Source organism: Ochotona princeps, chromosome 15, assembly GCF_030435755.1.
Source record: "Ochotona princeps isolate mOchPri1 chromosome 15, mOchPri1.hap1, whole genome shotgun sequence".
NCBI lineage: Eukaryota > Metazoa > Chordata > Mammalia > Lagomorpha > Ochotonidae > Ochotona > Ochotona princeps.
Genome location: NC_080846.1, coordinates 12850113 through 12970390, shown reverse-complemented (window position 1 = coordinate 12970390; position 120278 = coordinate 12850113). Strand labels below are relative to the sequence as shown.

Sequence of the window (120278 nt, the reverse complement as noted above, 5' to 3'; positions counted from 1 at the left end):
AGGTGGATCAACTGGGATGTGAACCAATGCCCTTATGAGATGTTGGCACCGCAGGCAGCAACTTTATTTACCATATCACAGTGCAGGCCCCTGACCATCTCCTTTTATGAGTTAATATTTAACTACCTCTCGGGTAATATGTTATGCAAAAGGGAAAAACAACAACAACAAAAAAGCACTGCAAAGCTTGTAATTAGAGAGACAAGGCTAGGGCTCAAGAGAGAACCAAGGGTGAGTGAAAGGCACTGTGTAAGAGGCGATAAAAAACAGAAGATACTGATTCAGCGTTGCACAACACTTTAAAATTGCTCGTTTACTCTGCAGGCAGACACAGAGCGCTCCGATCTGCTGGTTCATTCCTAAAATGTCCGCAATGGCTGGGGCTGGCCAGAGTCAAAGCCAGGAGCCAAGAATTTCATCCAGGGCTCCTGCGTGGCTGGCAGAGACCCATCACTTGAGCCCTCGCCGCTGCCTCCCAGGTCTGTTTGGCTGCAGATGGAGTCAGGATGTAGAGGTGAGTATTGAACCCAGGTACTGTGGGAAGGCAAGCAGGTATGCCCACCACCAGGCACAAAGCCCACCGCAGGCTTTATATTTTAAAAAACTTTAGCCACAGAAATTTTTTTTGTATTTTTTTTTCACATTTTATGGCATTTACAGGTTTGGCCTGATGTTTTGGGAGAACTGTGAGGTGGAATCCCTTCCTTCCACATTCGCCAAGCTGATTCTAGCTGCCCTTTTCATGGCCCTCCTCTCTGATCACTGTCCGCAACAACAAGGGTGAAAGTCACTGCCACGTTCATCCCAAGATTGCTGTGAGGACCTTAGCACCGACAACAAGGCAGGCGCTCAGGGAATAGTGGTGTTAACATAGATGGGGTAGTCATTGCGTGTGATCGTATCACACATCCAGAACGCCTTTCTGTCAATCTTCAGGTGAAACCACTCTTCTTGGGGACTAACTGCTTTCCTTCTCTGTCCAATCAAATGGCCTTTATGGGTGTGACCAGTCATATGATGTGGGTGTTTGACGCAAGCAAGAGCAATCACGGTCCCTCAAACACTCCAACTCCCCAGCCACGTGATCAGTTTGAGCAATCAGACAGGAACCTTCCATGAGCTTTTGAAATCTTGACCTACAGTGATAAATGGCTCAGTGGGTTAACATGCCGCTCAGAATGCCTCCACATGTGTTGTAGTGGGATGTGGGTTGGAGTCCCACCTCCACTTCTATTCAGCTTCCTGCTACTGTTCCTGGGAGGGATCAGCTGATGGCCCTTGTACCTGGGTGCCTGCTACCCATAAGGGAGACCCTGATGGAGTACTGGCTCCAAGTTTTGGTCTGGCCCAGGCCTGGCTGTATCTGGGGAGTGAACCATCTCTCTCCCTAGGAAAGATAGCCGTCTTTCTCTTTAAATCTCTCTCTCCCTCCCTCCCTCCTATCATCGCCCTTCCCTTTTGTCATTCTTCCTTTACCCTCTGTATTTCTGTTAAGATGTATAACTATCAAGACCATGTACTTTTTTTTTTTAAGATTTACTTATTTTTATTGGAAAGGCAGATTTACAGAGAGAAAAAGAAACAGAAAAATCTTCCATCTGCTGATTCACTCCCCAAGTGGCCACAACAGCTGTAGCTGAACTGATCTGAAGCCAAGAACCAGGAGCTTCTTCCAGGTCTCCCACACGGATGCTGGGTCCCAAGGCTTTGGACCATCTTCTACTGCTTCCCCAGGCCATAAGCAGGAAGCTGGATGGGAAGTGGCGCAGTTGGGATATGAACCAGTGCCCATATGGAATGCTAGCACTTGAAGGTGGAGGATTAACCATTGAACCAATGAGTCAGCCCCAAGACCATTTGCTTTTTAAAGATCTGGACCTGAGGATAGAAGTTTAGCCTGGAGGATAGGACATAGGTTATGATACCCGTGTTGGAGTACTTGGGTTCATCATTCACTGTTGTGGCTCATTACTCGGCTTCCTGCTGCATCAGACCCTGGGAGGCAGCATGATGGCTCAAATGCTTGGGCTCCTACCACCACATGGGGGACCTGGAAGGAGTCCCTTGCTCCAGGATTTGGCTTCTCCTAAATGCGCTGGTAGTTGCAGGCATTTAGGGAGTGAACCAGAGGGTGAAAAATCTCTCTCAAAGTAATTAAATGAAAAGAATCTATTCAATGAATATTGCTAGTATAATTGGAAGGACAGCATTTTAATGCAAGTTAACTATGTTATTTTAAAAGGTCTTTGACCAAATGGATTTTTTTCTTAATTTTTGAGTCTATAGCAGATGACATTGTTTTTCTCATTTCAATTGTTCCCTACTAGTATATAGAAGTTTTTATAGAGGACCCACCACGATAGCTCAATGGCTAAATCCTCACTTTGAAAATGCCAAGATTTCATATGGTCACCAATTCGTGTTCCTACTATTCCCTTTCTAGTCCAGCTCCCTACTTGTAGCATGAGGAAGTAGTGGAGGACGGCCCAAGCCTTGGGCCCCTGCATCCATGTGGGAGATCTGGAGGAAGTTTCTGGCTCCTGATTTTGGATTGGCTCAGCTCTGGTTGTTGTGGCCACTTGGGGAGTGATCTGCCTTTCCAATAAAAATTTTAAAAATAAAAATAAAAAATAAAGTTTTTATAAAGATATCATGTATCCTACAACCTCATTTATTTTAGTAGTTTTCTTTGTACAGTCCATTGGATTTCCCACACAAATGGTCATATTGTCTGTGAATAAGCAAAATTTCATTTCATCCTTTTTATATACACCTTCTGTTTCTTTTACTGAACTAAAACTTCCACTTTCATGCATGATGAGAGCAGACACCTCATTTTATTATTGAGCATAAGGGGAAAAAATTCAGTCATTTGCCTTTACCTATGACATCAACTGTAGGAGCAAACTGGAAGTTCCCTTCTGTTCCCAGCTTACTGAGGATTTGTATCAGGAATGAATATTGAAATCAGTCTGGTTCTTTCTCTGTCTTTTCTGTTCATTAGTTTAGTGAATTGCATAATGTTTTGAATGCTAAATCAAGATTACATACCTGGATTGTAGTGTAGTAACTTTTTACTAAAAAAAAAAAAAAGATTTTTTTGATTGGAAAGTCAGTTTACAGAGAGGAGGAGAGACTGAGAGAAAGCTCTTCCATTTTCTTGTTCATTCCCCATGTGGCTGCCAAAGACTAGAGCTGAGCTGATCTGAAGCCAGGAGCCAGGAGCTGCTTCTTCTGAGTTTCTCACACGGGTGCAGGGTCCCAAGACTTGAACCCATTATCCACTGCTTTCTCAGGCCATAAGATAGGAACTGGAAGGGAAGTGGAACAGCTGGGATATGAACCAGCATCCATATGGGATCCCGATGTGTGCAAAGTGAGAACTTTAATCACTAGGTCACCACACCAGGCCTTGTAGTGCCCTTTTTAATTGTTGCTAGATTTGATTTGCTGAAATTTTATTTAAAATTTTTGCACTTGCCATGAAAGTGTTGGCCTACAGTTTTCTTATACTCTCTCAACTAGGTAAAGCTGGTATCCTGGAGTAGGTTAGAAAGCGGGCTCCTTTTCAGTTTTCTGGTATAGTGGTATGATTTCTTCATGAAATGTCTGATGGGATTTTAAGAGAAGTCCCCTGGGCACAGAGGGTTTTTGTTGTAGTTTCTGTGGGGAAAGAGTTTAGGGAAAGATGGAGTTTTATACCTGAGGGTTTTTGGGTTGTTGATGTCGTCTGTTCTTTAAAGCTTATTTATTTATTGTCATTGGTTTGAGAGGAGCAATGTCAGGGATAAGGTGGTTCTTTTTTTTTTTTTTTTTTTTTTTAATTAGCCTTGGTAGTTTGTGCTTTGAAGAAGTTGTGCGTTTCATCTATGTTGTTGAATCTGTTGGCCTAAAGCTGTATTTTCCATCCTTATCCTTTCCTAGCATAGAATCTGTCAGGGTCGTAGCTCCATTATTCTGAAAATGGATAATTTACCTTATTTGTTTTCTTCTTGGTAGACTCTTCCAGGTCTCCCATGCGGGTGCAGGGTCCCAAGGCATTGGGCCGTCCTCGACTGCTTTCCCAGGCCACAAGCAGGGAGTTGGATGGGAAGGAGAGCTGCTGGGATTAGAACCAGCGCCCACATGGGATCCCGGGGCGTTCAAGGCGAGGACTTTAGCCACTAGGCCATGGTGCCGGGCCCCAGATTTTACTTTTTTAAAAAAGATTTATTTGCATTGATTGGAAAGGCACATTTACAGAGAGAAGAAAAGACAGAAAGGTCTTCCATCTGCTGGTTCCATTCCGAGATGGCCATAATGGCGAGAGCTGAGCCAATCTGAACCCAGGAGCCAGGAGCTTCTTCCAGGTCTCCCTCCTGGTTACAGGGTTTCAAGGATTTATGCCATCCTCTGTTGCTTTCCCAGGCCATGAGCAGGGAGCTGGATGGGAAGTGGAGTGACCTGGACAGTGAACAGGCACCCAGATGTGCGGTCAGCACTTAAAGGCAGAGTATTAGCCAGTTAAACCATCAGGTTCATTGAAATAAACTGGTTTCTCATTTCTCTTTTAATTGATCCTCTGATACAAATATTTTAAAATTACACTTAAAACATGTCAGTCTCCTTCCAAAAAGTGGAAGACACAAAGCCTATTTCTGGTACATGGTAACAAAAATCCCAGATGCAAAAGGACCATTAGTTGCCTGCCTATAAAATTGAACTTTGGCCAAAATATGTGAGTGTTTTATCGAACAACACAGCCAATAAGGAAATATGTGAGTTTGCTCAAATTCCCCGTGTCATGGCCTTGACTCTTCTCTGTGTTAAAATGGGTGAATCATAATCCCTTCCCAAGTGACTCAGAGTTTTAAATACATGCTCTGATGATTAACATTTCTTTTTCTCCAGCCTCAGTCTTACTATGCAAATGACCCTCCTAAAATATTTTAATCAGATATTGAATTTGTTGGTTGCCTGTATGAGGGAGAATACATGAATATGATACCAACTTGTTCCAATGAGACCAAAAAATCCACTAAAAAGAACAGAAAAAGGCCTGTTGGCACTGATTCATACGATCAAAGCATTTGTAAGAGTGGTTTTTTTAAAAAAAATTTTTTTACAGTATTGATAATTTTTTTAAGATTTATTTATTTATTTTTTTATTGGAAAGGCAGATACATAGAGAGAAGGAGATACAGAAAGAAAGATCTTCTGTCCACTAGTTCACTCCCCAAGCAGCCACAGCAACTGGAGCTGAGCTGATCTGAAGCCAGGAGCCAGGAGCTTCCTCTAGATCTCCCACACAGGCGTAGGGTCCCAAGGTTTTGGGCCATCCTCCACTGCTTTCCCAGGCCACCAGCAGGTAGCTGGATGGGAAGTGGAACGGTCAGGACTTGAACCAGCACCCTTGTGAGATGCTGGAACTGCAGGCAATGGGCTTTACCTGCAACACAACAGCACCAGCTCAAGACATATTTTATGACCTAGAATATGATCTATTGAGACCATCATGTTCCAGGGCACCTGAAAAAAACTGCACTCTGCTCTTGTTGGATGGAATGTTCCATAAAAACAATTAGGTTGCATTGGTTATTAGATACACACTACCTGGCAAATTAAAGGAACCCCTTAAGAAGGGTACTAAATTTGGAGAATTCCAAAATATCCTGATGAAGGGTGTGACTTGTGCATTTTGGAATTATTTTTTCATCTTAAACCAGCCTGGTTTCCCCGTCGTGTCTGTCCTGCCCCCAGGCCTTGCTTCTCCCCCATCTGCCTGATCTAGCTCTCCCAGCCCTGGTTCGGAGTCTAGCTTCCTGCTAATATGTAGCTTTTTTAGACAGCAGTGATGGTTGAAGTAGGCAGGTGCCTGCCACACACATGGAAGACTGGATTGAACTCTGGGCTCCAGGCTTCAGCTTGGCCCAGCCTGGGCCATTGCAGGTGCCACAGAGTAAACCAGTGGATGCAGGATTTCTCTGTCTTCTTACTCCCCCTCTCTTTCTCTGTCTCTCTTTCAAATAAAAAAAAAAAACCTAAAAGCAAATTTTTTTGTATGCAATCAGATGTTTATAAGATTACTGCAAGTGCAGAAGAAAAGCGGAAAAGTAGCTTAATTACTAGGGGGACAGAGGGTGCGGGGGGCTTGGGAAAATGTGACAGAGGTCAGAATTGAAGAGCAACCCAGGACCTTAGGTAGGAACGGGTCCTTTGCTGCTTCCTTATGTCCAGTGGGATCTTTAGCCTGCCCAGCTGTTGAGATCATCTGGGAAATGAGCTGGCAGATGAAGAGATCCCTTCCTATCTCTCTGTTACTCCCTCTCTCTTTGTAAATAAAAATAAATACTTTTTTAAAAAGAAGAAGCCATGGGTCACTGGGCTGACAGCAGAAAAGGACAGCTCCTGTCCCTAGCTTGAAGGCGGAGGTAACCACTGTTTTGTACCTTAGTCCCCAGGGCACAGGTCCCCTCCTCACCCCACCACCAACCACAAGGCTGCCTCATGGTTGTCAGCCTTGCTCCCTGTTTACTCCTCTATCCCCACACTACCTCTATGGCCCAGCACACTCCTGGACTGTGTCATACCACAAGGACTGGAGAAAACTTTCTTTTTGCAAACCACCCCACTTTTAATTAGCAACATGAAGATCTGCAAGCTAAAATACAGTATGGCTTCCAGGTTCATCGTTTTGGTTTTAGTTTTTAATGTTTTCCTTCTTGGGGATAGCAGGTTACATTTCAGGTTCTGAGTCCTACTTGCCTTGGGCCATTCACAGATTTCCTCAACTAGATAGGCTAAAAGCGATCCACAGCTGAATCCCAGACACCCCCACCCCTGCCAGTTATAGGTTACAGGGGCAGTGTGGGACAAGTAGCCTTTTGTGAATGTAGCAGTAAAGATTGGAACTAGCATGTTGTCACCTTGGAGCCAGCCTTTTGCTCATCTATCAGGCTGTGAAACCAGAAGCCTTTGGGTTTATTATCAACACATATTTTGGAGGCAAATCGATTGGGAGGTTGAAAGTTCTTCTGCACTCCTGACCTATGAGTCTGTCTGTTTGTTTCTTGACCCGTTGGAGAATTCTCATTAAATCTTGCCTACAAGGTATGTGTGTCCTCAATTCAGTTATATTTAAGGAGAGTTCATGGCTGGTAGCCCTCAGGGTTCATCAGGGCCTGGGGCGACTTCATAGGATGGTAAATTAATGGCACTTAATCAGCTGGCTGAGGAGTGTGAAGAAACAGTGGGTGCTGTGGGCTGCCCACCCTCAGTGTTGCAGGAATTCACAGGCTGAATATGTACAGATGTTTCAATCTCCTTTTTCTACTGATCACTTGCTAAGCTACTACTACAACCAGCTGGTTACTACACAGCAGCTGGAGCCAAAAATCTCATTGGATGCACTCTTTCAACATCCCCAGGACACAGACTAACAGAGAGGGTGGCAATTGGAGAAAAATCTGAGATGAGACCTGCCTTATCCATCTGCTGGAATTCCCTAAACCAGATCTTGTCAAATTCTAATCCAAGGGTGGCCATCCCATGAGCTGAGAGCAGGTGGGAGTGGATGGGGAGGGGTATGGAAAACCAGGACACATGGCCTAGGGGCAGACAGGTATCGGCCAACCCAAAGTCAAAAGTCAAAAGGGAATCTTGACAGGTTGTGAAAGTACTGAAGGAGACATAAAGACACAATCCAGAGGGATGCATGTGTTCAGAACTCTATGGAGAAACAGAACCTATGGGCTATGTCCCAAGGCATGTAAGGAGATTTAGGCCCAGAAGTCCCACTACACGCTGTCCATGGTTATTGTACACCAACCACAGCAACTACAAAGCCCCAAGAACCAGGAGCTCCAGTGTCAGAGGGCAGAAGACAGATGTCCTAGTTCAAGAAGACAGAGCAAGAATTCGCTGTTCCTCTGCGTTTTTGTTGTCTTCAAGCCCTCAACAGAATGCACTAGGAGCCCCCATTTTAGTACCTCTTTAACCTGCTCGTCTCACCCCAAAATGCACTCTCAGACACAGCTCAAAATAAGTTTTATTGGTGATCAGGTCACCCCTCCGCCTACTCAAGTTGACATAAAACGAACCATCACTGACCAGGGAAACTGCCATTCTCAGGAAATCTGCAGGCCAAGTCGTGAACTCCAGGTTCATTCATTTAGTAAAAGATGACCGAGCCGGAGAGATCAGGCGTAACTGTCACCTGAGAGGTCTCAGACAGGAGAAGGCCAGAGCATGGGGCTGGTGAGCCAGTGGGGCACTGTGAAAGTGTTTGGGAACTTGAAAAAAAAACATTAAAATGCAAGCAGCAGAATTTTACATGTAAGTTAATATTAAGTAAATATGCATAAAAGATCAATTAGATCAACTTACGTATTGTTCAATAGAGCATTCATAAAAACATCCTTTCATTGAGAAATAAGTAGCGGCTTGATTTCATGATGAAGAGCATGGACCATGAGTGCCTGTGTCCTGGTCTTGGCTCCACTGCCAAACTGTGTGACTTCAGCAAGTTACACAACTTTCTGAGCTTCACTTTCCTCATCCTTTGTAATTCCGTGTACTTTGCACTTATTTGTATGCTTCTTAATGAGGTGTCCTTCTACTGTCCTTTATTTCTGCCAAAAGGCACTTTTTAACACAAATATTGATTTCTTATACTCACTTGTCTATATTGTCACTCCAAAGTGTACTTACTTAATTTTGATATGGCCAAATACCACTTTAGTGTTTGCTATAATTTGTAGGCAGGTCTACAAAAGCTCCAGGAAAAGCTAAGCGAGGAGTGGGCATTCAGCCTAGCAGTTATGATTTCAGATTAATGTGACAGTTAGATGAGCTAATGGTAGTCAGGGTCACCTCTCCGTTGGAATGAAAAAAGGGTAGTCTCTTTAAAACTGTACAAGGTACTTGCTTTTGCCCAAAAGAAGCTTTTAGCAGGACAAGATTGCTACCTCACTCTTGAAAGTTTCATCATGAGAATGGAAGGAAGAAGGTTTTTGTTGTATCTTGAGCAAGCTGGACAGGATTAGAGTTCTGGCCTGCTAATAGGTTTTGTCCCTGCCCTCTTGCTGAGTGTTAGCTGTTGTTCTGCTCACTCTAACTGTGCCTAAGACATCGTTTCCATCCTTTGCTTTTCTTGGAGTCCCTCTCTTGATGCTGCAGCAGGAGGTTTCCATACTCACTGAAATTATTCACCTGAAAATTCTTTCTTGTGAGACAAGAATAGTGGGGGCTTCCGCTTCTCGGCCTTTTGGCTAAGTGTAAGAATAGTGGGGGCTTCCACTTCAAATTCCCAGTAACATTAAGACCCTGGTTCCCCTATCAGAGTGCCCAGTTCCCCATGGGACTTCTGAGTCCTGCTAATGTGCACCCTGGGAGGCAGCAGATGGTGATGTTATACTCAGATTTTGAGATCCCCCAGAAAATCATCAAGAGTCTGAAGTCGATGCAAATGCACAAGGGTGATTTATTTAGGCTCGCCTGGGCTCTCAGCCATCACCCCGACCCAGCATGACTGGGGGAGCATCCGCAGCTGAAGTAGTATCAGCAGCCAAAAAGGGCTGAGGTTGGACAACACAGGGGTTTTATGCATTTTAGGCCAATTCCACACAATTCCACAGTCATGATTGGTCAGTTTAATTGTTAACTTTTAAAAAGAGTAAGTTGGGGGCCCGGCGGCGTGGTCTAGCGGCTAAAGTCCTCGCCTTGAAAGCCCCGGGATCCCATATGGGCGCCGGTTCTAATCCCGGCAGCTCCACTTCCCATCCAGCTCCCTGCTTGTGGCCTGGGAAAGCAGTTGAGGACGGCCCAATGCATTGGGACACTGCACCCGCGTGGGAGACCCGGAAGAGGTTCCAGGTTCCCGGCTTCGGACTGGCGCGCATCGGCCCGTTGCAGCTCACTTGGGGAGTGAATCATCGGACGGAAGATCTTCCTCTCTGTCTCTCCTCCTCTGTGTATATCTGGCTGTAATAAAATGAATAAATCTTTAAAAAAAAAAAAAGAGTAAGTTGGCAGGCTTCTATTGGTGGGTTTGAAGCAAGCAACTTCCAAAAGGTACAAACTGATGGGCTATGGGGCAGTGAATCTTATCTAACACCAAGGACCTCCTTCCTGAGGAGTGCTCTGACTAGGTAACCTGCCGGGTGTCACATAGACTGTCAGGCCTGGAGTTCACACAGCCCCCCAGTCAGGCAAGTAAAGCAGAAATCACAAAAGCAGAAAACACTGAGGTTCCTTAGTGAATCAAACAGTGGGTCCCTGCCACCCCGTGGAGGACCTGGGTTGGGTTCCTCACTCCTGGCTTCAGCCCTGCCCCGACCCACTGGCTGCAGGCTTTAGGAGCAAGAGCCAGGGCCTGGGGGCTCTGTCCATGCCTTGCCAGACTGGCTGCATTGCTCTTCCCACCCAGACAGAAATCTCTCTCTAACTGGGGCACGGGTGAGATGGCTAAAGCAGATGCAGTCAGTAGGCGGAACCCAGGGATCAGCTGCCAGGTCGTTGTAGGAGCTGAAGGACACCATTTCCGCTCTCCTTCCCCACCCCCGTCACCAGGCACCAGGGAAACAAACTGCCTGGGTTGTTGGTGGCGCACATCTGTGTGCAACTCACTAGAACCCCATGCCCAGTTGGGAGGAAGAGTAGCTGCTGGTCCAGGAGACCCACCGGTGCTGCCTGGCTGAGGGCTGGGCCCCAGAGGCAGGGGCGGGGCCAATCCTGGCGGTGACAGGAACTGCAGGAAGGTTCCTCTGGGACCAGGGGATGAATGATGGAACAGGACCCACCCCAACACCGACTCCACTCCTACAGACAAACTTCTTCCAGCTAACCTGACTGGCTCCCAGCCTCCCTCAGGACGTCCACAATCTCACCCCACTAGAAGGCAGAGAAGAAGGCATGGAAGAGGGCTGATCGAGAGGAGGGTGGAATAGTCTGGAACCTTCCCTCCTTTTACATACAGCCTTCATGTCAGACTGTCCCCTTTGCGGAGTTTCCTCTGAAACCCTCAGTGCGAAAACTTACGGCATTTGCCCAATCTCTTCCTGCGGGTTGCCCATTTTGGGTTTTATTCTATTTTGGAGATTTTTTTTTTTTAATTGAAAGTCAGATTTATAGAAAGAAGGAGAGGCAGAGAGAAAGATCTTCTGTCCATTGGTTCACTCCCCAAGTAGTCCCAACAGCCAGAGCTGAGCCGATTTGAAAGTAGGAATCAGGAGCTTGCTCTGGGTCTCCCATGCAGGTGCAGGGTCCCAAGGCTTTGGGTTGTCCTTGACTGCTTTTCCAGACCACAGTCAGGAAGCTTGAAGGTAAGTGAAGAAGCCAGGATACCAACCAGCGCCCATATGGGATGCTAGCTTTTGTTAAGGTGAGGACTTTAGCCACTAGGTTACTGCGCCGGGTCAACTGGCAGAGACCTTGCAACTTCTGGTTTACTCCCCTAATCCAGGAGCCGGAACTCCATCCCCATCTCCCACATGGTTGCAGGAGTCTAAATACTTAGGCCATCTTTGGCTGTTTTTCTAAGTGCCTTAGAACGCGGGTGTATAAAAAATGGAGCAACTGGGACTTGTAAGGTCACCCATATGGGATGCCAGTATCTCAACTGTCAGCTTAACCTGTTGCACCAGAGTCTGGTGATGATGTAATATGGCTATTTTGAAATTTTCAGTTTAGTTATATTTAAGTAATTATATAATCTTGGGTTTTGGCCATTTTATTATGATTCAGTGCCTCATATCACCTCAAAAACTGAAATCTGATGCCTGCTTAAAAAAATCTGGAGCAGCCAGGACATGAACCAGCAGTCAGCCACATGGATGCCAGCACTTGAAGGCGAATTTGAGCTGCAACTGGTTCGTTCTCTAAATGGCCACAATGGCCAGAGCTGAGCCAATTTGAAGCCAGGAGCTTCTTCCAGGTCTCCCATGTGGGTGCAGGGTCCCAAGACTTTGGGCCATCCTCCACTGCTTTCCCAGACCACAAGCAGCGAGCTGGAAGGGAAGAGGAGTGACTGGGACACAGACCATATTGGTTGTCGGCACTTGCAAGGGGGACAGTTTGCAAATTGAGCCATCATCCTGGGTCAGCCAGCCCCAATTTTTACATTTTGAGTGTATTTGCTTTGTGCCTAGCTCCCCCAGACTACAGAAAGCCCCCTCCCCCCAGTGAAAGGAACTATGTCTGTTCCACTCCCTGATTTGTACTCAGCATCTAGCGACAGGGCCAGACACCAAAATGGGAGCCTCCAAATATGTGTTGATTGCCAAAGGCAACAAAGAGCCTCGCTGCTGCAAGACCTCCTGCTGCTGTGTCCAGTAGCAGCGCCCTCTCTTCTGAGTCCTGTGAGCTTCCCTGACTTACACTGGGTGATGCAGTCATTCTCTCATTCTCCAAGGGCGGGCACTGACTCCTCACATCCAGTCCTGCTCCACTGCTCCCTCCCCCATTCGTTCTTCCCGGAACTCTTTGCAGGGGTCAGTCCTACTGGGTTTACGAGAGTCTGTCCCCAGAAATCCATCCCTTCCCTGCTGTTGCCTTAGGGTTTTTTGATGTCTCTGGCCAGAATGCCCTCTTGGCCTCCTAATGGCATCTTTGCCAGCTGTATTGATCAATTCCACCTTACTTTCCCCTTAGCTGCCAGAGATACTATTATAAAAAACATTGGGAACGTTAGTTGTAAAGTTTCAGGATTCCTGTTCATCCCCCCAAACTGAGAAATCAGATCAAGTCCCAGCAGCGGAGCATGAAGTTCAAGGTGCCTCACACTGTGTCCCCAGGTCCTCTCTCTCATCAACCGCCCCTCCCCCTTTCAGCTTTCCTTCTTCTAGCCACAAGGAATGTTCCAGTGTTGAACGTGTGTGTCCAGCCTGTCATGGCACTTGCATCTGGAGCCACCTATCTCCCCCTTTCTCATCTGTTCCTGAGCTGCTGTTCTCAGGAAGCGGGCCCTGCCGCTGTGGTCACACCCCAGGCAAACCTTCCTCACATTGCACTGGAGGCTGGGAGATTTGTTGGAGTGATGAGGAAGCAAGGACTTGGTGTCCTGTCCCTCTGTCCACACCATGTTTCCCTGCTCCCCAAGTCCCCTGGGAACAGCCTCTAAGGTGCTTTTCTATCTCACTGTGCCTCTCTTTTTCTCCCCTCTGGACATCGAGAGGTTAAGACAATAGCTGTAACTGTCAGCATCCCCTATCACAGCTCGGCCCTTCCCAGCTCATGTGCGCCCGGAAGCAGCAGGTAAGGCTGAATACTTGGATTCCTGCCACCCACCTGGATTCCAGGCGCTTCGAACAGAAACAATTCATTATTATCTCAGTTTTACTGAGAGAAGGTATAGATTAGTAAACCCATTGCTTGTCTTCAAGGGCATGGGCAAAACTCCTCCATGCATCTCTCGCTGGCTGTCTCGCTTTCTGTCTCTTTTCATAGTGATTTCAGTGAGCTGTTACATTTTTCCCTTATGCTAAGAAAAACCTAAAAGGGACACTCACTCCTAAACCTTGTGTCTAAGATGACCTCTGGATCACACGATGTTTCACTGCTGTTGATAGAAGCAATCTGGGATTTGAGAAAGGCCACATTTTCAGGAGCCAGTGGTAATTAAGAAGATAGATTCGATCTAAAGCAGTTAAAATGCCACTTAGGAAATCCCCACCCGGTATCAGAGTGCCTGGGTTCCACTCCCAGATCCAGTTTTTTGTTCTAGCTTCTTGCTACCGCGCCTCCCAGGACACGACAGGTGGCAGGCAGCCAGAGTGGCTGAGTCTCTGCATCCTTGTGGAAGACCCAGACTGAATTTCTTGCTTTCTGCCTCAGACTTGCCCAGGCAACTTGTTAAGGAATTTGCACAGTGAGTGGAAGATCTTTCTTTCTGTATCTCCTCCCCTCTGTAAATCTGCCTTTCAAATATAAACAAGTAAATCTTTTTTGTTTTTCATTCCTTCTGTTTTCCTTTTCTTTCTTTCTTCCTTCCCTTCTTTCTCTTCTCAGAATCTAGTTCCTTGCAGTTTTCATCTCAGGGTCCATTCTTCCCTGGCTGTGCCAGTCTCAGCTCCCCAGGGTCATCCACACGTGGTGCCCACAGGCTGTTCACAGCATGGACATTTGTGCTCTTCCAGGCACACACTCTCCTCTCAGTCACCCAAATCGTCACCCGGTCTCCAACTCAACTGTCTTGAAGTCTCAACCACATCAGCGGACTCTACTCACAACATCACCAACCAGGGCCCAAGCATCTTGGGAGGGCCATCTTGTAATTCTTCCTACCACAGGCTGATTTCGGGTGGTTAGGTCCAGGGACTCAGATGCATGTGCGTGTGATATTCCAGTGGTTTCACCTTGCATGTATGCTTTTGGTTGCAGCTTAGGCACTAGAAAGGAGTCCTTCTCACTGGCTGTTAAAGGATTGGCTGGGCCTGTGCCAGCCTCCTGCTCATCTCTGAATCAACTGTTGTGATGAGGGAAACACAAAGGCACTCGCTGGCTGGGTCCGCATAGTGCACCCTTTCTGGAACTCAAAGAGTTTGCTGGTTTGGCATCCACGGTAGAGGCTAGTAGTTCTCAGTGGGGAGAGGGGGTGACTTTGATCCCCAAAGGACATTTGCCACAATCTACGTGTGGCCAGTAGAGCTGGAGAAGAGAGATGCTATAGGCACATCTTAAGTAGAGAACAAGGATATTGTGTCACATCCTACAAAGCACAGGAAAGTTTCCACCTTGAAGCACCCAGCCCCAGATCTGAAGAGCATGGAGGCTGGGCAGGTCTGGCACGGTGTGAGCAAAGGGGAACTCGGGCAGCACCAGAGGGGAATCAGCCAAAACCCCCACCGCAAGCACGGTCCCTGGCGTGGACTCAACTCTCTGTAGTTTGAATTCTTCCTCTTTTTCAATCTATCTTTTATTTATTCAAGAGACAGAGAGAGGTTTTCCATCCTGGGTTCATTCCTCAGATGCTCACCACAGCCAGGGCTGGACTGGGCTCAAGCCAGGAACCTGGAACATAACCGATGTGTGTGACAGGGACCCAAAGACTGGCGCCAGCATCGGCTGCCTCTTGGGCTGTGTGTGACAGGAAGCCAGATGGGAAATGTGGTCGCCAAGTTCAACCTAGTATTTGGATGTGGGAGGAGAGGGTCCCAAAGATGGGTTAACAAGCCAGTCTCGGGCCCAGCAGCGTGGCCTAGCGGGTTAAAGTCCTCGCCCTGAACGCGCCGGGATCCCATATGGGCGCCGGTTCTAATCCCGGTGGCTCCACTTCCCATCCAGCTCCCTGCTTGTGGCCTGGGAAAGCAGTTGAGGACGGCCCAAAGCCTTGGGTTCCTGCACCCTTGTGGGAGACCTGGAGGAGATTCCAGGTTCCTGGCTTCGGATCGGCTCAGTATCGGCTGTTGCACTCACTTGGGGAGTGAATCATCAGATGGAAGATCTTCCTCTCTGTCTCTCCTCCTCTCTGTATATCCGCCTTTCCAATAAAAATAATAAATCTTTAAAAAAAAGCAAGCCAGTCTCTTCCCTCAAGCAGCTTATTTACAATTTGTTTATACATTTCTGACACAAAATTATACATATTTGTAGATTACCACATGATATTTTGATACATATATACATTTTGTAATGCTCAATCAAACCAAATGTATCTATCTTCTGAAATATTTAAGCTTTCTTTATGGTGAAAAACAAATCAAAAAAGCCTATCATTTTTTTAAAAAATAGAGACATTTAGATAGTTAACATTATCTGTGTGATGGAAGTCAGAACTTCCAATTCCAACTTAGCTGTGATTTCTTTTTTTTTAAATTTATTATTTAAATTTTTATTTGAAAGGTGGAGCCACAGTGATAAGGAGAGAGAGAAGGAGAAAGATCTTCCATCTGCTGGTTTGTTCCCCAAGTGGTTGTGATGGCCAGGGCCAGGCCGGGTGAAAGCCAGAAGCCTGGAACTTCTTCCGAGTTTCCATGTGGGTGCAGGGGCCCAAGTAGCTGAGCCACCGTTCACTGCTTTTTCAGGCACATTAACAGGGAGCTAATCTGGAAGTGGAGCATCTGGGACTTGAACCAGCGCCCATATGGCCTTTATCATTATTACTCCGTATTTGGTCCCTGCCCCCAGACACTGACCTGTGGTCACACTGGCATCACTTCCTCATTCATACAACGTGGGAAGGGAAGGAATTCTGCCATTTTACAGGAGTTCCTGCTTGTGATTGGGAAAATTCTCTCCAGGAGGGTCTAAAGGACAGCTGCTGCTCCCTGGGCAGGGATTGGGGACATTGGGCAAGTGGGAGAGAAGTTTATTTTGTACCGTAGATGGATTCTCTTTGTACTTTTGGGGAAGAGTTTTTTTTTTTTTTTAATGCTGTGCATGTATTTCTTTAAAAATAACTGCCACTATTCTTGAAGCAAGAATAAATGTTAAGCATGTGTCTAACCAACCCTGAGTCACAGAGGGGGTGGAGGAGGAGATGAGAAGAGATGAAAATGGCAGAAGTGGTCCTTGTGTTAGAAGACAAAGGCAACCCTAGAAAAATTGTAAACCAGATGAGGTTGCTTGCATGGCTGTGGTGTGTAATACCTGCTGATAACCTGGGAGCCAGATCAGGAAATTATAGTTCTGCCACTTTTGCAAATCCTGATTTTACCTAGTTTTTTCTAAAGACAAGTGCTTGAAATCAGTAATTGCAAAAACATGGAAGCAGCCAAAATGCCCATCAGCAGAGGATTGGATAAGAAAGCTATGGTTCATCTACTCCATGGAATACTACTCAGCTATTAAAAAAAACAAAATGCAGTTCTCTGTGGCCAAATGGGCCAAACTGGAAACCATAATGCTAAGGGAAATGAGCCAATCCCAAAAGGTTAAATACCACATGTTTGCCTTAATTTAAGATGATATGATATGTATACTGTGTTATGTTATGGATGTTATATGTTGTGTATAAACTAACAGAAGGTGGTTAAGAACTCGCATTTATTTTTAACATATTGGTTACTCATTACTATGTCAATTAATTCCATAATGATGTAAATTTTTGCTGATGGTATGTTGGAGCTTTCAATTGATTGGGATGATACTCTGCTGGCTCTGTCATCAGACCAGAGAGGGTATACGTAAGAAGCCGTTGAACTTGACTGGACAATAAGATGCTGGACTCTGTGTTTGGTATATGCTTGCAACAGGGGAATCTCAACTGAACTTGAACGGTGGTTATGCAACAAGGTGGAGGAATCCACCATGGTGGGAGGGTTTGGGGAGGGGTGGGGAGAATCCAAGTACCTATGAAACTGTGTCACATAATGCAATGTAATTAATGAATTAAAAAAATTTTTAAAAAGTTCATGGAAATGAATATTATGGAAAAAATTATGTGTGGATTCAAAAATTTATTTTGCTCCCAAATAAACTCATCCTTAATTCCACAAAAAAGACAAGTGCTTGGTGTCTGAAATGCCAGGCTCAGACGTCGTGTTCACCAAGTAATCGCAGAACCCTGTTCAGCAGTGAAAAAGTGTGCGAGTTCTGCTCTTGAAGTCTCAGTTGTCTCAGTTTTCTCGTTTGCAAAATGGGGATAATACTGACCGTCTGTTATTACCCATGCTGTGAGAGTCCTCAGGGACTTTTGAAGGTCACACCCACCAGGAAACAGGCATTTGAGTGTGCACTGTGTGCCATTTGCCATGCTAATGTCTGTTCTCAGTTCATTTAATCTCTGCAGCTCCCGTTCCAGGGGTCAGCACAGAAGGTGAAGGAGCAGAGAAGCTTGGTAAACTTGCTCAAAATCACACAGCAGGGTTGGGTGCTTGGCTAACCGGTGAGGACGCCTGCGTTCCTGAGTTGGTGTGTATGGCTCTCATCTTGGCTCCTGATTCTCATATCCTGCCATGCACATCCTCGGTCCAGCAGGCGATGGCTCAAGTAACTGGGTTCTTGTTGTCGACGTGGGAGACCTGGACTGAATTCCCGGCTACCGGCTTCGGCAGGGCTCCACGCCTGGCTGTTACAGTGGGCATCAGCAGCTGGGATCTTTCCGTCAGGCTCTTCATCTCGCACATAAATAAATAATTAAGTTAACAAATGTTTATACAGCAAATGCAGGCTCAAAACAGGACTTGAATCAGACCTGTCTGGGAACAAAACTTGTTCTTTGTCCTGCTCCCCCCACCCCGGGGGCAATGGCGGGGACTGTGGGAGGCAGGGACTGTGGGAGGCAGGGACCGATGCCCACCGGAGCCCGGCAGGGGCCCCCACCCCTAACCCTGTGAGGTGACCCAGGGAGTGTGCTCTTCCTACCACAGCCATAACACTCAGGGAGGCCAGCACTGCCTTCCTCTTCATCTGGGTGAGTACACCTGGCTAGCTGTCCCGGGTGAAGATGCTACAGGAATTCGGAGTCGGTTGTTTGTCTCCTGGCAAAGAACTACAAGGTGACGATAAAGGCCGCTGAACAAAGCAGGCAGAAGTATATTTTATCTACAGAGATGGCTGGTTACCAGGAGGGGTCCCTGAAGGCAAGGTCTGTCTAGATCTGGGGATTGGGAGCTTTGAAAGGAAGGGCATATCCACTGATCAGTTGCTCTCCAGGGTTGCAATATGCCAGGGTTGGCTTTGTTCTGTCACTTGCATAGATGTCACTTGCATAGCGGTCAGTTAACAAACGTCAGCAGGTCAACCAACCACTTGGGAGATGTGACAGTTGAGAAACATTGCTGATCAAGCCAGTGAGGGCAGGTTATGCCCACATGACCCTGGAGACATGCTGCTTTGAGGTGTACGTGTGTATCGCGATAGGATGTGAGAGCATGGTTCATAAAGTTACCTACAGGTATGGGACCCATCGTGTTTCCTGTCAATATTTTTGTTTCCTTGGGACGATGTCCTCTGTCTCATTAGATGAAGTCAGGCTACACCTGGGTTCTCACTCCCTCAGGGCCCTCTCAGAACTTCTAGCTCCTTGCAGAGACCACTGGTGTTCCTAAAATAAGTGAGACCACATCGTAACCACTTTGAACATGCAACAGTGGAATGTGACTTAGGCAAAGAATTGTAAGATGAGGAAAATTTGGTTTAGATAAATAATTAAAAAAAAAAAGAAAAAAAGAAAGAAAAGAAAAAGACCCAGCACTGAATCTCAGAGCAAAATTCAATCAAGCAGAAGGTTCAAGGGACTGGCCTGGTTTCCAAGGCATCAGTAATGATTAGCATTCTGCTGCAGGCTGTTCCCGTTATGTGTCTTTGGTACCAAGCCAGGTGGTGCAGCTCCAAGGTGAATTCAATGCACGTCTGCCCTTGCCAAGTTCACAGTCCCACAGGGAACACGGTGGATGTGGTGTCGAAGGACACCTGGGCGAGCCAGCTTCCCAGCACCTCTCTTCCTTGATATGAACAGTTAGAGCCATCAAGATCACAAACCCAACTTCCAGTTCTTTTCTGCCACTTGGGCTCCTCAGTCAGAACCATTCTGGAGCTACTCCAGTGAGAGAAGGAGGAGGGAACATTCTGGAAGCACTTGGTCCAGCAAGCCTAGTGTGAAAGGAAAAATTGGGGTAAGCCAGCCCAGGAAGGACAGTCTGCAGGTGCTGTGGCTTCTCCCTTTGGGGACAAAAGCAAAAAAGGGCAGATCAGTGAGGGGCTGGCCCGTCTTCCCTGGGAAGGCTTTTATGCATGTTGGTTAGTTTCCTTGCTCCTAGCTACACTGAGCTGACCAGAGGCCTGTTTTGTGTTTGTCTCCTGTGGAGTCCTAGCTCCTATCATAGTGGTTGTTTGGCCTACAGCCAGCGTCGCACGTGTGTGCTGAATGAATGCAGGTTTGGAAAGCTGCACAGCAGCCACACAGACAAGGATGAGAGGGCGTGAGAATAAGACTAGGCAGCGCCTCCCCTCTGTCCTGTAATCAGGCTGGGGTGTGGCACTGTGAGGATTAAGCTCCAACCGCCCTAACGGTAGTGCTCGGCCCAGCAGGGGAGTTAGAGAGGTATTAAAGCAGCAGAGGCAGAGCCTGCGTAGGGATGACCTCTGGCCATGGGTGCTGCTGCCAGAGCAAGGAGTGGGAGGGCAACAGAGAGAACCTGAACAGGGTATTCACCAACTCTTGCACATAAAGAGAAGTGTCCTGGAGTTGGTCTGCCATCTTTAAAGTAACTGTGAAACCTGTTTGTTGGGATTTTGTGGCCTTTGTTCTAAGCTCCAAGGGTGGAAGTTTAGTTCTAGGATTGACTTCTTTAATGATGACTTGAATGACAGAGAACTTCCATCCTCTGGTGCATCTCCCCCATGCCCGCAACAACCAGGCTGGGCCAAGGTAAAACAGGGAGCAGGGGTCTCAATCCAGGTCCTTCCTGTGGGCGGCCAGGTCTGTTTCCTCCAGGAGCGCCCGTGAGCAGGAAGCTGGAACCAAGCCTGGAGGTTCGACGCAGTGTTACGTGCTCAGGTGCCGGCTGGCTGTGTGAGCCTGGAGTTCATGGGAGTGCTGGGGACAGGAAACAGAAATTTAGTAGTTAGCAGGGACGAGGCGTGTAAAGCTTTGTGAGTGGATGTGACCATTGACAGAGCAGGTGCAGATTTCTGAAAAGCCAGAAATGAGGGCCAGTGCTGTGGTGCCACAGGTTAAGCTGTTGTCTGCGGTGCCAGTTCCAGCTCGAGCTGCTCTGCTGCCCATCAGGCGTCCAGTTTCTGTGCCTGACAAAGCAGCGAAAAGACAGCGCACATGCTTGGACCCCTGCCCGCCCACCTGCAAGACCCAGACGGAGTTCCTGGCTCCTTCCAGTACCTGCTCATGCAGCTGCTTGGGGGAGTGAACCAGTGGAGGGTAGGTGGCTCTCTGTCTCTTCCTCTCTAGATGTCACTATGCCTTTCAGAGAAATACATTAATCTTACAAAGAGCGCTTGTTCAAGAACTAAGCCTCAGGATAGGACAATATGACATGCCAGGGACACTGGGGGCGGGGGCACACCCAGGAGGGCATGGTGCCCCAGAAGCCGGGTCTCCCTGGCAGGATAGAGGGCACTCTGAACAGGCTGAGTGAGGCTGGGGACGAGCTGTTGCATGGAGATCTTCTAAACAAATCACGCATAATCAAATCTCACATTTTCCCAGGGCAGCATTCTCACAGATGGGGATTAAGGACCGCAGTGTTGCAATGTTAGGGAGGTACCTGGTTAAGGGCTGAGACCTGGGAGTGAGGAGACCTGACGTCTGAGCTAGCTCTGTGCTCCAGGTAGTAAACCCAGCTGGCATCCAGAGTCACCGTGAACTTGGAGCCACAGTGGCCCTGCGAGGACTCCACAGGAGAAGGCAGGCACTTAGGGAGGTGTTGGGCTCATCTTAAGTGTCCAACAATGTGCTGTTGTGGGCCCAGGGCGATAGCCTGTGGCTAAATTCTCACCTTGCCCATGTTGGCATCCCATATGCGTACTAATTCACGTGCAGGCTGCTCCACTTCCCATCGGCTCCCTGCTTGAGGCCTGGGAAAGCAGTAGAGAATGGCCCAAAACCTTAGGGCCCTGCACCTGTGTGGGAGACCCAGAGGGGGCTCCTGGCTTCAGATCGGCTCAGCTCCAGCAGCCACTTGGAGAATGAACTAGCAAATGGAAGATTTTTCTCTCTGTGAATCTGATCTGACTTTCCAATAACAAAAAAATTCTAAAAAAACACCACCAGTGTGCTGTTACTCTATGGGTGACACAGATAAGCACATGGCTACTTCTGCCCATGTTAAAAAAAAAAAAATAGTAGGAGAGCCATCACTTTGGTTGGATGTGAGCTTTGCATAGAGGGAAGAAGAGCCACAATTGGAATGTTGCTGATAAAATGGTCCTTGTGGCATGAATTGAACAGCCGTGTCAAAACACATTTCTGAAACAATCATTCCAACAGACTGAAAGAAAGGCAGAGCTGACTCACCTCTCAGAGAGAGGGAACTTTGCTCTGTAAAATGTCCTGACTTAGTTACATTAGTGGAAATTTATATTTACCTACACACACATTTATTTGAAAAGCAGAGCAACAGAGAGAAAGGGAAAGAAAGATCTCGCATCCCAAGGTTCACTCCCTAAATGCTTGCAGCAGCCAGAGCTGGGCCAGACTGAAGCCAGGAATCCAAGACGCCATGTGGGTCTCTCATGTGGGTGGCAAGGGTGTGAGAGCTTGACCCATCATCTGGTACCCCTCAGGATGCACTGGCAGGAGGCGGAGTAGCCGGGACTCGAGCTGGCAGTCCCAGGCCTGGCCCGCTGTCCCCCGGCCCCTGCACCTCAATGAGGTTTAGAAAGGCTGCTTTGGCTTTGGCTTTGTGGACTGTCTGTTTTGAAAGGGCTTTGGTTCTGCTTTCACTTGCTTTCTGTATTTAAGCAAATAAATATACCGTGTTTTCCAAGAGCATTTGATCCTAGGTTGCTCCCAGGAAAACAGGATCTAAGCTTGTCCAGAAACCCAATTAAAACAAAAAGCCCAGACCATTGCCACACATCTGGTGACCAGATTAACTCAGTAAGTCTCAGCTGCACTTTGAAATTCCTTAAAAGCAGGGAACTCAGATTAGACACATTGTAAATCCTGGAACAAAGCCGGGCGTAGGCAGGGTGCTTAGCATATGTTGGTTCATGGAGGGAAGGCAGAGCAAAGCAGAGCTCTGCACGACCCAGAACAGCCATTCTGTGCTTGACGTGGCAGAAAGTGATGTTCAAGTCAAAAACCACATTGGGGGTGTACGCATGGGGACCACCATTCTGGAAAAGCCATGCGGCAGAGTCCCATGAAGTTTTGGAGCTCTCAGCACAGATGTTTAATACAGTTGTCTTCATAGTATTTTAAAACAATAAGCTAAGTATCTAATAATAGAACAGGTAAGCTTGGTAATTAACTCTGTCAGATGGACAATTATATTGATAGTTTTTGAAAGGAATGGGGAAACATCTGGGGCAGTGGCTGACGGTGCTTTCGACATCATGTCACATCCCATATTTGAGTGCTGGCTGGAGTCCCAGCGACACTTCCAGTTCTAATACCCTGGGAACCAGCAGGGGACGGCTCCAGCATGTGGGTCTGTGACACTCCCATGGGAAGCTTGGGTTGAGTTTCTGGTCCCCAGCTTTGGCCTGGCTCTGTCCCAGCGGTGGTGGGGAAGGGGCCATGTCTCTGTCTCTCTGTTTTTCAAAGGAGCAAACATTAATTCTTTTTTTTTTTTAAGATTTATTCATTTTATTACAGTCAGATATACAGAGAGGAGGAGAGACAGAGAGGAAGATCTTCCGTCCGATGATTCACTCCCCAAGAATCCACAGTGGCCAAGGCTGAGCCAAAGCCAGGAGCCAGGAGCCTCCTCTGGATCTCCCACATGGGTGCAGGGTCCCAAGACTTTGGGCTGTCCTTGAATGCCCTCCCAGGCCACAAGCAAGGAGCTGGATGGGAAGCGGGACCGCCCAGGTTAGAACCAGCTCCCATATCAGATCCCAGTGCACGCAAGGCGTGGACTTTAGCTGCTAGGCTACCGCTCCGGGCCCTATATATTTTTAAAAATAGCATGGGCAATGAATGGTACGTCCCCCTGGTAAAGAAGGCTATGACAGTGAAAGTGGAAGTCAGCAGTCGTCTGGGTGGCTTAGAAGACGGTGTGACAGTATGCAAAATGCTAGTATTCAGTTAAGAGCTCAGTGCAAATCTTTGCATAGGGAAGAGAAAAAAAATGATTAAAAAATGGTAAACACAGCCACAGTCATTTGTATGACATGATTCTGGATAATGTTTTGTTTCCATTTCTTCGTTTATTTCTAATTACCGAACATTTTCTTAATAGTCAAATAAATTTAAGAATTGGAAAGGAGGACGAGGTGTTAACCTGCGAGTTCCGCCCCCGCGAGCACGCCGCTGCCCTCGCACGGCCGCCAGGGGGCGTGCGGCTTCCGCGTCGCGTCCCTCGGGCCGCGCGTTCCCGCGGAGCCCGGCGCGCCATGGGGGGCGCGAAGAGTAAGGAGGCGGGCGCGTCCGGTAGGCCCGAGCGGCAGGGCCAGGCCATGGGCAGCCTGCGCGGCGAGGCGCCAGGTACGACCGAGGGCGAGGGCCGGCTTCAGGCGGGCGGGTGAAGCCCCTGGAGCCCTCGACCCCCTAACGCCCAGCGTGGCTGAAACCAACCTGCCTGGGTGTCCCTCAAGGCAGGGAGGCTGGAGGCCTACCCCACTGTGTCTCCGTTTCACAGCTGCCTAGTTCCCGCGTACGGGCCTGGGTTGGGCGCTGCCCGGGTCCACCCCTGTTTCGTCCTTGCCGTGATACCCGGGTCGATTGATCATAACCCCCATTTCACAGACAAAGAAACTGAGGTGAAATTTGTCAAAATGGCGCAACCTAGGGAGCGGTGGGGCTTGGGATACAGGCGGAGGCAGTTGGAGTTCACAGTCTGGGTGTTGTCCAGCCTCCTCTGCAGACTTTGAGAGTTAGTAAGTCCCGCGGGTTTCCGCCAGGGTTGGTGGGGGAAAGGGGCGCACACCTTGCCTGGGGTTCCAGGAGGAGAGTCTGGGCACAGAGGGGCGAGCAGGTGCCCCTCACAGTCAGTGTGTGAGGGAATTTGTGGCTGTTCCTCTTTTTAAGATGGACTGATGGATTTACACAGAGGGAGACAAAGAGGGAGTCCTTTTCTGGTCCAGACCCCCAGGGGGTGCCCCCCCCCCCCGTCTCCCACCCAAGTACTTGAATCCTCTTCCACTGTGTGTTAGTAGGAAGCTGGGTTGGAAGTGGAGCAGCTGCGACTCCATGCCCGCCAAGCTAGCTGTGGCTTGACCTGGTGTACTGCAGCTTTGATCGGGGTCTCGTAGGCAGCAGAAGGGGGTTTGAGTAAGTGCATCCTCAATTTGCCTTTTTTGTCCCACCTTGAGGATTTTCCTGACAGCCATGTAATACCATGTGGCCCTAGTTTTAATTACGTGCAGTTTTAAAAAATTGTAATGGATACCTGACAGATTTTAACACCCTAGCCATTTGAAGTGTCTAGTGCAATGGTGTTGAGTATATCCATACGGTTGTGGGATGCATTTCCACAGCTTTCTTAGCGTTTAAATCTGAAATTCCACAATATTTAGACAACCCTCCCCACTCTGTTTCCACCTTACCCCAGCCCTGGGGCAGCATTCTGGCCATCTAATGCTGTGTCATGGGATACAATTTCCTTCCTTTTCTAAGGTTAAGTATTCCATTGTGTCTTAATGTCACATTTTGTTTATCCTAGATATTTTGCTTTTTAAAAAAATAAAATTTTTAAAAGATGTATTCATTTTTATTGGAAAGTCAGATTCACAGAGAGAAGGAGGGACAGATCTTCCATCTGTGGGTTCACTCCAGAGCTGAGCTGACCTGAAGCCAGGAGCTTCCTCTGGGTCTCCCACATGGGTACAGGGTCCCAAGGCCTTGGACCGTCCTTTGTTGCTTTCCCAGGCCATAAGCAGGAAGCTGGATGGGAAATGGAGCGGCCAAGATACGAGCTGGTATCCATATGGGATCCTGGTGGGACTTGATACGGGATATATGGGACTTTATATGGGATCCATATGGGACCTTAGCCATTAGGCTACTGTGCCAGGCTCATATTTTGCTTTTAAAAGTGACTTTTTCTTCTAGGTAAACAAAAAATATATTTATCATAATATAATTTGGTAAATGTTTTGCAGACTGAGCCTACTCATGCAGCTAGCACCAGCTCAAAAACCAGAAGTTTTGGGTCAGTATTGTGGCACAGCAAGTTGGGTCACTGCCTGAGATGCTAGCATGTCATATGCACACGGCTTGAAGTCCTACTGGCTCTGCTTCTGATCGAGCTTTCTGCTGAAGTGCCTGGGCCCCAGCTTACCACGTGGATGACCCAGATGGGGTCCTGGCCCTTGCCTTCTCTCTGGCTCGGTCCCAGCCTTTGCTGCTGCTTAGTGAAGCAGCAGGTGGAAGATCTCTGCCTCCCATCCCTTTGTGACTCTGCCTTTCAAATAAGTCAATCTCAAAGGGAAAATAGAACATTCCCAGGACTCCAAGGTTCCCCCTTAATTTCTCTTAACTTTTAATCCCAGGGTAGCTGTCGCTGTGACTTCTAACAGTGTAAAAGAGTCTCACTGGTTTTACTCTTTGAGACTTAAATTTGGATTTCTAATCAACATTAATCTGTGAGGTCACAACTTTGTTCTAGATATTTTTCTACACATATGCACATTCATATACGTGACTTTTGACCTGAAAGATGCTCTTTTGAGCATCATATTGGAACGTTCCAGAAAGCCTTCTACCTGGAGTAGACCCTGTAACCTCCGGTAGCAGGACGGGTGAAGAGCAGGGTCGCAGGCCTACAGTTCCTTCCCCATTTAAAATGACGTGGCTTCCAGGAATTTGGATCCAGGACCTGACATGAGGTTTTGCAGTCTGTTCCAAGTGGAGAGTGATGAAGAAAAGTCTTTATTGAGTGATTCTTCACTCGAGTGTCTGTTATTTATCAAGCCCTGGGGTCAAGAGCGAATGAGACGCGCTGTTAGCCCTTGGGCGCCCATCCTGTGGAGAAGCGGGCAGGAAGTGCTGTGTCATGATGTGTAATCAGAAAGCTGCCGGTGACCACGGCGTGGGGAGGTGGCATCTTGGTACTTCACATTCAGCGTGTGTTCCTGGTATGACGCACATTCCGTTCGATTTTTATTGGCTTGTGAACATTTCTTTTTCCTTCTGGAGTTTTGAGAACCAGTATATCCCCAGGGCAAAGGACAGCTTTGTTCAAAGTGAGGAATCTTCCAGAAATTGGTGCTGCTCACACAGCCCAGCCTAGCTGGGGAGGAGAGGAGATAACGTTGCCCAGAGCAGACTCCTGAGACAGGTGCCAGAGAAGCCCTGACACGCGTGGGCTGGGCGTGAGGGGCTCACGTGCAGACTCCTTCACCCCACGCAGTAAGTCACGCAGCAGGTTGAGCTGGGAAGCAGCTCCTCCGATGCCTCAGGTGACTCTGTTTGAACCAAGATCTGAGACTTGCACACTGAGGCGTCTGAACTGGCGCCCAACCTTTCTCTGGACAGAGGGCTTGAGGCTGGGGCAGAGGCAGCCCCTGCAGACAGCTGAGATGGGGGATCACATAAAGGAAGAAGAAGAAATGCAACGGAAGAGCGTCCTGACCGAGTGTGAGGCATCTGGAGTCAGAAGTTACAGTTGCAGGAATCACTCAGTAATCACGGGGAAAGCTTTCTTTACGCCCTCTTAAAATTGTTATTATTTATTTTCATTTTACTTGAAAGGTAGCAAGATATAGATCTTCTGTTTGCTGATTTATTCTCCAGATGCCTGCAACAGCCACGGCTGGTTCAGGTCAAACCCAGGACCCCGGAACTCAATCTGAGCCTCCCACATTTGTATTTGGGCAGGGACCCAAAGGCTTGAGCTGTGATCTGCTGCCTCTCAGGGCGCCCATTAGCCAGAGAGCTGGATTGAAAGCAGAGTAGCCGGGACTTGAACTGGGCACGCCAGTATGAGATGTCTCAAGTTGGGACTTACCTGGTATTCAGAAATCATACATTTGGCCCTTGTTAAACAGGCAACATGAATAAGACACTGTTATTATTTGGATCTTTGCCATTGAACATTACTTCTTTGTATTGCTGTATCATAAGTGTTTAAAGATTTGTAGTCTTTGTAAAGCATATTTTAGATTTATAACCTTTTAAAAAGAATGAACCTCTATGCCTTTTTAAATTTTGTATTTATTTTACTTGAAAGGCAGCAAGGGAGAGGGACAGACAGGCAGACAAAGGGAAATCTTTGAGCTGTTGGTTCATTCCCCAAAGGTACCCAGTTGCCAGGGCTAGGGGCCAGGAACTCAGGCTGGGCCTTTCCTGTACAAGACAGGGAGCCAAGTACTTGAGCCATCACTGCTGCTGTTCCAGGTGCACGCTGGCAGGAAGCTGCTGCCCTCAGGACCAGAGCTGGCCTCGAACCCGGACCCTCTGATGTAGCCTGCAGGTGCCCCAAGCCGCACTGTGACTGACTGCTGCGTCTGACACCTGACCCTGTCTGCCTTTTCTTTACTGTCATAGATCATCGGAGGACACTAGATGAATGCTCCTTATGTCCTGGTTTCTAGCTCTGAACTTTACGTGGCTGGCAGAAACGTGTCCATGTGTCCACCTGCGAAGCACTAACACAAATCAGTGCACGTTCTGGTGTAAGTGGTAGTGCAGTGGGTTTCAGCTGCGAACTTCCTGATGTGCCTCGTAGGTGTGCTGTGACTTTGATCAGTACATGAAAGACATTTTTTTTTTTGCCACAAGTGTGTGTGTGTGTGTGTGTGTGTGTAAGAAATGCATATACATGCAGGTATATACACTCCAGATGTCAGCATCCACCACATGGAGAACAGCTGAGTGGGCCGTGGGATGTCATATAAACTGAAAACAACTGTTCTGAGAAGAATCAAGAAGCCTCAGGTGAGGGGTCACAACCCGAGTGACTGCAGGGATAGCAGGACGGTGAGGCAGACAATAGACATGTGGGGCAACCTGGGCTGAGCCGGGCAGCCGTTGTTCTAGAAGGAGAAAGGGCAGCCTAACCCAGCTTCCCCTCCATAGGTGGGGTGAGGGGCTGGGGTTGCCAGAGCTTCGAGATTTCAAGAGAAACTGGAAATTCACATCTAGCGTTTCTGCGACTTCTTCCAGGTCATAAATGTCAGGAGTAAAACTCTATGACATGCAGCACTGACAGTCAAACAAGATGTGACCGCCAGTGGTTTGTGGTTGTGTGGTATATTGTCAAGCTGGCACACGTGGAAGGGACAAGTGGCTGCCTTGATAAATGTGTAGGAGGAGAGACCAGGGCAGATATCAGTTTTTCTTGGATAACATCTAGAGTACAGAGAAAGGACTGCGTGAGCAGGGTACTTCCAGCTCACTCAAACATTCCAAAAGTATGTTTGCTTCTGGTGTAGAAATAGCTATACGTGAACAGTGTTCACTAAACTCAATACGTGAAGGAACCAATAAGATGGTAGGGTTGAGTTAAAGGAGAATTCAAGCAGTAGAAACTTATGTAATGAGAGAAAGGCTGAATTTTCTGGTAGTCACAAGGCTGGTTAATATCTCACAGGACAATAAAACTGCAGCTTGTGAGATTACCGGAAACGCACAATGTAACTGCAGTACCTAGACTAATAAAATAGCCGGTGGCGAGCTGAAGTGCAGGTGCGCCATCGTAGGGAATCAGATGGGCTTGTTGCCCGAGTCCCTGCGGGCCACGGAAAGCACTTTCCGTGAGCTTCTTCCTCTCTGGGTTTTGGATTCTTCTCCAGAGTCTGTGGCTAGTGCACCGTCGCTGTGATAGCCTTGGAATCACTGCTTGTTTAGTAAGCTGTTTAATCCCCTCAGATGTGCTGCCCTAACTCTGTTTAAAGTCCCTCCGCCTAGCCCTGGTGAGCCCTTGGTCATCTCTTTTGTGTAGGCTTAAGGAAGTAGTCTCTGCTGCCGGGACGGGGGTCAGATTTCACTCTTTTATGTCTGGTGTGAGATCAAGAAGAAGGAATCAGAGCTCAGCAGCTCCCCCACCACCTACCCCTCATGGGCGGCACGGGTGGAGAGAGCAGGAAGGGCAGTTCTATAGGGTTTTTCCTAGATGTGGCTCAATGGGCTAAACCAGTAACGCCGTCCCTGGGATGGGCCAGACTGATCTGGGGGAGACAGGGTGTGTGACCAGGCGAGGGCCAAGGAAATGAAAGAGCCAGAACTTGCCTCTCCGCTGCAGCACAAGGAGTAGTGGGTGGCAGCAACTCTGGAGTCACGGAGAGAGGAGGGCCCGTGGCAGTGTGTGTGGGAAGCCAGGGTGCGTGGTGGTGGTGGTGGGTTGTGTGCATGGGAGGAGGGCCTGAGCCAATGCGGGGGTGGGCATGCGGAGGGCCAGCTGATGTGCGTGACTGAGTAGGGTGCAGTAGCAGGAGCAGGCTTGCTACACAGCTTTCACAGGTTTTGTCCAAACCGAGACAAGGGCCGGGCTTTTTACAGATTGACTTAAGTATTTAAAAGGAAGAGTTTCAGAGATACACAGAGATATCTCCCATCAACTGGCTCACTCCCCAGGGCTGGGCCAGGCCAAAGGCAGGAGCCAGGGAGTCTGTCTAGGTCTACACGTGGGTGCAGGGTGCCAAGCGCTTGGACCATCTTTCACTGCTTTCCCAGGCACGTGAGCAGGGAGTTGGATCAGATATGGAGCAGCTGGAACACAAACTAGCTACCATGCGGGATGCTGCCGGACAGGTGGCAGCTTTACTCACTATGCCACAATACTGACCCTAATAAAAAAATCTTAACAACAACAACAAAAACCCTCAAAAACACAATGACAGTAAACGTAAATAAATCAGTCCCGGCCTGGCACCGTGGCCTAGTAGCTAAAGTCCTCGCCTTGAATCCCATATGGGCGCCGGTTCTAATCCAGCTGCCTGCTTGTTGCCTGGGAAAGCAGTAGAGGACAGCCCAAAGCCTTGGGACCCTGCACCCGCGTGGAAGACCTAGAAGAAGCTCCTGGCTCCTGGCTTCAGATCGGTGCAGTGCCGGCCATTGCGGTCACTTGGGGAGTGAATCATTGGACAGAGGATTTTCCTCTCTGTCTCTCCTCCTCTCTGTATATCTGACTTTGCAATAAAAATAAAAGAAATCTTTTTAAAATAAATCTTAACAAAAATAAAAGATACATCAGTTCCTCTACTCTGGGTGTGGGAAAGGGAGTAGATTCTCCCCACTGCCACTTTATTTATTTATGAAATATTTATGTATTTGAAAGGCAAAACAGCATGGAGAAATAGAGAATCTTCCATCTCAAAACAGCCACAGCAGTCAGGTGGGGGCAGGTTGAAGCCAGGAGCTGGGGTGTGCCTGGTCTCCCGGTGGCTAGCAGGGGCCCTAGTGCTGGACGCGTTAGAGAGTTGGTGTAAAAGGAAATTGTCTGTAGATTGCTTCTTTTTGTGTAATCATGGACTAACGATTATGCAGACCGGATCAGGTACACACCGGAGTCTCCGGGTGACCAGTCTAAGAACAAAGGGACTATTCTTTTGTTAAGTCATCTTTTCCTGCCTGTGACACATTCCTGTCCCTGCATCGCTTCCCTGAGGTTCCCTCACCTGTTCTTATACACCTGCTCTATTCTACTCAGAGTCCCCTTCCTTCTTGGCTGAACAAACTCTCCTCACCCATTAAGACCCAGTCTAAAACATCACTCAGTGCGTCACACCTGTGGTCCATCCTGTTCCTCTTGGAGACCATGTGGTGTGGTGGGTAGGGTATTGTACTGCACCAAGCTCCCAGGGGAAGGGTGGGATTTCCCAAAGGGTGGGAATGCAGTCAATCGGGTTGGTCCCTCCTGTCTTTGTCCCCTATTGTGGGTGAACTGAGTCTCCCTTGGAAACTTCTCTTGCCTCTGCTTCTAACTCCATGGGATCTCAAGAGGATGGGATTCCTCTTTTTATGAGACTGGGAGAGCAGGGACTTTTACGGGATATTTTCAACATTTCATATGGGATGTTGTATTTCTCAGGAATACAGGTTTTTGCAAGAGGAGATAGCTCCTAAGGTCTCCTTGTGAACTAGGTTACGTTGACTCAGTTCAGCACCTCCTGACCCTCTTCCCACGGGAGGCACTGTTTTAGGTGCTGAAGGGGCATCAGTGATACATCGGCCCTGACGGTGCTGCTTTCTAGAACAGCGTGTCACTTCCGAGCCGTTCTGTGAAAAGTAGTCCTGTTTACTGAATGCTCATTGTGAGCCAGCCTCTGTCTTGAGGCTTTTTTTTTTTTTTTTTGGTAGGATTGGTTTATTTATTTGAGAGGTAGAGGTTAATGAGCAAGAGAAAGAAGAGAGATCTGGGTCATTCCCCAAATGGCCCCAGTGAGCTGAGTTGAGCCAGACGGAAGCCAGGAGGAGCCTGGAACTCCATCTCATCTCCCACATGAGCAGCAGGGACCCAGGTAATCGGCCATCTTCTTCTTCCTCAGGGGACTGGATCATAAGCAGAGCAGCTGGGACTTGAACTGGCACTCATAGGGGATGCTGCATTGCAGGCAGTGGCTTCATTGGCTGGGCCACAACACCAGGCCTAATTGCTTTTCTTGTATGAACTCACTGGATCATTGCAACAGCCTGTGAGGGACAGGAGATGCTGGAGTTGGGATTCTGGCCCAGGAATCTGGTGTTCTGAAGGACTGAGCTGTGCCACCTCACTTCACAGAGGAATCCTGCGTGTCTGATGTGACATGAACCTGGGTTCCTCCCAGGACAGCATGGTTTTCTCAAGAAAACAAGCAGCTGAGGCAGGATTGTGGCACATCAGACTAAACTGCTGCTTGGAATGCCACCAGCCCACATCAGAGTGCCCGATCTGAGTCCTGGCTACTTCACTTCCTGTCTAGCTTCCTATTGTGTATCCTGGGAAGCCACAGGTGCTGGCTGAAGTGCTGGGGTCTCTGGCACCCACTTGGGAGTCCCAGATGGTGTTTCTGGCTTCTGATTTCGGCCTGGCCTAGCCCTGGCTCTTCAGGGCATTTGGGGAATGATCTGATGGATGGAAGATCTCTCGCTGTCACCCTTTTCCTCTGTTGTTATGCATTCCACATAAATAACCATTAAACAGAAACACAGTTGAATTAAAATGATACTTTTTGCAGGACTGCCAGGACCTAGACAACAGAGAAAGTAATATATTCTTTTCAGTTTCACCTTATGTTTAAAGGTGCTTAAGGAGAGACAGAATAAAATTAGTCATGGAAATGCTAAATACTGCCAAGGTGTCCAGCTCAGGTCCCGGATGCTGGAGGCTGTGGGCCTCAGTGGCCCTTGCCTCCTAAGTGGAGTAGGATTCCCGTATCACTTCATGCTCACAAATGTATCACCTTGAACCAGGACATAATTGTGAACTGGAAGGGCCTGTTGTGTAACCACTTGGAGTCTAGGCCTTTCCCCAGCATGATCCTGCCTTTACAGAGCACTGCTATTGTGTTGAGGGCTACTTATTTACTCAGAGTATGGCTCCTGAGTCACTCGAAGGGAAATGGAAAGATAATTAAAAGACCAGAGGTCCCGTGCCAAGGCACTTCTGGGCCTTCGTATCCTCATCTGCAGCAGTAAAGTGAATGAGTGAATCCTCAGTCCTTCCAAGCTCTGAATTTCTGTAGTTCTGCCTTCCAGAAAATGAAACATGAAGATAGTGAAGAAGAGCTTGCTTTTAAGTAATTTGGTGAGATCGCCCAAATGCTACCAACTGTTTTTGAAGAGATAGATAGAATACTGCGTGTAAATTCAAGTACCTTTCTAGAACCAATGCTCTGTTTGAAATAATTCTGTATTAATTTGTAAGGCAGAGTGATATAAAGAGAGGGAGGAGATAGAAAAAGAGGGAGAATGGAGAGATCTCTCGTTTGCTGGTTCATTCATCCCGTGAATGTGACAGCCGGGTCTGGTCTAGGCCAAAGCCAGGAGCCAGGAACTCCATTCAGATCTCCCACACAATGCCGAGAACCCAGCACTTGGGTCCTTGCTTGGACCACCACTGCTTATCCGGGTGTGTTAGCTGGGAGCTGGGAAGGAGAGCGGCTGGTACTCAGACAAGCAGCCTGCTTCCATGTAGGTAAGCTACTTACTCCACTGCTCCACAGTGCTGGTCCCTTCATTCAGATCATCTGCCCTCTACCCCTCCAGGCACGTTAGCAGGAAGCTGGACAGGAAGCGGAGTAGCCTGCACCCGACAACTCCATTGTGAGACACAGGTGTCCCCATTGGTGGCTTAATGTGTTACACCACAAAACCTGCCCCTGGAAGCAGTTATCTGAAAAGAGGGCTCCTTAAATTCATATTTCTCTCCTATGTATAAGGGCTCTCTTGAATTCTTATTTTTATTATGTAGCAACTGTTCAGTAAATGAATGCCCCTATCAGACAATCATGTTAGTTGTTATTAATATTAATTTGCAAGTACAATTGAAATTTTAGTGCCAGCTTTATGAATTTCTTCATTCATATACATAATCAGGATACAGAATTCCAACACTCTTTTTGTTTTTAGATTTATTTATTTATTGGAAAGGCAGATATAAGAGGAAGAGAGACAAAACTAACATACAAAAAAATAAATAAATCTTGGGCCTGGTGTGGTAGCCTAGTGACTAAAGTCTCTATCTTGCACACACTGGGATACCCACGTAGGCGCCAGTTCGTGTCCTGGCAACCCGGCTTCCCATCTAGCTCTCTATTTATGGCCTGGGAAAGCAGTCAAGGGTGGCTCAAAGCCTTGGGACACTGCACCTGCTTGGGAGACCTGGAAGAAGCTTCTGGCTCCTGCCTTCAGACCAGCTGATGTATGTATGTTAGTTTTGTGTTCTACAGTCTGCCTGAACCTTATTCATTCTAACAGGGTTATGGGGTGGGAGTTGGGGGGGGTGTATGCATATGCACTTGTGTGTATGTGTGATCCTTAAGATTTTCTATATACAAGATCACGTTAGCTGCAAATATCGAGGGCTTTACTTCTTCCTCTTCATTCTGGATGCCTTTTGTTTTGCTTTTGTATGTAACTATGCTGGCAAACCTCCATGATATCAGCTAGAAGCTTCTAGAACAGACATCATTGTCTTGTTCCTAATCTTAGGGGTAAAGCATTTAGTCTGTTACCATTCAGAATGGTGGTAGCTGTCTTTCTTTAGAAGACCTCTGTCAGGCCCAGTGCAATAGCCTAGTGGCTAAAGTCCTCCCTGGGATCCTATATGAGTGCCAGTTTGTATCCCAGCTGCCCCACTTCTATTTCAGCTGCCTGTTTGTGGCTTGGGAAAGCAGTAGAGGATGGCCCGAGACCTTGGTATCCTGTACCCTGTGGGAGATCTGGAAGAAACTCCTGGCTTTGGATCAGTTCAGCCCCAACCGTTGGGGCCACTTGGGGAGTGAACCAGAGGATGGAAGATCTTCCTCTCTGTATGTCCTTCTTTCTGTATATCTGCCTTTCCAATAAATACATAAATAAATAAAATAAATATTAAAAAAATACCTCTTTCAGATTTAACAAGTTTCCTTCTATTCCTACTTTGTTGAGTTCTTTTTATTGTGAAAGGGGCTTCAATTTTATCCATTATTGTCTCTGCATCTATTGAGATAACCATGTGGTTTTTGTCCTTCATTCTCTTAGTAGGCTATGTTGCATTGATTGATATTCATAGATTAAATCTACATATTCAAGAGTTATCCTTGGATAATTCTACTCAGTCATAATGTGTAATATCTTTTGACAGGTTGTTAGGTTTGGTTTGTTGATATTTTGTGGAGAATGTTTGTGTGTTTACAGAGTGGTATTGGTTATGGTTTTCTCTTCATGTAATGTCCTCTGGTTTTGATATCAGGGTAAAGCTGGTCACTTGGGATAAAGTGGGAAATATTTATTCTGATTTTGGAAAGAATTTGTGGAAAATTCAGTGGAATTTGGTAGAACTTAGCAGTGGAGCCCTCAAGTCTAGTCTTATGGGAAGATTTTTAATCACCAATCTGGACTCTTGTCAGAGCTGTTCAGATTTCCATCTTTTTTTTTAAGTTTGATTAGTTATGCCTTTCTAAAAGTTTGTGTATTTTAGGTAGGACATCCAATTTATTGGCATGCAGTTGACAGCATGGTTTTTCTTTGTTAGACTATTAACATGGTAGGTGATATTGATGGATTTGTAAATATTGAACCAGTCTTATATTCTTATGTGGATCCTATTAGTTCGTGGGCTAATATTCTTTTTATTTAGTACTGGGTCCAGTTTGCCATTTTTTTCTTTCTATCTGTTTTTTAAAGATGTATTTTATCTTATTGGAAAGGCAGAGCAGATTTACAGAGAGAGACAGAGAGAAAGGCCTTCCAGCCGCTGGTTCACTCCCCAAGTGGTTACAATGGCCAGGGCTGAGCTGGTCTGAAGGCAGGAGCCAGAAGCTTCTTCCAGGTCTTCCAAGCAGGTGCAGTGTCCCAAGGCTTTGACCACAACGGCCAGAGCTGCACTGATCTGAAGTCAGGAACCAGGAGCTTCTTCTGGGTCTCACGTGGGTGCAGGGTCCCCAGGCTTTGGGCCGTCCTTGACTGCTTTCCCAGGCCACAAGCAGGGAGCTGGATGGGAAGTGGAGCTGCCGGGATTAGAAGTTGTACTCATATGGGACCCTGGTGCATTCAAAGCAAGGACTTTAGCCACTAGGCCACCACATCGGGCCCATTTCTCAACCTTTTTATGAGAGAACTAGACCATAAATCCTTTTGTTGGTCACAATAACTGAACATTTTAATGTACTGTGATTGCTTCCACTTTTTGGCTTTTTGTAACACTTAATGAGTATCAATAGAAACAATAAGGAATGTTTTCCATATATATGTATAAAGCATGCTTAGTGAAGTAAGGAGAGTTACTGGTTTACATTTAGCTAGTTTTAGTCTACTTGGTTGTGAGGGAGTAGTTTGATAGTTTTGCGCATATAACTTTTATATTTTAATGATCGTAATTCATATGTTACAGTCAGCTATATTATCTGCATTTTCTTGTGTTTGCTTTATGTCTAAAAAAGGCATATTTACAGAAATATCGCATATACCTAGAGCATCTTATACCACAGAGGAAAAGGTGAAGTTGAAAGAATATTATTATCATTAAAGAGTTGTTTATTGAAAGGCAGAGTTACAGAGTCGGGGGAGGGGAAACAGAGGGAGATCTTTTCCATCTGTTAACTCACTCCTGGAACAGCCAGAGCTGGGCTGAGCCTAAGCCAGCTGTATCTTCCAGGTCTCCCATGTGGATCTACCAGTCACATTAGCAGGGAACTGAATTGGAAATGGAGCAGTCAGGACTTGATCTGGCACCCACACAGGATGCTGGTAACACAGGCAGGCGGCGTCACCTGATATACCTCTATGTGGGCCCTGAGGCCATTATTAAGGCAAGGATATATCTCCCACAGATGAAAAAGGTGCTTATATACTTCGGCCACCATCTGCTGCCTTCCCAGGGATGTCAGCAGGAAGCTGGATTGGAAGTGGAGCAGCCAGAACTCAAACTGGCGCTGCAGTTGGGGATGTCAGCACCTTAAGCTGTGGCTTTTGTGCTGCCCCACAGTGTTGTTTCCAGGAAGTTGGATTTTTGTCATTTTTCATTTGATCTTTTGAAGATCCCTGTGGTAGATAGATAATTTTTGGGCTCAGTGATTAGGTAAAACAGGTAAACCCTCACCAGCAAACACATATAATTTGTTTCCAGTGACAACACACTGGAGTTTCTGGCAGTTTCCCTGTTATCTCAAACCATTCTATAAGCCAGCTTTTTGGGGTCAAGATCATTCATTTCAAATGTGTGTTTCAGGCCATACAGCCAACTGAGTCCTAGACTTGCTAGAATACAATTGTGGAGTGGGGCACATAGGAAAGTCTTTTTGAGCCAACACCCCCAACATATCCCAGATTTAATTTCAACTGTCTCATAGCATTCCTTTAAGGAAGTGTCAACACAGGAGCTATAACCAGGATGCCATAGCAGCTTTTTATAGCAGCTTGCTTCGAACATAATTAGTAGTTTATGTGAGAAGTTCTTTGTAAGAACCAAAGATGTTTTTGAGGCAAAAAAAAAAAAACAAAAAACATTCCACAAGATCTCCCCCAAGCTCCGATTTGGCAAACAGTACTAAAAACTAAGACATAATTTGCATGATCAGAAAGTCACCATCACATCCTCCTGAGTTTTTCGTCTGTTTTCCTGTGATTTTACAGATACTTCTGCTTTATTTTCCCAGTGTGTCTCATCCCCTGCAGACTCTAAAAGAAACCACACACATATAATTACCTTGTAGTCTTCACTTTACAGGTCGTGTCATGTTCACCACCCAAAGCTTCCCCACTCCTAAGTCTTATGTAATAACTTCTTGCTGGAGTCTTGTTAGACACATGTGTAATATTATTCTATATGTCTTGTGGGTTGAATAGAATAGAAAATGAAACATTATTGAATTGTTAAAAGGCATCTTCAGAGAGAGGTGGCGTGTCAGCAAAGCTTTTTGCACTTGAACTGGGGAAGAAGCTGTATTAAGAAGTGTGGGATTCGAGGAGGAAACCTTCGTTTCTTCCGACTTCTTACAGTCCAGATGCTTTTAGCCGTGAGCAACAGAATGAGGGCATGCTCGGGACAGACCAGAAAGTGATGACAGAGCAGGCGGAGTGGAGAGCCATGAAAGTTTTATCATCACGCTTGAAGAGGTCGTGTTACTTATTAATGACAGAAACTCAAGTTGCGGCGCATGACAGCTGCAGTCCGTGCCGGCTCCTCTCTGCTTTCCTCTTTGTTTCCCTGCTCTGAAGTGCGCCAGCCTGTTCTCTCATCTTTGGAGGGGCATAGCCTCTTGACCTTGGCCTCATCTTGCAGAAAGCCTCATCAGTTACCTCTAAGAACTAGCATCTCTTGTTTGTTTCCATGATCATGAGCAGAAACATACGCCATCATAGCTTCACACAGTGAGTGAAGAGAGTGTGATGAATCAGTTATTGCAGGTGGAGTGGCATCATCTTTTCCCCCATGTCTTGACCTGAGTGGTCTGGAAATGGAAGTCCCGACAGTAAGACCAATGTAGGACAATGACGTTGACCCCTCCCCTTTAGAGAGAAGCCTGGAACTCATGACCTGTTGTGATTAGTTTTTCGAGCTTTTGAGAGGCAAGTCAACTTGTGTTCATTTTGCATCATTTCCAAAAAGGACTTTTTTTTTTTTTGCAATCCTAGATAGAAGGACTTTTAGCTCCTGTTGAAACCCATATTTTTACATATTCTTCCTAATTTTTCATAATATCAAATATAATCATTTTCAACTTTTTGGCTTAAGAGCTCCTTTACCTTTTATATATATAACCTGGAGGAGGTTCCTGGCTCCTGGCTTCAGATCAACGCAGCATTGGCCGTTGTGGTCACCTGGGGAGTGAATCATTGGATGGAGGATCTTCCTCTCTGTCTCTCCTCTCTGTATATCTGACTTTCCAATAAAAATAAATAAATCTTTTTTTTAAAAGAAAATCCACGCTTTTAAGTAACTATGAAACTGCAGCTGTGATAAAACTGCTGTGTGCAACAACTTCATCCCCTGTGGTCAATGGGTTTAGTCTTGGCTGCTACTTTTGTTTTTTGTTTTTTTGAAATTTAGATATATACAGAGGAGGAGAGACAGAGAGGAAGATCACTCCCCAAGTGACCATAACAGCTTGAGCTGAGCCAATCCGAAGCCAGGAGCTTCTTCCGGGTCTCCCACACGGGTGCAAGGTCCCTAGACACTGGTTTGTCCTCAACTGCTTTCCCAGGCCACAAGCTGAATGGGAAGCGGGGCTGCTGGGATTAGAACTGGTGCCCATATGGGGTCCTGGTGCATTCAAGGCGAGGATTTTAGCCATTAGGCTACCATGCTAGGCCCAAGATTTATTTATTTTTTATTGGAAAGGCTAGGCTACCATGCCAGGTCCTATATTTTTATTTTTATAAATATAAGTGTGGAGTATATTATTACCTTTTAGTTGGGTTTTTACAACTAAGCAATTGACATTTTATGAATCAAATATTAGGGACTGATCTTGGGCAAAAAAAAATTGGGCCAAATAGAAGAAAATCATAATCATTACTTTTACAATTTTTTTGTCTATTTTCACTTTACTTGAAAGGCAAAAAGACAAGAGGGACACAGGTGATCTTCCGCCTGCTGGCTTACTCCCAGTCCGAGCCTCCCTCGTGATTGGCAGGGACCCGAGTACTTGGGCCATCAGCTGCTGCTTCCTGGATGGGTGTTGGCAGGAAGCTGGAATCAGAGGTGGCGTTGGAAGTTGAACCCAGGCACTCTGATATGGAATGCGGGCGTCTCAGCCAGCTTCTCAATCACTGTCCCATCCACCTGTCCCGCATAATTACAATTTTATCTCACATTTTTATGATCAACTTGTTCTGTGATGTTCTTGTGATATTTACTTGTTATATTTCATTGAATGCTATGTCAAATTTTATTTCAAAATTGAGAAGAAATTTAAAAACAAATGAAAGGGCTTGGCAGAGTGACTCAACAGGCTAATTCTCAGCCTGCTGGTGCTGGCATCCATATGGGTGCCAGTTTGAGTCCCCGCTGATCTGTTTCTGATCCAGCTGCATGTTAGGACCAGGGAGAGCCCAGAATTACTCAAGTCTTTTGAAGACCCAAAGCTTCAGATTAGCTCACCTCTGGCTGTAGGAGCCACTTGGGGAGTAAACCTATGGATAGAAGATCTCTTTCTCTCCTGTCAATCTGCCTTTCAAATCAAACTAAGTAATCTTAAAAACAGAACAAAATAAATGTATAAATTCAAAATTTTACTTGCTTTTTTGTTAGAGCAGAATTTAAGCACATTAATGATTCTGATTAGTTGGTCAGTCTCTTCTTTATCTACTTAGCTATCCACCTGTTTAACATCTTATTTTTTGGGTAAATAGAGTCTCTGTAGTGACACTGTAGCTCTTCCTTATCAAGAAGATCCTCCTGTCCTTGTGACCACTCTCAGTCCTGTATCCTGTGCATTGGGAAATACTGGAGCTTAATAGCAGGTGGGGCCCTTAGCCTGGATGTTATGCAAGAAGTCATCATCTTGTTTGCAGGTCAGTCACCCTGTGAAGTCTAAGGAGTCGTTAAGGCATAATGGAATTAGGAAGCTGTGTGACATCCCTGACGGTGACACTTATTAAGTTCCCGGCTTGCTTTTGGTTTTTTCACCTGTAGAATGAACAGGTTGGCCCAGTGATGCCAAACATCTATGCCAAGCTGACATTCTGTGGTCCTCTTCTCTGAGACCTCGCTTGAACATTGTTCCCTAAAATCAAAATAATGGCAAAGAAAAGATAGAAATCAAAGTTTACAAGATTTGGAAGTGTGATTGTAGGGAGCTCTACTCTGAGGTCCTATAGTCCAGTGGTTCTTAATTAGAAGTGAATTGTAGAAGTACCGTAGAACATGGGGCCTGGCACTGTGGAGCCCTCTGCGATGCCAGCATACCATGAATCCAAACAACTCCTACTGCCCATCCACCCATGTGGGAGACCAAGATGCAGTTTCTGGCTCCTTACTTCAGCCTCATTCAGACCTGGAGGTTACAGCCATTGGGAGAGTGATCCCGTAGAAGGAAAAACATCTCTCTGCCTTTAAAATACATACACAAAATTCTTTTTAATAATTGAATTAACCAACATTTAAAGAAGTTTTTATAAAATTAGTACACACTCATAATTAAAAAATACATGGCATGAAAACCTGAGTGATGGAAAGTAAACAGTCCAGCTTACTGTAGATGACAATTGTTAATACTTTGAAAGATTACCTTATGCTGCTAAACTTTGTGCAGTAACTGTATAATACACTGGCTGAATGTGTGGATTCTACCTTTATATTTATGTTTAGTTGATATCTGAGCAAACATGACCAGACATATCAGTAGAGAAAGATCTTTTTTTCTACAAATGGTACTGAGGCAACTGATTATTCATATGCAACATAACGATGCTGCATCCTCTTCTTATACCAATTACAGAGTTGACTGAAGTTGAATTTTTTTGCCTTAAATTTAAGAACCATAAAATATTCTCCACATCATTGCAGTTTTAGTATATGTGCTATTGAAGAGAATACAAGAACTAAACTATAGAAGTTTTAGAGGAAAATAGGAATAAATCTTCATGATCTTAGATTAGGGAGTGGTTTTTTAGATATGACACCAAAAATACAAGCAAAAGAACCATAGGGGTCCCGCACGGTGGCCTAGTGGCTGGAGTTCTCTCCTTGCATGTGCCGGGATCCTATATGGGAGCTGGTTCTAACCCCATAGGCCCTGCTTATCCTGCTCCCTGCTTGTGGCCTGGGAAAGCAGTAAAGGACGACCCAAAGCTTTGGGATCCTGCATCCGTGTGGGAGACCTGAAGGAGGCTCTGGGCTCCTAGATTCGAATTGGCGCAGAACTGGCCTTGCGGTCACTTGGGGAGTGAATCATCAGACAGAATATCTTCCTCTCTGTATATCTGAATTTGCAATTAAAAAAAAAAGCATAGGAGGTCCTGGCACAGTAGCATAGTGGCTAAAGTCCTTGCCTTGCACGCACCAGGATCCCATTTGAATGCCGATTTGTATACTTGCTGGTCCACTTCCCATCCTGTTCCCTGCCTGTGGCCTGGGAAAGCAATCAAGGACGGCCCAAAGCCTGGGGACCTTGCACCTGCACAGCAAACCCAGAAAAGACTCCTGGCACCTGGCTTAGGATCAGCTCAGTTCTGGCTGTTGGAGCCACTTGGGGAATGAACCAGTGGATGGAAGATCTTCCTGCTCTCTGTCTTTCCTGCTCTCTGTATATCTGACTTTCCAATAAAAAATAAATAACTCTATAAAAAAGATATACAAATAATAATCACATAAAAAGTTATGCATCACTATTAACTATCAAGAAAATGTAAATCAAAACCACCAGGAAGACACCACTGTATACCCACAGGAATGGCAAGAATCACAGAAAAGAGTTGGCCAGAAGGTTGGGAAATTGAGGCCTTCTTGCAGTGCTCGTGGGAAGGTAAAATGGTGTCACTGCTTAGGAAAACAGTTTGGGAGTTTCTCAGAATTATTTTTGTATCAGAGGAGTTCCACTTCCAAGCAATCAAAGAATTGGCAGGGATTGAGACAAAAACTTGTAAATGAATGTTGACAGCTGTTCTGTTCATGAAACTCAGAGTGGAAATGACCCAAATGTCCAGAAGCTGATGAGCAAATGAAGTGTGGCATAGCTGTGCCATGGAGCGTTCTGTAACAATGCAACAGTGAGGCATGCTGATTCCTGCCAACGTTATGCTGAGTAAAAGAAGCCAATCACAAATGAGTACTTAGTGGATAATTCCAGAAGGTAGGTTAGTGATTGCCAAGAGGCTGTGCAGGATGGTGACTTGCTAGAAGATAAGGTGACTTCTAAAAAGTGAGGGGACTTCTTTTTAGAATGAAGAAATTGGTGACTTCTACGATATTGCTATTCTGTGTCAACTTTGATGACAGCATGGGCTCTAGAGAACAGGTAACCAGGATTTGAATGCTAACTCTACCACTTGCTGTGAGCTGTGCAACCTTGGGAAAGTTTCTTAACCTCTCTGAGTCTGTTATGTTGGTAGCATATCCACTCATAGTACCATTGGAAGGATTAAATGAGATGACGCCTACAGGCATTAATTCCCTGGCTAGGAAAAATGATGAGATTGAAGAAGAGCAGATGAGCCTTAGGCAAACAGAAAGGAGAGGACATCACTTCAGGAGCAAGAGTATGCAGAGAGGAGCCCAGTGTGGTAGCCTAGCACCTAAATTCCTCGCCTTGCACATGCCGAGATCCCATATGGGTGCCGGTTCTAATTCCTGGCAGCCCCGCTTCCCATCCAGCTCCCTGCTTGTGTTCTGGGAAAGCAGTCGAGGGACCCTGCACCTGCGTGGGAGACGTGGAAATGGTTCTGGGCTCCTGACTTTGGATCATCTCAGCTGTAGCCGTTGTGTCTGCTTTGGAAATGAATCAATGGACAGAAACTCTTCCTCTGTCTCTCCTCTTTGTATATCTGACTTTCCAATAAAAATAAAATAATTCTTTTTAAAAAAGAGAATGTACAGAATGGGGTCTGGTTTGTCTGTGGGCCTTGGAGGAGACAGATAGCTTAACAATTTTCACAAGACAGAGGTAGCAGTTTCTTGGTGGTTTTGGCTAGTGATGGTGTCACTTGGGGTGACATGCCTCTAAGCCTGATCCCGTTTCCCTTGATGCCTGATTGGGCCAGAGTAAACTCCTAGGCAGGAAACAGACTCTGCAGGGATTTTTGTGGAAGTTTTTCTGTGCCTGGGGCCTGAAGATCCTGTGTCTGCCTAAGAGTGAGTTGGAGAAGAAAAAAGAGAAGCAGGAGCCTTGGTTTGGGCCCAGTTTCTGAGCGAGCAGTGCTGGATGGGAAGGGGACACGGCTCTGGCCTTTAGCCTCGCTGTGTTTGCAGCGCAGGTAGGAGTGGAGAAGAGGCGAGGCGTGGCCCCCAGGGTTTAGAACCCGTGGCTCTCCTGCTGCTTCCGGGGATGGTTCACACCATGGCCTGCCTTTGTTAGGCTTCCCTGGGAGTCCGCGTTGAATATGGTGACTGGAGTGGGGGATCTGGAGGGGGCTAATCAGATAAGATCTATAATCCATGTCTGAGTTCTTCCTGATTCCTTCTTATAGTCCTTGGGCCCTAATGCAAGGCTTTTCAGAGTGAACCCTACTGTTAGGAAATGCATTGTCCTGTTTCCCCTTCTGATAATTACTGTCTTTGCGTCTATGACTTCCAGCTAAGGGTTATCATCCACATCAGACTTTGCCCGGCCACCCAGCAGGAGCGGCCGGCACAGCTCCTGCAGAGCCCAGGGCCCGGGTGCAGTCCTACATCGACGGTCACTCTGTGGTCATCTTCAGCACGTCTACGTGCAAGCGCTGTGCTGAGGTAATGCCCCAGGGTCGAGGGGTGGGGCTGAGCTGGGCATCAGGGGGAATGGGGATGACCTTGGAGCTCAGGTGTTGACAATTGGATTTCATGTTAGAAAGGGCGTGTGTGGGTGTAACTTGCTTTGGAGTCACTGGAGAATGTTGATTTGAGAGCAGCAGTGCCGAAGCTGTCTCTTTCTGAGCGGGCAAGGCAGGTGTTACCAGGGATTCTAGGTCAGGGAAGGTCAGTGTGAGGCAGTTACCATACCTGCTCATTTGCTGCTCTTTTGGGTGTGTCTAAAGGGAACATTTTATAAGAAACTATTACATAAGAGTATTCCTCTATTTTTTTCATTTCCATGATCTGGTTGGTTATGTGGAAAGTGACTTTGTAAAGAATAATCTGCACCCAGCATGGTGCCTTGCCCCCTGCTCGAAGTCTATAGGGGCACCAGTTCATGTCCTGGCTACTTCACTTCCCATCCAGCTCCCTGCTTATGGCATGGGAAGGAAGTAGAGAATGGCTAAGGTCTTGGGACCCTGAACCTACATGGGAGACCCTGAAGAAGCTCCTGGCTGCTGGCTTTGGATTGGCTTAGCTCCGGCTATTGCAACTGCTTGGGGAGTGAATCAGTGGATACAAAATCTCTCTGTCTCTCCTTTCTGTAGATCTGCCTTTCCAATAAAAAATAAATCTTTAAAAAAAGAATAACTCGTATGTTCTACTTTTAAAAAAAGATTTATTTATTTGAAAGGCAGAGTTTACATGGGAGTGGGGGGATAGAGACAGACAGAACTTGTCCGTCTGCTGGTTTACTCTCCTAATGGCTGCAACAGCTGGAGCCGGGCCAGGCCAAAGCCAGGAGCTTCTTCCAGGTCTCCTGGGTGGGTGCAGGACCCAGGGACTTGGGCCATGTCCTGCTGCTTTCCCAGATGCATTGAAGGGCCTGGCCTTGATAGCCTAGCGACTAAAATCCTGAACGTGCCAGGATCCCATATGGGCACCAGTTCATGTCCCCCAGTGACCCCACATCCCATCCAGCTCCCTGCTTGTGGTCTGGGAAAGCAGTCAAAGACGGCCCAAAGCCTTGGGACTCTGCACCCACAAGGGAGACTGGAAGAAGCTCCTGGTTTCTGGCTTTAGATTGGCACGCCACTGGTCATTGCAGCCACTTGGGGACTGAATCTTCAGACGGAAGATCTTCCTCTCTGTCTCTCCTCCTCTCTGTATATCTCACTTTCCAATAAAAAAATAAATCTTTTAAAAATAAAAACAAAAACAGGGTATTGAATTGGAAGTAAAATGACTGGGACTCAGAGTGGTATCTGTATGGGATGCCAATGTTGCAGGCAGCAGCTTTGTGTACTATGCCACAATGCCATTTCCCCACCCCTCCCCCATTTAATTCTTTTTTTTTTGTAATTATTTTATTTTGATAATCTTTACATAGTTGGTTAGGGCATAAAAGGTCAAGGGCTACAGGAAAGTGGGTAAAGCCATTGTTTCCACATTACTATTATTATTATTATTATTATTATTTTCTGTATCTGGGGTAAAGCAAGAGATAAAGGGAGAACCCCCACCCAGCCTCCCACCCATCCCAGGTTCCCGATGTGGGGCATGCTCTAAGGGTCCTGCTCAAGTGGTTTTACTAGTTCTGAATTGCTGCCAATCTCGCCTTTCCAAGCGCGATGAAATCTCCCCAGAATCCTTAGCTTTTCAGAGAGAAAAAATACCCATGGCCTTGGGGTAGCTTGATGTAAGCCACCCTGGATTAACTACTGAATGGGAGCTGAAAGACAAGCTCACCTGGTGCTTTGCAGAAGCAGCTAGGGCGTTTCGATGCTCCTGAAATTTGACTTTAAATTCTACTCGGTGAACTCTGCTCAGCACAGTGGCCTCAGTAACTAGCTCCATTTCCAGGCCTGCTGCCGGTTCATGCGTCCAGCTTCACTTGCTCTCAGCTTGGCTCTGCCTTGACTTACTTCCCAGATCTCACCTGTGCGGGAGACCCAGATGAAGCTCTTGTCTTCTGGCTTTGGCCTGGGTCAGCTCTGGCCATTGTAGCCAGCTGGGGAATGAAGCAGCAGATGGAAGATTCTCTCTCTCTTTCTTCCCACTACCGTGTGTGTGTGTGTGTCCCTTCTATCTGTAACTCTTTCAAGAATAAATCTTGGGCTCAAGCAGGTAGCCTTGCATGCACCAGGATCCCATATGGGCAGTAGTTCGTATCCCAGCTACTCCACTTCCCATCCAGCACCCTCCTTGTGGCCTGGAAAAGCAGTCAGGATGGCCCAAAGCCTTGGGATCCTGCACCCATGTGAGAGACCCAGAAGAAGCTCCTGGCTCCTGGCTTTAGACCTGCTCAATTCTGGCCATTGTGGCCACTTGGGGAGTGAACCAGCAAATAGATCTTTCACTCTGTATCTCCTTCTTTTTGTATATCTGCCTTTCCAATTAAAAAATAAATAAATTTTAACAAAAACTTTATGAAAAAAGAATAAGGAATTTTTAAAAAGATAAACCTTGCTAAATTCTGACTGTTGCAGACAGTAAAATCAGAGAACTTGGAGGAGGACTGGGTATTAGATGTCTCTGGGTACCTCTGCATCTCTCGGGGTGTCATGGTTTAGCTCTGATGATTTGGGAGTTTCCTCTGCTTCTTGTTTTATTTTTACAGTCAAGGACCTGAACTAGTTGATTCGTGAGGTTTCGTTTATCTCTAAAATTGTGTGGTGGTCTAATCATTTTGGTTACCAAACAATGGTTATGAGCTGGATTCTGAGGTCAGAGTTTGGATCTTGGCCCTGTGACTTATTAGCCATGTGACCTTGGTTATTTACTGATTGTGCCTCAGTTTCCTCATCTGTAAAATGAGGATAATAATAGTACCTATGACATGAGTTGTTTGTGAGGCTTAAGTTAGCTGATATTTTTGAAAGCCACAGAACATGCCTGGCATACAGTAAACTCTATATAAGTGTTTGTTAAACAAAGGAACTGTTGCCTTTCCTGTTTTCCTATCAAGACTTAAAGTCTTAGATGGTGATTTTCCATCTTCTCTGAAGCTCAGGTAAATGTTAGTCACCAAATGTCTGTCACTTCTAAAAACAGTGAATCCTGTCAACGGCTACACTATTCTGTGGCCATCTGAATGTCTACTATGTCCAGGATGTTATTTGATCACTCTACTTACATATTTCTAAGAATTAGTAACTAATTGAAAGTCTATCTTATCCTTCCCTGATTCGGCCATGGAGATTTCGGTTGCTGGTCCAGATTACTATTAGTAGAAGGTAATTAGAGTCCCAGTGTATTTGTCACAATCCCACATTTTGGCCAGTATTGATTCTTATCCTTATTAACTCTTTTTTTTAAAGATTTATTTATTTTTATTGCAAAGTCAGATATACAGAGAGGAGGAGAGACAGAGAGGAAGATCTTCCGTCTGATGATTCACTCCCCAAGTGAGCCACAACGGCCGGTGCTATGCCGATCTGAAGCCAGGAGCCAGGAACTTCTTCCAGGTCTCCCTTGTGGGTGCAAGGCTTTGGGCTGTCCTCGACTGCTTTCCCAGGCCACAGGCAGGGAGCTGGATGGGAAGTGGAGCTACCGGGACTAGAACCGGCGCCCACATGGGATCCCAGCGCGTTCAAGGCGAGGACTTTTAGCTGCTAGGCCACGGTGCCGGGCCCTATCCTTATTAACTCTTACACCTGATTTTTTTTGATGTATTTGAGAGGCAGAGAGGGGGCTGGGTAAAGAGAAGTCCCTTCCTCTGGCTTGTTCCCTGGATGCCCACAGTGGCAAGACCACTGGGCTGGGCTGGATGAAGCTGAGCTGGGTACAGGCTGGGAGATAGGTCAATGCAGGTCTCCCAGGTGCATGATAGGGACCAGCTGCTTGAACGGTGACTGCCACCTCCCAGGGTCCACACTGCTGGGAAGCTGGAGTCAGGAGATGGAGATGGAAATTGGTGTGCATGTCCTAACCACTAGGCTAGCCTACTCCTGACCAGTCCATGAATTCTAAGTCCCTTTTGTTATTCTAGAAACTCTTATTTTAAAGGTTTATTTATTTTTATTACAAAGTCAGATATACAGAGAGGAGGAGAGACAGAGAAGATCTTCCGTCCGATGATTCACTCCCCAAGTCAGCCCACAGTGGCCGGTACTGTGCCGATCTGAAGCCAGGAGCCAGGAGCTTCCTCCTGGTCTCCCACATGGGTGCAGGGTCCCAAGGCTTTGGATCATCCTGTACTACTTTCCCAGGCTACAAGCAAGGAGCTGGATGGGAAGTGGAGCAGCTGGGACAGGAACTAGCGCCTATTTGCACTCAGAGGTGTAGCCAATTGGGCCATTGCACCAGCCCCTCAGTATGCTTTATATACACTTCGGAGTATCCTGATTAATAGTTAACACTTAGAACTAAGCAAGATTTGTGATTTCTGTGAACCTCAGGACTCTTAGACCTTTTAAATTTTATAGTATAAGCCTGAGAAGGAAAGTTCTAAGGTTTCCTAAAGGATCAACATCTGGTTATTTGTATCTTGTGCATAAATATTTTGCATGTAAAAGTCTCTTTTTTTAACAGGAATCTAAGTGTCACTTCTGATTTAAATTTGGTAGTTTATTCTTCGAGTAAAATATAGTTTTTACTTGTGTATGATCGGTGGAGTAGACTCTTTGTGCTGATTTGTTGGTTGAAAGTTACTGGTCAAAATCATGATTAGTATTTTTGTAACAACCCCTCCCCCACCCCTTCACCTGCAGGATTTGCCACATAATGTTTTGGAAGCCTTACATATTCCATTGTTTTTTTTTAAAAACATGGTGAGTATTAAGTATCTGTGATAGTAGGGTAGCCTGAGTCACTAGGCATGTGTAAAACCTTTATGAAGCTCCTCAAGTGAGTCATTGCCAGGAGAATGGAAACAACACACTTCAAATAACTCTTAAATACCTTTACTGTCAGCAGGGATAATGTCTTGGATTATATGCGAGTGAACTGGAAAGTTCTCAAAGGGAAGGCTGGTTGAATAGGAAAGCGTCAGTGTTGAATAAGAGGCCCTTCTCTTGGTTGTAACCTTTTGTCTTTTCATTCGCTCCCTTATTTTCTTCGTCTTCTTCCAGGTCAAGAAGTTATTTAAGTCTATGCGTGTCCCATATTTTGTACTTGAACTTGATCAAACAGGTAAGGTTCTGTTTAATGCATAAATTACACTAAGCCAGCCATACATGTTATTTAATCTCCTCTAACTTTAATTTTTCTGTCTTGATATTCTTATTGTTATTTCATTTGTACCTAGTGATTTCCTCTTGGTGACTACACAATGTACTTCCTTGGGGTTGGTTGTTTTTACTTTTAGCTTTTGCTTGATTTACACCCTTGGTATTATGTGAAGTTTCCCGTTGTTGGAATCCTTTTTCCTGTTAACCTTGGGCCTGGTTACAGGTACCGTATTTGCTGGTTTTGTGGTAGACAAGTACTTACCGAGGAGTATTTGAATTAAATATAAGTTAAGATAGATTCAGAATTGTGGCAGGAACAAATAAAGGCCAGAAAGGACCATTAAAGGAGCCATGGGGAAATAGTTGCATGAGGCTAAGAATCTCAGGGAAAGAAAGGCTGGTGTAGTGAAATGGAAACTTCTTCCTAGGACTGAGGTCCACCTGCTGTTTCGGGCTTGGGTTAGAGCATCTGAGAGCTTGATGGCAAACATTGTTAAGAATGTGCTCAGGGGGCAGCACTGTGGCACTGTATGCTAATCTGCTGCTTTTGACATTAGTCCTGGTTGCTCCACTTCTGACCCAGCTCCTTACTAATGTGCCTGGGAAGGTAGGAGGTGTTGGCTCGGGTAACTATGCCACCCATGAAGGACCTTGCCATCACAACCATCTGGGCTAAGAATCAGCAGACGGGAGATCTTTCTCCCCTTTTCTGTCACTGTGCATTTCAGAACAGTGTGTCTTGTAGCTTGGGGAGAAGAGAATCCTGAGTTGACCATTTTGCCCTGTCTCCAAAGGACTGGAACAGCCAAGGGATTCAGATGGAAATGGGAAGACAGATGGTCATTGGGATGGAGATTTGAGATACAAATCTTACTTCTAGGGTCAGAAAGGAGATAGTTATGTTGCAAGTAATTATTACTGCTAAGTTAGATTCACTCAGCCTGGCTTTGGTAGCCTAGCAGCTCAAGTTCTCACCTTGCACATGCCAGGATTCCATATGGGCACCCATCCTAATCCCGGCAGCCCCGCTTCCCATCCAGTTCCCTGCTTGTAGCTTGGGAAAGCAGTTGAGGATGGCCCAAAACTTTGGGACCCTGCACCTGCGTGGGAAACCTGGAAGAAACTCTGGGCTCCTGGCTTCTGATCGGCTCAGCTCTGGCTGTTGTGGCCACTTAGAGAGTGAATCATTGGACAGAGGATCTTTTACTCTGTCTCTCCTCCTCTCTGTATATCCAACTTTCTAATTAAAAAAAAAAAAGATAGATTCCCTTACTCTCACTATTCCCTCAGTCTTGTTTTAAGGACTGTGTTGCTGGAAAGTCACCCATTCTCATAGGAAGTCTGCAAGGAAGACATCATCCACTTTTACAGATAAAGGAACAATTCCAGCCGAGTCGAACGATTTCCCTGAAATCATATGAATTGTAGGTCTGTAATTCAGATACCAGCCTACATGAATCTGGTCTGTGTTCCCATCATATCTTATTATCTGTCTTCCTTAGCATGACCTTTATAGTCCTGTATTGAGTAAGGTGCTTGCTCCTAAGTGCTCCATAGTGTTATGGAGGATTAATTAAAATTTTATCTGGATCAGAAAGTGGCACTTTACAAATGTAAATTTTCTTGGCTGATGCAAATTGCTTGTGACTTGGTGTGAATGAGGAAAAAGGAAGTAAATTAATTACCTTAATGTAAGGCAAAGCAAGCTAACATATCCTTCAAGGGTAAGGCGAACAAGGGTGCGTCAAATGGAAGAGGTTGGACAGGGTGACAGTACTGGGTGCTTGGGGATGTGGGATGGGAGGTTGAGGGGATGGATAAGGTGTTCTCATGGCAGGAAGGAAGCAAGTGTTAACCGCTTTGGAATTTTACTTTGGGCAACACTCACCGGTGAGGAAGCTCCCTTCCTTCCCTATGATATTAGTTACAGATCACAGCTGGGAGCTCCCACCCTGTTCTTGCTAATGTGCTACCTGAGAAGAACCAATGAGTGTGCCTTTGGCTGGAACCATCTGGAAGGATGGGAGTCTTTTGCTAAGGATGACACTGACTGTGTCCTCACTTGCTACTCGTCACATGTGAGAAGTTAGCTTCTGTCTCATGCTCCCTTCTGGTCTGGAAGCTGGGCAGCCAGCAGGGACAGACTAGGATTTTTCCACTAAGGCAGCAGTTTTTGAAGTCTGGTCTCAAGAATCCTCGGGGTACCTATGAGCATTTAGGAGATTCTTAAGGTCAAAATTGTTTCCATTATAACAAAACACTACCGGTTTTACTGTTTTTGCCATTTGTGTTGATGCTGCATGAGTATTGTTGTATAAAGCTGTTAGTGTTTAGCATGAATCAAATCTGGGATGGGGTGCCATTTGTCCTAATGGACTGGATTGTTTACCACCACACACATAGGAAAAAAAGATGTCTCTATGAAGCAGTAAAAACCCTTCTTAAATCTCAACCCTGCATGGTATAACACTGTGTGATGAGAAAGTGTGTATAGTGTTTGTCCAGCTGATATTTGCAAGCTCACCTATCTGCCTTTTTGGTGCAACACCATATATACTTAAATACGTGCCCAACAGTCACGCTATGACTGTTTAACTTGGGTGTGGGCCAGTTATGTCCCCCATAATGGACAAAGTGAATCTGCCACTTCAAGGAAAACAACTGACAATATTTTGCTGCCAGTGATAAAATGTGATTTTTTTAAAGGAAAAATGAGACTTTTGGAAGATGTATCTGCCATATGGTTCAGTAGCTTCACGGTACTTTTCTGATGAAATGAAAGATAATCTTTATTGATGTGATTTTTGGATATTGTTTGTTGACATAATTCAACATTGGAAATATCTGCATAAGTTGGTGAAGGAATATTTCCCGAAAGTCAGTGTATGATGTTACGGAGAGCCAGATTGCAGTTCAAAGTGCAAAGCTGGTCAATGGTTTTTATTGTGACAGATGATGGTTCAAACTCCACACTGTGACTAGCTTCCACTGAGTTCTGCTTGTGTGGCACAAGAGACCAGCAGCCACACTAACTTGAATGTATTACATATTCTCCTGTGGATTTTTCAGTTACCCCTACCAAAATAACACACATGGCAACAGATTAAATGTAGAGGCAGATTTTAGAATCTGGTTGTTCTTTGAAGAGCCAGGCACTAAAAATACTCTAAAAATGTCTCATAATGCAAGTATTCTCACTATATTTGCTTCACTTTAGAACATATAGTTATTTCTATTAAAATATATGAATATGTAGTAATAGTTATATTAATTTTAGGCAAATTAGCAAATATTATTATTATTATTTTAAAGATTTATTTTATTTTTATTGGAAAGTCAGATATACAGAGAGGAGGAGAGACAGAGAGGAAGATCTTCCGTCTGATGATTCACTGCCCAAGTGAGCGCAAGGATCCATGTGGGGTGTAGGTACTGTAGTCAGGGGCTTAATCTACTGTGCCATCTCACCAGCCCCAACACATTTTTTTTTAAAAAAGGTCTACAAAGAGGGCCCGGCGGCGTGGCCTAGCAGCTAAAGTCCTCGCGTTGGAAGCCCCGGGATCCCATATGGGCGCCGGTTCTAATCCCAGCAGCTCCACTTCCCATCCAGCTCCCTGCTTGTGGCCTAGAAAAGCAGTCGAGGACGGCCCAAAGGTTTGGGACCCTGCACCCGCGTGGGAGACCCGGAAAAGGTTCCTGGTCCCGGCATCGGATTGGCGCGTACCAGCCCGTTGTGGCTCACTTGGGGAGTGAAACATCGGATGGAAGATCTTCCTCTCTGTCTCTCCTCCTCTCTGTATATCTGGCTTTCCAATAATAATAGTAATAATAATAATAAAAAAAGGTCTACAAAGAGAAAAAAAAATCTGGCATCCCTTGTCAGAAGAAAATCATTGATCAGTACATTTTTGATGCTGTTAGTTTCACTTGTCCCCAGCATGGGATGTGCACTCTCCCAACATGTGCTGTGAGCTCTACCCAGAGATTTAGAGTCCTTGTCTTCCAGGAGCTTGTAATTATGCAGCTGTGGTCTCCTAAGTGTTAGTTTCATGAATAAACACCTTTATCTGTATCTGCTTGGCCCCAGAAGAACCCTTTATTGGCATGGTTCTCACAACAGTCCTGGCTACCTATCGTCCCCCTCACCTGCTTCATTATGGAGACTGAGAGCCCAAGAAGCAGCATTGGTAGAAAGGGGCATTTTGTATGGAATTCAGCAGGTGTGTTTATTCATGCAGCATAGTTCTTGTATGCCTTCTGCTGGCTAGACTTCGTACTAAGCATTGAAAATGGGTAGAGTACAAGACAGGCGTACTTCCTGCTCTAATGGAATTATACTTGGCTTTTTTTCTCCCAGGGAATTTTCCTTTATCTGCCTTTAGAGTTGAGGGCCTGAGGTAGTCCATGGAAGGCGTGCTGCCTAACTTCCCAGTGAGTTCCTGTCATCTCTCAAAGGAAATTTAAAAAGGGAAGCTGTGCTGCCAGGAGACCTCGTCCTTCATCATCATGACATTTTCTTCTTATTCTTTTGGGCTTTATTTTGGATAATTCTATCTAATAGCAGGTTTCTTTTTTGAGAGCAACCATCAAGGTCAACTCAGGCCTACTGAGATTGTTATTGGGGCACCTGGAAGGCATAGCCTTGGCAGTGATGTGTGGGCAGTAGTAATAATTAGTCCCCTGCCTGCACCAGAAATGTATGTGTGTCCTCCTGCTTAATCTTCAGAATACCACTGGGGCTGGGGGTGGTGATTTAACCTTCACGTGACAAGGAAATGAGTTGTGCGAAGGTGTCAGCATACAGGGTGATTGGTTGCCTAATGGAACCATCGTTAGTTCCTGGTCCCTCCTCCTAATTTCTTTGACTACCTTCTTGGAATTTTTTGTGCCACACCCTACCTGCCTCATGTATGATGTTCATAGTGTTGATACCATGATAGTATTTCCAGATGTGATGGTGGCTGTTGCAACTGGAAGTTGTGCAATTGGTGGTGCCTATGCCAGCTATCCGTCATTCAGCCTGATGGATGAGCTGCCACACGCAGGGCTGGTTGACACAGAAGGGCTTCCGACTTAATTTTGGGTATCCTTGCAGTTGATTAGAACTGAGAACACATGATGTCATCAATATGATCATCTTAATTCAGTCTTACAGTTTCTGCCATTTTGTGGTGATTGATGTGGGAAGCCCGTGTAAGTTTGAAGAAGACGGTGTGACAGTTTTTAGAAGTGCATATGGATGACGCATGTCACCAGCTTGGAGCTTCCGATTTTCTTTGTATTTTCTTTGTTCCCTGTCTGCTTACAGTGTGGCTTCACTGCCCTCGGCAAGAGGGAGAGAGAAGAATCAATATCTTGGCTCCTTTCTTAGGCCAGGGTCTCCTATCTCTCTCACTTTGTCGTCACAGCAGCTTTGCGTGGTCATGGGATTCATTTCTGTTTTACGAGTGAGGCAGCAGAAGCTCAGCATTGGAGTATCTTGCTTACGCCCGGGCCTGCCTGCTTTCCCGGGTGCCTCTTCAGAAATTGTGTTTCTTCAGGAGATTACAAAACTCTCACAGAGGCTCCTTGGGGCAGCTCAGATCTCACCACTTCGGTATTAGTGGGTGTTCATCCAGCCGATGTGTTTTGACCTTTTTCTTCATCTGCCAAGCACAGTGGGCAGAGTGGATGAGTAAGGCACCATCTCATTCAGGACCATGCCACTGTTTGCATGTGCCCCCAGTCCAGTTTGGGGCTAATCTGATCTTTGTCAAGGTTGTAGGATCCCAGAGCTTCTGTGGTAGGATGTTTGATGGCATTTTTCAAGTGGACAGAGGTACTGGGTAAGGAATTCAGGACCACCTGGCCAGAAGAGAGGAGAGAGAAGTGTGAACAGGTCCAGAGGCTTCACCCTGCAGGAACTGGGGAACCACAGGAGGCTCTGCTTGCTTAGGAGCGATGTTTAGTCTGTAAGCATTTTGGTTTTATTGGTAAAAATATTATTTTTTAAAAAAATTGGGGATCACTGTAAAATGAAATACAAAAATTACCTCTAATTACATAGAGATGAGTGCTATTAATATTTTTACATCTTTTATGTATCCTGTGTCCTGTTTTGTTGAATACATATTTTACTTATTATAATAAGTTTTTATAATTTCTCAGTGGCTGTAGCATATTTCATATAGTGTATTTATTTGGCATTTCTACAACAGCTGCACAACGCTGACCTCTAACACATTTTTTTTTAAGCTTTATTTATTGTTATTGGAAAGGAAGATTTACAGAGAAGGAGAGACAGAGAAGACAGACATAAAGATCTTCTATCCACTGGTTCACTCCCCAAATGGCTGCAATGGCTGCAGCTGAGCCTATCTGGAGTCAGGAGCTTCTGGGTCTCCCACTAGGGGCAGGGTCCCAAAGGACTTGAGCTGTTCTCTCACTGCTTTCCTGACGTCATAAGCAGGGTGCTGGATGGGAAACTGAGCAGCCAGGACATGAATCAATGCACTATGGGATGCCAGTGCCTGTAGTTAGATTAGTCAATTGAACCATTGCGCAGGACCCAACAAAATTCTTACATAACAATTTCTATGAGCCTCTGCTCTAAGTACCTTAAACATTAGCAATAATAATTTAATAATTTAATTCTGTAAGGTTGACATTACTATTTCCATTTTTGTAAATAAGGAAATAGAGGCACAAAGAGGTTAGATAACTTGCTCAATGTTGTACAACCAGAAAGTAGCAATGAGAATTTGGAACTGGAGAACCTGGCTCCTAAGTCCAGTATCTTAATCAATGCTGAACTGTTCTGATCTAATCTGCCCTTCTGTCCTGGTTAATCATGGTGTGCTCCACACACACACCCCTATGCCGTGGGCCTCTGCCATAGGTCTGACCTTCGAAATGACTGCTGCCCTGCTTGGGAGCCTCATGTGTGCTCTATATTTACATAAATGGAGCAAGAGTAGAGACCAGTGATTATGTAATATTCAGGTAAGAAGATTCTAAGCAATATACCTCTAGTGAGGTAAATTTCTGTTTTAAAATAAATGCAAAGGAAGTAGAAAAACTGATTATTAATTTAAGGAAACAACTCACATATTTTATACAAGAATTTATCTTAAATAAAACACAAAAATATATTTCTGTATCATGAAGATCCATGTTCAAATCCATGTCAGATGGAGGTGGACAACTGATGTCTTCTCTATCCCAATGTATTTAGATATGAGGAAGTTAGAGTTATTTTTTTAAAGATTTTTTGTTTTGTTTTTTTACTGAGAAGGCAGATATACAGAGAGGAAGATAGACAGGAAGATCTTCCATCCGCTGATCCACTCCCTAAGAGGCCACAATGGCCTGAGCTGAGCCAATCCGAAGCCAGGAACCCAGAGCCCCTTCAGGGTCTCCCACACGCGTGCAGGGTCCCAAAGCCTTGGGCCATCCTCCACTGCATTCTCAGGCCACAAGCAGGGAGCTGGATGGGAAGCAGAGCTGCCGGGATTAGAACCAGTGTCCATATGGGATCCCGGTGTGTTCAAGGCAAGGACTTTAGCTGCTAGGCTACCATACTGGGCCCAAGAAAGTTAGATTTAGATGAAACTTTTTATAAAATAAATCATTTTAATTGGCAAATATAGCTTCTAGTTCATTTTTTCATCCTATCAACAAATGTTTTATACATGAGATATGAGTCCTGCCTTCTGTGGGCTCATGATCTGTTGTGGGGTATTAATCATAGCTACCACACATGGAGCTCTTAAGCCCTTAGTCTCCAAATGTGGGCTCTAATGAGGATGAATATAAATTGCCTATCAGAGAACCTGACACAGTCAGTGCTTAATAGTAACTGCCAATAATGTCATATTATGCAGCTACTAAAAATGACTCATAGTTTTAATAGCATGGGGACATTTTCTGTGCTGTGATGTTAACCAGAAAAAATAATTTTAAATAATTTTCACAAAATAATAGTGCCTTGCTTTTAAAAGCACAGGATAAAGACTGGCAAGAAGTCCATAAATTACTAATTATCATGTAGATGTTTGTACACCTGTCTTGGCTGCGTGATAGGCCTCCAGGATGCACAGGTGGATAGGATATGATTCCTCAATAGGACTAAGTCAACCACAAGGCAACGCTGGATGAAGGGGAGGGAGAAATCAAGAGTGTTGTTCAGATTTCTATCATGAAGAAGGGCAGGTGGTCGTATTATTTCTTGCAAGGCGAGACAGGATCTAGATCAGGGAAGATCGTGAATGTGGTGTTAGCATGTTTTGCTTTGGTTTGGATTTGGGGTTTGACATGAGATTGGTTGGACACGTTGTTCAGAGTCTGTATATAGACAGGCTAGTGGATGTATGAGTGTGGATGACCGGAGACATACATTTGAGAGGGTTTAATCCTTAGGAGAGATGTGAGGCTGTGGGACCGAACAGGAGCATGCTGGGAAAGTCTGCAAAGTAAGAAAGAATGTTTTCTTGCTGGTATCAAGATGGTCAGATTCTGCAAGACTCATTTTCTTCCTTTTTTTCCATGTTTGTAACTCCTCTCATGTAAATGTATTTCCTGTAATGTATATGTTTTAGTTAGGACTAGATTTTGCCATGTGTAACAGTAACCCAAAATAATGATGGCTTAAACTAGATAAAAGGGCATTTTTCTTATTTAAAAGAGGCCTAGGCATAGATGGCCAGTTCAGGTTTATGTGACTTTTGCACAGTAATCTTGTTCTTGTCTTCTGATGCTTGGTGCTCCTGTTCCTGTGTCCCACAGTTTTCAGCATTTATCTTCCATCTTCCATTCCGTGTTGGACTTCCCAACTCTAGTCATCAGTTGGAAGGATTGAAGGAGGTCATGTCATTTCCAGTGAAGAATATTTCCTGGAAGTTGCACATGATAGTTTGTTTATATCCTATTGACCAGAATTTAATTAGTTACCTATATAAGAGCAGGGTACTTCTAAAGTTCATGGAATTAGATATATGAATTTAATCTGCTGCAAAAGCTTTCATAATGTGTGAAAATGCACATTATGAAAAACCTGCATGGATTTCAAAAAATGCTTAAAACAAGATTGATTTTTTTTTTTTATTCAAAAGAGTTGTGGAGAAAAAAGAATAGAGATCTTCCATTCACAGATTCACTCCCTAGGTGGCTGCAACCTCCAGGGCAGGGCCAGACCAAAGCCAGGAGCTTCGTCTGGGTCATCCATGTGGGTGGCAGGGCCCCAAACACTCGGGCCATCTTCTGCTGCTTTTCCCAGGCCCTTGGCCAAGAGCTGGAATGGAAGTAGAACAACTGGAACATGAACCAGAACCCATATGGAATGTTGGCATTATAGGTCATGGCTTAACCTGCCATACCAGACTGCTAGCCTTGAAAAGAAATCTTTATCTGAGGAAGTCATATGTCCTGGAGTCCAATTAGTGATGCTAATAGCATCTCTAATAGCTAAGACTGGATCATCTGAGAGGATTAGTGCAATGATAGCCTCATAAGCCACACATTTGCATCCTATTTAAATTGTGAGAAAAGAGGTACCAAAATATGGTCATGATAATAATGAGATGGAAAATTCTTTCATCTGCTTAAAAGTGCCAGTGACTGAGCTGTAAGCTAGAGGCTTAGTGTGTGAGTTCTCTTCTGGAAGGATACCAACCTCATGCCTAAAATCGAAGAGCAGAGTGGGAGGTCGTTTGGTCTCCTCCACTGTACCGCAGCTTCAGAGAGTTCTTGAGAATATTGAAAAGTTAAGCATTTCACTTTTAAAATTTATTTATTTTTCATTTAAAAACATAGAGACAGAGACATCTTCCATCGATTGATTGACTTCCCAAATGCTCATAACAAAAGCCTGGGCCAAGGTCAAAGCCAGGAGCCTGGGGTCATCCAGGTCTGCCACAGGAAGCTCAGCTACCTGAACTGCTTTGTAAAGTGTGCTTTAGGAAAAAGCTGGATTACAGAGCCAGGACTCGAACCCACGTACTCCAGTGTGGGAAGTGGCCATGCCAAGGGATGACTTTATTACACCAAATGCCTGCCTCTAAATAAATGTGCTACATATAATTTAAATAAAGGAATTCAGAAATATTTTGTTGGGTAATTTTGAAGTTTCATTTGCCTTTAAGGAGGAAAAATACATGTTATATAACCAATATAAATAAGGCATATATCAATCTAATTCAAAGCAGACCTCCAGTATCAGCTCCTAACCATGAACCTACAAGGCTTCTTGGGACCCGGCTGCAGGAAATGGCGCTAGCTCCCCAACAAAGACTTGTAGTCATTTGCTGAGTTGGGATTCTGAAATTTTGGCTCTTAGAGAAATTAGGGTATTTCTCTTCATATTAACTCTAACAGTGTTTAGGAATGCAGAGCTCAATTATAATAATGATAATCTGATATCTGATACTTCTTTCATCTGTGGAGTCTAAAAGGCCGTTTCTCACTATTAATTAATACTCACCCAACCCCTTGGCCGGTGGTGAGGGTGGCTGATGTCCGGTTTTGTGAGATTAGATCCCTGCGAATGGAGTGGAGCCTGAGCCTCCTGAGGCACTCCAAGGCAGTGGTTTTCTGTACTAAAAACTGTCTTTTACCTCTAGAATTGAAATGTGACACCGAAGTCCTGAAACAAATGGAGTGCCAAAGGACAGTATTTCTACAAGAGATGCACATACCCACGTATGGGAAATGCAAAATGTGGCATCTTAAAATTGTTTGCTTAGCTCTTTTTTGTTTGTTTGTAAGGCAGAGTGACAGAAAGAGAAAGAGAACTTCTATCCACTGGTTCACTCCCCAGATGCCACTCCCAGCACCCACCAGTGCTGGCTAAAGCCCGGAGCTGAGACCCCCATTTGAGTCCTCCGTGTGGGGGGCAGGGCCTCTAGTACATGTGTCACCCATCATCTGCTGCCTCAGGCACACTACACTGGATCAGAATTAGAGCCAAGGTAGGACTTCATCCCAGGCCCTCTGACAGGAGATATGATAATTCCAAGCAACCGTTTTACCTGCTGTGCCACAAAGCCCATCCCCTCTCATGTAGTTTTTTTATTGTAAAGATTTATTTATTTTTATTGGAAAGGCAGGTATATATAGAAAGAAGGAGAAACAGAGAGAAAGATCTACCACTCGCTAGTTCACCCTCCAAGTGGCCACAACTGCCATAGCTGAGCTGCTCCGAAGCCAGGAGCCAGAAACTTCTTCCAGGTCTCCCACGCAGGTGCAGGGTCCCAAGGCTTTGGGTTATCCTCAGTTGCTCTCCCAGGCCACAGGCAGGGAGCTGGAAATGAAGTAGAGCAGCTGGGATTAGAACCAGCACCCATATGGGATCCTGGGGCATGCAAGGTGAAGACTTTAGCCACTAGGCTACTGCACAGGGCCTCATGTAGTTTTTAAAGGAGTTCCTCATATCCCTTCTATTCTTTTTTAGTAATTAGTTTTTAAAAATCATGTTTTTTTTCCACATAAACTTCTAGTAATAAGAATATGTACACTGGAAAATGATGCTTAGCCAGAGATTTCAAATTAAAACAAAGACGAATGGATTACCCCTTGAGTTAAGTTTTTTGTTTTGTTTTTGTTTTTAATTTATTTAAGAGAAATAGAGAGATGTTAGTTGTTCAATACAGTAGCTTACTCCTTAAATACCTGCAATGGCTTGGCTCAGGTCCAGCCCAAACTGGGAGCTAAGAACTCAATCCAGGTTTTCCATGTGCATGGCAGTCACCTAATACATTGCCTGCTGCCTCCCATGCTGCAACGTTAGTGGGACGTTGGAATTAGGACTGGACCTGACACCAGAACCCACAAACTTTGATATGGGATGTTGAACTTCCCAAGAGGTATCTTAGCTGGTATGTCAAAATTTTCTCCATAAGCTAGGTTTTAGATAGTGTCTAGTGTAATATAGTGTTCACTGTGAATGACTGACTTACAAAAGGGTAAATTAAAACTTTAACCATGTTAAAAATCTTCATGGATGGTGCTGGTGTTGTGGCACATCAAGTTAAGCTTCTGCTCCCCTATATGAGCACCTATTCAAGTCCTAGCTGCTCCACTTCCGATCCACCTCCCTGCTAATCTGCCTGGGAAAGCAGCAGCAGAAGGCCCAAGTCTTTGAGTCTGTGCCACTCACATGGGAGACCTGGAAGACACTCTTGGGTCCTGGCTTCACTCTGACCAAGCCCTGGCCATTGCAGCCATTTGGGGAGTAAACCAGCAGATCGAAGACCTCTTTTTCCTCTCTCTTTGTCCTTTTCTTTCTTTCTTTCTCTGTATCTCTTTGAAATAGATAGATAGATGAATAATTAACTGCTTTAAAAAAATCATTTTCATGGATTTATATCATATGATGATGGTAATAATTCAAGCACTGAATATCCAACCCATTCTGAGGCCTTTACTTGTGTTTAACTCATCTGATTTCCATGGCTGCCCTAAGAAGTGTGGCTACTCTGTGGACATTTTATTGTTAAGGTAGGCGAGGCACAGAGAGGGAACAGAACTTAAGGGCACACAGCTTGCCTGCAGAAAAGCAGGTTAAGTGCCTTCAGTGCATGCTCCCCCATCTCTGGTGGGCCATACTGCTCAGCAGCAGAAAGCTGGATGAAACTTTAACGTTAGCTCTCAGATCTGACGGCTGATATGCCTTGAATAGTAACGCTTACAGGGACAGCTATAACAGAGGGGAAACCTTAGCCTCTGTGGGACCCTGGCATGGAATTGGAATTGGTTGTGAGGGCTCTGAGAAAGGCAAGCTGTAGCCAAGATAAAACAGTTTTTACCCATGTCTTCTGAGGTTGTGGTGGTGTCTTAAGTATGTGAACGGGGGGGGGGCGGGGAGGCATAGAAAGGAAGGTTGCTTGTCACAGATGACCTTGAGCTGTGACGAGATTGTGGTCGGCCCCTACAGACAGAAGAGAACCAGTGCTCAACTCCCAGGGATTTTGCAAATGGGTTAGTAGCTTGCCATCAGCCCAGATGGGGAGTAATTATATCCTGGAATTGGCAAATGCCACAATGGAAGGCTACCTCCACCACCCAGTACAGTTTTACCAGAACGTCTTAGGTCCTCTCCTCTCTACGTCATTAGCATTCACAGCCTGACCAGATAGCACAATGAGTGTCTAAGTAAAGGCACCATGCCAGGTACCAGGAAATACTGATGAGCCCTTCAGCTGTGTGGTGGGTAGAGAAGAGTGTGCAGGAGTAAGTTTTGGACTAACTGTGAGACTGTGGCCAGGTGCTTCGCCTTGGGTTCCCCATCCAGAAACCGAGATAATTGTACATATCCCAAGGGTTATGGAAATAATTACTGAGAACATATAATGCTGCAGGCCCGGAGGCGCTCAGTAAGTGATAGTTCTAAGTGGCTGAGATGTAAACAGATGGCTTTAATGTAGCATGATGTAAGGAAGAAAGGAGTGGCTAGTTGTAAAGGAGGAAGGCGTTGCAGAGGTCACGGTCACCCCCGGGTGGGACTTCAGTTTTCAGGGTAGATGATTCATGGTTGAAGTGTTCCTTGGTTCTTGTCAGAAAGTTTCTGCTGTTTTAGTTCCCACAACATATTGCTTTTACCTCCCCATGTATTCTTAATTGTAAGACAAACTTGGATTTGGAGCTGTCACAGGAAGAAGGAAGTGCAGGGTCCTAACCATGGCCTTGGGGATCCGAGCCCTGGCTGCTCCTCTGGCCCTGCTTCCTTCCGTTTGCTTCCTGGTTCTCTGAGGAGCCTGCATAGGTCAGGCAGGCTCCCAGCCTAGGGCTTTGGTACTTCTTGCTTCCTGTGCTTGGCAGTAGCTCCCCCTAGGTATTCTCATGCTTTGCTCTTTTCTCTCTGGTCTCTGTTCAAGAGTCATATTCTCACATGCTTTTGGAGCTGCTTGCTTCAGGTGCATACAGGTTTTTTGTTTTGTTTTGCTTTTTCCTGCAAAGGGGAGTACTGACATGGGGTGGTCTGGGCCCTGGACGATCCCGGGGCTGGGGTGGACTTCTCTATGATGGGACAAAGCAGTGTGTTTGTGGAAGAGCAGGCGAAGAGGCATCGACACCAACGTGGGAAGGAGAGACTCATTTCAGGAGTGGTTCTTGAAGATGAGAAGGCAAGAAAAGATAAGCCACTTATAAGAGGAACTGACTTATGACGGGGAAGGCTGGGATTTTCTTAAAGTAGAAAGTAGGTAAGGAGCTAATGACAAGGTGTAGGGGTGGTGGAAATTCTAGAAAAGAGGCATATGTATGAAAGCCTCATTTTGGAAACTGGGAGAACAAATCTGTCAGAGGTGAAAGGTTTGCTGGGCAGTGTTGAAGGTGTATTTCAGGTTTGTGCTCTTTACAGTGAAGTCACTTTTAATTTCTGTGTTTTCTACAGCAAGGCTTCCCCCCCCCCCTCCAAGATTTATTTTATTTATTTGAAAGGCAGAGTTAAAGAGAGAGAGAGAAAAGAAGAGATAGAGAAAGGTCTTCCATCTGCTGGTTCACTTTCCCAATGGCCACCATGGTCAGAGCTATGACAGGTTGAAGCCAGGAGCTTCTTCTGGGTCTCCCCATGGATATAGAGGCCCAAGGACTGGAGCCATCCTCCTTTTGCTTTGTCAGGCTATAAGCAGGGAGCTGGATTAGAAGTGGAACAGCTTCAAGTGGACTTGAAGCAGTGCCCATATAAGATGCTGGCACTGTAGGTGAAAGCTTAGCATACTGTGGCTATAGCACAAGCTCTTCCCATCCAGCAAGGTTTTGCTGCTTATGTGAGAGGCAGAATATATAAACAGCTAGGTTTTATAAGGGTGGACCTTGCCATGTTGCTATAATTCATAAGTTTGGAAATTTTTTTGATGTCCCTTAAGCTACCAAATGTCTGAGCAGAGAAGATGTGGGTGTCAGATTCTTCCAGCTCAGGATTGTGTGTGTGTGAGATGCTTATTACAGATGGGACAACATACAACAGCAGGGTCTTTGTGTTATGTGGTGACAACAAAATGTCTGAGGCTGTGTAACTTTTTTTTAAAGAAATATTTTTTTATTTTTAAATTTTATTTTTTAATATTGTTTACATAGTTTAGAGGGATGCTCACCCATGTGGGCCTCTGATCAGGGAAGCAGGGTCAAGCCTGGAGGAAGGTGGGCAGGACACGTTTCAGTTTTTTTTTTTTTCCCTGCTTTTCCTGTTTCTCCTATGCCCACAGGGGACGTGGGGCAAAAGGGCCGCTTCTTGCTGTCAAATTGCATCAGCACCCAGGTATGGGGGATGACGCCCTAGAGACCCCAGTGTGGGGACGAGTGTTCTGAGGGTATTACTTGAATGGTTTAGTAGCCCTGAGACATTGTCAGTTTCATTGTTCCAGGGTTGAGAAAAATCTTTCCAAGGTCTACTGGTTGACAAAATCCACCTTAGTGCATTCACAGACCCAGAAAGATGCTGCAAAGCTTGGCCAGGAGAATATTAACTGCAGTCTCTCCCCTCTGTCTGCCCGTACAAGATGTTGTCAGGGGCAAGGCTGTTGAATTAATCCTTGTTTAGTACATTACTTCCAGTTGCACGACTTAAAACTCCTCTATCCCAGACTGTGCTTTTGCAACAAACTGTAGTTTCTGTATATTGTGAAGAATGGTATATTCATGACCCTGGCTTATGGGTTGATTATATATACATTAAATAAGGAACATGACCAATACAGAGCTTGGCTTGCGAATCAGGTGTAAATGTTACATGTGCTTAGTCCCAAGTTCTTCCCCTTCCCCCTTCACATTTTCCTTAAATGTCATTGTTTCCTGGATACCCTATGTGCTACACCCAGTCTGGGTTCTGGGAACCCCAGAATCAGGTGAGGCACTGCAATACATACTCATGATCCACAGGAAGTGTCATGTGTGCGATATGTGTGTACACAGAAGGTCAGACGTTAGACAAGGCGTCTGACTTTGACCTTGGAAGGGGCTTGACAGAGCCTCAGGAGGGCTGGCCAGTTCAGAGGCGTAGCTTCTCCCAGTAACAGCGAGCAAGTGTGTGAGAGCCATGGCTCCCCGGAGCTGCGGCAGGTGGCTTGGCTCAGCAGACAAGAGTTAAACGTGCTCTCGGTTTTCCCTAAGACAACACAAACCCAAGCCTGCGAAGTTAAGTGCCAGTGAGAATTTGTCATTTCTTTTCGGGATTAGTCAGGGTGAATCAGCTGTTTCTTTAACAAAGCCTGGAAACTTCCTTTAGGGAATTACTGATCTGACTAATCATTACCTGAGGGCAGTGGGTCCCAAAACTTTGCTGCCAGAGTCACCTTTGGCATTTTTTTGGATGTCCAAGTCACACCCTGTGCTGGTGACATCACAATGTCTGGGAGCAGGGACCAGACACCCTACTAGGTCCAAGCTCCTCTCACGTGACGAGTTCTGCAGCTACTGCCCTGGGGCAAGAACCGGTCAGTTCAGTTAAAACACACAGGCTCCTCTGTTCATGCTGGCTCCACACAGCCCTAGGTCCTTTACTGCTCTTTTCTCGGCTGTGGGCGGCCTTGAGCCGGCAGGGGATACAGTGACACCCAATTAGGAGCTCGCACTTGGCTGAGTGGCTCAGCATAGGCTGCCTGGGCTGCACGAGGGCTGGATTTTTGCTTTGTCATCCTGACTCTGGCCGTTTGCCCGCCCGCTCCGAGTAGGGCGTGGCTTCGCGGCGCCACTGCGAACCTGCTACCCTTTCAACCCAGTTCCCTTCAGTCCCGCGTGCGCATCACCACCCCAGCAGGTGGACGGAGCCCAGAAGGACGGTCTGCATCTTCTCCATTGTGGCGTTCATGTAAGCTCCGCGGCCGACTTAAAACAAAGCCCCAAGTCTGAATGCGTGAACCCACCGGGGACAGCTTACTGGCTGGGGCAGGGAGCTGGGAGTCCAGCGCCCGCCCGACAGGGGTGTTAGGAACACTGGGGCTCTGGGGATGTGCTAGGACCGGGTCAAGTTAGGGGATAAAGCTTCCCCGGTGCGGACCGGTGCAGGGCAGCGTGCGGAGCCTCCTCCAGCCGCTGAGAGCTTCATCAAACCCGCGGACAGCCTGGGCCCCCTGTCGGTGGCAGCTCTCCTTCCTGTTGCCCTTGATGGAGATGTCTGTGCAGAATGTCTTGGTGGTGGGGAAGTCGAGGTTTTATGCGGCTTCCCAGAGCTGCTGTCTGGAGGTGTGGATGACCAAGCGATGTGTAGACGGACAGGCCTCCGAAGTTTCCGAATGTCTTCTCAGGAGCTGTCATACAGCATACTCCTAGCAATCCCGAGAGATTGGCAAAATCCGTGTCATCTCACGTTTTTCTTTTCCTTTCCTTTTTTTTTTTTTTTTTTTTTTTTTTAAAAACAAGTGGCACGCACAGCCCGACACGGGCTGCTGCGCGGGTCACCCTAAGACTAGGCGCCAGGGCAAGGCAGGGCGGGGCGGGCAGGGCAGGGCAGGGCAGTGGTCAGGTGCCGGCGTTTGCTGCCTGGACTCGGCTGAGCTGCCTAGCTTTGCTGTTTCTCAGTTTCTTTCCGTGGGAAGTACTTGCCAGTACTTTCCGACGAGGGCTAATTCGTGCCAAGCTCCACCGTGATGGAAGTGTGGGCGGCTGTTGCTCCTAAACGGCTGTACTGCTGAGCATTGGCCGTGCCTTTGGTTTCATGATTGGGCCGGTGTCATTGTGGAAGGCACTTTATGAGAATGGTCCATGAGTTCCGGTTTTCACGAGCTTGCTGAGAGGAAGAGAAAGCGCTGGACAAACTAAGTTGGCAGAGGGGTTGTAATGACGCCCTGTGGCTTCGGATTTGGAGGTTGAACCTCGAATTTCTGTATAGGCGCAGAATCCAAAGCAACATCAAATTGGGAGGTGTTTTGTGAAAGCTGAGGTAATTGTGGCTCAAGCGGGTTACTGTAGCCTGTCCGAAACCAGAGAAAATAGGACTTTTCCTTTCAGCAGAGCCGGGGCCCCCGAGGCGCGTTTCGCTCGCTGGCCTTGAGGCCATGTTTTCGGCCAGGACGAAGGTCGGCCGGGGCGGGAGTCCTGCCCAGATTGTGGGTTTTAGTCACAGAGAGAAGCGGCGCGAGTCACGGCGTGGCGAGGGCGTGGCCCTGGGCCCGGAAGCCCCGCCCCGCCGCGCCGCCCCGCGCGCCCCGGAGCTCACCGCTCTGCTTTTGTGCCACAGAGGACGGCCCGGGCCTGCACGCCGCGCTCGCCGAGCTCACCGCCGACCCCGAAGTGCCCGTGGTGTTTGTGAGGCAGACCAGGATAGGCGGCCATGGTCCGACTTTGAAGGTAGGAGCTGGGGGCGCGCCGGAGTACGCCGGCCGAGCCGGTGGGGCCCGTGGTGGGCGCAGCGGTTCTCGGAGCGCCGGCGCGGCCGGAGGGGAGTGAGGGGAGGGAAGTAGTTAGCTCGTGGGCGTCTTTGGCAAGAATATCTGAAAATATCCTGGGTCTCCTCTTTCCCCTTCCTCCCCAGCTATTCACTTGCCATTTTTAGCCGCAGCCTTAGCTGCTAAGCTGGGGTTGTTTGGGGGAAGTACTGAACAAAAGGCACCAGGAAGTGCGTTTATTGCGTCACGCAGGCGGCCCGGTCCACTCTGGGGAGTCTCCGAGAGGTGGCCGGCCTCGCAGTTCGCGGCGCCCGCCGAGGGGACCTCCAGGGAGTCCATTTCCCTCCGGTGTCGCTGCCATTTAACCACTGGGAGGCCGGGTGTGGAGCCGTTGCCATGGCGCCCGGGTGGCTTGTGGCACGTGGCCCCTGTGCTTAGCCAGTTTTTGTGAAGTGGAACTCAGCTGTTAGGACTTTCACACTGCCCGCGTTACCTGTGGAACTGCATTGAATGTATGCATCCTGGGGGAAGGAGAGCTACAATTAATTTGCATTTTTATTTACTACTTTTTCCGTGCTTCTGAAGGAATGCTCACCTCTTTGAAGACTAGGCAGTGGAGCTAGGGTTCAAAGACCTAATGGAAAGTAATTAGAGGAGATAAAAGGCTTTTAGCGTTATGTAAAAACGACTGTGTTCCTCATAGTTTTAGTTTGCAGGTAAAGTGAAACAAATTGATATTCCTGTTGATGATTCTCTTTACCGTGTCATAAGCTTACAAAAGTCTAGGTATTTGTGGGCTTGGGAGCTCAGTCTTCAGTTCCCCTTGATCTCAGTTCAGGGCAGACAGGGAGATGGAGCCGGGCTCCAGGGGAAGTGTACCCCCCAGGAGGTCTGCGGTCCTTTGGAGGGCCTCTTGAGCTGGCGCCCCATCTGCTCTGAGCACTTGATTGGGTTTCGGCTTTTGGTGAGTGCTGACCAATAGGACTGAGGCAGACTGGTCGCCATGGTGAATTTCCAACCACTGGTTCACATTTGGGGCTCAGTGGGGGATTCTGAAAATCTTTTTTTTTGTTTTGAAGATTTATTTATTTTTATTGCAAAGTCAGATATACAGAGAGAAAGATCTTCCGTCCGATGATTCACTCCCCAAGTGAGTGCAACGGCTGGTGCTGCACCGATCTGAAGTCAGGAGCCAGGAACCTCTTGCGGGTCTCCCACGCGGGTGCAGTGTCCCAAGGCTTTGGGCTGTCCTCAACTGCTTTCCCAGGCCACAAGCAGGGAGCTGGATGGGAAGTGGAGCTGCCTGGATTAGAACCGGCGCCCATATGGGATCCCGGCACTTCAAGGCGAGGACTTTTTTTTTTTTTTTTTTTAAGATTTATTTTATTTTTATTACAAAGTCAGATATACTGAGAGGAGGAGAGACAGAGAGGAAGTGGAGCTGCCGGGACTAGAACCAGCAGCCATATGGGACTTTAGCCGCTAGGCCACGGCGCCGGGCCGGATTCTGAAAATCTCTAGGGTACGTTGAGAAGGCATATGTATTTAGTGGGGAACTGAATTAGGGTTATGAGCTTCAAATCCACACCTTAACAAAAGGGAAGATGAAGAGTTCATATTTAACCTGCAGCTTTAATTAAATAATGGAGAGGGAGTGCTCCCAAGTCCTGGCTCTTCCCCTTTCCTCTTGACGTAGTTTCTTACCTTGTCCCCATCTTGTCCCTGAGTATCAGCAGCAGCAACACCACCTTGGTTCCACAGTGAGCATGCTGTGGAAGATGAGGAGAGGCCTGCTGAGGGGAGCCGGGGGTCTGCAGGTGCTTAGTGTCCCGAATGTACACACAGCCTGTGCTCAGGCTGGCTTGGGACGTCAGTTCAACATAGGTTCGGGTTAAGTAGCAGCTTGGGCCGGCCGTAACCCGTAAGGAAATGTGGGTTCGTGTGCTGGTGTCTCCAGTCCAGCTTCCTGGCACGTGCACCTAGCAGGCAGCAGGAGGATGCCCAGGTGCTTGGGTTCCTGCCATCAACATGGGCAATCTGGAGGAGGTTGCTGCTCCCTGACTTTGGCCTTGCCCAGTCCTGGCTGTTGTGAGCCTTGGGGAAGTGAGACAGTGGGTGTTTCGGGAAACCTACTTTGCAAATAAATAAAACACGCTTAGGAAAAAAGCACATGTGCTCAGGCTTACCTGAATCCTGAAGTATGACCACTCCCCCTACCAGCCACCACCCAGGAGAGACTAGAAATGTGTTTGTCTGTCTTATTTTCTTGGACAGTTACCTTCTCTGGTCATTCTTACCAAAAATGCCAAATTTGGGACTAATGTGTAAAACAATATTTTCAAAACCAGTTGGTACAATAACTAGAATTGGGGTAGGCAGAAGATTGCCCTTTATAATACCCAAAAGTTACTGATTAGAAAATAGCAAATGATAACTCCACAGAGGACTAACACTTCATATTGCCTCCCCCCTTTTAACTGAAAACTTATTTTCCTGAAAGACAACGTGAGAGAGACTGGTTTTTCCAGCTCGTGGTTCACTCCCCAAAGGTCTGCAATAGCCTGGACCTAGCGAGGCTGAAACCAGGAGCCTAGATCTCTCACTGTCACATGGGTAACAGCGCCCACGTACTTGAACCATCTGCTGCTGCTCTCCCAGGCAGATCATCAGGGAGCTGAACTGGAAGTGGAACAGCTAGGACCTGAGTTGGCACTCTGGTTGGAATGCCAACATCACAGCTGGGTGGTTTCACATGATGTGCCACAATGCTAGCCACCACATTGGCCACTTCAACCCAGAGTAGGAAAAGGGAAGTGCTGTCTGTGGCCAGGCCTTGTGTGTCCACGTGTAAAGTTGGAACTAAGGCACTTCTGAGTTACTGCTCAAAGATACATGACTTTCCTGAGCATCTTTGGTTATTAAACAAGATGAGGAATATTCGCAGAGGGAACCCCGTCAGCATCTCCAAGATCCTAGTTTTGAAATCACTTAGATAAACGCCCTCTGGTGGTACTGAGAAGAAAAACAGATCGAACCAGAAAACAGATGCTCAAGGTCGACATAGGGAAGTCTTCTGTAGTTTTGAGATAGTAATCTTGGGGGCAGAGAACTGGGATTGTGTAATGTCTTCTGGCCCCTAATTGGAAGGATGACAGACATGCAGCAGTGGGAAGGTGACACCAGGGGAGTTGTGGACAGTGGGCGGGTGTAGGTTGGGAAAACCCGGGTTCCGGTCTTGGTAGGTAGACAGAGACAAAGGCAGGTCTGTTCTGACCTAACTTCTGTTAACTGAATAGGCATTAGGAAATTAGTAATTTTTATTTTTAAAGAAAGCTTTGTCTATTTGAAAGGCAGAGTTGGTGGGTAGGAAGAGGGAGAGAAAGAGAAAGAGATCTTCCATCTGCTGGTTCACTCCTCTTAGGATCGCACTGGTGGGAGCTGGGTGGGTCAGGAATGGCGTCTGGGTTGTATGTATAAGTGCAGGGCCCCAATCACTTGGGCCTTCCTCTGCGGCTTTCCCAGGCACCTCAGCAGGAGCAGCAGGTGGAGGGCCCAATAAGCAGTAACTGGATAAATCTAAGCATTCTCTTTCTCCTCATTCTATTTTTTTTAAGATTTATTTATTTTTATTACAAAGTCAGATATACAGAGAGGAGGAGAGACAGAAAGGAAGATCTTCCGTCCGATGGTTTATTCCGGAAGTGAGGGCAACGACCAGTGCTGTGCCGATCCGAAGCCAGGAGCCAGGAGCTTCTTCTAGGTCTCCCACATGGGTGCAGGGTCCCAAAGCTTTGGGTCATCCATGACTGCTTTCCCAGGCCACAAGCAGGGAGCAGGATGGGAAGTGGAGCTGCTGGGACCAGAACCGGTGCCCATATGGGATCCTGGCACATGCAAGGCGAGGACTTTAGCTGCTATGCTATCGCGCAGGGCCCTTTCTCCTCACTCTAAACAAGCTTTTGATTCCTCTTTTTGAGATAACCCCTTGCAACCTGAGAAGCATTGGAGAATTACTTTGAAAATGAGGACCTGAACAGGTTTCCTGGCTTACTTTAGAAGAAAATAAGCAGTAGTGAAATACACGTGAGACAAAGATTATTACGAGTATAAATACATTGATCAGCTGATAGAGTTAAGTTTTTTTTTTTTTAATATTTATTTATAAATTTTAAAGTCAAAATTCCAGAGAGAGAGAGCTTTTATGCTCTGGGTCACTTCCCATGTAGCTGCAACAGCCAGGAGCTAGAGGCTTCATCAGGGTCTCCCCCATGGACTGTGGAGGCCCGAGCACCTGTGTGTGTTCTGTTGCTTTCCCAGGCACATTAGCAGAGAGCTGGGTTGGAAGTGGAGCAGCCAGGCCTTGAACTATTTGGGAGGCTGACACTGTGGACTGTGGTTTAATCCACTGTGCCATAATGCCGGCCCCAGTAGGAAAGTTTCACCAGTTGTACTGATGCATACTGAGACCCAAACCGCCACCTTTCCCAGATGACAGCACAAACCTTTTGGGCTGTGTGTGTCTATTCTGCTGTGGTGGCATCTTTGTGCCCATGGTTTAGGCATTACGTGTCCTCCTGAACATTTCCTAAGTGTTCACTCAGGGGCTGACTAGAGCCTCGCGTCTTCCCGCTGCTCCCCTTTACTTGCTGGGGTTGGGGTGCTTATGTCTCCCTGCCCAAAACTGCTTCTCGTCTCCCTGCTCTGCCAGGCCATCCGCTGCTGGTTACCAGCCTGATTGCTCCCTCCCTGTCTCCCAGGTCAGCGTCCAGAATCAAGAACAGGTGCCCCTTCTAAGAATTCTGACCCTTCGGGGCACTCCCCAGCCTGTGTCACCCTGCTTCCTCACTGGAGGCTGGGGTTGCTAAAATTTCCTTCCTTTATTTTGTTTTTTGTTCAATTCCTTACATTTATTCCTGTCTGGGCTTTTTTCCCCCCAACTGCTATGCCTGTTCTTGCTTTCTCTGTTCCCTTAGCTCTCCCAGACATCTTTGTCTCTGGACAAGAACGATTCCTGCCCATGGTCATTGTTGCTTATGTATCAAAGATGGAAAGCAAAGCTTATGTGTGCCAATGAATGTGCTTCTTACCAATAATAAATACTGCTCACCCGGTGCTGTGCTGCCGAGTTGATTATTCCTCAGGGCAGTCTCAGGAAGGGGCCGTGGTGTTCTCCAGTGTTGCAGGTGAGAGAACAAAGGCCAGGGGAATGTAAGGCGCATGCTTGGCCAGATGACGGCAGCAGAGTCTGGGCCTGCGTCCTGGCAGAGCTCACGCTGGAGTCCTCACACTCCTGGCAGTTGGCTTTGCATTCCTGCGTTGAGATACCTGTCTCCTGTGCTCATGATTGGTGGTTAAGCCAGTGCAAATCCTGGGATTGCTAGCATAGTTGGGGCACACATTCATTAAATGCTTACTGAGTGGAACATCATTCCCCCGCACCTACTTAATGAAACTGTATGTCCTTTTGGGAGATCAGTGATAACATTCTTGCATCTTCATATCTTTTCCAATGTTTATGTTCATGTACTTGAAAGGCATTTGATTGCTCTTGCATCCACTGGTTCACCTCCCAAATTCCTGCAACAGTCAGGGCTGGGCCAGGTCGAAGCCAGGAATCCTAAACTACCTTGGTCTCCTCTGTGAGGGGCCGGGGTCCAAGTGCTGGAGCTGTCCTCTGCTGCCTGCTAGGATGTGCGTTAGCAGGAACTGGAGCAGGAACTTAGAGCAGCACTTGCACATGTCCCAAGCAGTAGCTTAACTAGTGCGCTACAATGCCCACCTCCTGTGGATTCTCACCTCTGCACGCACAGTAGGTGTTGAGTGAATGGATGCTGGTGGTGAGGCTGGACAAGTCTTGTCTCAGGAAGGGAGTTAACTGTAAGGTGTCTGATGTTATCGAGGATCATTTGGCTCTGAGAAGCAAGCCCCAGGTTGCTCCCAGAGGGGTTCTAGGGAGCGTGTGTGAAAGCAGTTCAGTGTTTTCAAAAGCTGCCACCTGGAACGTTTGAAAGTGTGCCCAGGTTCATTGGGAAGAAAGTCACGTCAAGTTCATGGTCTTGAACACCCATGTTGTTGACATTGCGATCGGGCACTATTTTTATTATCTCTAACAAACCTGTAAGGTGATGGACTTTTTTAAAATAAAGATTTATTTTTATTGGAAAGACATTTACGCAAGAATGATGCATGCACATATTTTTAAAGACGTCATTTGCTAACACATGCTTACAAATAAGTTAAAATATGGTCACAGCCGTTCTGTATGGCCAAGTGAGATATCAGCAGGCCGGTTCGACAAAGGAAGAGAGACTCAGCAGTGAAGAAAACTTGTGGAAATTAAGCACTTTTTAAAAAATTGGAACCTGATGTGCAGAGCTCACCCATCCCCCTGACTTTTGAGAGGTTCTGTTTGTTTCATCTTCCGTGCTCTTGAAGCTTTGCAGTGAGCCAGGGTTGGGTTTTCTAGTGTCATTAAGTATGCACGTTTAGAGTGACTGTAGAGCGTTTATACACCCAAAATTATGAATCCAGATTATTTGGTGGGAGTTGACTTTCATCTTTTACCTCACTGGTAATAATACCATCTTATTTGAATAGAGCAGTTATTTAAAATCTCTTTGGGATACTGACCTTTTTGCTTTTAAAGCTTTATTTATTTGAAAAGCAATCATGGGGCAGGGTGGAGGAGTGGGAATGGGAATGGGGGGCAGGGAGACAGAGATTTTATATCTACTAGTTTAATCCCCAAATGTCCATTATAGCTGGAATTGGACAGGTCTGAAGCCAGGAGCTTCTGGGTCCCCATGTGTGTGCAGGGGTCCAAGTATTGGGGCCATCATCTGCTTTCCTCATGCACATTTGGAGCAGAGTTAGGTCAGAAGTGGAGCAGCCAGGACTTGAAGTGACATCACAGGCAGCGGCTTTATCCACTGTGCCGCAACACTGGGCCCTGGGCGTACCAAACTTGTAAGATTTATTTATTTATTTGAAAACCAGAGTTAGAGATGTATCTGGTCTACTCCTCAGATGACTGCAGTGGTCAAGGCTGGGCCAGGCTAAAGCCAGGAGCCAGGTATTCTTACTGATTTTACCTTTAAATATATATTTTTGTTTCTAAAGTAATATCTGGGAGTGAAAACTATTTGCACCTTTTTTTTTTCCTGTTTTCAGTATCTAATCTTCGGAATCCATTATGTTTCATTATGTATTCAGTACATGAAAATATTCAAAATTTCTAGTAGTATAATGTTTGATATAGTATCTAAAATCTCAAATCTCAAATGCTTCAAAATGTCAATATTTAAAACAATTTTTAAAATTTTTATTTGAAAGGCAAATTTTTGTAGAGAGAGAGGAGAGGTAGAAAGAGAAGATCTTCTGTCCGCTGGTTAGCTGCCCAAATGGCTGTTGGCTGTTGTGGCCAGAGTTGAGCTGACGGCAAGGCAGGAGCCTAGAGCTTCTAGGCTCACATAGGTACAAGGCCCCAGGGACTTGGGCCATCTTCCCCTGCTTTCCTAGACTGTAAGCAGAGAGCTAGATGGGAAGTGGGGAAGCTAGAACATGAGCTGGCACTCAGATGGGATGCCAGCGCCACAGGCAGAGGATTAGCCTTCTGTGCCGTCACACTGCCCCCAAAATGTGAATTTTTTGAGTGCAGGCATGATGCCCTAAGTGGGACATTATATACCTGGCTTCAGGTGATAAGCAAAACATGGGCACTCTTAAAATATTGTGCAAAATCATTTTTGATTCTTTAGGTTGTGGTTTGGGTTCTATCCATTATATCTCATAACTTATGTGTGTGTATTTAACAACTTAAAACCCTTCTGGTCCCAGGCATTTTAGGTGAGTGGTGGTGGGAATCCTGAGGTGGTCTTCCTGGTGAGGACCCTGGAGGCACAGAGGTTAAGCAGCTTGTCAGAAGCAGTACTGCTGCTGGGGAACCTGGGTTTTTTCCCATCTGGTCCACAGGTTTTTTTTTTTTTTATAAGATTTATTTATTTTCATTACAAAGTCAGATATACAGAGAGGAGGAGAGACAGAAAGGAAGATCTTCCGTCTAATGATTCATTCCCCAAGTGACCACAACTGCCAGAGTTGCACCGATCCGAAGCCAGGAGCCAGGAGCTTCTTCCAGGTCTCCCACATGGGTGCAGGGTCCCAATGCTCTGGGCCATTCTTTTTTTTTTTTTAAAAGATTTATTATTATTGGAAAGCCGGATATACAGAAAGGAGGAGAGACAGAGAGAAGATGTTTTATCCGATGTTTCACTCCCCAAGTGAGCCGCAACAGCCAGTGCTGCGCCGATCCGAAGCCGGGAACCAGGAACCTCTTCCTGGTCTCCCACGCGGGTGCAGGGTCCCAAAGCTTTGGGCCGTCCTCGACTGCTTTCCCAGGCCACAAGCAGGGAGCTGGATGGGAAGTGGAGCTGCCGGGATTAGAACTGGCGCCCATATGGGATCCCGGCACTTCAAGGCGAGGACTTTAGCCTCTAGGCCACGCCACCAGGCCCCTCTGGGCCATTCTTGGCTGCTTTCCCAGGCCACGAACAGGGAGCTGGATGGGAAGTGGAGCCACCGGGATTAGAACCGGCGTCTACCTACATGGGATCCTGGCGCATTCAAGGTGAGGACCTTAGCCGCTAGGCCACGGCGCTGGGCCCTTGGTCCACAGTTTTAAAAGCTCATTTTAACATAGCACAGAAGTCTGTCTTGGTCATTGCAAAGTTTACTTTCAAATCTAAGCAAGCAAGCAAATGAGGAAGATACATGCACACATGTAGGTGACCTTACAGGAAATTCAGACGGAAGAGAACATACTCCTCACATTGGGCTCCTCCAGGAGCTCAAAGCAGGACTTGCACCTCGTGGCTGCCCTGGGGGGTGAAGGAGAGAAGGCTGCCATGGAAGGAAGGAACAGAGAAGTTAGGAGAGGTGCTTCCTGAGGGCTAGTTGATAATCAGTGTGTCAGAATAGGACTTAGTGGATTCCCACCAGCACTCACCTGAAATGCCTGGGACCAGAAGGGTTTTAAGTTGTTAAATATACACACATATAGCTGGGCAGATCCAGAGGCAGGAGCTGCTTCTGGTTTTACCGTGTGGGTACAGAGGTCCAGGTCCTCGGGTGATCTTTCGCTGCTTTCCAGGCACGTTGGAAGCGATCTAGGTTGGAAATGGAACAGGGGCTTGAACCTGGGCTGGCACTGCAGGCGGTTGGCTTCACCTGCTCTGCCCCAGCACTGGGTCCAATTTCTTTCTTTTGAAGTTGTATTTAAATAGTCACTGTTAGTAATTGAACCTCAGGATAGAAAACTGCTGTTCAATGATTTAAGAATTCACAAATCCTAGGCTTGAGATGGTAAGAGGAAAATCGTTAGATGTAAGATTGTTTTTCTCCAGCAGTATCTAAAGCCTTGTACTCTGAAGGCAGAATCTGTCCAAGGATGATCTGAGTAACCGTATGAAGATTCTTGGGAACGAGGACCAAACAGAGGAATTCAGCATTAAAAATCACGACTTTGAATTAGGGTGCTTGCCTGGTGTTGTGTGGGCTGTGTGTCGTTATCTCCTGAGAAATCTCCGTAAACAGCGTTATTGATTTTCTATAGCACTGATTTTCTATAGCATTTTGAAATTCTTAGATGAAAGGCTCTGTACGGAGCAAGCTGGTGTCAGCCTGTTTTCCTTCCTCCGAGTCAGCAGAAAATATGTGCCTTAGGGTGGGAATTGGCTTTTGGGGTTTTGTGAATTGCTTTCGTGGAATTTCAAGTGGATATCAGAAGCTCCCAAGACGATGGTTCACTGTAAGGTCTAACTTTTTCCAGTTTAGGTCTTGGATTTTTGAATTGCATGTTGTGTTATCTTTTATTTGAAAGGCAAGAGTTTAAGACCTGTTACTTGCTGACTCACTCCCCAAAGGAACATAATGGTTAGAGCCTGGCTCACATACGGAATATCGCCAGCTTACCCTGCTGTGGCAGTTTCACCCCGGTGAAATTCGTGTTTCCTTGTCAAATAACTTGGAGCAGGTGCTGGATCAAACGTTTCATCACGTTATTATGTAGTGAGTGCATACTCATACTCAGGTACATTAATGTGAGAATAGCTATGGTTGGAATATGGGGCCACATTTTTGTTTCTGAGAACCAAATAGGGCAGGATTTTATATAAATACACAAACAAGTAACTGTAATAGATGGTATTCTTACAAACGACATGTTGCTTCTGGAATTCCTCCTACTTAAACACAATGTTTGTGGACAAATGGTAGCAATGTAGAAGCTTGGAAGGGAAGGAAGCGGAGTTGATTTGCTTCCTGGTGCCTTGAAGCCTGGGGCAGTCGGGTGTGTTTGTTCTGTTCCTTAAAGGACACATTGCAGTGGTTGGTAAGATTATGTGTGTCTTTAAAAACAGACTTTCCATTGTTGCTTTTTATGTGATGGAAGCTGACCCTCTTCCCCTTCCGCCCCCGCCTCTGCCCACTTCTGCCAGTGGGTAAATTTTCCAGAAACAGATTAATCAACCCAATTTACAGTTTTTCTTCATGTCTGTTATAAACAGATTGTGCTTAAAAACCTTCATAGCATTGCTGGTCTTTGGTTAGTAACCACCCAGTGAGTTTTATTAGGCTTTGGCAAAGTTCCAGATAATTTTTTTTCCCCATTTTCCTCCCCTTTGGAGAAGCCTACCCACTCTGTATTCTTCCACCTTTGGGTGGCAGAGCACCGAAGGGCCCTTGAGTTTAAGACTTTACACATGGTTGCAAGGACCTTCACTGAGGCTGCAACTTGGCTTTTGAAGGCAGACAAGTGTGGTAGTGTGCCAGATTTACATTTGTATAGTGAATCCCAGACAATCGCCTTGGGATCCACCTGTGTTTCTAATGGATTCTCTGTGTTTTCTGATCTCGGATTGTCTTCACAGTTCCTAATTCAAATACATAGCCCAGCCAGATTTAGTTCTCAATAACTGAGCACCTATTAGTGATTGAAAAACTTCTGATAGTAAAAACGTTTCAAATTCCAAGACCTTTAATTCTCCCAAATCTTGCCTGAAGGCTGACCAAAAGTCTCTCTTTGCAAGTTAAGTGATAATATTGTCATTAAACACCAGCAGGGAGAAAGGCTCTCCAATGAACGGCCGTTACATCCTGGTAGAACTGGGGTTCACTGTTGGCGCGCGTTCTCCCGCGCGAACGTGAGGCTCTTGCCTCCAGGAAAGGAGGGCCTGTGGAGGTGGAGCTGTCCTGCACCGGCGGGTGCTGCCTGGGAGCCGGGAGGAGGCGGAGCCCGCTGCCATGGGGCGGGGCCGGCCTGCCGCGGGGCGGGGCAGAGGCGGGGCCGGGAGAAACCGGCCTGCCGCGAGGCGGGGTCAGGGCGGGGGGAGGCTGGGCCTGGGCGGAACGAGCTGCTGGGCAGCCTCACCGGCCGCTACTGCGCATGAGCAGGCATCCTGCGCGGCTGCAACTGCCCACTTAAGTGTGGACGGTCGCGGCGTCGGAGTCGTTGGGAAGGCCGTTCGCAAAGCGCTCGCCGTTAGCAGCATGTCTGTTGAAAAAGGTGTCCTGAAGGAAGGCGAAGCGAAAGAGGAGGCGGCCATGGTGACCATCGCCAGCGCCCAGTACTTGTTAAAGCAGGCGGAGGAGGAGGAGCGGATGAAGCTGGAGCTGGCCATGGACTCGGATGGTTGCTCTGACGACCTCAGCTCGGAGGAGGTCGACCTGGACGCTGCCCTCTTCGGGATGGAGGCTGACGAGGAGGAGTGCCGGAGCATCCGCAGGCAGTACCGGCAGCTGATGGACAGTATGCGGCAGAACCGCGAGGACATCGTCAACACGGCCAGCAGCTCGCTCACCGAGGCGCTGGAGGAAGCCAACGTGCTGTTCGACGCCGTGAGCCGCACTAGGGAGGCGGCCCTGGACGCCCAGTTTCTCGTTCTGGCTTCCGACTTGGGGAAAGAGAAGGCGAAGCAGTTGAATTCGGATATGAGCTATTTTAACCAAGCCGCGTTTTGTGACTTCCTGTTTATATTTGCGGGCCTGAACTGGCTGGAGGAGGAGCACGACGAGCTGAGTAGCTATGAAGATAACGTGGCCCTTCTCTTCTGGGACGTGCTGCAGAAGGAAGCCACGTCCTGGACGCAGCGGGCCGAGAGTTTCCACTACCTGTATGGTTCGTTCAAGCCTGCGCTGCGAAAGGCGCGCTCTGAACATCAGAAGAGAGTTGGCCAAATGACAGGGAGTGGCGATATGCCCACCAAGTTGAGGAAGCTGGACCTAAGCAGAAACCAGGAGGCCACCGAGAAGGAAGTGGAGAGAATCCTGGGGTTGCTGCAAACCTACTTCCGGGAGTACCCCGACACTCCCGTGTCCTACTTTGAGTTTGTGGTTGATCCAAACTCGTTCTCTCGCACCGTGGAGAACATATTCCACGTTTCCTTCATTATAAGGGATGGTTTTGCAAGAATAAGGCTTGACCAGGACAGACTGCCAATATTAGAGCCGATCAGTACCACCCAGATGGGTGAAGAAAGTGACGCCGGTTTCCACGGCCGGAAGCAAGGAATCATCTCTCTGAGTTTGCAGGAATGGAAAAATATTGTGGCAACTTTTGAAATTTCGGAGGCTATGATCACAAATTCATACTAGACAGAGTTTTAAGTTTTGGAGCCGTTTTGCGTTGCCAGGATTATGTCAAGAAATGGCCAGTAAAATCTAAATAGAAGCATATACAGTATATCCCGGGTAAAATGAAAAAAGTATTTCATGAACATTGGAGATTTAACTCTGCAGTGTATTTTCCTTGGTAGTTTGCAATGTCATGGTCTTCTATTATTAAAACAAAATTCACTGATAACATTTATGGAACGTTTTTATTTCTGACGCTCTGTACGTATTTAAAAAATAGATTCTGAATTTTGTGAATTTGTTATAATTAAAAAAAAACCAGTCAGTTGTGCTGTGTGCATGGTTACTTACTGTGCTATGGTGAGTCGTGCGTGTACCTGGTTGGTACTCAGAGTGCAGAGATGAAAGACAAGATATCCTTGCATTTGCTGATGGCAGTGGAATCTCAGAAGCAACACCCTTCTCGGGCTGCCAGCTGAAGGCTCCCAGTTAGGCACTGTAGCGGAGAGAGGAGGAAATGGTTTGTGTTGCTGGAGTTACAAGAAAGAGGAGGAGAATTGTTTGAGAACCTGAAGGGGACAGAGAGGTAGAATGGAGGTTGTCCTGGTTTAAGCACCTGTCGCAGGTGATGTGTCTGGGTTCACTGAGCAGAAGTACAGGGCTGGACTGCTCTGTGTTGTGGATCAGGACCACAGGAGGATGTGCCTGCAGGGCTCAGGCCGCAGGGCTCCCGTGACACCTGGAGGACACACTACAAAGCTTTCAATTCCCAGGCAGCAGGGAAGAATTAATCATTTACAGAGTAAGCCTGCTAACAATCACTGTTTCCCTTAAACTCAGCCAGCAGGTGAGGTCCAGGGGGTGTGTATTTTAAAAAAAGTTTCCTAAAGATGAGATACCTAGCCCCAGTCCTCTAACCTGGAGAGCATCAGAACAAGTGCTTAAACTGAGTTGGTTAACACCAAAACCGTGTAAAAAGGGCAGAAAAACCAACACGGACAGGTGGTGAAACAGCAGTCCTGTTTGGGGGGGCGGGGAATCAGGATGGCTGATCCTAATATTCCAGAAATCTGGAACAGTGAACTTGTCGTGCACTTTTCTGGGGAGTCTGAAGCAGTGTGTATTAGGAGCAGGGTGGGAAGGGTGTGGCTGTGAGGCAGATGGGAGAAGGCAAGTGACCAGCATGGGCTGGTGGGCTGGTGGCGACTAGACTACACTCAGCCTAGAGCCGTGGTTCAGCCTGCAGTCTGAGGGCCCTGTGTTCCTTTTAGGAGGGCTGGGAGGTGAACTTTATTTTCATAGTATTAAGATGCTGTTTGTCCTTTTAAATTAAGACTACTATGAATTTTTCTTTAAACAGTTTGTTCGTTGAAAGTCAGAGTTACAAATACACAGATCTTCCGTATGCTGACTTACTCCCCACATGGCCACCACAGCCAGAGCTGGGCTGGTCCAAAGCTGGGAGCCAGGAGTTGTTTCTGCCTGACCAGTCTCTGCTGCTTTCCCAGGGCATAATCAGGGAGCAGCTGGGACTTGAACCGGTGCCCTTGTGGGATGCCTGTGCCATAGATAGGAGCTTAGTCTACTGTGGCACAGCGAGGGCCCCATGAACTGTCTCTAAAAGTCAGGCATTAAAGGGAATTCTGAAGACACGGAATAGTAGCGCTCTTGTAATTAAATAAAAGTTGTCCTAAAAATATTTGTTGACCTGTAATGAATGTGTTAGTTTAAAATTTGTGAATATTTTGATTTAAAAAAATTTTGAGGGAGATAGAAGGAAGAAGCAAGCACTTCCAACTGCCAGCCCTCTTCCTAGATGGCCTCACCAGCTGGGAGCCCTCCTAGTGGCTGGAAGGCACTCAGCTACCTGAGCCGTCACTGCTGCCCGCCAGGGTCTGTTAGCAGGTAATGAATGCAGGCACTTGGATATGTGCTATAAGGGGATGCAGGCTTCTCAATTGGTACCCTAAATGCCTGGCCTGAGTTATTTCTGGTACGGTAAATATGAGTAGGCAAAACCTACTTTAACAAAACCTAATTTAGGGTTATAGTGTGACCCTGAGACTGCCAGCAAAATTGAGAGCTTGCTGGATCAACCTGTTAAATTCAGCACCTGCAGTTGGGGGAGGGTGGGAGTTTTTCTGTGATCTTCTTACCCTGTGTCTGTGTTCCTTAAGCCATCTCAGAGCTGTGTTCCACTGTCTGTCTTAGCTGTATGACCCTCCTAGATGGCTTTCCATTTGTCTGGAGCTGAATGACGGTAGTTTCCATGTTAAGTTGAAATTTTCAACTTAATTAAAATGTAGGAGCCAGTTCCACCTCACAGAAGTTAAGTAGGACCAGGTTTCTCTAGGATTCTCTTTGTAGAAATAAGTGCGCTCTGGACAAACATGGCCCTCAGAACCAAGGTGGGGCTCAGAATTCCCGCAAGGAGCAGATTGTGAATGCTGGCAGAGTGGGATTTTTGTCTTTTTGGCTTTTTTGCCTTTTATTTTGCTGTATTAGATGTGTTGGGAGGCTGGGGGGAAGCGAAGATGGGGTGATTTTCTTTAGGTCACAGCAACTGTGTTCAGCCCCATCTGTGCCGAGCACGCTCCGTGACAACTGGGAAGCGGCTGGTTTCCTGGCACTTCTGCTGCTCTGTTGGTCTGAATGGCCACTGTCACGCAACTGTTTCTCCCCCACAGCGCGCGGTACTGCAGGAGGAACCTTGGCCGCAATGCCAGTCTACGAGTGCTGGCTCTGTTTGCCAGCCTCCCACGTTAGACCTTTTGTGCAGACTGTCAGGGTGACACAGTCATGTCCCTGCTGCAGCTGGCTTCTAACTGTTCCCCCTTCTTCGGTCCCTGAGCCACCACATGGGCCCACCGTGCTACCAGGGTGCAGCCACAGCCCCCTGCCACCACCTCCGCAGCCCTCCACCGCACCCTCTCCCGAAACATCCCAAGCGCCCTGTTCATCTGCTGACCCCACCCTTTGCCCATCAGCTCCTGCAGGTGACTGTAAGCAGGAAAGCAGTGTGCAGCCTGGGATGGTAAGTTGGAGGACCTTTTTGGCCGTTACCGTGCTTATTAACTATTTTTTGTCCAAGATTTACTTATGTTCATTGGAAAGGTAAATTTACCGAGAGAAGGAGAGACAGAGAAAGATCTTCTGTTCACTGGTTTATTCCCCTAGTGGCCTCAACAGCCAGAGCTGAGCTGATCTGAAGCCAGGAGCCAGGAGCTTCTTATGAATCTCACATGGGTGCAGGGTCCCAAGGCTTTGGGCCATCCTTGTCTGCTTTCCCAGGCCACAAGCAGGGAGCTGGATGGGAAGTGGAGCAGCCGGGACACAAACTGGTACATTTATGGGATCCCAGCACATGCAATGCAGGACTTAGCTACTAGGTTGTCATGCTGTTCCCAGGGTTTTTTTTTTTTTTTTTTTTTTTTTTTTAAGATTTATTTTACCTGATAACCAGAGTTGTAAGGAGAAAGAGAAAGAGAAAAAAATCTCATCTGTTGGTTCACTTCCCAAATGATCACAACAGCCAGAGTTGGGCTGGTCTGAGGCTGGAAGCCAGAAGCTTCAGAAGCTTCCTCTGGGTGTCACACATGGGTGCAGGGTCCCAAGGACTTAGGCCATCTTTCACTGCTTTCCTAAACCATAAACTAGGAGCTGGATGGGAAATGGAGCAGCCCGGACACAAACCTACACCCAAATGGGATGCCATTACACAGGGCGGAGGGTTAGTGTGCTGTACCCATTGCGCCGACCCGAGCCCATTCATTCTACAGAAGTACAGATGGTTGCCAGACTGTGTGGACAGTTTTACTTTAACATGTGGTATATACTAGTTGAAACTAGCTTACCTCCTTGAAAAATTTTGGGGAAAAATAGCTGGTCATACTTAGTTTAGATGGAGGTTGTTTGTTGGGCCGCCAGAGTCCCATCTGAGCACAACTCAGCATGGTGAGCAGTGATGGAAAGGCCTGGGGACTTGGACCCTGAGGGCTCTTTACCTCAAGTAAAGCAAGTTCTAGGCCCTTCAGAGGAGGCTGGGTGTTGCCATTTATGTGCTGTAAATTAAATCACAAGTTTTTAAGATGCCTTTTGTTTTTTGTTTTTCTGAAAGATTTTCCTGGCTCTTTGAATGTTGCCATCTTTCAGTTCAGTTCTGTGTCCTTGTGTTGTGTCCCTGCAGGCTTATCAGGAGGGCACGCTGCAGAAGCTCCTGAAGATGAATGGTTCAGAGGACCCACCCCAGTCCTATGACTTTGACCTTATCATCATCGGCGGTGGCTCAGGAGGACTGGCAGCCGCCAAGGCAAGGCCCCTCACGTTGTGCGTTCTCTGAACTCTGCTTACAACCTCAGCAGAGTTCTCTGTGTTCTCTGTAGATTCCATTTGATTCACTCTTGTGGCATTTTACACGTTGACTTGGCTATTCATGTTTTTCTGAATTGAAATGTTCGTTCTTTATGAAAAAGTACAGAACCCAGTGTTTGGGGATGCATTTGCACTCATTTTTAATTGGTTTTTCAAAGATATTAAGGGTAATATATAAGAATAACTAGAAATTAGGTATGTTTCTTTTTATAGATATCATGATTTGGTTTTTCACCTTTATGATTCTCTGCTCAGAATTCTAAAAGTGTGGAGAATAATTATATTTCTTAATCTACTAGAAATGTTAATGCCTTGATCTGAGGTTAACCACTAGCTCTGTGGCATACATCTGACTGGGAAGAGGATGTGTGCAGAAGGAAGATTGGCAGGCAGGCTCCTCTCCCTGAGTGCAGGTGCGTGTCCCGCTTGATGAGCCCTCAGGCCTGTCCTTCCCCCACAGGTTCTTTGAAAAGCTGTACTGACTTTTCTCCTGCCATAGGTAGATGTAGTCCGTGGTGAGTGAGTAAAGTGGATTTAGAGGAGGCAGGCCAGTGTAGCATGAAGCAGTGTTTTGCCAAAAGTGATTGGTGAGTCCCTGCTGACATCTTGACAGTGTGTTTGAAGGACACGTAGACTCTGTCCTTTGAAAAAAGCCCTCGGAACTCTCGTTGCCTGCACCCACAGCTTACTGTCTGAGAAAGATGCAAAATTCTGCAAATGAACTTGTGACCTTTCTCTTTACTTCCCTTGAAACAGAGCTGGAAAACCTATGTATGTCCTCAGCCTCTCCATGGGCTCTTCACGTGGAAATTTTAGGAAATCTGACAACTTCCGTCGAAAAATATGTGCAGTATTCTTCAGGACTTAGAAATTTAGACTGTCAGATAAAAGGCTATAGACTATTAGTAAACTGGATCTAGCAGCTACTTAACCAGTTGCTTGGAAATGGCCACATTTTTTGGTCCAGTTGTTACTAAAACTGTTATACAACTGGAATTAAAAAGACTTCTGAGATTTCCACTTGGTTGTAAAATTTTTACAAATGTCATCTACATTTATTTATTTGAAAGTCAAAATTACAGAGAGAGTGGGAGAGAGATCATCCATCCACTGCTTCACTGCCCAGATGGTCCCAGTATCTAGGGTTGGGCTGGGCTGAAGCCAGGAGCGTCACCACTCTAGCATGGGTTTAAGGGGGCCCTGATACTTGGGTCATCTTCCACTGCTTTTCCCAAGCTCTTAGCAGGGAGTTAGATTGGAAATGTAAGATCTAGGACATTAATTGGTGCCCTTATGGGATGCAGCAACCCTACGTGCTCTGCTACAATGCCAGCCCTTATTTGAATACTTGTTGATTTTTATCTTGAAGTTGAATTAATCATCGTGATATAGGAAATTCTCAAGTATTAACAATTGGCTATTCTTTAGGCATTTATAGCTTAATCGTGACTGGATTTTAATTGTTTGTGATCTATCTTGTGATCCTTTTCAACTAATTTTAATACTTGTATTTTCTAGGAGGCAGCTAAATATGGCAAGAAGGTGATGGTTCTGGATTTTGTCACCCCCACGCCTCTTGGAACTAGATGGGGTAAGATTTTTAAAATATTTCGGAAGTGTTTTTACAGAAGCAAGCCTTTCTTTGCTACTGTTGAAATGACTCCTAGAACTCAATTTAAAAGAAAAATTGAAAACAAAGCTAAAAATATAGACCTTTTTCACTGAGCTAAGCTAGAATGGGCTCAGGTTAAATGCTGAAAAAAATCAGTTTCTTTGGCACCAAGTCAAGCTAGTGAGTTTTTTTCCACAAGCTGTGATTTGAAGGTAAATGTTTTGGTAATTTAGGGGCTTTCATAACTGAAAATGCCAACTTTTCATAATTTAAATCTACCTCCCACATTCTACCAAAAGTGGAATTTGATACTTTAATGGCTAGCCCATGCTAGCTCTGAATCTCGTGAATTACATGTTGCTTGCTTGTTTCACCAGGTCTTTGTTGAGCCCTTAGATACTCTGAGGTAGAGTAGTGGATTTGATACATGAGAAGTTGCTGTCATCTTGAAGCTTGTATTGTAGTGGGGGGATTAAAAGAGAAGTAAGAAACTTAGGAGGTATGCTGAGTGAGACTGAGAAAAATACAGCATGATTGGGAGGCTCTGGTAGGAGACTTTGAGAAAATTATTGAGGAAGACTTCTGAAGAGCCAGCATTTATCAATTTATTTTAAAGATCTGTGTACTCACTTGAAAGAGTTCACAGAGACGAGACACACACACACACACACACACACACACACACACACACACACACACACACACACACACACACACACACACACAATCTTCCATCTGTTTGGTTACTCCTCAGATGGTGTAATGAGCAGGAATGGGTCAGGCTGAAGCTGTGAGCTAACTCCAGGTCTCCCGTGTGGGTAAGAGCTGGTTCGGAAGTGCAGCAGCCAGAACTCCAGCCAGCACCCGTACGCAGTGCGCATTTTATAGTGATAGTGTTGCCCGCTATGCCACACTGTCAGCTTCAGACCTGGCATCTAGATGAAGCCTCAAGAATGAGAATGCCAAAAGCTGAGGCAGAACTTCTCAGACAGAGACCACGAGGCAGGTAACAGTCCCTCGTGGTTGTGGCACAAGTCACAGAGGCTTGAGGTAATGGTATCAGCAGTGACTGGTCAGAAGGCAGGTGTCAGGCCTGTGCAGGACCTGGTGGGCCAAGGTGAATTTGTAGGAGTGCATGGGAAGCCTCTGAGGCATTAAGGTAAGGGAGTGATGTGATAGGTGCATTCCATAGAGATCGCTGGGCTGCTTGTGTTAGACGAGAGCAGCAAGTTCAGATGGCACCATTTCTAGTTTCTCTTGGGTTAACTCCAGGTGTCAGCTCTGCATCACACACTCTTGGTGCCAGTGCATGTCCTACCCTGTGGTGCCTGCACTCTGTGCGACCCCCTGCTGCTTCTCAGAATGCTGACTGTGAGCTTTCAAGGCCATGGACACCCAAGCACCTCGTGGTAACTCATGTTGTTTGGATCCCCCTCCACCGGCCTGCATTTTGTTCAGAGTCAGAAGTTGTCATCATGTTATTTACGCAGAGAACTGTTAATTCCTTTTGATGGAAGAACAGTTTTTCAGAGAATCAAGTAAAAGCTTTAGGTCACATCCTTAAAATCTATACACATGCCACATTTTATAATTTCAAACCCACATCAGTCTAATCATACCCAGCATAACAACATCACTTGATTCTGTGCCTATTTTCAGTGACAAGTATACAATTGTCATGTTTATCGGCGTTATATAATTTTGGATCTTTGAGACATACAGAAATTGTGGAAGCTGGCATTGTGGTGCAGCAGATAAATCTGGCATCTTGTTGCAGGCCCTCCACTTCCAATCTGATTTCCTGCTAATACACTTGGAAAAACCGCAGAGAATGGCCCAAGTCCTTGGGCACATGTACTCGCATTGGAGTCCTGGAAGAAGCTCTTGGCTCCTTGCTTCCTTCGGACCCAGCCTGGCCATTGTGCCCATCTAGGGATTGAGCTACATGAGCCATGGAACATTTTTTTCTCTCTGTCTCTCCCTCTTTGTTTCTGTAATTGCCTTTCAAATAAATAAATAGTCTTTTAAAAAAATCCAGAACACAAACAAAATATTATCATTTTTTTAAAGAAATTGCAAAAGTCTACTTCTGTTTTTGTTTTAGGATGATGTCATGTTTGGCTTTCTGAAATGTCACAAGAGTTAGGAATAAATTTACATACGTAGTAGTAGCCACATTAAGCAAGTAAAATGCCGTGTTTGACAGAATCTTAATAACCACTGACCTTTTCCTTTGAAGGGTTGTAAAACAGGCTCTGAGCTGGCTTCTCCATGTTGTTGCAGGTCTCGGAGGAACATGTGTGAATGTGGGTTGCATACCTAAAAAGCTGATGCACCAGGCGGCTCTGCTGGGACAGGCGCTGCGAGACTCTCGCAATTATGGTTGGAAATTCGAGGAGACGGGTATGGGAATGAGCTGCTTTTCATTTGGCACTTGGGGTTTTGAGCAGTGTGTATATGAGACTGGCAGATATTCTGGGAGTGGTTTTTAGTGTTTGCATTCTGTATGGATGAAATCACTACACTTTTCCTTAGTTGCATAGTTATTATGGTAAGAATAGCTACTACACTTGGAGTGTGGTATTTCTGTAATAGAAAACAAGAATTCTTTGAAATGAGTTTTCATGCACTTGTGAGAGACCATGCAGTGTTAGTAATTTATAAGCCAGTGCAAATTACATTGGCTTTCTGTCGAGGTGTTTGCGTTTTTCCCTCTCCAGATAATTTCTGAGCTAATACATTGACAGGGGACTGTTGGTTGAGGTTAGACCTTGTTGGATTAAAAATATTTAGAGTACTCTGTAAATGCTGGGCTGGTTGAAGTGGCGGGATACTCTATATGCCAGGAGGTTTGGGGGAGGCCTGACCCAGCTCTGTGACTAATTCATGACCTGCACATCATTCTGTCCTTGAACAGTGAAATTCTAGTCTTGAGATTGATGAAGTATGGGCTATTTGAGGGAGAAATCTTCAGTCTAGTAGCTAGGATAAGCTATTTTGTGACTTTGGGAGACGCCATAAATAGCCTACTAAGTGCAAAAACGAGGCATAGTTTTTACATGCTGTGAAGAATGTTGCTGCTCTTCAAACAAATCACACCTCTGTTGGTGCTCTTCCTTCTTGTGTGAAATCAAGTTTTTTTTTTTTTATGACTGGAGGTGTAGAAAACTGGTTTCTTCTCCAAGTTTTCTCATGTTGGAGGTCTCATCTGTTTCTGCCGACCCAGTGCAAGTCTGCTTTCTGCTTGTGGCCTGTGGCCGCCTAGGCCGTGCTGTGTGTCTGAGCACCATCGCATCTTTTGTTGCCCAGTTGAGCAGACTTCTGGCAATGCAGCATGAATTTGATACACAAGGTTCCAGTCGTCTGCCATGTTTCTGCCCGTCCTTCCTCCATGTTCTTGCTGACTTGTGTGTCTGCCAACCATGTCTGCCCTTTCCGCTCCTGGCAGACTGCTACTGCTTACACCCCATTAACAACAGGGTCCCATTCAGGGCATTTGTTTAGCTTCTCAGTTGACACTTTAGAAATGCCATGGATGAAGCCGTGTAACAAGAATATTCATCAGAAAAGGTTTAGAATTTGAAGTCGGGTTGTTCCACACAAATTTTGATTTATGCCAGTCAATTTTGTGTATCCATATGCCGCCTTCTTCCTGAACCCCTGACTCATAAATGCAGGTAAATTACCAGGCTGGGGAGGTGTCATGCAGACTCTCACTTCCTTCATCTGTGAAGTTTGTTTTCCAGTTTGTGTGTGGTGCTGGTGGAGGTTAGCCTCATGCTATCAACTGGACACATAATAAGGAGTCTTAAAAATATGCATAAATCCTGGGGCTACTGCTTATCAGGTTAGTTGAAGGAGAAAGTAAGATGGCTGCTGTGATTTTTTTTCTTTGAAGTTTTATTGTGTTGGAGCTGGTGCTGGCATCACAGATGGGCACTGGTTTGGGTCCTGGCTGTTCCATATCTGATTCAGTTCCCTGCTAATGTTCCTAGGAAAGCAGTGGAAGATGGCTCAAGCGCTGAGCACCTGCACCCACATGGGAGATCTAGATGAGGCTCCTGGTTCCTGGCTGCTTGCTTCAGCCTGGCCCAGCCCTAGACATTGCAGTCATTTGAGGAGCAAGCCAGAAGGTGGAATATTTATGTTCTCAAATAAATAAATCTTTAAAAAAATAAATCTTGAAACACTTGAAAGTAAGAATGAGAGAAAGGGAGAGACACAGAAGGAGAGACATCTTCTGCCCACTGGTTTACTGCCCTAAATGCCCACATTGGCTGGGGTTGAGCTCGGCCAAAGCCAAGTGCTGGAATTCCTCTGGGTGTATCACATGGAAAGAGGCACAGGACCAAGCACTTGGACCACCTTCCGCTGCTTTTCTAAGTGTATTAGCAGGGAGCTGGATCGAAAGTGGAGCAGCTGGGACTTGGATTAGTCACAGCTGGTGGCTTAACCGGCTGCACCACAGCATCTGCACCTATATGTGAGTTTTAATAAATGGCCAGTTGCACAAGACTGAAGCCAGGAGCTAGGAACCTCCTCCAGATAGGGGTGCAGGGTCCCAAGGCTTTGGGCCATCCTCTACTGTTTTCCTAGGCCACAAGCAGGGAGCAGTCAGCTTTTTCTGTAAGGTCCAGGTAGTCAATATTTTAGGCCTCAGGGGCCATATGGCCCGTGTCTCACATTCTGCGTTTTGCCATGTGGCGTGAGGATAGTATGTAGAGACTGGCGTGTAGCTGTATTGCAATAAAACTTCATTTGCAGAAGTGGTGGACTGAATTTCTGCCATAATATATCAGCTGCTGGCACAGTTACCGCTTGAGTAACCTTACACCTGCTTTTATTGAAATCTCTTGGAATTTCAAATGTAGCACCCTAAGCCCTAACTCTCTTTATATATAACCCAGCAGTTAATATTTACAATCCAAAGTTCCAGTTCATTTCTAGATAAAGAAGTTCAAATACATGTGACTATTATGGTCTGGACAGTTGTCAAGCAGCCTTGCATTGCTCTTCTGCAAGGGAAAGGATCCCTAGAGATGAAAATGTGGCTCGTGTTCCTAAAGTGAAGGCCCCCGTTTTTCCCCCAAGAGCTCAGCGCTTTGTTTCTGGGGAGTAGTGACTGAGAAATGTTGTTGGCCATGCAGCCGAAAAGCCTACCCTTGTGTTGTAATTGTCCTATGCAGTTGAGCATGACTGGGAGAAGATGACGGAGGCTGTCCAGAATCACATCGGCTCCCTGAACTGGGGCTACCGAGTGGCTCTACGGGAGAAGAAGGTGGTCTATGAGAACGCCTATGGGGAGTTCATCGGTCCTCATCAGATTAAGGTAATTGCATTACATTCTGAGACACCTTTTTTTTTTTAAGATCTATTTATTTTTATTGGAAAGTCAGATATACAGAGAGGAGGAGAGACAGAGAGGAAGATCTTCCATCCGTTGATTCATTCCCCAAGCGACTGCAACAGCTGGACCTGAGCTTATCCAAAGCCAGGGGCCAGGAGCCTCCAGGTTTTTCATGTGGGCCATCCTCGACTGCTTTCCCAAGCCACAGGCAGGGAGTAAACGGGAAGTTGGGCCGCAGAGACACGAACCAGCACCCATATGGGATCCAGTCATGTGCAAGGCAGGACTTTAGCCACCAGGGTACCGGGCTGGACCCCAAGTTGTTGTTTTAAAATAAGATTAAGTTGGTGGTAGGAGAGGACAAAATATTCTAAGGTATGGAAAGTATTAGGAAAATGATAATCCCTGTGGCCTAGACCATGCAGTGTGGTAACTTTGCCACCACCCCTTTTGGTCACCTTTGGTGGAGGTGTGGGAATTTTAAGGGTGGGCTTTACCCACTGCACCACAGCACAGGTGAGGCTGGTGTCCTGGTCCTAGGACACCTGCTTTGTCCCCATGTGGCAGAATGAGTCAGCAGCTTGCTAGCTCCTGCTCTTTCGTAAGGCACTCGTCTCATGTGGTGGGGGAGCTCTACCTTTCTGAGCCCAGTAAGACTCGCTAGGCCAGACGGCCTGGGTTTGATGGCCACTTAACTGGCATTGCTGATTTGAGCAAGTCTGCTGGCCTGATAACCTTACACTCTTTCTTAGTGTACTGCCTTCCCTCTGCTGGCTCACTCCCCAGATGGCTGCCACAAGCTAGACTGCAGCCAGGAGCTAATAGCTTTTTCTTGATCCTCCCACAGAGGTGGTGGGGACACAAGCCTTTGGGCTATTCTCTGCTGCATTCCCAGGTGCATTCGCAGTGAGCTGGATTGCAAGTGGAGCAGCCAGGGCTCCGACTGATGGCCCTATGGGATGCTGGCACTGCAAGTGGAGCAGCTAGGGCTCCGACTGATGGCCCTATGGGATGCTGGCACTGCAAGTGGAGCAGCTAGGGCTCCGACTGATGGCCTTATGGGATGCTGGCACTGCAAGTGGTGATTTCACATGCTGTGCCACAGTAAAGGCTACTGTTACCAAGTTCTTCCAAGAATGAAATGTGGCATCCGGTGAATGCCCCTTGTTATCTATCACATTTAAAATTCTAAGGGATAATTGCACACAGAATAATTGCATTACTGTTTTCCTTCATAGGCAACAAATAATAAAGGCAAAGAAAAAATTTACACAGCAGAGCGATTTCTCATTGCTACCGGTGAAAGGCCACGCTACCTGGGCATCCCTGGGGACAAGGAGTACTGCATCAGCAGGTGAGCAGGAGAAGCAGGGAGAAGAAAGCTCGGGAGTTGCGCTTTTTTCTTTGAGTCAGTTTGGTCCAGTTCTTGTATATCAGACCAAAATCTTTGTCCTATTTGCCTTTTTTCGGGACAGCAGATTACAAAACATAGGAAAGGGAAAAAATATTTTGGGAGAAGATTCGAGAAATTCAGAAACCATGACTATTGGTCATCTTGGCATGCAGCCTTACTGTCATTGCTAACATTCTTTTTTATAGATCTGTGTCTTTGAAAGTTAAGTATGCATGTGTATGTATGCGTAGACCCTATAAAGCCGCAGGGATGCTCACAAACAGCTTGTAATTGTAAAGTAAGTGTGACTATGGGTATGCACATTGCGTTTGTGCAAATCTGGAATCACAGGTTACCCTACGATTTTTCATCGTGGACATCATGGGCGTTAGGCAGGCTAGCTGTTGGGTTTCCCAGACCCTTCGTCCCCATTCACTGCTGAATGAATGAATGCAGCATCAGCAGGGGCCTTCTGAAGTACAGGAGTCAGACAAGGAGGTTTTGATTGGCAGTTTATTTATTTTAAAGATTTTTTTTTTTAATTAAAAGAAAAAGAAAGAGACAGATCTTCCATCTGCTGGCTCACTCCCAAGTGGCCGCAACGACAGGAGCTGTGCTGATCCGAAGCCAGGAGCCCAGAGCTTCCTCTGGGTCTTCCATGCAGGTGCAGGGTCCCAAGGCTTTGGGTCATCCTCTACTGCTTTTCAAGTTCACAACCAGGGAGCTGGATGGGAAGTGGAGTAGCCGGGACACGAACTGGCACCCACATGGTATTCTGGCGCAGGCAGGGCACATGGGATCGAATTAGGCTATTGTGCAGGGCCCAAACACCTTACCTCTTAATACTATCACTTTGGAGGGCAGCATTCCATTGAAATAATTTGAGGAGGGACAGAATTGGACACAGACATTGATAGATCCCACTCTTGATAATATAGGTGAAAAACAGTACGGATTTTCCATGTTGGAAAGAGCTGAGTGGGATAGGGGCATGGTCTGCGAATGCATGATTCATTCCAGATAGTTCAAAATTGTTTTGGACAAATGCCAGAAGTTACGTGCCTTCCAGTACATGGACAGAATGGTTTGCATTAGGCCCAAAGCAACTGAATGTCAAGAAAAGGAGAATATCTAACACCATGAGGTTCCCATGAGTTATGTGTTTGGTTAATTGAGTGTTTATAACTTTAAAAAGTATCATGTTCCTTTGAAAATAAAAATGTTTCCTTTGGTTTTCTCATTCATGATGCATGAACATTCCCCTCTTCTTCCTGCCTTAATTTCTTTTCAGTGATGATCTGTTCTCCCTACCTTACTGCCCGGGTAAAACCCTGGTGGTCGGAGCATCCTATGTTGCTTTGGAGTGCGCTGGCTTTCTTGCTGGTATCGGTTTGGATGTCACTGTGATGGTACGGTCCATTCTGCTCAGAGGATTTGACCAGGACATGGCCAACAAGATTGGTGAACACATGGAAGAACATGGCGTCAAGTTCATAAGGCAGTATGTACCCATTAAGGTAGGTGTGGATACGGATAGATGTGTTGCTTTTATATGCATGGTCCCTGTAATGTTGAAAGGTAACCATATGAGCTTGAGAATGAAAATACCCTGGGATTCAAATGCTCTTATCACTAGTTTCTTGCCCTGTGACTTTGGAAGAATGGCTTAACGTCTCTGGACCTCAGATCCGTGAAATGAGGATGATGCTAATGACCCGTCCCCGAGTTGTGAGGATTGCATTAGCCAGCCCTTGTGGAGTACTGAGAGCAGTGCCTGGCCTGTAGGAAACCTGATGGGAAGCTGTCGTTTGATGTGACTGCGGAGGGCTTTGGAGTACCTCCTTTCTGTAGGTTTGTGTTAGGGGAGGAGAGGGATGGATGGATGCTGTGTCTGCACCTGGGCTGTGATCAGGGAAAGCAGCCCCAGGCACTGCGCTGCACCGACAGGAAAGCACTCAGGAACCTGCGTGAGGCCTTGAAGTGTGGTGAACCGTTCCTGGTAAAATGGGGAGGCTTGCGTGTCTGATTTCCAGTACCCAGATGTAGAGCAGTCTCTGTTAGGAAGGAAAGGAGCCCCTGCAGAGCTTGTGGAGAGAATGCATTTTGAGCAGAGAACATAGGTTGTGTGGGGAGGAAGGCTATCGGGTACAGAGAGGCCTGACTGGAGTATTAGTGTGTCGTTAAGGGAGCAAGGGTTGAGGTAGGATGAGGCTGTCGCCATTGTGAGATATCCCCGTGGTACAGACCAGTTCGACTCTTCCCAGAAAAAGAACATTTCCATTTTAAAGAGGAAAGAATTTTCTGAGACATTGAAAATGGCTTTGCTATGTATGTAAGAAGCAAAGGGAATTCAAGAAGGACATCTTGGCTATTTATTGATGATGAAAATAAAATTACCCTTATTAGTTTTCTTGATCAACAGTATAGTAGAAATTGGAGTTGATTCTTTTATTAATTTCTTCTGTGAAAAATTTCAGAAAAAAATCCTTTGCAGGCAGTTAACTTGGGAGCAAAATTCAAGCACATACTTACTTGTTTTTAACAAGAAAGATTTTTTTGGAAGTTTTAGTTTGAGGGAGAAGTAGGCTGGATCATTCCCCCCAAACAGTAGCTGCAGGGGCCAAGGGCTGAGTGAGGGCATGCTGGAGCTAGGGGCTTGAGCTGAGTTTCCCGTGTGGGTTGCAGGGGCCCAACACTTGGGCCGTTCTCCACTGCTTTTCCCAGGCCCTCAGCAGGAAGTGGAGTAGCTGCGTCTCTAGCCAGTACCCAGCTGCACGCTTGACAAAGCTCCCAGGTGATCAGGTTCTAAGTCGTTACTCCCTGGTCTGTAGGTTATTGGTGACACCTCTTTGGCTGCTGATGGTCTCATTCTCATTTGCTGAAACAGAAGTACTTGCGCTTGTTCAGTCTCCTGCGTCCTTACCCAGAGACCCCTCCTGGTTGTGAATAGATCCGTGTCTTTGGCCTCAGGCTTTATTGTCAATGAACGCTGAGCATTGGTAGCTTAAAGGGAACCTTTGAGTTGGGACAGCAGTGGCTCGCTCAGGGACTAATGGTTCTGGATTAATTAGGAAATGAGAAGATGGGAAAAGCAGTATATCATTGGTCTGATTCAGTGATTGTGTGTTTTCTCTGGAATTCTTTGTTCCTGTCTTTTCTTTGAATTGTATTTTGTTTAAGATCTTTTGGCAAGAAAGCTCCAGCAAGCTACATTTAAAAAGCAAGAAAGAAGGGGTCACTTTCCATCCTAGCGGTTTTAAGGCAAGGAGAGTGGGACGTAAGAGATCTGTCAGATCAGATTTTAGCTTTGGGTTAACTAACCTGAAGAGGGAAGACACCGTCTGTCCCCTCAGTCAGATTGTGCCTTCCATCACTTTTGCAGGTTGAACAAATTGAAGCAGGGACCCCAGGCCGGCTCAGAGTGGTAGCCAAGTCCACCACTACTGAAGAAACCATTGAAGGAGAATATAACACGGTAAGGAATGGGCCCAGCTTAGTCCCTCACCAGAAGACAGAGCTGTGAGTTTGCTGCTCTGTTCCTTGAAGGACTGTTTGCTAATGCTGTGCTGTATTCTAACTTCGGAATTGCTTGGGATGTTACAGTTCTTTTTGGCACAGAGATGGTTTTTGATTGTCATAGCTATAACATCAAATGTATATTAAAAAGGCACCAGAATTCTGAAATAAGCTCTTTTGTGTGACGTGTGGGTTTTCAGCCCCTCAGCCTACCACTTAAAAAGTAACTGAACTCAGTCACAACTGTGCTACCTTGTGTCTGATCTTGTATTAAGGAATTCTTAATTCCTTTTCTCTAAATCAAAAGTGGTAAAGCATTTAGATTACATTGTGTTCAAAGGATTTTACTTCATGAAAGATTTTGTTTAAATACTACATTATTTTCTTAAGGATATGTTTTCTTTCCAGATCTGGAAAGTGAAATGAGGTTAGCTTAATGAAAAGAGAAAAAGTGTAGTTCAATAGTTCATGCAAAGCCTATTTGTTAACAGTCACTAATATAAAAGTGATTTTTCAGGTGTTGCTGGCAATAGGAAGAGATGCTTGCACAAGAAAAATTGGCTTAGACACCGTGGGCGTAAAGATAAATGAAAAGTAAGGAAAACACTTTTGTTATATCATGGATATTATTGGGTACTATTTCAGTTTTTTATTTCTAAAAACTTTGGAGAGTTTACTTTTTTCGCTTACATAGCATCTACCGTGATCACGCACCTTAGTACTTTCTGGATACCACCCCTCCCCCTTTTGGTTTTTTATGATTCTGACTTTTAAAGAATTTTCTTATTGATTATTTGAAAGAGAAAGAGAGAGACACAGAGCTCTTCCATCTGTTTATTCAGTCTCCAAGTGGTTGCAGCGGCTGTGGCAGGCAGGACGGTGTCAGAGTTAGTGGTCCGGAACTTAACCCCAATCCCCCATGCAGGTGGCCAGCACACGGTGCTTGAGCCATCCTCTGCTGCCTCCTGGCATGTGCGTTGGCAGGAGGCCGTTAGAAGCAGAGCCAGGACTTGAACTTGGCCTTTGCAGTTTGGGAGGTGGATGACCCAGGTGGTAACTGCTGCACCAGATACTGCTCTCCTTCATAGTTTCACTGTTAACCACTGTGGTGTCGTCCTTCCATTCTGAAGTTTCTTATACTTGTTCAGTTTGCAAAATTGTGACCACAGCCATCACTGAGCATGTTGATTCCTTCCGCTTGGGAGGAAGAGAAACTGACAGAACTTCCATCTACTCAATCAATCCCCAAAAGCTTGCAGCGCTGGGGCTGGGCCAGGCTAATGCTGAGACCCAGAACTCAATCAAGGTCTCCCAAATGGTGGCAGGGACCCAACTACTTAAGCTGTCATCTGCTGCCTCCTGGGGTGCCCGTGTATCAGCAGGGAGATGGACGGGGAAGTGGAGCCAGTGTTCAAACACTCAAAAGCCTCCTCTTGCTTTGTGTTTAATGTTAGAACATTACCCTCAGCTAGTGTCATTAGTTTGGGCTTCCCTGGGGTAAGAAGGATTTTATTTAAGTTTAAATAGTAGTGATTGATGATGATTTATAACCAAATAAATTTGCAGGACTGGAAAAATACCAGTCACAGATGAAGAACAAACCAACGTGCCTTACATCTATGCCATTGGCGATATCTTGGAGGGAAAGCTGGAGCTCACGCCAGTAGCCATCCAGGCAGGAAGGCTGCTGGCACAGAGGCTGTATGCTGGCTCTACTGTCAAGGTGAGTGTCATGCTGTGGGTAATGGTGACTGCCAGTTTCTTCATTAAGGGCTCATTGGGGAGTTTTCTAGGTGTTGGGTAGACTATAAAAGAATTTGGGGATTTAGGCAGAGTGCTGCTGTGCAGAACTACTTAAATCACAAAGTCTTTCACATTTAGAATGTGAAGTGTATCACAGGTTATATTGATTTTTTTTGTTAGGGTAGAAAATTGATGCTTTTGCATATTTCATAGGATTAGAAGATCAGAAAAGAATTTTTTAGAAGAATTGTAGAAAATTAATTGTAAATAATTTAGGAATGACTCCTTCGAATTATCAATGGTTGAATCCAGTTGGTTTTAGTAGTGGACACATAGCAAATGGTGCTCGCAGAATTTGTTTGTGTCCTGATGCTACTATTTTGAATAAACTTAAAATGACTACCACTTCTACATCTACTGTGCCTCAGAGGTGGGCTGGCCCGAAGCCAGGGGCCAGGAGCCTCTTCCAGGTCTACCGTGTGGGTCCAGAGCCCAAGGACTTTAGCTGCTTTCCTACATGCAATAGCAGGGAGTTGGATCAGAAGTGGAGCAGCCAGGACTCAAACCAGCACCTATGTGCGATGCTGGCACTGCAGGTGGTGGCTTTACTTAGCAGTATAGGCTCCAAAAGGTTTTTTTTCCCTCTCTGCCAACAGTATGACCCAAGTAGTGAGCAAAAAAAGTTGCACCTGAATCAGGTTGAATCATTGTAGAACAGATCTGTTGTGGACTCCCTTTCCTGGTCTGAGTGAGACTCGGGAGTCCTCCATCCATGTTGAATTTCTTGGTGAAGCTCTGCCCTCTGGTTCTTACAGTTGGAAGGCACTGGCTTCTCTGGCCTCCATGATCTCTGTCCCACTGAGTGTGACAGACCTTTGGGTACTCTCTCAGCTTCCCTGCTTACAGAGATGTGGAAATGCCATCTGAGCAGCAGCTCATAGGGACTACTTCCCTCCTCTTACAGGTTGCTGGCTGACTGCCTCTTGTCCAGTAGCTGGGGCCATCATATAGCCTGCTTCCCTCCTCTCATGGGTCGCTGGCCCACACTGCCTCTTGTCCTGTGGCTACAAAGTGTTGTCCCTGTTTGATTTTTTTTTTTTAATTTAAAGCAAGAAGTTAAATCTGATACAACCCAGTAGTTATATATTTTTACCTTCTAGAAGGGCAAAGCTTTTTAAGATTTCAGCTTATAATTTTAGAGAGTGAGATTTGTAGTTCTCAGGATTGGTGTTAAGTTGCCATTTGCAACACCAGGATTCCTTAAGGGCACGGATTTGAGTCCTGGCCATACCACTTGTGACCCAGCCCCCTGCTAATGTGCCTGGGAAAGAACCAGAAGGGTGCCCAGGTCCTCTGCACCCATGTGAGAGATGTGGAGGAAGGTCCCTGACCTGGCCTATTTATTCCCAGCTGTTTTGGCCACTTTTCTCCCTCCCTCCCTCTCTTCTTTTGTAACTTTGCCTTTCAAATAGAGAAAAATCCGTTTCTGTTTGTTTGTTTTTAAGATTTGCACTTCTCAAATTTTAAAAACAGAATGTTACTTAGGATCAGCTGTGGCACAGATGTGAATGTTAGGTTTTTAACCAGTTGGTATGTATAAGCACACTAGACTTTACCTAATACTTTTTTATTTTAATTTTTATTTTTTTTTCAATTTACATTGGCATATTGCATGTTCTTAGAAATCTGAGACCCAGTCTTTTTAACGAACTTATTGCCTTTAGAATCCTTTTGTCATCTATGCCTATAAACCTCACGCTGTATGCTTTGGAGAATGCTGTTATAGGCATTAACTGTATTTTTGTTGGCATAGTTGAAAGCTTTTCATAGATGTGGGATTTTAAAGCTACTCCAGTGTTGCCAGTCTCTTAATATATACATGCAATTTTTTTGTGTATTATTATCACACTGCTTGATAATATTTTATTATGTAGTAATTGATAATATTATAACCTTGCCACTTTTTAAAAATTGGGATTATTGAGACAAAGATATAAAATACTTGTGCCTCTTAACATGTAAGTTAATTTGATGTTTCCAAGCATTCTGTTAATTGTTGTCACTATTAGCATGGGATTCTTGCACTGGGTGGAGTGTAGCTTCTGGCTTCTCAGTGAAGGAGAGACGTGTGTTGCTGTAGGTGGGTGGATGGTGGAGCGCTCGGAGCCAGGCCCCCGTGAGGACTTGACACAGGAGTTGGTGGTTCTCTGGGGTTGGATGTCACCTGGTGTTGGTAGAAGTCTGTCAGTCATTTTTCTTCTCCCAATTTTGAGCCTGTTTGAAATCTGTTGTTTTGTTTTTGGTAAGATACAATTTTATCCATGATGACTCTCTCTCTCTACATTGAACCAGTGCGACTATGAAAATGTTCCAACAACAGTGTTCACTCCCTTGGAATATGGTGCTTGTGGCCTTTCTGAGGAGAAAGCTGTGGAGAAATTTGGGGAGGAAAATGTTGAGGTAAGTTTGCCTTTTCAAGCTCTTTTCTCGTACTTTCTTAGTCCTGTTTTTCTTCAACCATTTCAGTAATTTCAAGAATGCGAGAAAGTTGAACAGTAGTACAAGACTGTCCATCTACTCATTTTCCAGATTGACATATTGTTAACATTTTTGCCATTTATTTTACATATACTTTTCACGTTTTATTTCCTTATGTATTTTTCTGTTTTTCTAATCTTTTCAAGGTTAAATTGAATACCCCTTTTCTCTTAAGTTCAGATTACTTCCAAATGATCATGAAAAAAAAATTTAAAATTCATTTTGTTAGAAAAATTTTTGAAATATGCACATGAGCGGTCTGAAAAGTTTTTGGAAAATGTGTGTTATGGAAAAGCTTTTCATGAGTTTGAAAATAATTTTGCAGCAAATTAAACTTTGACATATATGTGCAATTTTTTTTTTTTTGAAAAAGAGAGGTACAGAGAGAAGCAGAGACTTACAGAGATCTTTCATCTGCTGGTTCATTCCCTAAGTGGCTGCAGTAATCAGAACTAACCCAATCTAGAGACGGGAACTTCCTCAGGTCTCCCATGCAGGTGCAGGGGCTCATGGACTTGAGCCATCCTCTGCTACTTTCCCAGGCCATAAGCAGGGAGCTGGATGGGAAGTGGGGCAGCTGGGACTTGACCCAGCACCCATACAGGCTAAGCCATGGTGCCAGGTTCTCAATAAACATCTTTAACTGAGTCTTTCTCCATGCAGTTTTTAAGTTGTATGTTTCTTACGAAAGGGCTGTTATCTGCCCCTGCCCCGTCCTCTTCTGTGCAGGCTGTGTCTGGCTGGAATCTGGGAATTCAGTCCAGGTCCTCCCACAGGAGACTTAGAGCTCAATTCCTTGAGCCATCATCATTCATCCGGGTCTGCATCAGCCGGCAGCTGGAGTGGGAAACCAGAGGCAGGAAGTGAGCCCTTAGGCAGGTGCTCTGCTGGGGAGCCAAGCAGGTCTTAACCACCTCAGGTCACTTTCTTAAGCAGCGCAGTATAATTAACACTTACAGAAGATTTGTGTTGATAATAGTGTGTTTTTTTTTTAATTGCCTTTATGTTTCATTTTCAGATTTTGTCACTTAACCCAATGGTATTTCCTTTTGCTTTTTGAAAATTAATTACATTTATTGATTTCATTTAAAAAACAATACAGGAAAGTAAGAAAAAGTAAATTGAAAATTGACTATAATTGTACTGCTTTGACCATAAGTTTCCAGCACTATGGATTGACACTTTGCTGCAGACCTGCTGTGATGTAGATGAGGGAGATGCCCAAACTTGTTTAATGCTGCTCCAAGAAGTTCTGTTTCAGATATTAGGAGGATAAATTTTTAATAACATTTCATAATGACCAGATTTTTTAAGTTAAAGTCAATTATATGATAGGAAATCCTAATTTAAACTTTTTATACCATTGGTAGTAGAATTATTTTCATTATTATTTGAAAGAGTTACAGAGATTTTCCATCTCTGATTCACTCCCCAAATGGCCATAACAGCCAAGGCTGGTTGAGGCTAAAGCCTGGGAGCCAGGAACCTCCGTGGATCTCCAAGAGCTGGTGTCCTGCTGCTTTCCCAGGTATATGAGCAGGGAATTGGACTGTTGGCACGTGGGGCTTGAACTGGCACCAGTAAGTGATGCTGGCATTGTAGTCAGCCACAACCCCAGCCCTGCAGTCTAATACCTTGATCCATTACAGAACACATCAATGCTTTTTCTGATTATAGAAGTAGCGTAGGAATAAATGTTTGGTGTGCTTAAGACACTCCTTGGGACATCCACACTGCCTATCAGTGCATGGGTTTGAGTCCTGGCTCCTCCGCCCACTCCAGCCTCCTGCTGATGAGCGCTGGGAGCAGCAGTAGCTAGATCCCGGCCATCGCTGGGGGAAAACCTGACTGAGCTCACCGTTCCTCGTTTCAGTCTGGCCCAGCCCCAGCTACCAGGGGTGTTTGGTGAGTGAACCAGCATGCAGATGAGATATATTCCCCAGCCCCAGTTGAATATGTTTGAAAAACTTAGGGTGATATCAAACATGAAATTTGATTCATGAGGAAATAACTGCTATCAAGATTTTTACATACTTCCTTCCAGTTGCTCAGTTTTTTTCGAAGTCTAAGTTAAACATGGTGGTCTGTCCTTTAGCAGTAGTGTACCAATGAACGTTTTCCCTTGTCCTTTGATTTTCTTCTTGTTTGTTTCTTTGTTGTTTTTTTGGGTCTGTCCTTTAGCAGTAGTGTACCAATGAACGTTTTCCCTTGTCCTTTGATTTTCTTCTTGTTTGTTTCTTTGTTGTTTTTTTGGGGGGGGGGGTAAAGATTCATTTATTTGAAAGGTGGAGAAGGTACAAGAGAAGTAGAGAGGGAGTCTCTTCATCCCCTGGTTCATTCCCCAAATGGCCACAGTAGCCAGGGCTGGGCCAGGCTGGTGCAGAATGTGGGAAACCAGCATTCATGCACCCAGGCTGTCTTCCCCTTCTTTCCCAGGTGCTTAAGCAAAAACCTTGGTGAGAAATGGAGCTGACAGGACTCGAACTGGCCCTCCATGGGGTGCTGGCGGTGCAGGCAGTGGCTTACCTCAGTCTACAGTGTTGACGCTGTGTCCCACATGTATGAAGCCATGTGTGACAACATAGAGGAACACTTAAGTGTTCATAATCTGTGCTTTTAAAAAGAGGTTGGCTGTAGACATTTTGAGGCTAAACAACTAAAGGACTATGGAAAAATAGTCCTTAAAGTTATCAGTAAGGACAGCCATGCATGCTTTATTTTCCTTTTTCCTTTCATTCTGCCCTCTTTCTGTAGTTCTGGTGAATAATGTGAGGAAGACACTCTTTGAAGCCTTAAGGCAAGAGAACTAGATCATTGCTAAAATTGCTCAAAATTTGCTCAGAAGTGCCATTCCTATAAGATAAAAAGATAGCAGTAGTGCATCTTTCTTATTTTTAGATGCAAGACAGTACGTCTCTCTCATCCCTTGGTCTTTGTTCCTGTTACTTTAGGCTTATTACTTACGAGACTGGAAAATAGCTAGGGAAACTCACTTTCAGTAAAAGCTCCTGACAGCAAGGAGTTTAAAGTTATTTACCTTCAGACCAGATTCCTGTCTATACCAGAAATGTTATGTTTAATTGAAGTTTTAATTATCAGAGTCTCCACTGTCTTTTGCTGTATCTAATGTATGACAAACTTATTCCTTCGGATAATTGGTCTAAATTATGCTTGTATCTTCTCAGGTTTACCATAGCTTCTTTTGGCCATTGGAATGGACGGTTCCTTCAAGAGATAACAACAAGTGTTACGCCAAAGTAGTCTGTAATCTCAAAGACAACGTAAGTACAGACCTTGCCTAACCCCTCCCAGTGGTGTCCCTTAGGTTTCTGATAGGAACTGTTGGATCCCATGAGCCAGGTGGCATTTCTTTAGTGTTCCACCTGTCCATCTGCCAGCTGCATGCCCCTCCTCAGAGGCCAGGAGCTTGTGCTCGCCTCATCTCTGGCACTGGCCCTACCTGGAATGGCAGGAAGGCAGAACTTAACTTGATTTGTCTGTTTATGATAGAAGAGGAATGAAGCCGCTGACTAAAAATAATGAACAGCAAAGAAGAAGGCTGATGCAAGTCCCATCCCAGCAGCTGGCACCAAAGAATACAAGGTGTAATGGGAGGAGCCCCTAATTGGTTCTCATTTAAGAAAGATGCCATTACCTGCCACTGCACGGAGCCCCCGGTAACAGGAGGCCTGTGGGCACACTGCCTTGCCTTCCATGGGGCTTGTTTCCATACCTGCAAAATGAAGGACTGAGTCAACCCACATTTTCCAGGCTTTTGTACTCCTGCCGCACAGCAGGAGATGTGTTTTGGGTACCTTGGGACTCATTGATGTCCATGCACATATTGTTTAAGTTGTGTGTTGAAATTTTTTTTTTTTTAAAGATTTATTTATTTTGTTACAAAGTCAGATATACAGAGAGGAGGAGAGACAGAGAGGAAGATCCTCCGTCTGATGATTCACTCCCCAAGTGAGCCGCAACGGGCCGGTGCGCACCTATCCGAAGCCGGGAACCAGGAACCTCTTTCAGGTCTCCCACGCGGGTGCAGTGTCCCAATGCATTGGGCCGTCCTCAACTGCTTTCCCAGGCCACAAGCAGGGAGCTGGATGGGAAGCGGAGCTGCCGGGATTAGAACCGGTGCCCATATGGGATCCCGGTGCGTTCAAGGCGAGGACTTTAGCTGCTAGGCCACGCCGCCGGGCCCTGTGTGTTGAATTTTACGAAGCAGACTTCCACTTATCTAGCACACTATCTTTTATAGAGATAAAATTATGTCCAAGAATCCATATGTTAAATACCTAATAAACCCTGATAAGTTATTTATTTACTTATTTATTACTTTTATTTACTTTTTCCTTCCCTAATTTGAAATTCAAAGAGACAAGAGATTTTTCACTCACTGACCCATTCCCCAAAATGCCCACATCAGCTGGTTGGGCCGGACCGGGCCAGGCCAGGCCATGCCAGGCACATGGAACTCAGTTCAAGTCCCCTACCTGGATGATGAGGACTTAGGTGCTTGAACCATCATCTGCTGACTCCCAGGTGGAGCTGGCTGTCAACCCAAGCACTCCAGGATGGGACGTGGGAGGCCCAAATTGTGCCTCAACTGCTGTGCCAAATACCTGCTCCTCTGATCATTGTTTTTATCTTGAGCTCTGATTGTAATTGAGCCGCATCTCCTAGAAGACCTTCAGGCTCCAGGCGACAGCACAAGCAGAAGGCCATCTGTGAGGCATTTAACAAGTGGATATTCTAGGGAAGCCCATTAGGAGCTGAACCCTTGACATAAAGAACAATGACACTCCTGTAGAGTTTTCAGGCACATTCTTGAAAATTGATATGTGTTAGTGTTAGGTGTCAGTAGTGGCAGCAGAGGGAGGAACCCTCAGGCGTTCTCACTGGCATTCCTGACCTGCCTCCCAGCAGTGGGGAGAGTGAGTGTGGACAATCCTGAGACTTCCTGAGGTTTCCTTCATTCCAAGCAAGCCTGTTGCCAGAATGAATACTGCTCATTATTGACTCTTCTGTTATAAGCAGTGGGGTCTCCTCAGTTTGGCTTTTCATGGCCCTGAAAGTCAGACCAGAGCAGTAGAACACAACAGACTTCCTTCTACCCCCAAGACCTTGATTAGTTCTTGGTTAGGGTGATTGTTTCATATGAGTCATTGCTGTCAAGTGTCACAGAGCCATAGCAGGGTTTCTGGGGAGCCAAGACAATCTGGTAGAAGATGGTGGGATACGACGGCCCTCTTAGAACACTTGGAACATTTGGTGGTAGAGGAGCTGCAGGTGCTTTTGCTTTCCATGTTGCCCTTGTTGTCATGGTTGGTACTCCACTTCTTTTTCCATATGTACATGACATACCCTGTGTTGGCCCATGTGAAGGAATGTTGAGCATCAGCAGTAACCATTTGCCGTGTCTGAGATGGACTTTGAAGAACAAACTGTTGAGGGTGGAATAGGCTGTGTAGGCTGGCTTGAGGAAACACCAGCTACATTGTATTGCTTTCTCTTCCATCTTAGGAACGAGTCGTGGGCTTTCATGTACTGGGTCCAAATGCTGGAGAAGTCACCCAGGGCTTTGCGGCGGCGCTCAAGTGTGGACTAACCAAAACACAGCTGGACAGCACCATTGGCATCCACCCGGTCTGTGCAGAGGTGGGTCACCTGCGCGCCTCTTGGCTTATGGGGGGCGGGTGGAACCCTCTGCTGCCAGGGCCCGCTCCTCTGCTGTGTGGAAGCTGCGTCTGTCTCCTGGCAGTGTGAGGATGGTAGAACATGCTTCCAAAAGGATCCTTGCTCCCTCTTGCAGAAATGTGTTGTTCCTAGTGTAGACTGGAGGCCTCTGTCAGGCTTTGAGGTAATGAAAATTAGGAGGTTGGCTTATATAGATGTGCCTTAAGTCTTTTACGTGTCATGACTTGGAAATGTTTTTCATGGTAGTCAGTAAATGTCGTTCGTAGCTGGAAAGAGCCTTGGCTATTCTTAGGTACCCCAGCACCACCTGGAGGCTGAATGAGGTGTCTGCCTCTTCAGCTTTTGGTATCCAGGAATGAGACTGGAAAATGATGCTTTTAAGAGGTTGGGCAAGTGGCAGTGGCCCTGCAGACTGACTGGCCCAGCAAGGCCTCCAAATGCCAGTGTTTCTTTGCTGTCAGTGATTGACCAAGAGTTGAATGTTTTTGGTACTACACAGAGTTGATAAACCGAAACACATGTCCACTTTGGAGAAGATGGCGAAGGTTGGAAGGAGGCGCCACTCAAATGCTAGCCAAGGTGTATAGTTGAAAATTGCATCTGCTGTCTGCTTGCCATAGTTGGTGGTTTCCAGGGTGTATGTTTTGATGCTTTGTTGGAACTTGGATTTTTAAATATTTCCTGAGCTGGTGGGTGATGAGCAAGGTAGAGTCAGTTGAGCACGTGTTCCATGAGCACAGCTGTTTGTGTAGCTCTGTTCCAGGCACTGGGGTGTAAGACAAGAGGCAGGCAGATGAGTGAAGGTGTCAGTTGAATTCAGTGAGTCCTAGAATCGGGTCACTGGAACGTTCTGGCACTTCTGTGGAGTTCGGCCTGGAGAGTCCTATGGTCTCTGCTCACAGAGCACTTCATGTAGTGGTGTGTCAGACATACCTGTCCACACCCAGCCACCAGCCGGCACATGGCCTACTGTGAAAACCAGTGCCGACACTGCCTAACGCTGGCCTTGGAACCAGGTGAGGGGCTCAAGACCTGCAAGACTGCCCTCGCTTTGGACGCCAGCCTCAAATTCAGGGGCTCTTGGGATCCCCTCCTCAGGTTTAGTGAATTCCTAGGGTGGCTTACACAACTAAAGAAGCACCTTTCTTAGATTTACTGGTTTACAATGAAGGCTCCAACTTGGGAGTGGCTGAATGGAAGGTGTGCACAGGACAAGATGGGCTGGGGCGCAGATGGATACCGAGCGTCCTTGCCCTCTCTGGATGTGCCACCTTCCCAGAGCCTTCATGTTCACCCTGGGAGTTCTCCAGATGCCTTCCTGTGGAAGGGTCTGTGGAGCACCCATCGTGTGGGCATGACTGATTGATCATTGGCAGTGATTGTTAATTCAGCCTCCAGCCCCTTCGCCTTCCAAGAGGTTGAGGTATGGCAGTGGGAATGAAGGTTTCAGCATTGTGGTCACCGATGGCTTCCCAGGGGACCAGTGCCATAGCCAGTACCGTGCAGCCATCTACAGCCCCATCAGGAGCCACTTCATAAACTCAGCTAGGTTGAAAGGAGAATATTATGAATACGAAAAGATGCTGCTCTCTCCCTTATCATTAAACAAATTCCAGGGATTTTGAAAGCTCTCATGCAGGAAGCCAGGGATGAAAACCACATGTGTTTGTTACATCACATATTGCAGACATCCTGGGGCATGATGATGCAGGAGAGCATTCTTCCCAGAGACCAGAGAGCAGCTGGTGCGAGCCAGCCAGAGGGGGACTGGGTGAAATGCATGGTGGGCTGGCAGCAGGGCTTAGCCAGGCACCTGAGGATCCCTCAGGGCAGCTTGAGGAGTATAGGGAGAGGTGAAAAAAATCACGCTGAAGAGGTCGAGGACTGAGCCATGGCTTTGGAACCAAGGGAGGGCATTCTGGCCTGGCCTTTGGGACGTGGGAGCCCGGGGGAGCGGTTTCAGGCAGGGAGCAGCGTAATGAGAGCATGATTCACAAGTTCCCCAGCTTCTCGGGAGAGGGCTGCAGGAGGGGAGCCCAGTAGGTGGTGGGTGAAGTAGGACAGTGGTGGCCAGAGGGGAACATGTAGCTGAAGTGGAGTGTAGTGGTTTCTCCAACTGATTGGAGATGGGAAGAGGGTGTAACCGAGAAAGCCTGGGGTTTCTGCCCGAAGTCGGGAGGAGCAGTAGCAAGAGCAGCTGTGCGAGGAGCAGCAGTGCTGCTGGCGTGGGGCTCCGCTCGTGGAGCACCGCTCCAGGAAGGCGTGAGTAGGGTCCCTACTTGCTAGACAAGGAAACAGAAGTTGAGACGCAGTGGCTGGGCTGGGATTCAAGCCCAGCCCGTCCAGGTCCCACACCGTCCAGGGAGTAACTCCACTTCATGGAGTGTCTGCAGACTGACCCCAGACATGTTGATGTGGGTTGTAATCTCATTCTGCACATCCTCCGTGGAACCTGGCTGGGCCCCCCAGGTTTTTAAAAGCTTAAGCCCCACATGAGCTAAAATAGCAGTAATGTAAAGTATCTAGGAGATTTTCTGGCATTTGGTGGACTCGGACTAGTTGGCTCTGTTACCCAGGGTATTTCATTACAGCAGATGTGGCTTGACTACTTGACCAAAAGGTCATTGATAGTATATTTTTCAAGAAGGAGTAGATCAGTACTCAGTTTTTATTATTTCATGTTTTTTTTTTTAAAAGCCTGGTCATGAACTGTTTGCTTTAGGTGCTATATTTTGAAAATCTAACATCCTGATAATCTTTTAAGAAGCTTTTAACCTAGGGAAGGTAAAGTTTGATCAGTGGGGAATTCTCAGGGATTGTGTTCTGTCCAACCCTGAGCAGTGGTTGGATTTCCTGCTGGCCCACAGTGCACAGCGTCCAGTTGGTGCAGTCACTGTGTGGTGTTGGTGGCTGATGAGGTCAAGCTACACAGGACGAGGAAAAGGTTGGAATCTTTATAATGAGTAATTTGACAGTATCTGCTCTAATAAATTTTTACACGCCTCTCAAAGTTTTATTTTCTCGGTACATTTTCATTGCACTTGACAAATGTCAGTATGTTGGTGGAATAGCAGTACTACTAACTGGAAAGCTGTCCCTGTGCTCAGCCTTCAGGTGGTCAGGCGGGGGCCAGCTGGGGCTGATGGCAGAGGGCATCGCCAAGGGAGGCAGTGTCGGCTCTGGCCCTGAGCAGCTGCTCTTCGGAGTGAGAGTCCCTTTGCACAGGGCTCCTGTGTGGAATTGTGGACATTGGAGCGGCAGTCATTGAACAGGAAACTGATGACTTGCAGTTTTGGGTCGTAATTTCAACTCATCACATTGACTTGTAGGAGGAAACAGAAAAACTCTTTCTTGTTATTTGTTTTTAAACATTTAAAAAGAACCTTTTTAAATGTCTTAATGCTAGTGCCAGCCATCAGATATTTGGGGATTTTTTTGGTTGGATTTTGTTTGATTTTAAACATTCTGCATGGTCTTGTTCTAAAGAGAGTAGTTCGGCCAGATCTGAGGAGGTGAGACAAAAACCCCATAGCACTGACCCTGCTGCGTTCTGTGTGCTGGAGAGGAGCCAGCAGGGAAGCGCTGCCTCCATGGCCATGTTGGAGAGGCTGACTGTCTGCTGGTGTCCTTCCCCAAGACGCCTCTTGAGGGTGGGGCTGGGCCGGGGGCCAAGACAGGAGCCCAGAGCACAACTCAGGTCTCCTCTTAGGGCAACACAGACTTGATGGCTAGCACCGTCCGAGGGTCCATGGCAGCAGGAAGCTCGAGTCAGAAGCTGAGAGCCGGGTTCCGGGCCCGACACTGCAACTTGGAAATGCATGTTGAACGCCTCTTCCATTCTCCGTTGTTTGAATATAAGTGTGTCCTCAATATTTAAAAGTAGTGAAGAGCTGTCTATTTGTTCCCCTTTTGGATGGGTTTAGTTTTACATCCAAATTTGCTCTAAGCAGTTCCTAGGAAATACAACTTGTGTCTATGAATTCACCTGGTATTTGTTTGAATGATTAAGAATTTAAAACAAAGCATATTTGGTATGTTAAATTACCATAGTAACCATCTTCCTAACAAAACTTTTTGTTATTGTGTGTTTCTCCCTATCTTCACCTTTCTTCACAGTTTTTTTAAATGAAGGAATTTTTTTCTTGCTTTTTGAAAAAGTTGTTAGCTTACAGTGTCATCAGTATCGAAGGGTGTTAATGAAAACATTGCAAAATTCAGTGTAAAGTAGGTTTTTTTTTCTATAGTAGGTATAAAATGAGTATTTCAAGAGCTTGTGTCTAACCCTGCTAACATGGCTCAGCCTCTTATTATAACTAAATTTTTTTGGAATCGCAGCTGAGCTGATCCTAAGCCAGGAGCCAGGAGCTTCCTGTGGGTCTCCCAGGTGGGTGCAGGTGCCCAGTTTTGGATCATCCTGTGCTGCTTTCCCAGGCTGCAAGTATGGAACTGGATCAGAAGTAGAGCGGCCCAAACATGAACCAGTCCCCATATGGAATGTCAGCCCTGCAGGCTGAGGCTAGGTTTGCTATCCCACCACACCAGCCCCCAGGTTTTTTTCTTAAACTAACTGCCTTTCTTAGTGTGACGGTAAGGACTGACTTAAGTCTTAATTGTACTCATAAGCCAAATGCAGCTCTAAAACCTAAAACCCTTTTCATATTTTTGTGCCTGGGTTATCATAGATCATCGGCATGAATGTTGAGTTACCATGTTATTTATTTTCTCCCCGAGGCTGAGGGTTACTCACTGCTGCTCACTGTGGCCGCTCAGGGTCAGGCTGATGGCATGGCCTCTGGAAGCACTGAGGGCAGAGTGGGCTGCAGGGCTGCTGTTCAGAATGGAGATGTCAACCTTGCCTCCCTCGCCCGCCTGCTGGCCCACCAGGCCCAGGTCCCAGTATCTCTCCAACTGGATGGGACTGTGTGGGAAGGGAAGGCGCTTTGCCAATTTGGGGACATAGTCAGTATCTAGCATAGTCATTTAGTTAGAAGTATACGAACTTGAACTAAGTGTTAAGATGAGGAAAGAGGGAAAAAAGGCAAAGAGAGATCAGATTTAGTTAAAAAAAAAAAAAAAGGCAGAATGACTGAATAGTTGATGTCAGTAATAATGAGGACGGAGTGACTAATGATTCTGGGTCCATGGCCCAGGACCAGCACGAGGGAGGTGGTAGCATTCACTGGGAGGATTAACAAAAGAGAGGAAGGGTTCTGTGCTGGGCACGTGGTGAGTCAAGCATCATCCCTGAGGATGTGTTGGTTGAGTCTTCCATTGGTGAATCCACCTTCCTGCTAGGAGTAGCCCGCTGGGTGAAGCTGCTGCCCCCAGACCTCTCTGGCAAGGGGAGAACCAGGTAGAGCCAGGGAAATGTTTCCTGGCCTTTTCATACCAGGCACATGTTAGCAATGGTGTTATTTGTGCCATACACATGGGGGTAACCAGGGAAGGCCGTGGGGTCCCACAGGGCCACTGGGTGTGTGTGTATGGGTGGGCGGGGTTGGTGTTTGAACTAGGATCCAGGCCCAAATCAAAGCCAGGTATTGTGATGATGGGACAAGGCGTCTTAACCAGCACCTTCACTGCTAGGCTTCACACTTGCCCTCACAATCTTGTTTCCAAATGTGGAAGTATTATGGTTTTAGAAATCTTGACGATAGGCAAGCTTCCTGTTTGGTTAGACTGCAGGGCTGGCATTGAGACAGTGTGTAAAGCTGTAACTTGTGACACAGGCATCCATATGGGTGCCGGTTTATACCCCGGCTGCTTCACTACCCACCCAGCTCCCTGCTAATGGGCTGGGCGAAGCAGCAGTAGGTGACACAAGTGCTTGAGCTCCTCCCACCCCTGTGAGAGGATGAGGCTCCTGGCTTTGGCCTGGCCCGGCTCTGGCCATTGGTCATCTGCAGTATGAATCAGCAGGTGGAAGATCTCTGTGTCTGTATAATGATGCTGCGTTTCGAATAAATAAGTCCATTTTATTTTTATTGGAAGGGCAGATTTACAGAGAGGAGAGGCAGAGAGAAAGATCTTCTGTCCTCTGGATCATGTCCCAAGTGGCCGCAATGGCCAGAGCTGAGCCAGGAGCCAGGAGTTTCCTCTGGGTCTCTCATGCGGGTGCAGGGTCCCAAGGCATTGGGGCATCCTCTACTGCTTTCCCAGACCATAAGCAGGGAGCTGGATGGGAAGTGGAGCATATGGAACATGAACCGGCGCCCATATGAGATCCTGGTGCATGCAAGGTGAGGATTTAGCCACTGAGCCATTGCACCGGGCCCACAGATAAATGAATCTTAAAAACAGAGCTCCAGAGACAAGCAGCTGATGGTGTGTTTGGTGCACAGTGGACTTGTAGGCCAAGAGTTCAAGTACAAAGCTGTAGGATGGCGCCGGGAAAGTAGACAGCAGAAGAGTGTATGAGCCAGCCATCTTGCCGTGTAAGAGTGCAGAGAAGGGAAGATCTGGGGGGAGTCCACAAGCATGGTAAGCGTCGGTTACGGGAGGAGAGGGCCGTCAGGAGGAGCATGCACAGCCAGTGGGGTGTGGGTGACCATCACTGCACACCTCTCTGGGTCCACAGAGTTGACAAGCAGTTGGGGGACTGATATACTTCGCTCGCTCTCATGCTAATAAAAATCTCCACCAGCTATAACAGTTTTTTGGCTCTTATTGATTTTTCAGTGTTTTTCCTGCTTCCTCTTCTGGAGTCACAGAGGTTGTCCTTGACTGATGCTGAGTCTGTTTCTCTTGAAGGAGTCCCCTGTGTCGTCCTCACCTGTGTCATCCTCACCTCTGTCATGTTCTGTAAAGCACTTCCCATGAACACCTCTGCCCAGATGTCTAAACACGTGGCCCTCTGTCTTCCCCTGCAGGTGTTCACGACGCTGTCGGTGACCAAGCGCTCCGGGGGTGATATCCTGCAGGCCGGCTGCTGAGGTTAAGCCCCAGTGTGGATGCTCTTGCCTGGACTCGCAGCTGCTGACTCAGTTCCTTACCCAAATCCAAGGCGAACTTTCTGGGAAGGTTCTGCTGGCACCTGTTGAGGGGGCCGTGCTTAACCACTGCCCAAGAACCCTTTGGATCTCACAGGTGGAGGTGCTAAGTGGAAGGCAAGCAGCATCACACTGGGGTCTCCGTAACAGACTGGAAACTGGCCTTTGGCAGTGCATCGAGGGGTGTGTCCATGAAGTCGCCAGCCCAAAGCCTGCGTGGTGGGCCGTGACGGAACAGCTGTCAAGCCAGTCTCAGCACCCTCTTTCCTTTTTATGGATTTTCTGATTCTCGTTGTCAGACTTTTTAATGTTGATTATTGTCTCCCTTTTTTCCTCTCCGTTACGTCAGCGATATAGAGATGAAAAATGCTACGTGGTCTTTGTCCCGGAGCCATTCGTGGCTGGCGTATCCAAGTGCAACTTGTTGGATGGACAGGTTGCGTTGGAGGGCACAGCTTGTCCAGTGAAAGAGTGCTCTCCCGTGGCTAACATCGGACATCCGGGACACGGAAGTCTGTGCCCACGCCACTGTGATCTGATTCTGGGCAGAGAGGGAAGAGGCCGCCTGGCCGCCTGGTGGACATGATTTTCCATTGTTCAGAACTTGGCAGGAGGCTTGGTGGTGCCCCAGGTTGAGGGGAAGCGGTTAAATGTCTCTCTTTATTACGTATGCGTGTCACACATTGCTCTGCAGGGGCCAAGGTGCTTGGCAATGGAAAGCACTCATTTAAAACCATTTTGGGTGGCTCCTGCTGGAAGCTGGAAACACAGGAGCCAGGACTTTGGTTTTGTGTCCGTCGTGTATGCGAGCCCTTCTACCCAGCCTCATCCAGAGAAAAATGGCTCTTCCCACCCAGGGGGACGGAATTACTCTTTTTTAAGGAAGCTGTTAATATTGTAAATTATTGTTACTCATTTTGAACAGAGGTGGATGTGAAGGATTTGCATTTTGAAACCAAGTGGTTTTGATTCTTTCATGCTGACAGAGCGTCCGTAGCCGGTGGAGTTTGAGCAGAAGCCTGCGTGCTCTGGTCCGCTCCAGCTTACCTCCCCCTTGGAGCGTTCACGCTCCAGTTACAGCTGTGCAGGTGTGCTGGCTGTGGGTTACACTGAGGCCGTCTTTTCTCCCTGAGGGAGCTGAGTGTTGGCCACGCGCCGTGGACACCAGGCCTTCGGCCTGAAGTTCTCGTCACTCGTCTGTCATCCCCTCCTCTCCGCCTGCGGCACTTGTAGCTGCAGCACAGGCTGGTTATGTTTCAAAGTCTGAGCCACCTCGGGGCACCCACGTGTCTGCAGAGGGACCCTGCCCCACACCCTGGTTCCCACTAGGCGAGTGCAGGTGGTTGGGTGTGTCTGAGCGTACTTTTTTTTTTTTTTTTTAAATTTTGTTCCTTCAAGTCAGCCAGTCTGAAATTAGAATCTCAGTCAGTATGAGGTGATGGGGCCTCATCTCACAGGGATCCTTTCCTAGCGGAATGGGGAATTTTAGCCCCATAAGAAGAATGATATTTCACAGATGTGTCTTGTTTAGATTCTGTAATTGGCCAGTGTACTGAAATGCATACTAAATTCATGTGTTTTTGTTATGAATCTTCCAGTAAAAAAGCAAAAGACAATGTGAAAAAGTAAAATGTTTTACTGCCCACGTGTGTGCCTTGTTACTGAGTGACCGTCTCGGGCTTCTTGCCTGGAGCCCGCCTTGCTGGCCGGGTCTGTGTCGTGGCGCTGGCAGCTTGTCCTGTTTCCCCTTTGGGCTGCCCTGCTCCACCAAGAGGCTTGTTCTGGGTGTTCCAGCACTTCTTGCGTCCCGAGCTGTGACCCTCTGCAGTGTCCGTTGCAGTGCTGGGAGCGACGGCCTGGGCACAGGCAGGCATCTGTTGTACGGGTGCTCTGATTTCGTCACAGGCCCCAGGCCCTGGCAGTACCCAGCACGTAGATGGTCATGCCTGGCTAATGCAGAAGCTCCTGCTCTTACTCCTCCTCTTCAGCAGTCTTTGCAAAGTCTCTTTCCTTCTCAGCCTGATCACAGATGCTGTCAGGAGCAACCTCACACATGTGTCAGGCCCTGTGCTCAGCAGTGCTGGCTGGCTTCACCCGGAACAGTCCTGTGGGAGCCCAGCACATGCTCAGCTTTGCACAGCCTATAACATTAATGGTGCATCACGTTTTTGAGTCCAGGGTCACCCCCGTGGTACAGCGAGATAGGCTGTCACCCGTGACACTGGCGTCCTGTTTGGCCACCAGTTTGTGTCCCAGCTGCACCATTTCTGATCCAGCTCTCTCCTAATTCCTTGAAAAAAGCAGTGGAGGATGGCTCAAGTGTTTGGGCCTCTGCCAACCCACACAGGAGACCCAGATGAAGTTCCTGGCTCTGGCTGTTGTGTCTATGTAGGGAATAAGCTGGTGGATGAAAGATTTCTCTCTCTCTGACTATGCCTTTCAGATAAGTACTTCTTTTTTTTTTTTTTAAAGATTTATTTTTTTTATTTTTATTACAAAGTCAGATATACTGAGAGGAGCAGAGACAGAGAGGAAGTGGAGCCGCCGGGATCAGAACCAGCGGCCATATGGGATCAAGGCGAGGACCCCAGCCACTAGGCCACGCTGCCGAGCCCAGATAAGTACTTCTTAAATGTTTTGGGACCAAGTTAGGCCTATGATGGAGAGGCCCAGCCTCTCGCCGTCGCTTTTCTCATGGACCTGTGGAAGCTTTCAGGGCTGCCACATGGACTCCTGGGACTGCCAGCAGAGGACGCTGGCTGCACACCTGACTCCTTGGAGATGTTTGACTGCTTTTCCCAGCTGATACTTGCTCTGCCAGTCCACATTGACAAAATTCTTGTGTCCCAAATGCTAGAGCTTCTTGAGGCCTGTAAGCTTCAAGTCCCCTGCCAGGCTTGTCACCTGTGTGTGTTCACTGGTACTCCTTGACTCCCCAAAGGGCCACCTGGTTTGGATTACCTCCAGCCCACATCCCCTGCCTATAATCTCAGGGCATTCTGTGGTTTGAGCACTTTGAATTATTGTGCATGGAAATGGACACATGTCCCCACTACTAGGTAATGCTTCCCCCAGCATCTAGCACAAGGTCTCATGCCAAAAAACTTGGTGTAATAGGAGTTGCAGGTAGAGCGCCAACCCACTTGCATTGGACCTGTTAAAGACGACCATATGAGGAGCCTCTTCACCTCTTCCTGTCTGGTCAAGAACCCTGATTCCAATGAGAGTGACAAAGATGGTCAGCCAGACCACCAAAGGGAAGCACAGGTTAAACAGTATCAGCTTGGCTGGGGTGGATGCCCAGAGAGCTGGTAAAATGTTTCTGGACGTGTCTGGGAGGGTGTTTCTAGAAGATACTAGCATTTGAATTGGTAGACCGAGTAAAGAAGGGTGCCTTGCCCCAGTGCAGGTGGGTATCATGATGTTGTGAAAGGGGTCTTGCACCTGCTGAGTCGCTCCTCACATAGCTGTGGCAGCCAGGACTAGGCCGGGCCAAAGACTGGAGACGGGACTTCCTCAGGTCTTCCACTTGAGTCCTTGGGACCCAGGTACTTGAGCTGTCATCACCTGCTGATTCCCAGAGCACACGTTAGCAAGGAGCTATAGCCAGAGGCGAAGCTGAGGCTAGAGCCCAGTGGGGTCTTAACCCCTGTGCCAAGCGCCTGCCTCTGGTCTTTGGTTCTGATTGGCAAGAGTCTGCTCATTTATCTAACCTTCTTATTTCAGACTGTAATAATAGATGTTACTGTCTGCTTTGCCATCTGCACAGTGAGGTCGTGTTACAAGGACTCAGCTCAGCATTCACCCACTAGCTCCTGGGGAAAAGTGTGACCCAGGGCCAGGCCCGGGACTGGGAAGTCCCGCCAGCCAGCCAGCCAGGGATATGGGAAGATGGACTTGGGTTCAGGAGGGAAGAGGGGACAGGCTCTGAGCCAGCATCTATCTGGAATAGCTAACGGCAATCCCAGTACTCATCCCTGATGCTGAGCTAGAGATGGCTGGATGGTTTCATCCACCATGAGCCATGAAAAAAAGGCCACTGAGGGCCCGGCGGCGTGGCCTAGCGGCTAAAGTCCTCGCCCTGAACACGCCGGGAACCCATATGGGCGCGGGTTCTAATCCCGGCAGCTCCACTTCCCATCCAGCTCCCTGCTTGTGGCCTGGGAAAGCAGTTGAGAATGGCCCAAACCCTTGGGTTCCTGCACCTGTGTGGGAGACCTGGAGGAGGTTCCAGGTTCCTGGCTTCGGATCGGCGCAGCACCGGCCGTTGCGCTCACTTGGGGAGTAAATCGTTGGATGGAAGATCTTCCTCTCTGTCTCTCCTCCTCTCTGTATATCTGCCTTTACAATAAAAAAAAATTAATAAAAAAAAAAGGCCACTGATTACAAGGGAGCCTGAACCTTTAGAAAAAGTTTCATCGTGTAGGAAAAAAAACCAACGCAGCAAAATTGCAACAGACACGTCGTTACATGTCTGGGTAACGTTTCAGTTGCTAGATGCAGTTGGGTCCAACTCGCCTGTGTCAGGGTACTTAAGGCCTGAGGCAGGGGGAGAGGGATTCCATGATGCCTGGAGCAGTGTGGGCTGATAGCTCTGGAAGTACAAAGGGGCGGGGATAAAGATCCTGAAATAGCCAGGAGGAGACAGCTCAGAGCTGCAGACAAGAACAAAATACACTTTCCATGCTGCAGTTTAGTTAGTCTTGTAGAAATCCTTCAGAGCTGGTGTTAAAAAAAGTTTAAGTCACTTGCAAGATCTCCATCGTGTCAGTAGCACAGGTTAACTCCAAGGCCAAAGGAGAGGTGTGCCCCCTAGTGTCCATCCCTGTGCACAGCAGGCTGCCATTTATGTGAGACAGCCCTTATCAGTTACCTACTGGACAGTGAATTGCTGGGTTAACGCCCTGGAGCTAAAATGCTGGAAAATTTGCCAGCCAAGGGGGAGGGACAAAGAGTGGGTAAGGCCGGGGAAATGTCATTCCATGGATGTTCGTAAAATCAAATCCTTTCCTAGTGCTGCACAACGAAGCCTTGAAAACAGGTTGACAACTATGATGTGTATGAGAGCACCCTGGCATTTGCATGGTAGATCCAGAAGATATCTCTGAGCTGCAGATAGGGAAGGACTTTTCAAGGCAATTTCAAAGGCTGAGTTAAGAGCCAGGAGCTTTGTCTGGGTCTGCCACAGAGCTGTGGGGGCCCAGGCACTTGGGCCATCTTATGCTGCTTTAGGCATCTTAGCAAGGAGCTAGATCACAAAGTGGAGCAGCCGGGACTGGTGTGGGGTGCTTGTGTCTCAGGCAGCAGCTTTTCCCAGCATGCGATGGCGCTGACTCTGGCTTCGATGGGGCTGGTTGCCTCACCAGCTCTGGCTCACGAAGACCTCCATGGGGAATGTTAACGTGGAGCTGGGAAGAGACAGGGTCCAAACAGGTTCAAGGGACTTGGGCCCACGTGATGACGAGGAATTCTGGCTGTCAACAAGTGTATAGGAACTCTGTGAGCCCCAGGGGTGGGGGATCCAGTGGAGTTCGGGTTGCCTGGCTTGGGTGCTTGGGCCTACCTGCATAATGGGTGTCCAGTTTGTGAGCCCTGAGGGTAGGGGATCCAGCGAGGCCCGGGTTGACCAGCCTGGGTTCCTGTGCCCACCTGTGATGTTTGTGCCAGGCTCATGAGCCCCGGGGGTGGCACAGGTCGCCTGGCCTGGGTCCTTTGGCCCGCCTGCAAGAATATGTCCTCCTCTGAAAAAGGCGGACCAGTGGGCGCAGACCCTGATGCACACGGAGAATATGGCAGCCCATCTGGTACCGTAGCAGAAGAAGGAGAACGGAACAAATTGGACAAATACCCCAGCCAAACTGATAGCAAAAATCTGGGTGAGTGGAGGCTTGAGGTTGACCATGTGAGCCAATGGTCATTGGGAGGGCTGCATTATCCTTGGGTTGGCGAAATTGACAGCATTTCAGAACTATCCGAGCCACTTGGGCAGAACCCTCAGAACATGCACACATCGGGACTCTGGGTTGATATCGGGTGGCAGTTCCCCATCCCTGGATACTGGGACATTTGGGAGACTGGGTGTGGCTTCCTCCTTTATCTCTCCCCTTCCCCCAGAAACAAGAAGAAATAGCAAATTTGGAAACGATGATTTCACCCAGTTTTCCCTAACCCTCGATCCATCCCACCCTGATTAACCATGTAATCATTGTGAAAAAAATTATATGTATAGGAACCCTAAGAGAAAATGGGTGGATGACACTGGTGAGTGACCCAACGTGAAACTGAGATGTGGCAAGAGAGAAGAGGTGCACCAGCTTTTCAGCAATGTGTTATCAGTAACTCAAAGACGTCATCAGGCTGAGAAGCCCCCAAGCAGTGGGGGCTCCTGGACAGCATGCTGTTGTCTGCTCATTGTAAGACAAATCATGTGCTTCATGCACGGAC

The 120278-nt window shown here is 46.6% G+C and overlaps 2 protein-coding genes across 6 annotated transcripts; both read left to right on the top strand.

Annotated features, from left to right (window-relative positions):
- Positions 1-23900: 23900 nt before the first annotated feature.
- Positions 23901-114132, top strand: TXNRD1 (thioredoxin reductase 1). 5 transcript variants are annotated; one of them, XM_058673042.1, is made up of 17 exons: positions 23901-24025; positions 44338-44489; positions 49604-49664; positions 67851-67960; positions 84812-84934; positions 86515-86587; positions 88892-89011; positions 91795-91937; positions 93194-93309; positions 94640-94865; positions 96731-96823; positions 97382-97458; positions 98431-98587; positions 100960-101067; positions 104331-104426; positions 106672-106806; positions 113715-114132. In XM_058673042.1, exons 1-17 carry the CDS (start codon positions 23935-23937, stop codon positions 113775-113777), a joined length of 1944 nt encoding a protein of 647 aa, XP_058529025.1. In that variant the 5' UTR covers positions 23901-23934; the 3' UTR covers positions 113778-114132. The 5 variants fall into 5 exon arrangements, with proteins under 5 accessions (XP_058529025.1, XP_058529028.1, XP_058529026.1 ...); XM_058673045.1 differs by lacking the exon at positions 67851-67960; XM_058673043.1 differs by lacking the exon at positions 44338-44489 and having other exon boundaries at positions 23931-24025.
- On the top strand, positions 79513-80854 carry EID3 (EP300 interacting inhibitor of differentiation 3). The gene has a single exon (XM_004589589.3). It carries the CDS (start codon positions 79543-79545, stop codon positions 80644-80646), a length of 1104 nt encoding a protein of 367 aa, XP_004589646.2. The 5' UTR covers positions 79513-79542; the 3' UTR covers positions 80647-80854.
- Positions 114133-120278: the final 6146 nt, after the last annotated feature.

What these genes read in the sequence shown, in the direction of transcription:
- TXNRD1 (XM_058673042.1), top strand. Translation starts at nt 23,935, where the DNA reads ATGGGGGGCGCGAAGAGTAAGGAGGCGGGCGCGTCCGGTAGGCCCGAG. An exon ending in GGCAGTATGTACCCATTAAG is followed by an intron (nt 94,866 to 96,730) that starts GTAGGTGTGGAT and finishes TCACTTTTGCAG; the next exon opens with GTTGAACAAATTGAAGCAGG. An exon ending in TCCACCCGGTCTGTGCAGAG is followed by an intron (nt 106,807 to 113,714) that starts GTGGGTCACCTG and finishes CTTCCCCTGCAG; the next exon opens with GTGTTCACGACGCTGTCGGT.
- EID3 (XM_004589589.3), top strand. Translation starts at nt 79,543, where the DNA reads ATGTCTGTTGAAAAAGGTGTCCTGAAGGAAGGCGAAGCGAAAGAGGAG.